Source organism: Neoarius graeffei, chromosome 1 (genome assembly GCF_027579695.1).
Source record: "Neoarius graeffei isolate fNeoGra1 chromosome 1, fNeoGra1.pri, whole genome shotgun sequence".
NCBI classification, from domain to species: domain Eukaryota; kingdom Metazoa; phylum Chordata; class Actinopteri; order Siluriformes; family Ariidae; genus Neoarius; species Neoarius graeffei.
This window is the reverse complement of record NC_083569.1, coordinates 98,881,586-98,984,453: the sequence shown is the minus strand read 5'-3', so window position 1 is coordinate 98,984,453 and position 102,868 is coordinate 98,881,586. Positions and strand designations below refer to the sequence as shown.

The window sequence follows — 102,868 nt, the reverse complement described above, 5'->3', positions numbered from 1 at the left end:
AATTAGAAAGCCAAACTGGGGTGACTATTTCCCGTGACACAATACGGCGTACACTGCAGAGGAATGGCATGCATGGATGCCGTCCACAAAAGAAGCCTCTCCTAAAGCCCAGGCACAAAAAAGCCCACCTAGAGTTTGCCAGGGCCCATGCTGACAAAGATGAAGACTACTGGGACTCTATACTCTGGAGTGATGAGACCAAGATAAATGTTTTTGGAACTGATGGCTTCAAAACTGTATGCTGTCGCCAAGGTGAGAAATACAAAGAAAAATGCCTGGTGCCTACAGTGAAACATGGTGGTGGCAGTGTCCTTATGTGGGGCTGCACGAGTGCTGCTGGTATCAGGGAGCTGCATTTCATTGATGGCATCATGAATTCACAGATGTATTCCTCTATACTGAAAGAGAAGATGCTACCATCACTCTGTGCCCTTGGTCATTGTGCATTTTTCCAACGTGATAATGATCCTAAACACACATCTAAGGCCACTGTTGGATTTCTGAAGAAGAACAGGGTGAAAGTGATTCAGTGGCCAAGTACGTCTCCTGATCTGAACCCAGTCGAACACCTCTGGGGAATTCTGAAGAGACAAGTTGAGCATCACTCTCCATCCAGCATCCAGTCACTAAAAGAGGTCATTGTTGAAGAATGGAAAAAGATTGATGCTGCAAAATGTCGCCAACTTGTTCATTCCATGCCTAGAAGACTTGGTGCTGTCATTAAAAATCATGGAGGCCATACAAAGTAGTAGATGTAGTAGTTTTTGTTGTGGGGTGTACTCATTTTTGCACCACCCTAATTTGAGTAAAACTGAAAAAATGTGTAATCTAAGTTATATTATTAACCTTACTTTCATGTTATAAGTTAAACAGATGTTATATTAAACTTTGTCTTTTCAACATTTTGGAAATTGTGTTCATTGAGATATTGTTTAAAATGTTACTTTTCAAAGGGGGTGTACTCATTTACGCTGAGCACTGTATGTGAGAATGCTCTTTGTAGACTACAGCTCAGCTTTCAACACCATCAAGCTGCTGGACTTAGGCCTTCCCTCACTCACCTGTTCCTGGATAAAGGACTTCCTGACAAATCGCTCCCAGACAGCGAAACTTAGCCTCCACTTTTTCTCCTCCCTCCCGCACACTCAGCACTGGCTCTCCCCAGGGCTGCATGCTGAGCCCCCTGCTCTATTCTCTTTACACACATGACTGCACCCCCGCCTACCCTGGAAACACCCTTATTAAATTTGCCAACGACACCACTGTGGTTGGGCTGATCTCAGGAGGTAATGAGGTGAACTACAGGAGCGAGGTCCTGAAGCTGACAGAGTGGTGCACAGCCAATACTGAATCCCACAAAATCTAATGAAATCATTGTTGACTTCAGGAAGAACAGGGCTGACCTCACCCCTCTCTATATCAATGGCGACTGTGTAGAGAGGGTCTACATCTTCAGGTATCTCGGCACCCTCATCTCTGCAGACCTCTCCCGGTCTGCAAACACCATGGCAGTCATCAAGAAGGCCTAGCAGCGACTACACTTCCTGAGGCTGCTCAGGAAGAATAACCTGGATAGTAAGCTGCTGGAGACCTTCTACAGATCCTGCTGACATACTGCATCTCTGTGTGCTACGCCAGCTGCACTGAAGCAAACAGGAAGAGGCTGCAGCGAGTGGTTAAGACAGCACAGAAAATCATTGGCCACCTTCTCCCCACCTTGGATGATATCTACAACTCTCACTGCCTCACCAGGGCGAGAAACATTGTCGAGGATAGTTCTCACCATCTATTTGACCTGATGCCCTCTGAGAGGTGCTACAGGTGCATCAAGTCCAGGACTAACAGGCTCAAGAACAGTTTCATCCCTAGAGCCATAACCTTGCTGAATGCAAACGTGCACTAACTTCATCCTTCATTGATTGTGCAATATTTATTACTTTAACAGTGCAATAATACATATTTATGTAACTTTTTAAATGTATGTTGTCTCGTACATTGTTTTGGTGTGTTTTATTTTAAAGGCTAACCTTTTAATTTCGCTGTACTCTGTACATTGACAATAAATTCTAATTCAACTGGAAATGGAAACAGCCTACCTCGATGATGAATAAATATTTTTGTATTCCAATTAAATTTAAGGTATGACGAGCACTGTTTTTGCCATCCAAACTGGTCCTATTGCAAGAGGATAGTGATGACCACAGCAGTGGTTTTTATACTTTTCCTTGTTAAAGAAGATTTGGTTCAGGTGATCACCTAATCAAAACCTCATTGATAATGAGGTGGACTTGTGTTGGAATTCCAGCACAGACACTGGAATGAAAAAGTTGCCAAACATAGAGATGTTGATTTAATAAAAAATTGAAGTGGTCTCTTAATTTTTTCCAGAGGGGTGTGTGTGAATACATATTTTATATTTAACACTGAACAGCCATAACAGAGAAATGAAGTGAATAACAATTATTCCGTGAAATCAAGTCTGCACTGATAGCCGACGAGGCGCGTAGCACCAAATTGGTGATAATCCATGTACGATGAAATTGAGTGGAATAACTGTTTTATTCGATCCACATTCACTGGATTTTAAGAAACAGAGCATTTTTATTTTTTGCAAATTCAATCAATAAAAACTTCATACAAAATGTCCGACAAAATGTCAGCTTCAGCAGACTTCTTAAAAACCTATTGAATTGACTTTGAAGAAGAAGAAATCTTTGTCACATGCACACTTCAAGCACAGTGAAATTCATCCTCTGCATTTAACCCATCTGAAGCAGTGAACACACACACACACCCAGAGCAGTGGGCAGCCACACTACAGCGCCCAGGGAGCAATCAGGGGTTAGGTGCCTTGCTCAAGGGCACCTCAGCCCAAGGCCGCCCCACGTCAACCTAACTGCATGTCTTTGGACTGTGGGGGAAACCGGAGCACCCGGAGGAAACCCACGCAGACACGGGGAGAACATGCAAACTCCACATAGAAAGGCCCTCGCCGGCCACGGGGCTCGAACCCGGAACCTTCTTGCTGTGAGGCGACCGTGCTAACCACTACACCACCGTGCCACCCTTTGTAGAAAGTGTCACCTTGCTGTCATGCTGAGGTATAGAACAGCTTGAGATGTTTATTTATTTAATTCTTCCTTGGACATTTCAGTTGTGTAATTTTCAAACTTCTTTGAGCTTTTGAACCCATCTAAAAGAAATTCAACAAATGCTTAAAGATGAAGAATGTCAACAAACTGGCGAAATGACAGGCGCAATTTGTGAAAAATGCTATAATCATAATTCTTGAAAAACAAACAAAAAAGATATGTTCTTACCATCAGATACTTTTTATTCTATATTTTGTTGCTTTTTTTGTATTTTTGGGGGTTTTGTTTTCAAGTAGAGCTTTTATTTCGTCCTTGGTTGGTTCAGCAACACACTCCGCCATTTTGTTTTTCTCTCCTCATGGTATATGAGCTGATATCCTAGTAGTAGAGTAGCTAATTAGAGCATGTGTTTGCTCATATCCAGTGATTGTGAATATAGTGGCACCTGTCAAGGGGTGGGATATATCAAGCAGCAACAAAGAGAACAGTCAGTTCTTGAACTTGATGTGTTGGAAGCAGGAAAAATGGGCAAGTGTAAGGATCTGAGTGACTTTCACAATGGACAAAGTGTGATGGCGAGATGACTGGGTCTGACTGAGCATCTCCAAAATGGCACATCTTGTGGGGTGTTCCCGGTATGCAGTAGCTAGTACTGAACAAAAGTGGTGCAAGAAAGGATAACCGGTGAACCAGCGACAGGGTCATGGGGGTTGAAGGCTAGCCCATATGGTCCAATCCCACAGAACAGCTACTGTAGCGCAAACTGCTGAAAAGTGAAGTGTTTTGTGCAGTGAAAGTTAACTTTCAGAATAAACCTTCTGTCAGGAGTTGAGTTTTAGTATCACAGTTCTCTTTGATCGAAAACATTTACCGAATTTTATGCCAGATACCCTTCCTCGAATCCAGAACCTGGCATAAAGCCTATCCATGTGGGTCATTCTATAATTAGGGGTACATTTCATCTCATCTCATCTCATCTCATCTCATCTCATCTCATTATCTCTAGCCGCTTTATCCTGTTCTACAGGGTCGCAGGCAAGCTGGAGCCTATCCCAGCTGACTATGGGCGAAAGGCGGGGTACACCCTGGACAAGTCGCAAGGTCATCACAGGGCTGACACATAGACACAGACAACCATTCACACTCACTTTCACACCTACGGTCAATTTAGAGTCACCAGTTAACCTAACCTGCATGTCTTTGGACTGTGGGGGAAACTGGAGCACCCAGAGGAAACCCATGCGGACACGGGGAGAACATGCAAACTCCGCACAGAAAGGCCCTCGCCGGCCATGGGGCTTGAACCTGGACCTTCTTGCTGTTAGGCGACAGCGCTAACCACTACACCATCGTGCCGCCGGGTACATTTTCATGTTAACCAAAAAGAGAAAATATCAGTATTATTTTTTTGATAAATAAACTACGTTTCCATAATATACACCCTTAATGTATTAAATTCATTATTTGGCGAGCTTAAACTCAAATGGGTTTTTAATTTTTTTAATGCAAATAAACATTTTTCATTTTTTGTCAACTGTGTTACGGACAAATGTTGTCTCATACAGTGGGGCAAAAAAGTATTTAGTCAGCCACCAATTGTGCAAGTTCTCCCACTTAAAAAGATAAGAGAGGCCTGTAATTTTCATCATAGGTACACTTCAACTATGAGAGACAGAATGGGGGGAAAAAATCCAGGAAATCACATTGTAGGATTTTTCATGAATTAATTGGTAAATTCCTCGGTAAAATAAATATTTGGTCACCTACAAACAAGCAAGATTTCTGGCTCTCACAGACCTGTAACTTCTTCTTTAAGAGGCTCCTCTGTCCTCTACTCGTTACCTGTATTAATGGCACCTGTTTGAACTGGTTATCAGTATAAAAGACACCTGTCCACAACCTCAAACAGTCACACTCCAAACTCCACTATGGCCAAGACCAAAGAGCTGTCAAAGGACACCAGAAACAAAATTGTAGACCTGCACCAGGCTGGGAAGACTGAATCTGCAATAGGTAAGCAGCTTGGTGTGAAGAAATCAACTGTGGGAGCAATTATTAGAAAATGGAAGACATACAAGACCACTGATAATCTCCCTCGATCTGGGGCTCCACGCAAGATCTCACCCCGTGGGGTCAAAATGATCACAAGAACGGTGAGCAAAAATCCCAGAACCACATGGGGGGACCTAGTGAATGACCTGCAGAGAGCTGGGACCAAAGTAACAAAGGCTACCATCAGTAACACACTACGCCGCCAGGGACTCAAATCCTGCAGTGCCAGACGTGTTCCCCTGCTTAAGCCAGTACATGTCCAGGCCCGTCTGAAGTTTGCTAGAGAGCATTTGGATGATCCAGAAGAGGATTGGGAGAATGTCATATGATCAGATGAAACCAAAATAGAACTTTTTGGTAAAAACTCAACTTGTCGTGTTTGGAGGAGAAAGAATGCTGAGTTGCATCCAAAGAACACCATACCTACTGTGAAGTATGGGGGTGGAAACATCATGCTTTGGGGCTGTTTTTCTGCAAAGGGACCAGGACGACTGATCTGTGTAAAGGAAAGAATGAATGGGGCCATGTATCGTGAGATTTTGAGTGAAAACCTCCTTCCATCAGCAAGGGCATTGAAGATGAAACGTGGCTGGGTCTTTCAGCATGACAATGATCCCAAACACACCGCCCGGGCAACGAAGGAGTGGCTTCGTAAGAAGCATTTCAAGGTCCCTGGAGTGGCCTAGCCAGTCTCCAGATCTCAACCCCATAGAAAATCTTTGGAGGGAGTTGAAAGTCCGTGTTGCCCAGCGACAGCCCCAAAACATCACTGCTCTAGAGGAGATCTGCATGGAGGAATGGGCCAAAATACCAGCAACAGTGTGTGAAAACCTTGTGAAGACTTACAGAAAATGTTTGACCTCTGTCATTGCCAACAAAGGGTATATAACAAAGTATTAGATGAACTTTTGTTATTGACCAAATACTTATTTTCCACCATAATTTGCAAATAAATTCTTTAAAAATCAGACAATGTGATTTTCTGGATTTTTTTTCTCATTTTGTCTATCATCATCGAGGTATACCTATGATGAAAATTACAGGCCTCTCTCATCTTTTTAAGTGAGAGAACTTGCACAATTGGTGACTGACTAAATACTTTTTTGCCCCACTGTATAAGACTTATATGAAATACTACATATTTGATAGCACATTTATTTTAAAGTGTTTGAGTCTATTCACCAGGGGTTTTGAGATTATCTGTCTAACTGATTTGAAAATATGAATTTTGGGCTTCAAAATGACAATTCTATGAGACACTGGTGAAGGATGAAACTTTTTTCAACATAAATTCACATTATACTAAATTTAAAGTCATTCACCATCCTAATGTCATACTTCCCTCTTCAGAGATATCCTCCAACTGTTTTTGTTGCAGTTTATCCAACATCTAAAGTCTTTACGGCACAAAAACCACATGTAACACAGTTGACAGACAAAGTAACACGGCTGACAGAAGTAACACAGTTGACAGGACACAACAAGAGTAATCTTTTTTAATATAAAAATTAATTAATTATTAATTGTGAATCATTTATTTAAATGTAATCAATTTTCAAGTGAACAGACTAAAAATCATTTCAACAATAGATAATTTATGGGAACATAGCAAACTTGAACATTATAGTGTTATAGTTAAGTTGATGAATTCAATTGAACAGATAAAAAACAAACTTGAACATTTTAATCCACCACGTCTATAATCAATCATGTTCAGATGTCCATCTCTGATGTGTCTCACAGGTCTGAGATCTTGGACCATATGTCCCTGTCGATCTCCATATGACGTGAGGTCACAGAGGTTGGAGGAAGAATCATTCTGATGATATCTTCATGTAAATACCATAAAATATAATCTTGCTGTGGCCAGAAGAAGTTGCGTCCAATCCGGTGCATGCATTTCACTTTCACATGTGTTTCATTCACCTCCTGAATCAATCCAGGATAAATCTCACCATCATATTTCAGACAACACCACTGGCCAATGATGTCTGAGCTTTTCCAAGCAATAACAGGTGGATTGTGACTGTTGTCCTCCTCTGTGTGTGCTCTTGCCTGAACCTTGAAGGTGAAGATTTTAGGGTAAGAACAGCAACACTCCTGGGTCTGTCTTATCGAACAAATGCAGCTTACCATTGATGGGTAACACGGTTGACAGGTAACACAGTTGACATTTCAGCCATTTTTAGCGCCTTGTGCTAACTACAGACCTCAGACCTGTCACCCGAAGACCCTGATCAACTCATATTTTTATACACTTTATCTTCATATTTGTAAATCTAACATCTAAAACAAATTCACATGAATATGTTGGTAACAGGCGGCACGGTAGTGTAGTGGTTAGCGCTGTCGCCTCACAGCAAGAAGGTCCGGGTTCGAGCCCCATGGCCGGCGAGGGCCTTTCTGTGTGGAGTTTGCATGTTCTCCCCGTGTCCGCGTGGGTTTCCTCCGGGTGCTCCGGTTTCCCCCACAGTCCAAAGACATGCAGGTTAGGTTAACTGGTGACTCTAAATTGACCGTAGGTGTGAATGTGAGTGTGAATGGTTGTCTGTGTCTATGTGTCAGCCCTGTGATGACCTGGCGACTTGTCCAGGGTGTACCCCGCCTTTCGCCCGTAGTCAGCTGGGATAGGCTCCAGCTTGCCTGCGACCCTGTAGAACAGGATAAAGCGGCTAGAGATAATGAGATGAAATGAGATGAGATATTGAAGAGGAGAAGTAAAGATTTAACACTGTCTTCAAATTTCCCTCCAGAAAGGGGATGACATCACATGGTGTTCGACATGTGACTTAAGAACAAACCATTGCCGATTTATGGGGGGTTTTCAGTGGGTAACACGGTTGATAGCGATTGATGTGTCAGAATTTACATTTTTCGACACCCATGACCCTGTCACCAGTTCACTGGTTGTGGGGATAAAATAAATAAATAATAAATAAACGGCTTAAATGTTTTCATTTGATTCACCTTCATATATAAACGGATAGACAGATGAGGACTTTTATTTTGTAAACAGCAGCAAGGGGAAAACAAACAAACAAACAAACAAACAAAAAATACTGTATGTGCATCCATGTCATTTGTAAGCTTCTGATTTTTGTTTGTTTGTTTGTTTATTTCACTTCTTGGCATCCATTATCTAAAGTTCACTGATGTTTGTGACATCATCCACATAAAAACAATCGTATAAGTATTTAAATAATTACACGCACTGTTTGTTTCACTAAATAACTCGACTAATTTTGAGCACGTACTATTAAAAAGTAAGAGCGCAACTCTTAGCTACTACAAGTGACGTCACTTTCCTGCGCCGGAAGCCCGACTCCTAGCTCGGTTTGAGAGATGGATTTTTAGAGTTTAGAGTTTATTTTATTTTTAAAAGGGACAGTGTACAAATTAAACATTAGTAAGGACAGATGTCTGTACCAGGTTATAGCAGTACATGCTAATTTCCGCCTGTAGTCCCTTGGCAGGTGGATGTAATAAAAAAAGATAAATAAAATGTACAGGAAATGTCACCAAATCTGTCATTAGAACAATTTGTAGTGATTTAGACCAGTAGAATAGAAATGGATAGCCTCATAAAGCACACATAGCAGCGTCATTTTTCACAATCACACACACCATAAGTTAAGCGAAATGTGCAAAGTGCAAGCCAGTGCAAATATGCATTATCCCATCCCACTACCCCCTTTTTACATAGAGTATAAGTTTTACCACTCCAACCTCGAAAGAGAGAGAGAGAGCACAAGACATGCTCTCCAAACCACCAATAACCACATTTCAGTAGGTTATACCCTCCCACACCTAATGGCCATACACAAGCATAATAAGATAAAATAAGAATAAGAAAATCCCCCCCACAGGACTCTCCCATCCCTCACAATCCCCACACACCCACAAACACACTAAAAAGTGCAAGACCTGCATACCCCCCAATACCCCCCCCACACACACACATACCATTCAATAAAATGCCCTAACTATCCTTTTCTATCCATGTATGCATAATTGAGTTGATAATATCCATTTCTTTGTCAAATGTGAAAAAGACTTAAAATTTGTACAGGATATTAATTCTGTTGGGAGGTTATTCCACTGATTTGTGGCTACAGAAGAAAAGGATGATTTACCAAATGTAGTCTTTCGTAGTGGGACACTACATTCCCCCTTGACACTGATCTAGTGGTACGTGTTGATACCTCTGAGCACACAGAAATAAATTGTTTCAAATTGTTTTGGAATCCTACATTAGAGCTACTGTAGTACAAACATCTCATCTCATTATCTGTAGCCGCTTTATCCTGTTCTACAGGGTCGCAGGCAAGCTGGAGCCTATCCCAGCTGACTACGGGCGAAAGGCGGGGTACACCCTGGACAAGTCGCCAGGTCATCACAGGGCTGACACATAGACACAGACAACCATTCACACCTACGGTCAATTTAGAGTCACCAGTTAACCTAACCTGCATGTCTTTGGACTGTGGGGGAAACCAGAGCACCCGGAGGAAACCCACGCGGACACGGGGAGAACATGCAAACTCCACACAGAAGGGCCCTCGCCGGCCACGGGGCTCGAACCCAGGACCTTCTTGCTGTGAGGCGACAGCGCTAACCACTACACCACCGTGCCGCCCCTAGTACAAACATTATTAACATAATTTTATTAAAGGGTAAATATCATATTCACTGTGCAAAATGGAGAAACTGTAAGCCCTCCTTCCCTGGATTTATTAATGACTTTAAAATGTTTTTCTTGTCTCTCTCAAAAAAAAAAAGACTGTAAAATTGCAAGAAAAACAAGTAGAGACATTGCTCGTTATTTGTTATTGTAATTTATGAATCCTTTTCCTTTTGTGTCTCTGCTCCGTTGTGTTCATTTAATTGCCTAATTTAAAATGTAATTTACATGCAGCTTATTTGTTTTTGTTTTTCTCTTACATGTATCCCCAAATCTGTAATTTTAATCCATATCCTCCCTGAGAGTTTGTACGTTTTCCTTTGTTTAATAAATTAAAAAAATACTGTAGCACAAACTGCTGAAAAAAAGTTTTAAAAAATAATAATAAAAAAATAATGTATCAGAAGCTTACAAATGACTGTATCCATGTCATTTGTAAGCTTCTGATTTTTGTTTGTTTGTTTGTTTATTTCACTTCCTGGCATCCATTATCTAAAGTTCACTGATGTTTGTGACATCATCCACATAAAAACAATCGTATAATTATTTAAATAATTACACGTATTGTTTGTTTCACTAAATAACTCGACTAATTTTGAACACGGACTATTTAAAAAAAAAAAAAAAAGGCAGGTTAGAGCGCGACTCTTAGCTACTACAAGTGACGTCAGTTTCCTGCGCCGGAAGCCCAACTGCTAGCTCGGTGTGAGAGATGGACTTTTGGAATCCTACATTAGAGCTACTGTAGCACAAACATTATTAACATAATTTTATTAAAGGGTAAATATCATATTCACTGTGCAAAATGGAGAAACTGTAAGCCCTCCTTCCCTGGATTTATTAATGACTTTAAAATGTTTTTCTTGTCTCTCAAAAAAATAGACTGTAAAATTGCAAGAAAAACAGGTAGAGACATTGCTCGTTGTTATTATAATTTAATATGAATCATTTTCCTTTTGTGTCTCTGCTCCGTTATGTGTTCATTTAATTACCTAATTTAAAATGTAATTTACATGCAGCTTGCATGTATCCCCAAATCTATAATTTTAATCCATATCCTCCCTGAGAGTTTGTACATTTTCCTTTGTTTAATAAATTTAAAAAAAAAATACTGTAGCACAAACTGCTGAAAAAAAGTTAAAAAAAAATTACTGTATGTGCATCCATGTCATTTGTAAGCTTCTGATTTTTGTTTGTTTGTTTATTTCACTTCCTGGCATCCATTATCTAAAGTTCACTGATGTTTGTGACATCATCCACATAAAAACAATCGTATAATTATTTAAATAATTACACGCATTGTTTGTTTCACTAAATAACTCGACTAATTTTGCGCACGTACTATTTAAAAAAAAAAAAAAAGCAGGTTAGACCGCGACTCTTATCTACTACAAATGACGTCACTTTCCTGCGCCGGAAGCCGGACTGCTAGCTCGGTGTTAGAGACGGATTTTTGGAACTAACGCTTGAAATCATGGCTTCTAAAGCAGCGAAAGGGAAGAAGGTGGTGAATCAGGATGAGTTGCGGCGCTTGATGAGGGAGAAGAAGCAGCAGAAGAGACGCGTCGAATCCCCTTACGCCAAGTACAACAGTGTGGGGCAGCTGAGCTGCGTGTTGTGTAACGTCCAGGTCAAGACTGAGATCCTGTGGCAGGCTCACATCCTGGGAAAACAGCACAAAGACAAAGTGTTAGAGCTCAGAGGGGTTAAACAGAGCGAGGGGAAAGCCCCTCAGGCTCCACAACCCTCCACACTGAAGAGGAAGGCTGCAGAACCGGAAGTGCAGGATGGGAAGAAGCCTAAAGGCTCAGGTGTTGGTGGGGGTGCTGATTCCTTCCAGGGTAAGACTGGGACCAGTGGACCAAGTGCAGGACTCAGACTCCTGGCTGGACAGTATGATGATGACGACGACGACGATCCAAGTAAAGGTCCAAGTGATGTAAAGCAGCCAGGTCCTCTGTCTGACGGACTTCCTGTTGATTTCTTCGACAGCGGCGGCCCTGGATCCATCTCCAAAGCCGAGTCGGACAAGAAGGACCACGCGGCAGAGGCGCTTCCCGAAGGCTTCTTCGACGACCCCGTCCGGGACGCCAAGGTGCGTAACGTGGACACGCCGAAGGACCACATGAACAAAGAGTGGGAGGAGTTCCAGAAGGAAATGTGGCAGGCGAGCAGCGCCTCGGAGGCCATCGTGGCCGAGGAAGACGAGGAAGGGCGCCTCGAAAGGCAGATCAACGAAATCAACAAGCAGATCGAGTGCCTGCGCAGGGTCGACATGTTGCAGAACAAACAGGAGGCCTACAACGACAAACAGAAGAAGAAGATGCCAGAGGAAGAGCGACATCTCTCAGGAAGTGGGGATGAAGAGGAAGATGAGGAGGAACTGATGAACGTATTACGCCAAGACTGGAGAGCCAAAGGAGCGCTCGTGTAGCCTCGCATCTCCCTTTCAGTGAAGACTGCCGTAATGTTTGTTTAGATTTGCATCTTTTCGTCGTCGTGATTAAATTTGGTCATTTCACGTACGAGTTTTCAGATCACAGCGGATTTGAGAGAAATGTTTTCCAGCTCACTCTGGGTAAGAAATTTCCTAGAAGCGTGAACCTCAACCTGCACTCAGACTGTGTAAGGAGTGCGGAAGGAATACAACCTCTCAACAGTGATTGATAAATCAGCAGCGCCGTTTTGCCTGTGGACGAAACTTTTGTAATTACTTTACAACCAACTAAAAAAAAGTCAATAAACTTCTGCTTTGTCTTTTGTAAAATAAAGGTTTTGATTTGATATGTTAAACGGTATTGTGTCGCACTTCAATGCTGTAACAATACTACAAGCTACTTGTTCCGTATCCCACCACCTGCTGCACTACATACATCAGCCAAGACTGGAGCATAGTTAACGTTGGAATGAGGTTTTTTTTCGTCTCAAGTCGCTGTATTAATTAGCAGGAATAGTTGATTTATTGGGGCAGCATGGTGGTGTAGTGGTTAGCACTGTCGCCTCACAGCAAGAAGGTTCTGGGTTCGAGCCCCGTGGCCGGCGAGGGCCTTTCTGTGTGGAGTTTGCATGTTCTCCTCGTGTCCGCGTGGGTTTCCTCAGGGTGCTCCGGTTTCCCCCACAGTCCAAAGACATGCAGGTTAGGTTAACTGGTGACTCTAAATTGAGCGTAGGTGTGAATGTGAGTGTGAATGGTTGTCTGTGTCTATGTGTCAGCCCTGTGATGACCTGGCGACTTGTCCAGGGTGTACCCCGCCTTTCGCCCGTAGTCAGCTGGGATAGGCTCCAGCTTGCCTGCGACCCTGTAGAACAGGATAAAGCGGCTAGAGATAATGAGAATATCCCTGCTTGTACTCAGTGCAATATGTATACTGTTCCTACTTATTCAGGTGACATTGGGCATACCTAACAACCTGTGTTTTCACCACCCCCCAAAAAAAAAAATCTGTCCCTCTGAGTTACATGTCGGTCCCGGGATCGAGATGCTGACCTCTTCTGCTCCTCGGACCTGCCTGATCCATCCTGGTGCCCTGTGTCTGGTTGGAGTCTCATCGCATCGCTCCTGTGGAGGGCGGCCCCATGTGGACAGTTGGGGGTCGCGCCTGGAGGACGCTCTACACTCTTGCAGTGGTGCTTTTGTGGCTGGCAGGGATGAGAATTTTCCGCTGATCGGCGGATTTCTGACTTTTTCAGACCAAAATGATCGTTTTTGAGATCGATGTAAATCCGTTGAGAAATTTTCGGGGTGGGGGGTTGTATGGTTAACGATCTGTGGTCACCTTAAAACGTCTAGATTCTTGGTGGGCTCTGGGTTAACACACTCGAGTCTTTCGACATGTCGTAATTAACATTAATTTTTGCGACAATGTTCGACTTATTTGCGGTAGAATTTTCGGGAAATCCCATCGCGTGCAGTGTATAAACACAAGTGCGCATGCTCTCCACGCGTGGCTTGCAGTCGCCGTTCACCGACCGTGCACACTGTTTGACGATACGCATTGGTAACATCGGAAAGACGTATTCAGGCGGGATATTTTAGCATATCGACAATGGCAAAAGTCCTAGATAAGAAAGAAGAGGATCGAGCGAGGGAGATTGATAAAGGTGCAGGAATAAAGAACTGTTTTCGAAGGGCTTGGTTAGAAAGAACACTGAATGTTGAGATCACAGCGAAGCTCGGTCATCACATACGGAAACTAGACGTCCCAGGAAAAGTACTTTGCTCATTGTGTTCTGACATGATAAACTACACTAGTAGAGGGGCAAGGACTATCGAACTTCACATATACACCAAAAAACACAAAGGTAGGTCGAAAATTATTTTGCCTGTTCAATGATTCATTATATTTATAATGTATATCGCACGAATCAATGCCACGGTGTGTGTGTATCTTTTATAAATGGGGTTAGCTTATCTAATGTAGCATGTTGGGGAGAATCATAGTATCATATCTATATTTCTGATAAAATTTTAGGTATGATACCATGTGTAACTCTCCTACTTATTGCTCATTTCATAGGGGGACGGGGTGGGGGAATTGTTGGCATGTGCCGCCCGGGAGCGTCTGCCCAAATTTTTAGGCCGAGATGAACTTAGTTTTTGATTTTAAAAAAATTTCCAATATGTAATGCCCATTGTACATGCCTGTTCTTTAATTCAAAATCACCATCTCGATCTTCAAATTGACCATATGGTATCTGTATTACATTACACAGCATCCTGTCCAGATAAAACCAAGTTAGTACACACAGCAGTTGAAAGGGGAGTGATGTTGAATGTTGCCTGCTTAATACAACCCTGATTCTAAAAAAGTTGGGACAAAGTACAAATTGTAAATAAAAACGGAATGCAATAATTTACAAATCTTAAAAACTGATATTGTATTCACAATAGAACATAGACAACATATCAAATGTCGAAAGTGAGACATTTTGAAATTTCATGCCAAATATTGGCTCATTTGAAATTTCATGACAGCAACACATCTCAAAAAAGTTGGGACAGGGACAATAAGAGGCTGGAAAAGTTAAAGGTACAAAAAAGGAACAGCTGGACGACCAAATTGCAACTCATTAGGTCAATTGGCAATAGGTCATTAACATGACTGGGTATAAAAAGAGCATCTTGGAGTGGCAGCGGCTCTCAGAAGTAAAGATGGGAAGAGGATCACCAATCCCCCTAATCCTGCGCCGACAAATAGTGGAGCAATATCAGAAAGGAGTTCGACAGTGTAAAATTGCAAAGAGTTTGAACATATCATCATCTACAGTGCATAATATCATCAAAAGATTCAGAGAATCTGGAAGAATCTCTGTGCGTAAGGGTCAAGGCCGGAAAACCATACTGGGTGCCCGTGATCTTCGGGCCCTTAGACGGCACTGCATCACATACAGGCATGCTTCTGTATTGGAAATCACAAAATGGGCTCAGGAATATTTCCAGAGAACGTTATCTGTGAACACAATTCACCGTGCCATCCGCCGTTGCCAGCTAAAACTCTATAGTTCAAAGAAGAAGCCGTATCTAAACATGATCCAGAAGCGCAGACGTCTTCTCTGGGCCAAGGCTCATTTAAAATGGACTGTGGCAAAGTGGAAAACTGTTCTGTGGTCAGACGAATCAAAATTTGAAGTTCTTTATGGAAATCAGGGACGCCGTGCCATTCGGACTAAAGAGGAGAAGGACGACCCAAGTTGTTATCAGCGCTCAGTTCAGAAGCCTGCACCTCTGATGGTATGGGGTTGCATTAGTGCATGTGGCATGGGCAGCTTACACATCTGGAAAGACACCATCAGTGCTGAAAGGTATATCCAGGTTCTAGAGCAACATATGCTCCCATCCAGACGACGTCTCTTTCAGGGAAGACCTTGCATTTTCCAACATGACAATGCCAAACCACATACTGCATCAATTACAGCATCATGGCTGCGTAGAAGAAGGGTCCGGGTACTGAACTGGCCAGCCTGCAGTCCAGATCTTTCACCCATAGAAAACATTTGACGCATCATAAAATGGAAGATATGACAAAAAAGACCTAAGACAGTTGAGCAACTAGAATCCTACATTAGACAAGAATGGGTTAACATTCCTATCCCTAAACTTGAGCAACTTGTCTCCTCAGTCCCCAGACGTTTACAGACTGTTGTAAAGAGAAAAGGGGATGTCTCATAGTGGTAAACATGGCCTTGTCCCAACTTTTTTGAGATGTGTTGTTGTCATGAAATTTAAAATCACCTAATTTTTCTCTTTAAATGATACATTTTCTCAGTTTAAACATTTGATATGTCATCTATGTTCTATTCTGAATAAAATATGGAATTTTTAAACTTCCACATCATTGCATTCCGTTTTTATTTACAATTTGTACTTTACATTGATATCCACATGTTAACAAAGACATGAATAGCAAAAATGCAGAAATATAATACTGTAGAGCTCTTGTGTTAAAAGGTGCATTGATTTTTTGAAATCATCAAATGTGAATTGATTAAAAACAAGTCTCGTGTACCATATTAATTATTTTTACCTGGTAGTCCACCAAGAAGGGGAATTTATTTCCAAATAAATTGCAACTTTTTGCTGATAAAATTAATGGTTTTGGGGAAAAAAAAAGCCAAAAATCATTAGCTCCCGCCCCCTGGGCCCCGTTGGATGCCTGCGGCCCCCAAACCCCCGGCTTTTTTCAGACTTTTTAAAAAAAATATTTTTCATTCTCATCCCTGGGCTGGGGGCTGCAGTTGACTTGCTGACTTTGGGACTGCGGTTGTCGTGGGCGGTTTTGCGCTCGGGTTTCTGTCGGTGGGGGGTTTGTGGCATCAACAAGGCTGGCTTTGTGTTAGGACTGTTGATGTTATTGCCCAGGTGAGGATGGGTCCCCTTTTGGGTCTGGTTCCTCTCGAGGTTTCTTCCTTGTGTTGTCTGGTTTTTTTTTCTTTGCCAGTGTCGCCATGGGCGTGCTCATTGGGGATGAAATTGGCTCGTATTTTGGGTCGTTCAAATTCTGTAAAGCTGCTTTGCGACAATGTTTATTGTTAAAAGCGCTATACAAATAAACTTGACTTGACTTAAGGGATAGAATATGAAATACAACACAAACTCGATTGCTGTTCAGTGATGACATGAAGAAAACGTTCCACACTGAAAAGCACAGCATTCCAAGTCTTGACGTTAACTTTTTAATCCAATCAGATAAGCAGCAAGATTTTTCACTTGTCCTGACCATAACTGTTTTATCACTATGTATTTATTAGTTCAGTAAAATGAAAGTGATTAACAAAGTTGATCAAAAAGCAGGTATAGTTACGATAATCGTTATGCCTTTAATGATATACAACCCCAATTCCAGAAAAGTTGGGACGCTGTGTAAACTGGAAATAAAACCAGAATGCGATGATTTGCAAATCATAGAAACTCTATATATTTCATTGAAAATGATACAAAGACAACATATCAGATGTTGAAACTGAGAAATTTTTGTTTTTTGAAAAATATATGTTCATTTTGAGTGTCATCAACATGTTTCAGAAAGTCAAGTTTATTTGTATAGCGCTTTTAACAATAAACATTGTCGCAAAGCAGCTTTACAGAATTTGAACGACTTGAAACATGAGCTAATTTTATCCCTAATCTATCCCCAATGAGCGAGCCTGTGGCGACGGTGGCAAGGAAAAACTCCCTCAGATGACATGAGGAAGAAACGTCGAGAGGAACCAGACTCAAAAGGGAACCCATCCTCATTTGGGCAACAACAGACAGCATGACTATAATATTAACAGTTTTAACATGAAGTCAGTTTCGTTGATGTTATAAACTCATTGATGGAAACTTGAGTGCAAAACTGTTCATGACAACTGCAGTCCTAAAGTTAGCAAGTCAACTGTAGTCCTCAGCCATAAAAGCATTACTGTAAGAGTCCGGAGCGTCTTCCAAGTGTGACTTTCAACTGTCCTCATGGGGCTGTCCTCCACAGGAGCGATGCGATGAGACTCCAACCAGACATAAGGCATCAGGATGGATCAGGCAGGTCCGAGGAGCATAAGAGGTCAGCATCTCGATCTCAGGATTGACATGTAACTCAGAGGAACAGGTATGCCCAATGTCACCTGATGAGTAAGAACAGTATACATTTTGCGCTGAGTACAAGCAGGGACTCCAGCAAAACTAACTATGACAGTATAACTAAAAGGGGAGAGCCGGAAGGTAACACAGGCATGAGGGAGCCCCGGGACATAAAGCAGCAGCCACTACACCGTCAACAAACTCGAGTGAGCAAGCGAGTGGGGACTGACAGCATCCATACATCCCAGTTTACCAAAACACTATGTCTGAGGACCCTCCAGATCTACTGATTTATAATCCCAATTCCAAAAATGTTGGGACACTGTGTAAACTAAATAAAACCAGAATGCGATGATTTGCAAATCATAGAAACTCTATATTTCGTTATATCCCAGAAAAGCTGGGATAGGGGTATGTGTAGCTTAAGCAATATGCTGCCATCCAGACAAAATCTTTTTCAGGGAAGGCCTTCCTTCTTTCAGCAAGAAAATGCCAAACCGCTTTCTGCACATAATATTAAAACCGCATAGCTCCATAGTAAGAGAGTCTGGGCTCTAAACTGGCCTGCCTGCAGTCCGGATCTGTCTCCTATTTAAAACATTTGGTGCATTATGAAGCGCAAAATACGACAAAGGAGACCCCAAACTGTTGAGCAACTGAAATTGTATATCAGGCAAGAATGGGACAAGATCTCTCTTTCAAAACTACAGCAGTTGGTCTCATCAGTTCCCAAATGTTTACAGAGTGTTGATAAAAGTAGAGGTGATGCAAGTCAAAGTCCCTTCCCACACCAGGTGGCGCATAGGGCGGCGCCGATCTCTGTTTCCGTCGCCCTTGGCCTCTCGCCTATTACACAGCTAGGGTTACAGTGGGGGGCTAGTCCTTTGGTAACCGCGAGAGTTGGTATTGCAGCATGCCTTGCCAGACAGCAGTAGGTACCATTTTTATGATGGTCCTTGGTATGACCTGACCGTGAGTAGAACTCGCAATCTCCTGATTGAGAGGTGGACACGCCAACCACTAAGCCAACTCGCAGTAAAGGTGATGCAACACAGTTCCAACTTTTTTGAAATGTGTTGCTGACAACAAATTCAAAAACAAGCATATGAACTTTATCCTAATTGTGTTTCAGAATCAGAAATCAGAATTTGTCATTGTATGGAGTACAACAAAATTAAAGGGTTTTAAAGTCCAGGGACCACATAAAAATAAAACCTACACCAAAACAACGTATGACACACACCATACATTTAAAAAGTTACACAAGTGTGTATTGGCTCGAGGAATGAAACTGTTCTTGAGCCTGTTAGTCCTGGACTTGATGCACCTGTAGCACCTCCCAGAGGGCATCAGGTCAAAGAGATGGTGAGAACTATCCTCGACAATGTTTCTCGCTCTGGTGAGGCAGTGAGAGGTGTAGACGTCATCCAAGGTGGGGAGAAGGTGGCCAATGATTTTCTGCGCTGTCTTAACCACTCGCTGCAGCCTCTTCCTGTCTGTGTCAGTGCAGCTGGCGTACCACACATGCCCCTTTTCCACCAAAGCAGTTCCAGGGCTGGTTCTTAGTTTGGAACTGGGTTTTCTGTTTCCACCGGCAAAGAACTGGCTCTGGGGCCAGAAAAAACGGTTCCAGGCTAGCATTAACTCTTTGCTGGGCCAGAGGAAAGAACCACTTACGTCAGCGGGGGGGGGTGGAGTTGTTAAGACCAACAACAATAGCAAGACCGCAAAAGGTCACCACTTTTAAGCGACAAGAAGCAGCAGCTGTACAAACGCGAAGTCATCCATTATTATTGTTGTTGTTGCTGCTACTTCTCCGTGTTGTTGTTGCTTCGATGTTCGCGCCAAGGTTTATGCAAACGCAGCGACGTAACTGACGTATACAGTGACGTAATGACGTGGCTCCCCTTAGCACCCCGAGCTATGGAAAAGCAAATTGGTTCTCAGCTGGCTTGCAAGTTGAATGAGTTGTGAACCAGCACTGGCCCCGAACCAGCCCTGGAACTGCTTTGGTGGAAAAGGGGCAACAGAGATGCAGTACATCAGCAGGATCTGTAGAAAGTCTCCAGCAGCTTACTATCCAGGTTGTTCTTCTTGAGCACCCTCAGGAAGTGTAGTCGCTGCTGGGCCTTCTTTTATCTCTTTTTTTTTTTTGGGGGGGGGATGACCTTGAAGTAGGTATGACATCAATCTAATTGCATTTTCTTTCATCAGTGTGTTGCAGTCGTTCCATACTGAAATGCAATCACAGCTCTAACTTGTGGGCGTGGCTGTAATCAGCCCGAAAGAACAGCCTTTATCCTGTAGTTTCCTTGTGGCTCATTGGATCTTCATTCCTGCTGCTTTCATCAGAGCAATGCAAGAGAGGTTTTGCTTTTCAGTGTGGGACGTTTTCTGCACGTCGCTAAAAACGAGCGCTCAGAGCACAATATGGTAACAAGGTCATAACTCTGGTAAAATGTGACTGAATTGAACGAAATTACAATATGTGTATTACCGACATGTAACAAAGAATCCTGCCAAGTTTCGTGAAATTGTGAGAGGAGTTGATTTCAGAAGGTGAGTACCCTTACCGGGACGGACATCGCCACGACATAATCCCTCTTTGGGCCTTTCGGCCAGCGGGGGATAAAAATTGTGAGGGAAGTTGATTTCAGAAAGCAAGCAGACTTTGAAGAAATTGCCAAAGTACAAGTTTGTTAATAATCAAGGGCATAACTCTGGGAAAATTTGCTCAAATTAAACGAAATTTCAATCAGCATAAACTGTCATATAACAAAGACTCCTTTTGCCAAGTTTGGTGAAATTCCTCCACAAATTGTAAGAGGAGTTGATTTCAGAAGAACATACACCCTCATGAAATTCTCAAAGTACAAGTTATTTAATCAAGGGTCAAAACTCTGGGAAAATTTTCACAAACTAAATTAAATCACAATCTGCGTTTTACCATCATATAACAAGGCCTTTTGCCAAGGTTCGAGAAATTCGTCCAAAAATTGTGACAGGAGTTGATGTCAGAAGGCGAGCGCACCTACATGAAATTGTCAAATTATAAATTTTGTTAATCAAGGGCTGTAACTCTGGGAAAATGTGACCGAATTGAACAAAATAACAATACACGTATAACCGTCATATAACAAAGCCTTTTACCAAGTTTGGTGAAATTCCTCCAAAAACTGTGAGAGGAGTTGATTTCAGAAGGAGGAAACACTCAGGAAATTGTCGAACTATAATTTTGTTAATCAAGGGCTGTAACTCTGGGAAAATGCGACCAAATTGAATGAAATTGCAATATGTGTATTACCGACATATAACAAAGAATCCTGCCAAGTTTCGTGAAATTCCTTCAAAAATTGTAAGAGGAGTTGATTTTACAAGGTAAGCACCCTTCCCGGGACAGACGGACGCCACCATGACATAAGTACTTTGTCATTGTTAAGGCACAATGAAATTTCTTTTGTGCTAGTCCGAAAGGTGCAAAATATTGACCAAAAAAACCCTCCTAAGAGCTAAGAAAGGCGATAAGTAATTAAATATAATATAAACAAAATGAACATAAATACACTTAACAGAAATGATATGGAAATCAAGCAATATGTACAGGTTGTGGATTGAATATAAAAACAATGTATTACACGTCATATCAGACTGTAGAGATATCAGAGTTCAATAAGTTTATTGCAGATGGAAGGAAACTGTTTTTAAGTCTGTTGGTGCGTGTGCGTATAGATCTGAAGCACCTGCCTGATGGGAAGCGCTGAAACAAGTGATGTGCGGGGTGAGCAACATCCTTTATAATATTTTTGGCCCTTCTGACACAGTGAGTGGTGTGTAGCAGATTCAAAAAGATGGCAGCTCAGTGCCAATGATGTCCTGGGCTGGTTTCACAACATGCTTTAGGGCTTTTTGGTGCAGCTGCTGTACCAGGCGGTCATACAGTTTGTTAATATGCTTTCTATGGTGCACCTATAGAAATTGACCAGCAGCTTGTGGGGGAGGTTGACTCTCCTTAATCTCCTCAGAAAGTAGAGTCGTTGTTGTGCTTTGCCTACTAGGTGTTATCAGTCCAGGAGAGGTCTTCCATGATGGTCACTCCCAGAAACTTGAAGCTGGAGACTGTCTCCACAAACTCTGCTCTGATGGTTACTGGGCTGTGTGCTGTCTTTTTGGAGGTCCTGAAGTCCACAATGATTTCTTTGGTCTTGGTGTTCAAGACCACGCTGCCAGGTTCTGAGTCTCCTCTCTGTATGCAGCTTCATTGTTATTAGATGACCCAATGACCGTCGTATCATCCGCAAACTTAACAATAACGTTCGATTTGTGGGTGGGTTGACAGTCGTGGGTGAAAAGTGCATAGAGGAGGGGGCTCAGCACACAGCCTTGTGGCACACCGGTACTCAGGGTGAGGATGGAAGATGTATGTCTGCCAAGCCTGACAGACTGGGGGCGATTACTCAGAAAGTCCAGTAACCATTTGCATGTGCATGGAAGTAGTCCTAGTGCAAACAGTTTCTTGATCAGCTGACTCGGCAAGATGGTGTTGAATGCTGAGCTGAAGGCAACAAACAGCATCCTGACGTAGGTGTTGGGCTTCTCCAGGTGTGAAAAGGCTGTATAAAGAGCCACACACACGGCGTCCTCAGTTGATCTGTTTGCCCGGTAGGCAAACTGGCGTTGGTCGAGATCAGCTGGGATAGAGTCTTTGATGTGGGTGATAGCTAAGTGCTTTGAGCAGCTGATAATGACAGGGTAAGAGCGACTGGACAATAATCATTGAGGCAGGTTATCGTGTGTTTTTTGAGGATGGCCATTCGGTCAGCAGGAGATAAAAAGCACGGCTGTGTATGTACAGCATTCCACTTCTTATTTTTCACCTGTATGATTGCTTTTTGTTCTGGCATAGTATGATATACAGTGGTGCTTGAAAGTTTGTGAACCCTTTAGAATTTTCTATGACCTAAAACAGCAACAGATTTTCACACAAGTCCTAAAAGTAGATAAAGAGAACCCAGTTAAACAAATGAGACAAAAATATTATACTTGGTCATTTATTTATTGAGGAAAATGATCCAATATTACATATCTGTGAGTGGCAAAAGTATGTGAACCTCTAGAATTAGCAGTTAATTTGAAGGTGAAATTAGAGTCAGACGTTTTCAGTCAATGGGATGACGATCAGGTGTGAGTGGGCACCCAGTTTTATTTAAAGAACAGGGATCTATCAAAGTCTGATCTTCACAACACGTTTGTGGAAGTGTATCATGGCACGAACAAAGGAGATTTCTGAGGACCTCAGAAAAAGCGTTGTTGATGCTCATCAGGCTGGAAAAGGTTACAAAACCATTGCTAAAGAGTTTGGACTCCACCAATCCACAGTCAGACAGATTGTGTACAAATGGAGGAAACTCCAGACCATTGTTACCCTCCCCAGGAGTGGTCGACCAACAAAGATCACTCCAAGAGCAAGATGTGTAATAGTCGGTGAGGTCACAAAGGACCCCAGGGTAACTTCTAAGCAACTGAAGGCCTCTTTCACATTGGCTAATGTTAATGTTCATGAGTCCACCATCAGGAGAACACTGAACAACAATGGTGTGCATGGCAGGGTTGCAAGGAGAAAGCCACTGCTCTCCAAAAAGAACATTGCTGCTTGTCTGCAGTTTGCTAAAGATCACATGGACAAGCCAGAAGGCTATTGGAAAAATGTTTTGTGGACGGATGAGACCAAAATAGAACTTTTTGGTTTAAATAAGAAGCGTTATGTTTGGAGAAAGGAAAACACTGCATTCCAGCATAAGAACCTTATCCCATCTGTGAAACATGGTGGTGGTAGTATCATGGTTTGGGCCTGTTTTGCTGCATCTGGGCCAGGACGGCTTGCCATCATTGTTGGAAGAATGAATTCTAAAGGAAAATGTCAGGACATCTGTCCATGAATTGAATCTCAAGAGAAGGTGGGTCATGCAGCAAGACAACGACCCTAAGCACACAAGTCGTTCTACCAAAGAATGATTAAAGAAGAATAAAGTTAATATTTTGGAATGCCCAAGTCAAAGTCCTGACCTTAATCCAATGGAAATGTTGTGGAAGGACCTGAAGCGAGCAGTTCATGTGAGGAAACCCACCAGCATCCCAGAGCTGAAGCTGTTCTGTACGGAGGAATGGACTAAAATTCCTCCAAGCTGGTATGCAGGACTGATCAACAGATACCGTATACGTTTAGTTGCAGTTATTGCTGCACAAGGGGGTCACACCAGATACTGAAAGCAAAGGCTCATATACTTTTCAGATATGTAATATTGGATCATTTTCCTCAATAAATAAGTGACCAAGTATAATATTTTTGTCTCATTTGTTTAACTGGGTTCTCTTTATCTACTTTTAGGACTTGTGTGAAAATCTGATGATGTTTTAGGTCATATTTATGCAGAAATGTAGAAAATTCTAAAGGGTTCACAAACTTTCAAGCTACATTCACATGCTAATAATAATAATCCTTTAATAATCAAACTCAACTGGTATAAAATACAGCTTGTTAATGAGAAAACCATGAAGTGCATCCTGAAAACTTGCCCAAAAATTAAATTGAGCTTTACCTTTGACTGTTAAAGTGCTGACACTGGCAACTCCTTCTAAAAATAATATCAGATACATTCTTAAACCTGTTTGTTAATCATCCACCATACAAATGTTACTATAGAAACAAGAGCTTTACGATAAACCCATGATTTGCTTTGTAGCTGGAAATGGTGTCCTACAGAAAATTATCATCCGATTCTGTGACTAGTTTCTTTACCAACCAACCCACTCATTCGAACCACGAACAGCAGCAAAGCTTCACAAAGTATCAGTTTTTACATCCAATCAGACGAGAAAAGACGACACAGTGAAGACGCTTTCGGATAAATTAGGCCTTTATACATGTTACATTAAAAAGCAACATGCTGAGCACAAGTGCATTCATTATACTAATGTACAGCGCTGAATATTTTACACCAAACAGGTTCCCTGAACCATCTCAACAATCATTTAATCATTCATTAACACCAGGAAGCAGAGAAAAGTCCAGCCTGAGCACCAGCGTACAGACTCTACAGATGGAAATGACACGAAGCAGTGCGGAGGCTGATACTCACTCACTCAAACATAATTCATACTGAATATTTACATTACTAAACATGAGGGGGTGTACAAACTTTTGTGTATCACGCTTCAGATGGAGAAATTAAAATATCGTCCTTCGTTGCCATAGTCACAACGAAGACGAGTTTTCAGCACTTCTGTATACACACACACACACACACACATATACACACACTATCAGGACTAACGCTCGTCCTTTTCCTTCATTAAAGCGGCGGTGTGTCATTTTGAAAAATGTTTCTACACGTGTCATAATCATACTTTTAAAAAAAGATGCTGTAAAAATATTGCGATTTGCAATATTACCATTCATCAGACTTGAACTCCTTTTCTACACTCCAGACTTACGATGATATTTTTCAGGGCCGTAACTTAGCCCCACCCCCTTGACCATTCTGATGATGCAACTCGAGGCATTTTGTCTTTTAATTCTGCTACATCTTCACACATTAAATCAATCGATCAATGCTTAGAGAATTAATCATTAACATTTCAGGGACAGAAAAACGAACCAAAAAAAACAACACAGATGTTGATCCACACAGGAATGACTTAAAATTCCCCCCCATGAGACACTAGCTTTGACTGTGAGCTTTTTTTTTTTTTTTTCCCCATTCATTCATCACCGGTCACTTTCAAGTTTGCACACCCCCGCTTTAAGATGACTGGAATGTGTGTGAGAGATGTATAGTACAATACAATACAAAAACATTTTGTCTGGAAGCCTACGGGTCACATGATTCCTGTAGGATGGGAGTCGATTTTACTGTCGATCGCATGCCATTCTAAAATTAATAAAAGCTATTTTCTTTATTTTGGTCACGGGAAGGGACAAGACAGGAGTGAAAAGCCACTCCCGTCCCTTCCTCCATCCATCCTCAGTGTTTCCTTCACTACCTGTTAAAGTTAACGTTCACCTTAAAACAGCATCAGCAGCTCCAGCCGACGGTGACGTAACACTTTGTTGAAACTTAATACATTGCTGCAAAAAAACAAAACAAAACACACACACAGTAAGTCACAAAATATACCCAATACGCCTTTAGAGTAATACATTATTGCTACATTTTGCTAAATACACAATTAAATAGCATGTTAAATTAATTTCCAACGCATTTCCTCTCACAGATTCCACCCAAAAGTGACAGGAATGTGTTTTTATCCTGTACAAAAAAAAAAATACATAGACATTTTAAAAACAAACAATGTAACTCGAGGATCGTGTCTAAATTTTGAGTCTAGGTATCAAAGCCACCAACCTGAATCTCTAATATACACATGTTCTGATCACACACATACACAGAGTAAACATCTTTACACCTCTGTAATTATTAATAAAATCTTCATATCGCTTTATTCGAGGTCCATGACGACGCTGGAGACGGTTTAAAACTGAAACACGACGGCGAAGCGTGTGCTCACGTGTGGCATGCAAAAGGTCGTTTCTCTGCAAGTTCAAATCTCTCCAATACTGGTTTACAGGAATGGGGGAGGAGGAGGAGGAGTCACAGCAGTCGTGTCAGCCACTGCGAGAACAGTTCACATCGAGTGCAGCGCGGCATCCTGCTGCTGTTCGTGTCCTCAGAGAGAAGCGGCAGCCCGGAGCTCCTCCAGCGTGTACCTGCGGTTCTGATCCGCGTCGTACGGCTCGAGTAGACGGGAATCCGGAGTGGAAATGCCGAAGATCTTCCTCAGCTCCTCGTACGTCAGTCCTTCAGTGGCGTCCTCCAGCTGCGCACGCACAAACGTCTCCAGATCTGCAAGAACAGAGCAAGAAGGTCTATGGAGGAGATGCTCGATCGACACATATCTGACTTCAGAGAATATCAACGGCATTAAAAAAAAAAAAAAATAGTCGTCTCAGGTACAGTGAGTGCAGTTTTATGCGGAAATGAGCTGTAGGTTTTACCGAGCATCTTACAGAACCAGCCACGGTTCTTCTGGACACACTGTCACACTCACTTCTTCATTTTGCACCAAAAAAATTCCAGTAGCCTTCATTATGGTTTCTTTTTTAGTCTGAAAAGTGCTCTCTTATGCTGCTCAGATACAAACTTTAACATTTAATTTTGTGCTGGAAAACGAATGTTTGGACTCTAAAATGTTTTTGTAATGTTTTGACTCAGTCATAAAATAGAAATCTATAACAAAGTTTGTATTGAAAGGGGGGAGGAAAAAAAAAAAAAAAAAACATAGGAGGGCTAAGACTTCCGCACAGTACTGTATATCTATCTATGATATGAGCAATTGCATGCTCTGATTGGCTACTCTACTACTAGGATATCAGCTCATATACTGTGAGTAGAGAAAAACAAAATGGCGGCGCGTGTTGCTGAACCAACCGAGGACGAAATAAAAACTACTCGAAAACCCTAAAAAAATACAAAAGACGCAATAAAATATGGAATAAAAAGTATTTGATGGCAAGAACGTATCTTTTTAAAAAAAATTTCTAGAATTATCGCATTTTTAACAAATCACCCCAGTCATTTCGCCGGTTTGTTTCCATTCATCATCTTCAAGCATTAAAATTTGTTGAATTTTTTTTTTAGACTGGTTCAAAAGCTCAAAGAAGTTTGAAAAATTACAGAACTGAAATGTCCGAGGAAGAATTAAATAAATGTCTAAAGCTGTTCTATACCTCAGCACGACAGCAAGACGGCACTTTATACAAAAAAAAAAAAAACCCCACAAACAAAACCTCAAGTCAATTCATGCAGCCATTGATAGGTTTTTAAGAAGTCCAGCTAATTGGAAATTATTTTTTTTATTGAATTTGCAAAAAATAAAAAAATGCTCCATTTCTCAAAATCCAGTGAATGTGGATAGAATAAAACCGTGACTCCATTCAATCGTCATACATGGCTTATAGCTATCAGCTCAGATACAACTTGATTTTGTGGAATAACTAATACATATATTTCAAGACAGTTCTACAAAATAATATAATTTACTTTATAATAGGCACGGACAACATTAAAAAAAGAAAAAAGTCCAGTTAAATCCTTGAGAATCGAAGTAAGAAACTGGTATAAGTGACAGTAGTTTACTGAAAAAAAAAAAAAAAATCTGTATTTAACAAGTGTTGCCAGGCAAAACAAACCTCGCCTGGTAGCACTTGTGATGAATATGAAGGAAGATACCATGGAAAAATGATTTTGACCTATTTGGTGGCCTTGACCTTGATTTGGGCCTTGTGTGTGAACATACTTGGCCAATAAACATGGTTCTGATTCTCTGCTGCCCTCGGCCAATCCAAAGACACGCGCCGCGCTGCCCTCGGCCAATCCAAAGACACGCGCCGCGCTGCCCTCGGCCAATCCAAAGACACGCGCCGCGCTGCCCTCGGCCAATCCAAAGACACGCGCCGCGCTGCCCTCGGCCAATCCAAAGACACGCGCCGCGCTGCCCTCGGCCAATCCAAAGACACGCGCCGCGCTGCCCTCGGCCAATCCAAAGACACGCGCCGCGCTGCCCTCGGCCAATCCAAATCCACGCGCCGCGCTGCCCTCGGCCAATCCAAAACCACGCGCCGCGCTGCCCTCGGCCAATCCAAAACCACGCGCCGCGCTGCCCTCGGCCAATCCAAAGACACGCGCCGCGCTGCCCTCGGCCAATCCAAAGACACGCGCCGCGCTGCCCTCGGCCAATCCAAAGACACGCGCCGCGCTGCCCTCGGCCAATCCAAAGACACGCGCCGCGCTGCCCTCGGCCAATCCAAAACCACGCGCCGCGCTGCCCTCGGCCAATCCAAAGACACGCGCCGCGCTGCCCTCGGCCAATCCAAAGACACGCGCCGCGCTGCCCTCGGCCAATCCAAAGACACGCGCCGCGCTGCCCTCGGCCAATCCAAAGACACGCGCCGCGCTGCCCTCGGCCAATCCAAAGACACGCGCCGCGCTGCCCTCGGCCAATCCAAAGACACGCGCCGCGCTGCCCTCGGCCAATCCAAAGACACGCGCCGCGCTGCCCTCGGCCAATCCAAAGACACGCGCCGCGCTGCCCTCGGCCAATCCAAAGACACGCGCCGCGCTGCCCTCGGCCAATCCAAAGACACGCGCCGCGCTGCCCTCGGCCAATCCAAAGACACGCGCCGCGCTGCCCTCGGCCAATCCAAAGACACGCGCCGCGCTGCCCTCGGCCAATCCAAAGACACGCGCCGCGCTGCCCTCGGCCAATCCAAAGACACGCGCCGCGCTGCCCTCGGCCAATCCAAAGACACGCGCCGCGCTGCCCTCGGCCAATCCAAAGACACGCGCCGCGCTGCCCTCGGCCAATCCAAAGACACGCGCCGCGCTGCCCTCGGCCAATCCAAAGACACGCGCCGCGCTGCCCTCGGCCAATCCAAAGACACGCGCCGCGCTGCCCTCGGCCAATCCAAAGACACGCGCCGCGCTGCCCTCGGCCAATCCAAAGACACGCGCCGCGCTGCCCTCGGCCAATCCAAAACCACGCGCCGCGCTGCCCTCGGCCAATCCAAAACCACGCGCCGCGCTGCCCTCGGCCAATCCAAAACCACGCGCCGCGCTGCCCTCGGCCAATCCAAAACCACGCGCCGCGCTGCCCTCGGCCAATCCAAAACCACGCGCCGCGCTGCCCTCGGCCAATCCAAAACCACGCGCCGCGCTGCCCTCGGCCAATCCAAAACCACGCGCCGTGCTGCCCTCGGCCAATCCAAAACCACGCGCCGTGCTGCCCTCGGCCAAGCCAAAACACGCGCCGTACTGCGCGATGGTTACATTCTTACAGAACGATGACATTGTGGCTTGCGCCTCTATATAAAGCAGTAGCCACAAAAACCTTAACTGGATGACCCCTAAAATGTTGGAGGTTCTATTTGAGACCAATGCCCATCGATCCTGAAAGTTTAATGAAGATTGGTCCAGCCGTTTTCCGTAAAATCATTAACAAAGAAAGAAAGAAAGAAAGAAAGAAAGAAAGCCCACCGAAAACAATACCTTGCCCCCTGGTGGACTCTGTCCCAGGCGAGGTAACTTGGAGGGGGGGGGGGAATCTCCTTTTTCACACAAACTTTTCCTCTTATACCACATCACTGATGAATTCTTGCTTCTGATTGGTTGATGAACTCTGTTGTTCCAGTCGTCAGGTTTACGTTAATGTGCTCATTTCAATACATTAACAGCCTACAGATGTGTACGCAGGGTTCTCCAGAAAATCTGAAGTAGCTGACTAAACTAGAACAGTCAGTGCGTTTACATGCACATAGAGAGAATCGAATTTCTGCCGTTGCTCGACTGAAATCGAAGTTCAAAATGCCATGTATACACCTTAATTCGGCCGAAATTGAACCGAACTTGATTTCTCGTAATCGAGCTACACGACCTAGTTTATGTGATTTCTGCCGAGCTACTTAGTGCATGTAAACCCTATCGAGCTACGTAGTCGAGCTACTTACTTCAGCACTGCCCCTTCCGGAAGTGACGAGTGACAAGACTACAAGCGGGAAACACGACAGCCTCGGTCGGCATGACAACAGTAGTAGCGAGCAGCAGAAGAGGTCAGGAGGAACAAACGAAGAAGAGAAAATGGCGAGCAGAAACGTGCACTTCTGGAGCAATGAGGAGACAGAGTTCATGCTCATTCAGCTTAAGGAGTTGAATATATTAAAATTCATGGATGGGAGAAAAACGCACAATGGAGAACACGGAACTGATAACTTTGTTTACACTCTTGAATAGCTCTTCTTCATGACGACAACCGGAAGTGTACCAGCACGATGGGGCGTGTAGCGCCACCTGTGGCTCGGGTGCACAATAGCTCGATTTCATTGTGTGCATGTAGGATTGGATTTCTCTGGCACCCTGCTGGGACCTTCAGCTCAATTACCGACAGCAGCTCGATTTGGATGTGCATGTAAACGTAGTCTGTGAGTAAACTCACTATCGGACACCCTCCCCCCACAACAAAATGTGTCAACTGGAACTGTGCGTGAACTTTTTAAAACAAACAAACCCCCACACCCCTGCAACACCATGAGTCAAGCTCCTATTAGCCATTCATCATCATCTTTTGGCTGCTCCCGATTAGGGGTCGCCACAGCGGATCTTCCGTCTCCATTGCTCCGTCTTCCGCATCCTTCTCTACCACACCTGCCACTTTCATGTCCTCTCTCACCACATCCATGTATCTCATCATTTTCGTTTGCCTGGCAGCGCCATCCTCAACATGCTCTGCATCTCTTCTCAGGATGTGCTCATACCATCTCAGTCTCATCTCTCTTAGCTTCATTCCCAAGCTCTCCACATGTGCCGTCCCTCTGATGTACTCGTTCCTTATCCTGTCCAACCTCCCATCGCAAACCTTAACATCCTCAACTCCGCCACCTCCAACTCCGCCTCCTGTCTCTTCGTTAAGGGTACGGTCTCCAATCCATACATCACAGCTGGTCTCACTGCTGTCTTATACATCTTACCTTTCACTTTTGCTGGGACTTTCCTATCACAAATGACTCCCGAAATCCTTCTCCAACTGCTCCACCCTGCCTGCACTCCCTCTCTTTCTCACCTCATTATCGCAGCCCCCATTTTCCTGCACAGTTGACCCCAGGTACTTGAATTCACCAACTTTCTTTACGTCTACTCCTTGCATCATCATTCATCTCAAGAATATATGGGGTCTAAATCCATTTGGTACAATTTCATGGAGTGGAACAGCAGCCATGTCACCAGATAACGACACATGGAAGAAAATAAGTATCTTTAAGACCTTGGTTCGGGATTATCTTCCTTCATGCACATCTTCAGGTGCTAGACCACAACTGTGTAAAGTTTCATCAAACCGTTTAGGATGGAGTTGCGCTTACAAGACAGGCGGATGGACCGGGTGATTCTATAAAAAGTAGTAGGCGGCTCTGCAATTTGTAGTAGTGAAGCCGGTGTGGTGCGCCAATGCTAGAGGGGTCTGGGGAGCAGAAAATTTTGAAAATTTACATGCCTTCTAGCTGAGAATGCACCAATAAATTACTAACCATTTCCCTGTAAAATATTTGCAAAATATGGATGAAATTTCCCTCCGGATGTTTGCGTGCTTGGTTTTATCTTTCTGCTTGGTGTCTTGGTTTGGTAATCTGTCGTAATCCAGAATCGCTGTACTCCAGACAGGTACAGAGGATATCTGGATCAATTTTAAAGGACACCTCTCACCCACTACATCGTGAGTTCCAGCCTTTCCCGGCAGGACGGAGATATAAAATACCACAATGTAAAACCAAGCGGTATAAAAACAGTTTTGTTCCTGCTGCCATAAGCCTTTTTAAACAAGTCTTCACTTCATGTTATGTTTTTTAATCATGTTTTTTATGTTTATCACGCTGTGTTTTATGTTGGATGTTTTAAGGTGTTGTTTGGCGTGTGTGGAAGAGAAAGCTGACTCACTTCACTGCAAAACAAGTTTATCTTCGGGTAGAAATAAAGTTACTTGAACTTGACTTTCTCAGCAACCCTTTGTAGTACGCTGCCTGGCTCGGTAACACAACTACACTCACTCAGCGTTCAAGATAGCTGGTATCGCATCGCAAAATGCGACCTAAATTTGAAGAACTGCTTATTAATTTCCCTGAGTGTATCGCACAGGAACGTGATGTGAAAAGTTGGCCAACTTCTCGAAGAAAATTATAAGCTTTCCTTATTTCTGAACATTCCCAGGGTAATTGGGTTAGTCAGTTGCTGATTGTCCAGCAGGGGATGGATGGATTGACGGATAAATAAATTAATAGACAACGGTTTTCCGCGATCGTGGCAAACAGATGGAAAACGCAGAATCCAGTATTTGAAACAGAACGTCCAAAAAGTTTATTTGCACAAATAAGCCATTACAGTGTCAGACTTCGCCTTTAAATTCATTGGGACGTTAGAACTTTTACGGTAGTGCTTGAAAGTTTGTGAACCCTTAAGAATTTTCTATTTCTGCATAAATACGACCTAAAACATCATCAGATTTTCACACAAGTCCTAAAAGTAGATAAAGAGAACCCAGTTAAACAAATGAGACAAAAATATTATACTTGGTCATTTATTTATTGAGGAAAATGATCCAATATTACATATCTGTGAGTGGCAAAAGTATGTGAACCTTTGCTTTCAGTATCTGGTGTGACCCCCTTGTGCAGCAATAACTGCAACTAAAGGTTTCCGGTATCTGTTGATCAGTCCTGCACACCGGCTTGGAGGAATTTTAGCCCATTCCTCTGTACAGAACAGCTTCAACTCTGGGATGTTGGTGGGTTTCCTCACATGAACTGCTCGCTTCAGGTCCTTCCACAACATTTCCATTGGATTAAGGTCAGGACTTTGACTTGGCCATTCCAAAACATTCACTTTATTCTTCTTTAACCATTCTTTGGTAGAACGACTTGTGTGCTTAGGGTCGTTGTCTTGCTGCATAACCCACCTTCTCTTGAGATTCAGTTCATGGACAGATGTCCTGACATTTTCCTTTAGAATTCGCTGGTATAATTCAGAATTCATTGCTCCATCAATGATGGCAAGCCGTCCTGGCCCAGATGCAGCAAAACAAGCCCAAACCATGATACTACCACCACCATGTTTCACAGATGGGATAAGGTTCTTATGCTGGAATGCAGTGTTTTCCTTTCTCCAAACATAACGCTTCTCCTTTAAACCAAAAAGTTCTATTTTGGTCTCATCCATCCACAAAACATTTTTCCAATAGCCTTCTGGCTTGTCCACGTGATCTTTAGCAAACTGCAGACAAGCAGCAATGTTCTTTTTGGAGAGCAGTGGCTTTCTCCTTGCAACCCTGCCATGCACACCATTGTTGTTCAGTGTTCTCCTGATGTTGGACTCATGAACATTGGCTAATGTTAATGTGAGAGAGGCCTTCAGTTGCTTAGAAGTTACCCTGGGGTCCTTTGTGACCTTGCCGACTATTACACGCTTTGCTCTTGGAGTGATCTTTGTTGGTCGACCACTCCTGGGGAGGGTAACAATGGTCTTTAATTTCCTCCATTTGTACACAATCTGTCTGACTGTGGACTGGTGGAGTCCAAACTCTTTAGAGATGGTTTTGTAACCTTTTCCAGCCTGATGAGCATCAACAACGCTTTTTCCGAGGTCCTCAGAAATCTCCTTTGTTCGTGCCATGATACACTTCCACAAACGTGTTGTGAAGCTCAGACTTTGATAGATCCCTGTTCTTTAAATAAAACAGGGTGCCCACTCACACCTGATTGTCATACTATTGATTGAAAACACCTGACACTAATTTCACCTTCAAATTAACTGCTAATCCTAGAGGTTCACATACTTTTGCCACTCTCAGATATGTAATATTGGATCATTTTCCTCAATAAATAAATGACCAAGTATAATATTTTTGTCTCATTTGTTTAACTGGGTTCTCTTTATCTACTTTTAGGACTTGTGTGAAAATCTGATGATGTTTTAGGTCATATTTATGCAGAAAATGGATCTTAAAGCTTGCTGTAGTAGTTGTTCCATTACATTTGCATATTAGCGCCATGATATAAAGCCCCACTGCAATAAAACATTGTTGTAAACTTGTCATAAGACTCGTGTCTTTATTTTCTGTCACTCGCACATTTACAAATTAATATCTATATTGGGGGGGGGGGGGGGGGGGGGGGGCAGCTACACAAAATTACTATTGTGTAGCATTTTTTGCTACCCCAAAAATATATCCATGTTGTTATCTTGAACGCTGCATACACTATGGTGTGGTCAAGTGGTCAGCCAATCAGAGCATGAGAATCGATCAACAACCATCACCTGGCATCGCTTCTGGTCAGAGGTGGACAGTAACGAAGTATGTTTACCTGAGTACTGTACTTAAGTACACGGAGGATTTTTTTTGGAAACTTACGACTACACTACGTTTAAAAGACAAATATCGTACTTTTCACTCCACGACATTTCTATCAAGGTCCTCGTTACTATGAAGCAGATTTGAAAGTGGACGTTTTTTCGCAGGTGACACTGAGACAACCTGTCAGTAATCACTCGGGTCACGTCACGCCCATAGACTGGATAAAATCAAGTTCAGTGATTCCTCCGCAGTGTTATTTGAACACGATCAGTTGATGGCCGAACGGAAGGAGGCAGGTCTTCTGGGAATGCACACACTCATGGTTCTATAGCTAGAACCAATGTTTCAGTTTTCTGAAAGGATTAAAGATTTTTGTTTTGTTTTAAATGTTTGCTGAGAACTAACCACATCATGGCCTACAAAAACTCGCCGTCCGATCTGCGGGAGCATATCGAGGTATGTAAACGTTTTATTCCAAGAGAAAGCTTGCAATGAAGTTGTCTGTGCTTTTAGAGCTAGCGATAACATTGTAAACGTAGCTATGCAGTCTGGTTAGTCAAATGACTTTCTATGGATTTGCCCGCCAAATTACCGTAGCCTTGTCCATGGCTAACGTTAACACATAGCTAGTTAACTTGGACACTCTTAGTTAGCATGTAAAAACAGAGTTACGCTAACATGAATAACATTAACTTATCTGAAGGTGTTTCAGAAATGTGCTTTAGCATAATCTTGCCAAATAATGTAGAAATCTTTCTTTTCTAGTAGCGTTAGCTACCCAATATGATTTCGAGTTTGAAAAGAGTTTGCTAGCATGTCAGGTGGAGCTTCACTGACTAGCTAGCTTAACGTTAAATCACCATGATGGCACAGCATGCGTTCATTTTGTGAATTCACATTTCTGTCTTTAGTAACGGCGTTAGGTTTTGTAAGCGTTGTGGCAATAATACAACAATGCGTTGAGAAAAAAAACAAACATACTTTTAATAGTTAAGTATTTTTAAAAGCAAGTACTTCAGTACTTAAGCAAAAAATTGACTGGACAACTTTCACTTGTGTCGGAGTAAAATTTGACCAGCGGGATCTGTAACGAAGTTGGGTACTTTGTCCACCTCTGCTTCTGGTCATGTTCGATCCAAATCAAAGACGAAATCGTTATTTGTCGCAAAGACGATATAAATCGCTTGAACACTGAAAGGCAAGGTTTTTTTTTCTGGGCTTGAGTAGCCAGCACAGACCGTCTGTGTACGCGGAGATGTGGACATCTCTGCGTGTACGGCGGACGCTACTCAAAATGTTTTGCTTTTTGTAAGGATTCTGCCATGCCAATCTGTACCGTTACATTTTCCAACATGGAGAATACTTCCAGACAGAAGGTTTTGTAAACTAAAATTAGAACACAAATGAAAATTTTGACCGGCAGTGCATCTCAAGAAACTGCCAGCTGATGGGTTATAACCAGGAAACCTTTTACCTTCCTGAACATTCCAGGGCTTGTTCATTTCAAAAGCCGTTTGGCATTTTGTACTTTGAGCTACAAGTCTGGGGTCAAAGTTAAACTAAATTAGCATCATAAACAGGTTTTTGTCTTGCATAAAAGAACAGAAGGTTAGAAATTATGCCGCTTTTCCACTACAAACGCGGCTGAGTCGGGCTGAGCCGTGCCGTGCTGAGTTGGGCTGAGTCGAGCTGAGTGGGGCTGTTGGAGTTGCATTTCGACTACAACCGCGCTGAACCGTGCTGGCTGGAAGTGGGTGGACGTCAGGTGATGTCGTTAAGCAGCGCAAACAGTGACATCAGTGATCTTTTAAGCGGTAGTCTCACGACCTGGATAGTAAACAATAAACATGGAGGACATGGAGTCGTTAGTGTTGCTGGTCTTGGTGCTGTGGCTTGTTGTCACCGACAACGCCAACAGATACTGGCAAGAGCGTATAGATGAGGCGAGGCGCATAAGGCTTCAGAAATTCTCGTAATTATTCTTCTTCCGGGTTTGCGGTGTTTACAGATCCCAGCGTGCTCGCGGGGCGTGTGTGGGCATGTGAGGACACTCCTCCTCACCAATCAGTGCACAGGGGAGTGTCTGCTCACGCCCCCAGCCTCACTCGGCTCGCTTTGGCTCGCTTCAGCCCCACTCCAAAACGGTGCGAGTTTTAGGGGCTAAGCAGGGCTGAAACGAGCTGAGTCGTGCTGGTTTTTGGTAGTCGAAACGTGAGCCGTGTCGGGCTGAAGTGAGCTGAAGCGAGCTGAAGTGAGCTGAAAAAGGGTAGTGGAAAAGGGCCATATGAGGCCCAAACCTGTTCCAGCATGAAGACATGGTTTCAAGACTGGAGTGGAAGAACCCGAGTGTCCTTGGGGATGAACTGAAACAAACAAACAAACCAACTGCACCCCAGACCTCCTCACACATCAGTACCTGATCTCATACAAATCCTTATAGCCACGCCCCAAAATCGAGTGGAAAGCCTTCCGAGAACAGTGAAGTCCCTCATAACAGCAACACCTGGGCGTGATGGTCAGGTGTCCACATACTTTTGCCCAATGCTTGGAATGCGTAACTCTAAAACTCAATCAGAAATCAAATCGCAATACCTTCAGCAGAACTGACTCCAGGGAATGTGAGAGTCTGCGGCGTAGCTGCCTTCTCTCTTTTGGAGAGGTTCTTACTGAGAAAGCGCCGATGGCGAGAGCCGATGGGACTCGAGGACATCGTGGAGCCTTTAGGGAACATGAAAAGATGACATGTGAGATTTTACAGACTGGCAATGAGAAGAATAATTAAAAACAGTCAATGGGGGGAAAAATAAAAGATTCATACTGCTGTCATCTACTGTTCTTTCAGTCACGGTCCTGCTGCTGTCCTTCTGAGCCACAGTCAGTGAAGAGTCCTAAATACAAATATAATAAAACCAACTGTTACATACAGTCTTTACAACAACTAATCTTTACAACCAGAACTTCAAGGACGTAGCAGCTCATCTGGCCTGCATCCCCACGACATCATGCTACCACCACCATGCTTCACTGTATGGATGATTCCATCAAATCAAAAAACAACCATAACATCAAACAGAACTGCAATGTGACAATGCGAGAGAGGACCAACCTCCACGACAAAATGTTTACAACAGGAAAAAACAACAACAAAAGGACTCAATTTTGTTCCCTGAGAGAAGATCGGCCCAAAATGAACTGAAGTCGCATGAGAAACGAGAGAGGAGATACAATTCTAGTCAGAAGGAAATCCGTGAAGTTGACCTAATTACTAATTTGTTAGCAAAAAATTGACAATACAATGACCAAGTTGTATGCAGAAGGTCGAGTTCTTTCAAATAAAACAATCAGAACTGAAATCCATTGAGACCTGCGGGAGGAGATACGATTTAACTGAAAATAAACAAAGTTGGAAAAACAACAAACGGCCAAGTTTTGTTCCTCAAGGGAAGCTCGACCCAAAACGTCAGTCAGAACTGAATTCGCATGAGAAATCAGAGAGGAGATACAATTCTAGTGAAAGGCCTGGAAAATGCGTTAATTTGGCCTAATTTGCTTACTAGTTAGCAAAAAATTTGACAAAACAACAATCAAGTTGTGTGTGGAGTGAGGAGTTCCTTCAAACAATCGGAATGGAAATCCGTGGAGAACTGATGGAGGAGATACGATTTAACCGAATTGTGGACGATGGACGGGCAACAGCTCATCGGCCTTATGGACAGATGCATGGATTAAAGCAAAAAAAAAAAAAATCATCTGACTGAAAAAAAAAAAAAAAAGCTCCATGTCGTTGGCCCCTACCACGTCAGCGATGCGTCAAATTTTAAACGCCATGTTGTCCATTATCCCCTCGGCCCCTACTTATAGTACATTTACATAATTTTAACAATGACTAAAGCTAAGGCAAGACTTTACCATTGTAATTACTGGCTATAAATGATGAAACATCAAGTTTCCAGCGCAAAGTGCAAATTTATTTCAACAATACTTTAGTAATGCACAACAGTGGTTCAGAGAAAAGTGCAAGTGCAGTCGAACTTGAACCATGCTTTCAAAAGAGTGGAACAGAAAGAAAAATAAAAAAATCTGTTGACATAAAACCAGGAAACAAGAAAAGTAAAGTGAAAGTTCACTTTTTCTGCTTCTTCGCAGTGAAGCCAAAGGCATCTAGTTTTTTGCCATTGCTTCCATAGACTTTTTTTTTTTATGGCAAACTACACAAAAGCACACACCTGCCATTTTCATCTTTTTGCACCATGAACTAAAGGCTTGCCATTATCGCCCATTTCATTTAGCCAAGCCCATCTCCACTTATTCTTTACCGGTTTGTCGATGTCTGACACATCTGTGCCTTCATTTAAAAGAAGCGCGTCCATGCTGGCAAAACCGAAAGTAATTTGACGCGCTCTAGTGATGGAAATCGAAGGGCCTATGTCCGGTGAAATATGGCCTTATACGCAGTACTCGAGTTGAGGGGGGGATGTGGGGGAGGCATCCCCCTTCTGAAATAAAAATCTCAAATCATCCCCCTTATAAAACGGCCATCCCCCCATCACATCCCTTGTGCCATTTTACCAATTATTGTGGAAATTAGCCTACTATTATTTTAACAAATATTACTACCATTTCAACATTAGAGGCTTTGCGCAGTGATAGCCTACATGTAGCCGGATAAAAAAAAGATGCATATTTATTTATTCGGTTGCACCTATCATTCACACCTATACGGAGGTTTCAGTCACTGAAAACAGCTACTTTTGCAAACTCTGGGCAGAGTGGAGATTTCTGAAAACTCCATCTTCAGACACGCGTGTAAATCGGGAAAACGAAGCAGCAGTGGGCGAGAGGGCACGCGCGAATATAATGAGTCATAGGTGTGAATCTTTCACCGAATGCCAATTGTCCCGGTTCTTCATGAAATCGCACGCGCACGCACAAATTCATTACGTTAACTTTCAAATAACTGTTCTTGTGCACTTGCGACACCGGAGCCACTTTACTGAATTTTGAGCTTCGGAGTATTCGCTTCTTTATCTATTTAATCTATTAATTTATTTGTCACATACATTAAATTACTAATGTAAAACATTAGTAGCCTATTTAAGCAATAGCTGTTTTCTGCACTGTTTTCCGACCTTTTGTGCTTAGTGAATGAGACACTTCATTACACTCTGACTGACTTTCAATTCCAGACTTTTTTGAAAATGTAAAATATAGGCCTACGAGATGTTTTTTTGGGACTTGATTCGCGTTGGTCCTTCACTATTATAATTTTTGAGACTGACGAGGCACTAAATACTGTGGAATTATTTTCTCCTTACTATGAAGTTTGTCATCTTAAACAAGTGTTGGGAAATCTTGCAGCCCGACTCTGCAGCCTCCAATGTTTAAGTGAACTGCTGAAACCATAATGTTTAAAGATTAAATCGTAGGCTAATCAAACCAAAGAAAAACACAGCCTTTCCAGAACATTGTCTGCCGAAGCCTGTTTAACCTACAAAAGGCTTAATAGCATAGGTCTTGCTGCGTCTTCAACTTTTTCACCTGATCACCTTTCAATAGGCAAATATCATTATTACTACTACTACAAAAGGCCTAGTATTAGTAGTAGACAAGTAACCTAGTTGCCTAGTAGCAGGACAGCCAAATAGTTTCATCGGTGGCCTACGCCGAGCCTCCCCGGGACTAGACAGTAGCGGAGGCTGTATTTACTTATTTATGCCTATCTAGCGCAACAACTTATTCCTTTACATATACTCAAACATAGCACAAGAAAGGGTTCAACAACAGGCAATCACAGCAGCTTGGTGAAGTTCTAAATCACATCGGTGTCAGACCTATGGGCCAACCCCCCCTCCCTTTTTTTTTCCTCGGATCTGCATCAATCTCATTATTGACCTTTAGCGCTCCCAGTTGACGGAAATCCGTCGTAGCGACGGAAAACTTTAATCCATGCAGATGAGCTAAAAAGAGCGCTCCGAGACCACAACATCCCCTGCTGTGAACTCGGCCATAGCTCTGGTAAAATGCGACTGAATTGAACGAAACTGCAATATGCGTGTTACCGACATATAACAAAGAACCCTGCCAAGTTTCGTGAAATTCCTCCAAAAATTGTGAGAGGAGTTGATTTCAGAAAGCAAGCACACCTTGATGAAATTGCCAAAGTACAAGTTTGTTAATAATCAAGGGCATAACTCTGGGGAAAATTTGCCCAAATCAAACAAAATTTCAATAAGAGTATAACTGTCATATAACAAAGCCTTTTGCCAAGTTTGGTGAAATTCCTCCACAAATTGTAAGAGGAGCTGATTTCAGAAGAACGTACACCATCATGAAATTCTCAAAGTACAACTTATTTAATCAAGGCTCAAAACTCTGGGGAAAATTTTCACAAACTAAATTAAATCGCAATATGCGTATTACCGTCATATAACAAGGCCTTTTGCCAAGCTTTGAGAAATTCGTCCAAAAATTGTGAGAGGAGTTGTCAGAAGGCGAGCACACCTTCATGAAATTGTCAAAGTAAAAGGTTGTTAATCAAGAGCTATAACTCTGGGAAAATGTGACCAAATTTTACGAAATAACAATGTGTGTACTACCAACATATAACAAGTCCTTTTACCAAGTTTGGTGAAATTCCTCCACAAGTTGTGAGAGGAGTTGATTTCAGAAGGAAAACACTCATGAAATTGTCAAAAGTATAATTTTGTTAATCAAGGGCTGTAACTCTGGGAAAATGCGACTGAACTGAATGAAATTGCAATATGCGCATTACCGACATATAACAAAGAATCCTGCCAAGCTTCGTGAAATTCCTCCAAAAATTGTGACAGGAGTTGATTTCAGAAGGTGAGCACCCTTCCCGGGACGGACAGACAGACGGATGGACATCGCCATGACATATAATCCCCCTTCCTGGCCTTTCAGCCAGCAGGGGATAAAAACATATATTAATTATCAGTGATTACAGAAATTTAAAAAGTAGTTATTCACTCACTCTGGGCAAAAAGTTGAGAAACAATGCCAAGTTTGTCAAAATTCAAAACAGTTTTACTTCACCGAATGTGCTGTGTTTAAAAAAAAAAAAAAATCAACCAACAATCAACAATGTGAATGCAACCCAATGTAAAGTTGATGATTTCCCCCATCACAGCATGTCCTGAAGTGTTTTATTTCTTGATTCCTTCTTTATTAATTCATTCATCAACACTTCCCAACCCTAATCAGAATTAAGACTTCATCAGCGCTGTCGGAGAAACACCAAAAATCTTTGGTACCGTTTCACTCTTCTGTTTGTTTTCTCCTTTCTTCTGGTCCTCGATAAAAATCTCTATCATCTTTACATCGTGTTGAACACTAGTAAGAGTGCTTCCTATTGTGGCAACACTCTGTCGAGAAAAGAAAACACACACACACACACACACAAAATCATTAAAACACATCAGATAACAGTTTTTATCAGCACAAAAACATCGATGAGTGAGTGAGTGTCTCTGAGCAGGTTTGTACCTTCTGGAGCTCCTCGACAGTTGTTGGGAGAGTGATTAAACCTGACGCTGATTTAATGTTCACCTTCAGATGGTTCACAGCAGAGTCCAGATTGCTGATCTATAGGGAGAGAAAAGGTTCTTCTTTAAACACAGCACTGAGACTCAAAGTTCGCTCGAACAGAGACGGACATTTCACACACACACACCAGTGTTGCTGTCAATTACTGATCATGGTAATGCACAGATTCTACACTGTATTCTGGGCCTTTCACACTAAACACTAAAGCGTGAAGTAGTCAGAAAGCCTTAAACCTATTTTACTGACAGGAAACAAGGTTACCTGTCAGAACTAATATTGCTGAGTACGGAGAGTTGTTCGGGTTGAGAAGAGGAGTGTACTGTACACATCAGACGACTAGGAACAACACACTGATCGACAAACATCGAATCACTGCCTTAAGAGTCAAAATCACTTCATATCAGATTCAGTGGGAGAGTCAAATATTGAATCGTTGCCTTAAGGATGAAAACCGTATCAGATTCAGTGTGAGTGTCAAATATTGAATAATTTCCTGATGAATCAAGGGGCGGCACGGTGGTGTAGTGGTTAGCGCTGTCGCCTCACAGCAAGAAGGTCCTGGGTTCGAGCCCCGGGGCCGGCGAGGGCCTTTCTGTGCGGAGTTTGCATGTTCTCCCCGTGTCCGCATGGGTTTCCTCCGGGTGCTCCGGTTTCCCCCACAGTCCAAAGACATGCAGGTTAGGTTGACTGGTGACTCTAAATTGAGCGTAGGTGTGAATGTGAGTGTGAATGGTTGTCTGTGTCTATGTGTCAGCCCTGTGATGACCTGGCGACTTGTCCAGGGTGTACCCCGCCTTTCGCCCGTAGTCAGCTGGGATAGGCTCCAGCTTGCCTGCGACCCTGTAGAAGGATAAAGCGGCTAGAGATAATGAGATGAGATGAATCAAAATCGTAATCAGATTCAGTGTGAGTGTCAAATATTGAATCATTTCCTGATGAATCAAAATCGTATCAGATTCAGTGGTTGAGTCAAATATTGAATCATTTCCTGATGAATCAAAATCATATTAGATTCAGTGGTTGAGTCAAATACTGAATCATTGCCTTATGAATCAAAATCATTTCAAATCAGATTCAGTGGGACAGTCAAATATTGAATCGTCACCTTAAGAATCAAAATCGTATCAGATTCAGTGGGAGAGTCAAATATTGAATCATTTCCTGATGAATCAAAATCGTATCAGATTCAGTGGTTGAGTCAAATACTGAATCATTGCCTTATGAATTGAAATCATTTCAAATCAGATTCAGTGGGAGAGTCAAATATTGAATCATTTCCTGATGAATCAAAATCGTATCAGATTCAGTGGTTGAGTCAAATACTGAATCATTGCCTTATGAATCGAAATCATTTCAAATCAGATTCAGTGGGAGAGTCAAATATTGAATTGTCACCTTAAGAATCAAAATCGCATCAGATTCAGTGGGAGAGTCAAATACTGAATCATTGCCTTAATCAAAATCATTTCAAATGAGATTCAGTGGTTGAGTCACATATTGAATCGTCGCCTTAAGAACCAAAATCATCATATCAGGTTCAGTGGGAGAGTCAAATAAATATTGAATCGTCGCCTTAAAGTGCATATCCTGGACCAATTTCTTTCTTTTTTTTTTTATATGAAAAAATGTCCCTTTACACACTCGTTCAGAAGGGTAATTTTGCACAAGGCTTTATGTCTACAGCAGAAAAAAATAAAATGTGTCTGGAAAAATCCCAAGGGAGTCTGGAGCCAGATTCGTGACGTCACCTGCGGAAGTGCCAGCTTGCACGGTTTCAGTGCACAGCCTGTGTAGACCAAGTTTAGCAGCTAGCGATTTTGCATTGAAATATGGACTTGTCAGCTGAGCGCAATGTTACTTCACCTTTGGATGAAGAATATAATGAGATGTTAGAATTGGGGCTTCATCTGTTTGGATTTGATGATGATTCAAGTAGTGAAGACGATGGAAACAACACCGGGGATGTAAATAATACGGTCGTTTTCTCAAACAAACTGGCGCTGACGTAGGATTCAGAAGGAGGCGTCCCGCACGCGATGTCACGAAAATCAATGCTTGCCGGGAAATCCAAATGGCAAGTTTTTTCATAGGTGGACCAATTCACCTCAAATGGTATTTCAACTGAATTTTTCTGGTATTGCGCAAGGTAAAAAAAATTGCGCAAAATGTGACAGATATTTGACCAAAGTTTAATATAAAATAGGAGAATCACATTGATCTTGCTCCTGAATTTACCCGTGATGTGCACTTTAAGAATCAAAAGCGTATCAGGTTCAGTGGGAGAGTCAAATATTGAATTGTCGCCTTAAGAATCAAAATTGTATTAGATTCAGTGGGACAGTCAAATATTGAATCATTTCCTGATGAATCAAAATCATGTCAGGCTCAGTGGGAGAGTCAAATACTGAATTGTCACCTTAAGAATCAAAAGCGTATTAGATTCAGTGGGAGTCTCAAATATCGAATCATTTCCTGATGAATCAAAATTGTATCAGATTCAGTGGTTGAGTCAAATATTGAATCATCGCCTTAAGAATCAAAATCGTACCAGGTTCAGTGGGAGAGTCAAATGCTGAATAATTTCCTGATGAATCAAAATCGTATCAGATTCAGTGGGAGAGTCAAATATTGAATTGTCGCCTTAAGAATAAAAATTGTATCAGATTCAGTGAGAGTGTCAAATATCAAATCGTTTCCTGATGAATCAAAATCGTATCAGGTTCAGTGGGAGAGTCAAATATTGAATCGTCGCCTTAAGAATCAAAATCGTATCAGGTTCAGTGGGAGAGTCAAATGTTGAATAATTTCCTGATGAATCAAAATCGTATCAGATTCAGTGGGAGAGTCAAATATTGAATCGTTTCCTGATGAATCAACATTGTATCAGATTCAGTGGTCGAATCAAATATTGAATCATTGCCTTATGAATCAAAACCGTATCAGATTCAGTGGGAGAGTCAAATATTAAATCCTTTCCTGATAAATCAAAATTGTATTATATCAGATTCAGTGGTCGAATCAAATATTGAATCATTGCCTTATGAATCAAAATTGTATTAGATTCAGTGGGAGAGTCAAATATCGAATCGTTTCCTGATGAATCAAAATCGTATCAGGTTCAGTGGTCGAATCAAATATTGAATCATTGCCTTATGAATCAAAACCGTATCAGATTCAGTGGTCGAATCAAATATTGAATCATTGCCTTATGAATCAAAACCGTATCAGATTCAGTGGTCGAATTAAATATTGAATCATTGCCTTATGAATCAAAACCGTATCAGATTCAGTGGTCGAATCAAATATTGAATCATTGCCTTATGAATCAAAACCGTATTAGATACAGTGGGAGAGTCAAATATCGAATCGTTTCCTGATGAATCAAAATCGTATCAGGTTCAGTGGTCGAATCAAATATTGAATCATTGCCTTATGAATCAAAACCGTATCAGATTCAGTGGTCGAATTAAATATTGAATCATTGCCTTATGAATCAAAACCGTATCAGATTCAGTGGTCGAATCAAATATTGAATAATTTCCTGATGAATCAAAATCGTATCAGATTCAGTGGGAGAGTCAAATATCGAATTGTTTCCTGATGAATCAAAATCGTATCAGATTCAGTGGGAGAGTCAAATATCGAATTGTCGCCTTAAGAATCAAAAGCGTATCAGATTCAGTGGGAGAGTCAAATATTGAATCGTTCCCTGATGAATCAAAATCGTATCAGGTTCAGTGGGAGAGTCAAATATCAAATCGTTTCCTGATGAATCAAAATCGTATCAGGTTCAGTGGGAGAGTCAAATATTGAATCGTCGCCTTAAGAATCAAAATCGTATCAGGTTCAGTGGGAGAGTCAAATGTTGAATAATTTCCTGATGAATCAAAATCGTATCAGATTCAGTGGGAGAGTCAAATATTGAATCGTTTCCTGATGAATCAACATTGTATCAGATTCAGTGGTCGAATCAAATATTGAATCATTGCCTTATGAATCAAAACCGTATCAGATTCAGTGGGAGAGTCAAATATTAAATCCTTTCCTGATAAATCAAAATTGTATTATATCAGATTCAGTGGTCGAATCAAATATTGAATCATTGCCTTATGAATCAAAATTGTATTAGATTCAGTGGGAGAGTCAAATATCGAATCGTTTCCTGATGAATCAAAATCGTATCAGGTTCAGTGGTCGAATCAAATATTGAATCATTGCCTTATGAATCAAAACCGTATCAGATTCAGTGGTCGAATCAAATATTGAATCATTGCCTTATGAATCAAAACCGTATCAGATTCAGTGGTCGAATTAAATATTGAATCATTGCCTTATGAATCAAAACCGTATCAGATTCAGTGGTCGAATCAAATATTGAATAATTTCCTGATGAATCAAAATCGTATCAGATTCAGTGGGAGAGTCAAATATCGAATTGTTTCCTGATGAATCAAAATCGTATCAGATTCAGTGGGAGAGTCAAATATCGAATTGTCGCCTTAAGAATCAAAAGCGTATCAGATTCAGTGGGAGAGTCAAATATTGAATCGTTCCCTGATGAATCAAAATCGTATCAGGTTCAGTGGGAGAGTCAAATATCGAATAGTTTCCTGATGAATCAAAATCGTATCAGATTCATTGGTCGAATCAAATATTGAATCATTGCCTTATGAATCAAAACCGTATCAGATTCAGTGGGAGAGTCAAATATTGAATCGTTTCCTGATGAATCAAAATTGTATTATATCAGATTCAGTGGTCGAATCAAATATTGAATCACTGCCTTATGAATCAAAATCGTATTAGATTCAGTGGGAGAGTCAAATATCGAATCATTGCCTTATGAATCAAAACCGTATCAGATTCAGTGGTCGAATCAAATATTGAAACATTGCCTTTTGAATCAAAACCGTATCAGATTCAGTGGTCGAATCAAATATTGAATCATTGCCTTTTGACTCAAAACCGTATCAGATTCAGTGGTCCAATCAAATATTGAATCATTGCCTTATGAATCAAAACCGTATTAGATACAGTGGGAGAGTCAAATATCGAATCGTTTACTGATGAATCAAAATCGTATCAGATTCAGTGGGAGAGTCAAATGTCGAATTGTCGCCTTAAGAATCAAAATTGTATCAGATTCAGTGAGAGTCAAACACTGAATCGTTTCCTGATGAATCAAAATCGTATCAGGTTCAGTGGGAGAGTCAAATATTGAATTGTCGCCTTAAGAATCAAAAGCGTATCAGATTCAGTGGGAGAGTCAAATATTGCATCGTTTCCTGATGAATCAAAATTGTATCAGATTCAGTGGGAGAGTCAAATATTGAATCGTTTCCCGATGAATCAAAATCGTATCAGATTCAGTGGGAGAGTCAAATATTGCATCGTTTCCTGATGAATCAAAATTGTATCAGATTCAGTGGGAGAGTCAAATATTGAATCGTTTCCCGATGAATCAAAATCGTATCAGATTCAGTGGGAGAGTCAAATATTGAATCGTTTCCGGATGAATCAAAATTGTATTATATCAAATTCAGTGGTCGAATCAAATATTGAATCACTGCCTTATGAATCAAAATCGTGTCAGGTTCAGTGGGAGAATCAAATATCGAATTGTTTCCTGATGAATCAAAATCGTATCAGGTTCAGTGGTCGAATCAAATACTGAATCATTGCCTTATGAATCAAAACCGTATCAGATTCAGTGGTCGAATCAAATACTGAATCATTGCCTTATGAATCAAAACCGTATCAGATTCAGTGGTCGAATCAAATACTGAATCATTGCCTTATGAATCAAAAGCGTATCAGATTCAGTGGTCGAATCACATACTGAATCATTGCCTTATGAATCAAAACCGTATCAGATTCAGTGGTCGAATCAAATACTGAATCATTGCCTTATGAATCAAAACCGTATCAGATTCAGTGGTCTTTCTGTACAGGATTACAATCTGAACTCGTACAGATTTGCCATTTCACTGAATCATAACTTTACATTATAAAATTTCTGGAGTCAGTCTCCTGCTGTCGTTGCTGGAATCACAGCTCCATATAACACTTTTTTTCTGGATTTAGTGTTCAGCTGAGGCGTTTAATCAGGACCCTGTGGGTCTTCAGGGTTAAACTTGATGTTACGGTCCAGCTGACGCTGCACGCCATGTACACACACATTCGGTTCAGATTACGTGCTGTGCATCCATGTGTCCACATTTGTCACAAATTCACTCAGATTAACGAACCTGAGCCATTAAGAGGAAACAGAGTGGAACTGAAACATGGGGTGGAGCAGTAAATTATGCATGAGCATGCGCTTCACAGAAGCAGCGTAATATGATCGTACGCATTAGAGCGCGGAGAAAATCAGTTCGATTAGACACTATTAACATGAACGACATCGCCATCCCGTGACATCACACTCAACGCTGTGGCTCATTGTAACTCTGGTGCTTAAACGTACCTTCATGTTAATATCTGTAAGATTGGCCCATAGTTTATTTAAGCCTTTATCTCCGGTCTCGAGGTCCTCCAGCATCTTCTGTTTGGCCTTGAGATCCTCGCTCAGCTTCGGTAGTTCGTGTGAAGAAGCCTTCTGACTCGACTCCACTGTTAACACGAGCATGAAAAACGGGAAAGGTTCACAAGGAGCACTTTGAACTAATGGTGTCAAAATAACGGTTTTATATCTTGAAGGAAAAAAAAAACAACAACATGGAACGCACTGGTGCGCAGTTTCTCCTTCAGCGAATCCAAATCTTCTTTAAGTGCAATCTGCATCCATATGAGTCCGGCACACGCCATGAGACACGCGGCCAGGACGATGAACACGCACAGCGGGTAGCACACCGAGCAGCACTGAGCCGAACCCCTGCACAACACACACACATTAATTTTACTCTTAAAACGTGTACAAAAAAATTTAAAACCATCATCAGTTACATCGCTCTTTCATTACATACAAGAGCTGTGCAAAAGTTTACACACCCTCAAGGAAAATGGATTTACAGACCATGAGCTCAACTTTATTTAAAAAAAAAAAAACACAATAATAAGAGTCAGGATGTTAATTGCGGGGGGGGGGGGGGGGGGGGGGGATTAAATAATAGTTTTAGATTCCATCCGGTGTACTTTTAGTTCTCGCTGAAAGGTCACATGACCTGATAAACACAAGTGCAAGTCAATCGGAGTTCAAAGATCCCATCTATGAGGTTTGTGTGTTCTTGGTAGTAAAGAAGCTCTTACTTCCTGTATAATAGGACAATAATAAATCAGTAACTACAGCAGTAGTATGTACGGTATCCCTTTGTGTAATCGTTACTGCTCTGTGTATATTCAGTCAGGTGGTAAGCTATTTGGACAACGATAAAGTTATAATTACTTTATTCGTCCATAACAGCATGTCGGAGTTGTTATCCCCTCATTATTTCACTTCCAGAAGGTCGAGAGCTCATTTCAAGTGTGGCACTTGCATTTGAAATCGGTTGCTATTAACTCTCAATATGAAGTCCAAAACAGCTGGCGATACCAGTGAAGTGAGTCATCATTAGACTGAAAACATTTTTTTTAAAAATCTAAACAAACATCAGAGACAGAGAGAAATCATGAAGTAAGGTGTGGCCGAATCAATCATAATCCATTTAAAAACAAACAAACAAAAAAAAACAAAAGAAAAGAGAAAACACAACGGCGAGCTTAAAGGAGATGTGCAGCAAAAAGATAGTTTTAAGCGTTAACAATAAATCTAATATAGTAATTTTTACAATTAAAGTGATTTATATAGGTAGCGGTCTGAGTGAATGACCTTGACATACATAACGTCACAGCAGGAAGTCTATGGGTCTTATCGCCACTTCCGCTATACTAAGGTGGGGTTTACATTAGACCGTATCAGCGGATCATCAGATTAACGTTTTTAAAACGATTAGCGTGCGCACAGCAACACCAATACACGATTCGCGTGCACACAGCAACGCCAATACACGGATACACTCGGCTCCACAGGCATCCTGCGCTCCAAATCACTCCGCCCTGAGCAGCGAGTGCCCTCTGGAGGGTGCGCACTCCGGCCCTGTGCAGCTCACAGAGCGCGCGAGTGAAGCGCACAAGCGGTGATTCGGGACTGAGCCGCTGTGTGTGTGATCCCAGCGCATATCACTCACCACTTACAAGTGGAAGGATGGCAAGCCTAAAGACAATCATAACTACACAATGGGCAGTATTTGCATCAGTATTTGCAGTATTTTCATACTTTTATACTCTTTAATGAAAGGTGATACAAGGCGGAAGTCCGCGCCGTTTTTCAGCAGTCGCGTCACGTGACCAACGCCAGCGAATCAGGAAGGTGGATGTCACAGTGACGTTGTCCAATGACGACGCCAGCTAGAGCTCAGCGCAGCGTATCCGCGTATTCTCAATGTTTACACAGCACCGGAGCTGACACGATCTGGATTGAATACGTGGACCCTGGCGGATTCCCGTTTCCCGGCGGTTTAATGTAAACGGACAGTGCATCTGCGAAGAAAACAAGACAGATACGGTCTAATGTAAACTTGGCCTAAAACACAGAGCTGGGGCCATCCTTAAAAAAAAAAAAATCTGTTGCCTGTCCACCGGGTGAGCAAAAAAATTCAGTCCGGAGGGAGGGATTTTTTTTTTTTAATATATGGATGGATAAGAAATCGCAATGCTGTGTTTGCTTTTTCTTTCATTCAGTACTTTATTCCAAAAGCAGACACATTTAATAAAATGACAGTTTAATCAACTGAAACTTGTACAAAAACTTTAAAGTGCCATTCCACCATTGGATGTATTCTTTGGCATAAAATACAATATATTTTGACAACATATATAAATGGATAGAGAAATCTTTTAGCTTCAAAATGATATATCAAACATAATTTTTTGACAATGACAAGTATATTAATTTTGCGACCAAAGTCACCTACCCTTTTAATTTCCGCGCGTGATGTCATCGGCAGGTTCCCCTTCTTGTGTACCACGTGACGTGGCACATATTATCAGCAATGGTGGATAGAACGCGATAAAAATAATACCAATAAATCTAGCTAATACCAATAAATCTAGCTAACTGAAAGATTAACTCGAAATATTTCGCAATTTTTTTGGCCCCCATATACGAGGAGAAATGACTCTCTCACTTTGTGGGTTTCCTGGTCTAAAAATAGACCGACACGTGGTACACAAGAAGGGGAACCTGCCAATGACATCACGTTTCACTACCGCGCGGAAATTAAAAGGGTAGGTGACGTTGGTCGCAAAATTAATATACTTGTCGTTGTCAAAAAATTATGTTTGATGTATCATTTTGAAGCTAAAAGATTTCTCTGTCTAGTCATGTTGTCATAAAATATATTGTATTTTATGCCAAAGAATACATCCAATGGTGGAATGGCACTTTAAGTTAGCATTTTAAATGCTGACTGCAACATTTGCAAAACTTTTACAAAGGTACTTAAACTGTCCGACACACGGACTTTTTGTAGTTCTAAATCGAGCGTTAGGCCGAGTTCGGATGAAATTACACTATTAAAATGATCACTGAATGATTTGTTTTTCTGAATCTTTACTATTTTGTTGTTCGCTAGAATACTATTTTGCGATTTCACACTTAAGCTAATGTCTGAAAACTCCGGATCTCCTTCCTTCATGGTGGCGGACATTTTTTTGTGCCGCACGGCGCATGCGCAGAGCTGATTCAGTTCAGAGTGCGCGCGCACTCGGTGGAGGCAGTAGTGTGTCGGAGGGAACAGAAGCAGAGATGACGCTTTTGTCTCCGGTAAACCAGTCTTCTCTCGTTCAGTTACGTGCTGGCATCAAAAGACACCGTTGGTTGTAAATGAACCCAAACTGAGTGGTTGGAGTGTATTTTCATACACAAATGGAGAAATGTTCGCTGAGTGTGTAATTGTGTCGCCCCACTGCAGACCGTTGTCGTTGTTAATTCATAGCATGCTCAGCTGCGTGAATGTGTCATGCACCGAAAATAAGAGATTTACAAGCCAGGAACGCCTCATGATGCAATACGCAAGAAAAGAAAGAAGATTTACTGCCATTTTACTTTGTATTTGAGTAAAGTGAATAAATAAATGGTCTGTGGAAAATACATTTAATCCTGGGAACTGCGTGCACAGGAGTTTATTTTGTGTTTACTCCCCCCCCGGCTGGCTACTTATTTGTCATGGCTGGCTAGTATGAGCCTTAGTGGAAAGCCCTCGGAATGCGGAAATGTCAAGTTCGATTTTAGATTTACGAACCTGAAAAAAAATGTCGAAAAACCTGGGGGCGTCGTGGCTCAGGTGGATAAGGCACCACACCATAAATCCGGGGACCCGGGTTCGATTCCGACCCGAAGTCATTTCCCGATCCCTCCCCGTCTCTCTCTCCTGCTCATTTCCTGTCTCTACACTGTCCTATCTAATAAAGGTGAAAAAAGCCCAAAAATTATCTTAAAAAAAAAAAAGTCGAAAAACTGGCGTTAAAAAAACAATTTCAACTGCACAAATGTCACTCACCCGGCTGGTGGACCGGAAACAGAACATTTTTTAATAATGGCCTGACTGCAACTCCGATCCTCCGTTTTGAGATAATTTATCGCCATGCCACGTAGATGTGTTGCTGGCCGGTGCAGCAACACGACCGAAGGTGGATTTATGTTGCATTCATGGCCCAAGAATGTTCAAACTGCAAAGATTTGGACGCGTTTTGCGAGAAGTCCACAGGCACATTTTACTGAAGACTCGTACGAGACCTCTGATCTGTTGAGGAGCGTTGGCTATAAGCCCGTACTGAAAGAGGGTGCAGGACCAACAATCAAAGGAAAAGAAAACTACAAGAAAAGGAAAGCAAGTTCAGTTGCACCAGTCCTCCTGGAGCGTGAGCCGAGCAGTAATGGCGGAGTACTCCGTATGGAGAAAATGGAGAATGAGTGAAGCAGTCGTCAGATTTCTCCGCTGGATATGCTTCCCCCCCAGATACGCTTTTTTTTCCCTCCCCCCCGGATACGCTTTTTTCTTTCCCGCTGGATATGCTTGCCTCAGCAGCAATATCTCGCACTTATGTGAAAGAAGCGAATGAACAAAGAACTGAAAGTCAGATTGTTTCAAAAACAATCGGCCACAAGATCAGCCTTCAAGAAGCGAGAACACAGATGGGTAAGATGCGACTCTCATTTGGTTACATAACACTCGTCGTTTACCGCTATAAGATTATTTAATTTGCTTCAGAATGTGATTGTCTCAGTTCATCTGATTATTTAATTAGCCTTTTACGTTTTATCAGTGAAAATGCATGCATGTACATGTCTGTTGCATAAGTTATAGCACCTACCCTGTTTTAATAAGAGTCACATGAGACTGTCAGTTCAATTCCATCCAATTCTTGAGACGGCTTTGTTCTCTGGCTTCATTTCGTAAGGTGGGGCCTCCGTGGCCGATGTGTTACTATCGGATTCACTTTCCGATGGTTCGAACTAGGGGTCGACCGATAATCGGCCTGGCCGATATATCGGGCCGATATTCTGCATTTTTAGGGTTATCGGTATCGGCCATAATTTCCACCGATATGCCGATAACATGCCTTTTTGCAGCCATTTCGTTCCTAACGCGACCGTCCCTGCACGTCCTTTCCTGCACTCGCCTCTCTGAGTTCAAGAACACGGTCCCGCCCACCACAACATCTGATTTGTTTGGCACAAGAGATATAGCCAATCGACACGCGCAGCTAAACACTCTGAACTGTTTCAAGGCGCCCGTATCAAGGTAAGGACACGCTGCTTTTCCCACAATAAGTCACAAACACACAAGTTGCAAAAGTACAACATCATTATATGTTTACATTCTTCATCTACTACTCGTTAAAATTGTCCATTTGCATCTGTGTAGCCAGGCAAACTTAGCTTACGGAAGGAAGCACTTGAATTAGCCGACAACCAACTAGTCTCGCTGAAACAGCATAACGTAGGCTACAGTCATTTTTAAATCCCCGTCTGGAAACGTTGTGAATGTGTCAGTAGTTCTGCTCGAACAGTAGAATGACAGCCATACAGAGAGGTGGTCAAGGGAAGACCAAATAAAACGTAGTGTTTGTGTTCTGTAGGCTAGCGCAAGCCTAGCCTACAGAAGGCTATTTGTTATGGTGATGAGTAAACTTCATGACGTGACTCGTGCTCAAAAAGCGCATTGCACTTGTATATGTTAGGTAACTTTATAAAGCGCTGTTTAAACATTTAAACAAGCCAGGTGTGACTAGTATTTATAATTCTTGCGCAAGTGATTCTCCTCGCTAGCGCTTCCGATTCGGAAAGCGATATACTCTTAGGGAGTGATAGCCTACTTTACTGTATGTTTGATTTTACTTTTTAAAAAATGCTGCAGGCAGCTCCCTACACTTGGTTTGTTATTTAAAAACTACTTGAAGTTGGTAAGTCTTACTTAGTTGTTAGTGTAAAAGAATCCAGAGTGTATTTTCATTTATTTTCCACTGAAAATGGTGAGCTGTAATATAGTAGGCAGTGATTTATTTTTTTATTGGTGAATATTTATTTTATTATATTTCTCATTTTATTCTAATGAATGTTTGACTTTATTGTACAAATGCTGCTGGCATCTCCCTGCACAAAATTTCATGTTCAATTTTACAATTAAACATACATTTCATGGATATGAAGGTCTGTCAGTGTGCGCTATGTTTAATTTCATGTGAATTATAATGTTTACATTTATCGGTTGCACATATCGGTTATCGGCATCCCAATCCCATAATAATCGGTATCGGCCCTGAAAAAAAAAAAAACATATCGGTCGATCCCTAGTTCGAACTGATACAGTTCTACGTGTATTGAGGTATTTCACCTGACGTCACAGGGTCACGTGATGCCCCGGTGTCCGCCATTTTGGACGGCAAGCTAGCTAAAGTCAACAACAGTAGCTGGTATGTTACTGTAGCAATGTTTACGTTCAGTCATTTGGATGACTGTTAAAACCTTTCAGTCTCAAGTTTTTCCTTTACTGGATTTACTAGTTTACTGAGCTAGCGCGCATTGGCCCCCAGCCGGCCGGCAGGCTGGCTAACGTGCGCCGGCTCCCGGCTTGGCTGGCTAGCGCGCTAGTTCAGTAAACTAGTAAATCCAGTAAAGGAAAAACTTGAGACTGAAAGGTTTTAACAGTCATCCAAATGACTGAACGTAAACATTGCTACAGTAACATACCAGCTACTATGTTGTTGACATTAGCTAGTGCTAACAGCTAGCTGCTAGTACACTGCTACAACTACACCGACCCTAATAATACAGTTCTTGGTCATTGCCTGGTAACAGCAAATTTATAACGGGCCATGTCTCAACAGACTAAGAAGTTATTTCAATGACATTTAATAACATTTTGTTTATCCTGAGGACCGAAAGTAAATGAAAATGTGAACAAACCTTAGCTGTAATAAGATGGCGACCACCGGCTCCAGGGACGACCCACTGATGTAGGCATGTTACCCAGCCTGACACAAAATATTTGTAGGCATCCAAACTCGTATACGCTTTCAGATCAATACCTGTGTATGGCGATGGGTTTTTAACGACATAGGTATACAGATCATGTGGGCCGAAGTCAGGTAAAGACGAGGGCTTCGTGTACTTCCGTACGTCAGTGAGCAATCCTGGTGGAAGCAGGTAAACGTCGTTCTCTAAGCCTGCTAACCTCAATTTTTGCAAATCCCTCTCCCTCTGCTCGCCCTGTAAATGCCCTACGTCGCTGGATAGCGAAGGTGTTTTCTGCATCTCGCTCCTTTTTCTTTTATGTTTTCGTTTGTCGCCTTCCTTGCATTCAAACTGATTCGAGCCGTGACGTCCAAAATGGCAGCCACATGACTTGATCACGTGAGTGAAATACCTCAATAGCAGTAACATGTACACACGCTCCGATTTCAGGACTATCACAGTCAGATGTATTACTGTCTGAGGAATCCGAAGAATCTCCGATAAATCTGAATGAAGAGGCCGTTGCAACCACTCTCGCCTGCCGAGTCTGGCTTTGGTCTATAGCACCGGTTCCCGCTGTGACATCACGCGCTCAGGGCTGGCCGGCTCAGCGGGGGCAGCTCGAATGCCAACTTTGGGGTCAATTTTATCTCTCAAAAAAAATTTTTTATTCCCATTTATGCAGCATACAAGAGTCAAGGATGGAGATACTATCCACTCAGAAACTTATTTAAAAATAAAGGTTCTGCGTCTCTCCTTTAGGTTCACCAACAGTCCTGGAAGACTACGACGACAACGATGGAAGAACTCGTTCCCTGGTGAAAAAAACCCTTCGCGAGAGCTGGCTGGATCGAGAACAACCTTGATAAGATAAGCGCAGCCGTATCAAAGTCAAGACTTCAGAGTAAACACAGAAGGTTTTAAAACAAGATATGAGCCTCAAAAACAAGAACAACAGATTACAGTTTGCAAAAAAAAACAAAAAACAAAAAAACCATCCAATGGACAGATGAGACGAAGATCATGCTCGTGCTCTGAAACATACCACCTTATCTTACGGTGTGGGATGAATTCTGAAGTGTATAGGGCTTTAGTATAAATACGCCGGTGATTATAGAAAATCATGCGCTCTGATTGGTTGAGAAATTCTCAATCACCACCTCGAGTGACTCGGAAAAACGTTGGCCGATCGCTTAGTCACCGTAAGTGAGGAAGAATTACACGATAGAAAGAAAATGCTGTTCCGAAAAGCACTAAAGATGCTACGAAGTTTGATCGAAAACTATTCAAAGGGAAGGTGGGACTGTGATTTATTTATCCATTTCAAAACACAGCATTTTATGTGACAAGTCTTTCAAGCGTCCTCCTCGACTTCATCTCGGTTAATATTCACTTTGCCTTTGGCGAATAAGTGTTAAATATTATCTGCTCAGATTCAGCTAAATGCTTTGAAACTCTAAACTTCTGCACTCCACAGTAAACATGGACAGTGACACGAAGCGTACTTCATAACCAACTCAAGAATTTTTTTAAAAAGGAGAACTGAAGGCGGGCAGCACGGTGGTGTAGTGGTTAGCGCTGTCGCCTCACAGCAAGAAGGTCCGGGTTCGAGCCCCGTGGCCGGCGAGGGCCTTTCTGTGTGGAGTTTGCATGTTCTCCCCGTGTCCGCGTGGGTTTCCTCCGGGTGCTCCGGTTTCCCCCACAGTCCAAAGACATGCAGGTTAGGTTAACTGGTGACTCTAAATTGACCGTAGGTGTGAATGTGAGTGTGAATGATTGTCTGTGTCTACGTGTCGGCCCTGTGATGACCTGGCGACTTGTCCAGGGTGTACCCCGCCTTTCACCCGTAGTAAGCTGGGATAGGCTCCAGCTTGCCTGCGACCCTGTAGAACAGGATAAAGCGGCTAGAGATAATGAGAACTGAAGGCAAATTTTTATCAAAATTCTATTTCTCATTTTATTAAATACAGGAATGCATTTGATCGATATTTTGTCGCTGCTATAGCAAGTTATGAGTGTTTGAAATATGCTCTGTAATATATCAGTCCATATGTCAAAGCAACGAGATTCGTTGAGACCTGTGCGAGACATCGTAGGACGGAAGTAAAACGTACAGCGGAAATCAAAGCGACCGACATCTGTGATCGAAATCGCTCACTCGTTCACTACTCCCTCCTCCCTATATAGGGAATTACTGTATAGAGGACTATATAGTGAGCTCACTGGTAAAATTAAAAAACGCTTTCGGACACTACTCCGTCGCGCTGGTATTTACGTCATTACTGTCGCACAATTAAAACGTGCCAGATCAGTCGGCTGGTGGGTTTCAAAATAATAAACACATGCGTGTGTTTTTGTGATAAATCCATATTATACTGAGCGCATTTCCAACATTAATCAATACAAAGTCCCTGCAGCTTTCAGTTCTTTTAAATCAAGGCTGAATACTTCCTTTCTTCGCTGCCTTTTATTAAATCAAATTTGAGACTTTTAATCTGATTTCTTTCAGCGCGACCACAATGCATAACGGGATATATTGCTTTGGTTCGTGACCATCATTGTACACTACTTTTCGTGATGCATTGTGGGATACTTTGAGTGCACTATATAGGGTGTAAATAATCCTCACTAAGGTTTCAGACAGCACTACAAAATGGCGTCCCCACTATATAGCATGCTCTGCATTCAGAATTCATTGTTCCATCAATGATGGCAAGCCATCCTGGCCCAGATGCAGCAAAACAGGCCCAAACCATGATACTACCACCACCATGTTTCACAGATGGGATAAGGTTCTTATGCTGGAATGCAGTGTTTTCCTTTCTCCAAACATAACGCTTCTCATTTAAACCAAAAAGTTCTATTTTGGTCTCAACCGTCCACAAAACATTTTTCCAATAGCCTTCTGGCTTGTCCACATGATCTTTAGCAAACTGCAGACGAGTAGCAATGTTCTTTTTGGAGAGCAGTGGCTTTCTCCTTGCAACCCTGCTATGCGCACCATTGTTGTTCAGTGTTCTCCTGATGGTGGACTCATGAACCATCATTAGCCAATGTGAGAGAGGCCTTCAGTTGCTTAGAAGTTACCCTGGGGTCCTTTGTGACCTCGCCAACTATTACACATCTTGCTCTTGGAGTGATCTTTGTTGGTCGACCACTCCTGGGGAGGGTAACAATGGTCTTGAATTTCCTCCATTTGTACACAATCTGTCTGACTGTGGATTGGTGGAGTCCAAACTCTTTAGAGATGGTTTTGTAACCTTTTCCAGCCTGATGAGCATCAACAACGCTTTTTCTGAGGTCCTCAGAAATCTCCTTTGTTCATGCCATGATACACTTCCACAAACATGTGTTGTGAAGATCAGACTTTGATAGATCCCTGTTCTTTAAATAAAACAGGGTGCCCACTCACACCTGATTGTCATCCCATTGATTGAAAACACCTGACTCTAATTTCACCTTCAAATTAACTGCTAATCCTAGAGGTTCACATACTTTTGCCACTCACAGATATGTATTATTGGATCATTTTCCTCAATAAATAAATGAGCAAGTATAATATTTTTGTCTCATTTGTTTAACTGGGTTCTCTTTATCTACTTTTAGGGCTTGTGTGAAAATCTGACGATGTTTTAGGTCATATTTATGCAGAAATAGAGAAAATTCGAAAGCGTTCACAAACTTTCAAGCACCATTGTACAACCCTGCTTAGCCGATTCCACGTGTGCAGCTTATGAAGTCTTTCTCCTACAGTAGCCAGTACTCTTCTAAAGGAAGAAATATATAAATACATAATAGTAATTAGAAAAAATATGATTTATGTACCAATAGATCAGAGGCTCCAACTTGGGAAATTGCAAAGAGGGAGATTCTCCCTCTCTGCGAGTAGCTCGGAGGGAGACAAGTTTGAGTGCTGTAGGCGCAAAGGCAAGTTTATATGAATGATTCACCACATTTCGTGTCAATTAAATCTTATTACTAGTAACAGATCTAGATAAATCCAGTGACTAGAGACCAATATGCCTAAAGTCAATGTTAATGTCAATAATGACTATTATAAATTGCCAATGGTAGACCCTCTGATGATAATGTTCTTCTAATAATATTCTATTTCTAAGTTTGTAAAAGTCAGACAAAAAAAGTCAGACAAGTTTGTTAGAATCTAACGTCTGGTCTGGTGATCTAGCCCTGTCGGATATCGAGTCGTCTTGCTGCTGTCCAGAACAGTCCGCCATTCGTCCCTGGCGACCATCGCGACGGGCGATCCAAACTTTATCTTGGTGAGTTTCTGATATTTTTTCTTTGTAGTTTGGCTTTCTCCATTTCCACCAACGGAACTTCGTTTCATTATCTCATTCAAGAGAGCATAAAGTTAAAGACGAGCAGGTGATAAATGCAGATGCAAAAAAAACAAACAAAATGGTTGAGTGTCGCGGGTTTTCTCGTTCTCTCGCGTGTATCATTAATAGCGCCATCTGTATGCTTTATCGGTAACTGCTAAGACATTGGGTGGCTCAGTGTGACCCCGCAGCGGACCGAATTCTGCTCCATTCATATGCGCGCTTGATCTGCGTGCGCAGGCCTCCGGCATTCACTCCAATCCCCCCGTTACGCCGATCGGTGTACCGACCGGGGAATCAGCATATACCGCAGGGTACACACTTGAGTTCACCCATACAATGTCAGACACACAAAAAGCGTTAAGTCAACTATTAATTTTCGTCAACATAAACGTATCAAGTTCAGGGCCGTAGCAGCATTTTAAAATCACCGAGGTCTGTGCTGCGCAAAGCGTGCGCCGAAAAATGTTCGCCATATTTAAATGTGCGGGGTGAATTACATGCCACACAAGAGATCTATTCCTGAAATTACTTTTAATGGTGTTTGAACTGAATATCATCAGTTTAAAAAAAAAAAAATCATGTATGTGGCAAGAGTAAGAATAATTTAAGCTTGTTTAATGGTTTGATCTGGCCCAAGCAAAACTGCGCTGCTTCGAAAATGTAAATGTAACAGCTTGATGAAAGTGCGCTGATGGTTACCATGGAAACCCCGTGTCTCCTGCACTGCGTTCCTCCCCCGAGTCTCGCGTGCGCACTCATTCGGTTTTGTGTTCTTGGTCTCAGAGCCACGCGCACGAAACAGACACAGAAGACAGAATCAGCGTTTAACATCATTAACAATGCACTTTTTACGGAGATGTTTTAATGTTATTCTTTCTTTATTTTTTTTATCCAGTTGAATATTTAGTGTACAAATGGATTTTCAGCTCTTAAAAATGACCGAGGTCCAGACCTCGATGGCCTCATAGCTGCCTATGGCCATGATTAAGTTATATATGTTTTTAACTAAATCATGTGTAGTCAGGGCGGGCGGGAGATTTTTATGTTGTCAGTGGGAGGTCGGGAGGACTTTCTAAATGTTCCCTAAAGCGGGAGAGTTGGAGCCTCTGATACAGCCTTTCTCAACTGGGGTGCCGTCAAAAAAATTATATATTCTCACATTGAAATAAAATATTTAATAAAATAACACGCAAAACCCGCATTCTAGTGCATTTTAGTACTTATTTTCACTAAAACAAGTTACAGTGGTGCTTGAAAGTTTGTGAACCCTTTAGAATTTTCTATATTTCTGCATAAATATGACCTAAAACATCATCAGATTTTCACACAAGTCCTAAAAGTAGATAAAGAGAACCCAGTTAAACAAATGAGACAAAAATATTATACTTGGCCATTTATTTATTGAGGAAAATGATGCAATATTACATATCTGTGAGTGGCAAAAGTATGTGAACCTTTGCTTTCAGTATCTGGTGTGACCCCCTTGTGCAGCAATAACTGCAACTAAATGTTTCCGGTAACTGTTGATCAGTCCTGCACACCGGCTTGGAGGAATTTTAGCCCATTCCTCCATACAGAACAGCTTCAACTCTGGGATGTTGGTGGGTTTCCTCACATGAACTGCTCGCTTCAGGTCCTTCCACAACATTTCCATTGGATTAAGGTCAGGACTTTGACTTGGCCATTCCAAAACATTAACTTTATTCTTCTTTAACCATTCTTTGATAGAACGACTTGTGTGCTTAGGGTCATTGTCTTGTTGCATGACCCACTTTCTCTTGAGAAATCAGTTTATGGACAGATGTCCTGACATTTTCCTTTAGAATTCTCTGGTATAATTCAGAATTCATTGTTCCATCAATCATGGCAATCCATCCTGGCCCAGATGCAGCAAAACAGGCCCAAACCATGATACTACCACCACCATGTTTCACAGATGGGATAAGGTTCTTATGCTGGAATGCAGTGTTTTCCTTTCTCCAAACATAACGCTTCTCATTTAAACCAAAAGGTTCTATTTTGGTCTCATCCATCCACAAAACATTTTTCCAATAGCCTTCTGGCTTGTCCACATGATCTTTAGCAAACTGCAGACGAGCAGCGACGTTCTTTTTGGAGAGCAGTGGCTTTCTCCTCGCAACCCTGCCATGCACACCATTGTTGTTCAGTGTTCTCCTGGTGGTGGACTCATGAACATTAACATTAGCCAATGTGAGAGAGGCCTTCAGTTGCTTAGAAGTTACCCTGGGGTCCTTTGTGACCTCGCCGACTATTACATGCCTTGCTCTTGGAGTGATCTTTGTTGGCCATCCACTCCTGGAGAGGGTAACAATGGTCTTGAATTTCCTCCATTTGTACACAATCTGTCTGACTGTGGATTGGTGGAGTCCAAACTCTTTAGAGATGGTTTTGTAACCTTTTCCAGCCTGATGAGCATCAACAACGCTTTTTCTGAGGTCCTCAGAAATCTCCTTTATTCGTGCCATGATACACTTCCACAAACATGTGTTGTGAAGATCAGACATTGATAGATCCCTGTTCTTTAAATAAAACTCACTCACACCTGATTGTCATCCCATTGATTGAAAACACCTGACTCTAATTTCACCTTCAAATTAACTGCTAATCCTAGAGGTTCACATACTTTTGCCACTCTCAGATATGTAATATTGGATCATTTTCCTCAATAAATAAATGACCAAGTATAATATTTTTGTCTCATTTGTTTAACTGGGTTCTCTTTATCTACTTTTAGGACTTGTGTGAAAATCTGATGATGTTTTAGGTCATATTTATGCAGAAATATAGAAAATTATAAAGGGTTCACAAACTTTCAAGCACCACTGTATAACGTTTAAGCCTTTTTCTTTCATGTACATTAATGATTAACATGTCAAAAATATCAAATTTAATTCCCCTAGTTAATGAGTAATTTTCAGGAGTGCGTTTAGAAAACGCGGTGATTTTCCTGCTACACACTTCATTACTTTGAAAAAAAAAAATCAGACAGTTGAAGGTAAACTCAGCAAAATCCCAAACCAGTCCTGTTAAAAAGTAAAGGTCTGTTAGAGTTTCTAAAGCTTTCAGGTTTCAATGTTGGGGACATTGAGCCTCGTTTATCAATCTTTTAGTCGAGTTGTGCGTTTGCAGAAGCTAAAAATTTCCAATTCATATTTGTGTGAGTTGAAGTCAATTGTTTACATTAGTTCGTATTGTCTGTAAATTTAAACACACCAATGAATACCACATTTCTCATGTAAATCAGGGGCGTAGCTAGGATTTTTCAAGGTGGGGTCACACACTGACTGGCAGCCTGAGTGCATTATGTAACAAAAAATAAATTCCCATTGCTAGTTTTAGGCAGTTTAGAAACCGGCTCTTCCATTATTGCTGTTTCTTCCACGTTTTCTTGATATTGTGTTCTGGAAACGGCACTAAAACTCAGCTTTGAAGCCACAAAATGCAACTTCGATGGAAAAAAAAATATATCAAATTGCTTACGTCTCTTCATGTCGAAAGAAGGAGGAAAGTTTTGCTTGTTTTGACATGGCGGATTATTAACACTAGAGGAAATACTTGTAATTCGCAACTAAAAAGACTGCAGCTACGCTGGCAGCTCGAACATGCTTTCTAGTGCGATTGTGTTGCACAGAATGGTGTCAGTCCTGCGCTCTTTAGCTCGTGCACCTGAAGGCGCGCACGCCACAAGTTCCAGCACGCGCGCCGTTAACAAAGAACACCTGTCTTTGATCAATGAACTATGTTTGAGCTATTTAAGGAGTGCGCGCATGCAAGGACGATGCAAAGTATTACGCCGCGTCTAGGAACGCGAAAAATCCGAAAAATAAAATCTCTCCATTCGGGAAACCGGAGATTTTCAAGAGTTTTGTCAAATATCCGGATTTCCGGGTAAATCCGGAAGACTTTCATCTATAAATTATCTTGCTGCACTGACAGATATTTTTACTTGATAAGACATCTTAGTACAAGTTGGTTACAATCTAGAACCAAGTTTAATAATCTCAGAATTGGTGTCTTGGATTCTTCTAATAGAAAATGTTTCAACTATTTTCACTTGCTAAGATATCATTTTTTGCAGTGTAGACAGACAGATGGGCGGCACGGTGGTGTAGTGGTTAGCGCTGTCGCCTCACAGCAAGAAGGTCCTGGGTTCGAGCCCTGTGGCCGATGGGGGCCTTTCTGTGCAGAGTTTGCATGTTCTCCCCGTGTCCGCGTGGGTTTCCTCCGGGTGCTCCGGTTTCCCCCACAGTCCAAAGACATGCAGGTTAGGTTAACTGGTGACTATAAATTGACCGTAGGTGTGAATGTGAGTGTGAATGGTTGTCTGTGTCTATTGGCCCTTTTCCACTACCCTTTTTCAGCTCACTTCAGCCCGACACGGCTCGCGTTTCGACTACCTTAGAGCAGCACGACTCAGCTCGCTTCAGCCCTGCTCAGCCCCCAAAACTCGCACGGTTTTGGAGTGGGGCTGAAGCGAGCCAAACCGAGAAGAGTGAGGCTAGGGGCGTGAGGAGACACTCCCCTGTGCACTGATTGGTGAGGAGGAGTGTCCTCACACGCCCACACACGCCCCGCGAGCACGCTGGGATCTGTAAACACCGTAAACCCGGAAGAAGAAGAAGAATTACGAATTACGAGAATTTCTGAAGCCTTATGCGCCTCGCCTCATCTATACGCTCTTGCCAGTATCTGTTGGCGTTGTCGGTGACAACAAGCCACAGCACCAAGACCAGCAACACTAACGACTCCATGTTTATTGTTTACTATCCGGGTCGTGAGACTACCGCTTAAAAGCTCACTGATGTCACTGTTTGCGCCGCTTAACGACATCACGTGACATCCACCCACTTTCGCTAACTCCACCCAATGTGTCCACCCACTTCCAGCCAGCACGGTTCAGCGCGGTTGTAGTCGAAATGCAACTCCAACAGCCCCGCTCAGCTCGACTCAGCCCAACTCAGCACGGCACGGCTCAGCCCAACTCAGCCGCGTTGGTAGTGGAAAAGCGGCATATGTGTCAGCCCTGTGATGACCTGGCGACTTGTCCAGGGTGTACCCCGCCTTTCACCCGTAGTCAGCTGGGATAGGCTCCAGCTTGCCTGCGACCCTGTAGAACAGGATAAAGCGGCTAGAGATCATAATAATAATAATAATAATAATAATAAATTTTATTTGTGGGGCGGCACGGTGGTGTAGTGGTTAGCGCTGTCTCCTCACAGCAAGAAGATCCTGGGTTCGAGCCCCATGGCCGGCGAGGGCCTTTCTGTGTGGAGTTTGCATGTTCTCCCCGTGTCCGCGTGGGTTTCCTCCGGGTGCTCCGGTTTCCCCCACAGTCCAAAGACATGCAGGTTAGGTTAACTGGTGACTCTAAATTGAGCGTAGGTGTGAATGTGAGTGTGAATGGTTGTCTGTGTCTATGTGTCAGCCCTGTGATGACCTGGCGACTTGTCCAGGGTGTACCCCGCCTCTCGCCCGTAGTCAGCTGGGATAGGCTCCAGCTTGCCTGCGACCCTGTAGAAGGATAAAGCGGCTAGAGATAATGAGATGAGATGAAATTTTATTTGTAGCGCCTTTCAAGGTACCCAAGGACACTTTACAGTACAGAATGTTAAAATACTAGAATGTTAAAACAATAGCAAGATGGGTAATAAAACAATAAAAAAATGCAGGTCAGTAATATATGTAAAAGGAAAAGAAACAAATAAAAATCAATAAGTACATGGTAAAAGGCACTGTATCATGATACAAAATAAAATCAGAGAAAGAAGCAAATAAAATAAAATAAATGGGATAAAATAATAAAAAATCAATAAGATATCATTGTGCAGGGAAAGCAAGGCTGAAGAGGTGAGTTTTGAGCGTGGATTTGAATGACGAAAGGGAAGTGCATTGTCTCAGTGAAAGTGGGAGGTTGTTCCAGAGTTTAGGGCCGGCAACACTAAATGCCCTGTCACCCATGGAGCGGAGGTTCGTGGAGGGGATGGACAAAAGAAGCGTGTCAGAGGAGCGTAAAGTGTGAGTGGGTAGGTATGGGTTAAGGAGACTAGTGAGGTATGTGGGTGCTAGGTTGTGTTGGGCCTTGTAGACAAGCAGGAGAATTTTGAATTGGATGCGATATTGAACAGGAAGCCAGTGTAATTGATGGAGGATGGGTGTTATGTGATGCCAAGGTCTGGTGTGTGTGAGTAGTCTAGCTGCAGAGTTTTGGATGTATTGTAATCTGTTGATAGATGAGAATTTTTTTTCCCTACCTACCCTATTTTGAAAACCCAGGAAACACATATTTTGTTTGGCCTAAGCAAAATCGCTGGCTGCTAAACATGGTGTACACAGACTGGGCACTGAAACCATGCAGGGTCTGTCTGTGCCTGCTGGCGGATCCAGCAAAATGACCCTTCTGGATGAGTGTGTAAACTTTCATAAAACACACTAAACTGGTCCAGGATATGCACTTTAAGGCTGGTTTTCCATGATGTTAGGAACAATGTTCCCCTGATTCACCGTTCAAAAGTTTGGGGTCACCCAGACAATTTTGTGTTTTCCATGAAAAGTCACACTTTTATTTACCACCATAAGTTGTAAAATGAATAGAAAATATAGTCAAGACATTTTTCTGGCCATTTTGAGCATTTAATCGACCCCACAAATGTGATGCTCCAGAAACTCAATCTGCTCAAAGGAAGTTCAGTTTTATAGCTTCTCTAATGCCGCTTTTCCACTACAAACGCGGCTGAGCCGTGCCGTGCCGAGTCGAGCTGAGCGGGGCTATTGAAGTTGCATTTCGACTACAACCGCGCTGAACCGTGCTGGCTGGAAGTGGGTGGACACATTGGGTGGAGTTAGCGAAAGTGGGTGGACGTCACGTGATGTCGTTAAGCAGCGCAAACAGTGACATCAGTGACAGTGGCGGAACAAGTCAGAGCCGGGCCGGGGGCGGGGCAAATGACCGGGCCCTTTATTAAAGCTTATCATAACATCATTTTAGGCTACAAAATGTCCGCAACTGCGGTGTTTACTAATTTCAACACTACCGGGTGCAACTATGTTATTTAGTACATCAAGTCCTTCAAACGAACATGTAACTCAGAAACAAAAAACATTAGGATACTGTACATGGCTCATAATAAAACATCAATAGCCTACTGCGCACATTATTTGAAGGGCATACGAATGAGCGCTCAGAGGTTGCAACGGTGACAGGAAGAGTCAGAAATAAAAGGAGGGCGGTGCAAACCTCACTGAATGCACTGTGTTTACCAATTTCAACACTACGGGGTGCAACTATGTTATTTTGTACATTAAGTCCTTCAAACGAACATGTAACTCAAACAAAAAAACATTAGGCGACATACTGTACATGGCTCATAATAAAACATCAATAGCCTACTGCGCGCATTATTTGAAGGGCATACGACGAGCCTTGCGCTCCGCGAACTCGTCCACGATGCTCTGTATGTCACTGATTCAGTGAGCTTTTAAGCGGTAGTCTCACGACCCGAATAGTAAACAATAAACATGGAGGACATGGAGTCGTTAGTGTTGCTGGTCTTGGTGCTGTGGCTTGTTGTCACCGACAATGCCAACAGATACTGGCAAGAGCGTATAGATGAGGCGAGGCGCATAAGGCTTCAGAAATTCTCGTAATTCATAATTCTTCTCCTTCCGGGTTTGCGGTGTTTACAGATCCCAGCGTGCTCGCTGTGTGTGGGCATGTGAGGACACTCCTCCTCACCAATCAGTGCACAGGGGAGTGTCTGCTCACGCCTCCAGCCTCACTCGGCACGGTTTGGCTCGCTTCAGCCCCACTCCAAAACGGTGCGAGTTTTAGGGGCTAAGCAGGGCTGAAACGAGCTGAGTCGTGCTGGTTTTTGGTAGTCGAAACGCGAGCCGTGTCGGGCTGAAGTGAGCTGAAGCGAGCTGAAGTGAGCTGAAAAAGGGTAGTGGAAAAGGGCCATAAAGAGCTCAACTGTTTTCAGCTGTGCTAACATGATTGTACAAGGGTTTTCTAATCATCCATTAGCCTTCTGAGGCAATGAGCAAACACATTGTACCATTAGAACACTGGAGTGAGAGTTGCTGGAAATGGGCCTCTATACTAGTGATGTGTCGGTCGCGAACGATCCGGTTCAAAGAGCCGGCTCTTTGAAGTGAACGACGGGAGCCGGCTCTTCGGTGGGAGCCGAATTAGTTTTTTGTCCTTAGGTGCCTCAGAGAGAGACAGAGAGAGAGAGTTCAGCTCAGCTGAAGGATGATTGTCTATATGACAACCATGATGATTGTTTTGTTGCCGTGAATTCCTAAAGCTCATGATATAAATTGTCGCTCATAAATTGACAGGTTCAGTCGGCAACCGCCTTGGCATGGCCAGATTAATCTGCGGTATACAACGAGACAGCAGTCATTATAACAGGAGATTGCTGTTCCACAGATTATAACTGAGAGGAGAAATAGAATCAGCCCTTCCAAGCTGAGACACTTGCACTACGTTCACACTGCAAGGCTTAATGCTGAATTCCGATTTTTTTGTGAAATTCGATTTTTTTGTGAGGTCGTTCACATTAACAAATATATGCGACTTGTATGTGATCCTCAGTATGAACGAAAAGCGACCTAAAAGTGTTCCGCATGCGCATTGCAGGATACGACGACGTCACACGCAGTGAGCATGGCCAGTGTTTACGGAAGTAAAACCGCCCGGTTGCGGTATGACCCATCCAATCTAGCTTGAATAGCTGCATCCCCCCAAATGGAAATCAGCTCCCTAACCTCTGCGTCCTTCCATTGAGAAGATTCAGAACCTTCACAGCCCGAAGCGTCCCTCGCATTGATGTCATGCGCAGGGGCGCAGATACGTTTTTTGAACTGGGGGGGGGGACAAAGCTGCCAGCAAACCAACCCCAACCCCGATATGCCTGTCAAACTTGTTGTGGGTTACCATAGCAACCAAGCTCGAGCTCGCAACCTGTGCAGTCTGCGCAGCTCAACCAACCGAATATCAGTGTTTGTTTTATGTGAGTTGTTGCAACTATGTATACACTGCCGTGCACCTCAATAAACCGAATGGTAATTAGTCTTTTGATTTTTCCGTGAGGTTTGCCTTATGCAAAGAAAGACAGCATAGACGTTTTTTCCTCCCTATAAGTGGGGGGGACCGAACGAGGTGAATTTAAATGTCCCACCCTCTATCTGTGCCCGTGATTATGCGCCATGTTGTTGTAACTTTTTTTGAGAGACCCGCCGCCTACTTCAGCGCAGAATAGTGACGTTTGTGGCTTGTTGATGACGTGTAAGTCGGATGAATGCGACCTGGCGGTTCAGACTGAAGTCGCATATGAAAAGATCGGATAGGAATCGGAATTAGGACCACATATCCAAACGGCCTGGGTCGGATTTGAAAAAAATCGGATCTGTGTCGTTCATATTGTCAATAAAAGATCGGATACAGGTCACATATGGGCGAAAAGATCGGATTTGAGTCACTTCAGCCTGCAGTGTGAACGTAGCATTGGTTTTCCTCAATGCCAATCTCCACTAAAGACTTATTCTGGGAGTTTGTGCAGCCTTAATGTACATAGTTTTTTGTTATTGACACTTCTTTGTAATTTTTACTTCTTTGTTCATTGCACTTTATACTTTTTATACTTATTTTATATACTTATTTAATATTTTATTTAATAAAATGTTTTGTTGCACATTGCTCTGTGTTTGTTAAAATAATTTCCAACTTTGCTTCATAGTTTCTTAGGCCTGATTTATACTTCATAATTTATTTTGTGGCATTTTGTTCAAGGTCGAGTGTGAAATAAAGCCGTAAAGGATAAACAGTTGATGTCTTCTGTGTATTTTATATTGGTAATATAACACAGTTTTGCATTATGTTTGTGAGAAAATCATTTATTAATTGGTAAGTAAGTTTTATTTCTATAGCTAGAACATTGTTACACTGCTATACTTTACAAAGCTTTACAATGGCTACAAAAACTAAAAAATAAAATGGAAAACATCCTATTGATAAAATATAAATAATAATGTAATTAATTAACTAGTTAATTGCAGCAATTAAATCAAAAATAAAATCTCAGGAGCCGTTCGGGAGCCGAAAGAGCCGGCTCCTTATAGTAAGAAGAGCCAAAAGAGCCGGCTCCCGAAAAAGAGCCGAAATTCCCATCACTACTCCGATGGAGATATTGCACCAAAAACCAGACATTTGCAGCTAGAATAGTCATGTACCACATTAGCAATGTATAGAGTGGATTTCTGATTAGTTTAAAGTGATCTTCATTGAAAAGAACAGTGCTTTTCTTTCAAAAATAAGGACATTTCAAAGTGACCCCAAACTTTTGAACAGTAGTGTATCTGAATCTAATTAAAGCAGTGTGTGATGAACAGCAGGGTTTACTTGCGGAAGGCCCCCGGACTGAGGCTCAGGCTGCGGAAATCCTCCTCATCGTCTTCCCCGGAGCTGGAGCCGCTCTCGGTGTCCGTGTCCCCGGTGTCTCCCCGCAGCAGCAGCCGGTGTCCGGAGCTCTTTTTCGGCTTCTTGCGCTTCCCGTCCCCGAGTCCGATCAGCGCGTTCAGCTCCTTACGCTTCTTCATCTTCTTCTGCGGGGTGAGCAGCGGCCCCGAGCCCGACTTCAGGCCCACCAGGTCCAGCGTCTTCTCCAGGTTGAGCTCGGGTCGGGCTTCAGGATTTAATCTCTCTCTGTGTACCTGTGTATATGTGATCAAATCTCACCTGAGGTGGGTGAGCGACCTAACACTCCAAGTATGAGCACCTCAGCACGCCCCTGTCTCTCTGTCTCTCCGAATAAAGTATTAAAACAGCCCCGAAAAGCTCCAGTATTTACTCGTTAGCTCCTGTGCTAACTCGGCTAGCTCCTGTGCTACACACTAGCGTCTGTGTTAAAACTATTTCCGCCGGCACCGTTTACTTTAACATTTTATACATTACCACCGACGATTAACTCTATAAAACCCCGTCAAGTTAAATAAACTAATAATCATAATTTAAGAACTAAACGCTGTACAACAACAGAAGCAGCAGTGCTGAATGACGTCACAGCAACGCTTTTCAACCCCGGTGTCATGGCGGCCGGATGAACTGATCATTAGTGACAAAATAAAAGTCTTACAGACAAACAGACAGCATTCATCATCTTTACTCAAGTCAAGTCTCATCTCATCTCATCCTATCCCAGCTGACTACGGGCGAAAGGCGGGGTACACCCTGGACAAGTCGCCAGGTCATCACAGGGCTGACACATAGACACAGACAACCATTCACACTCACATTCACACCTACGGTCAATTTAGAGTCACCAGTTAACCTAACCTGCATGTCTTTGGACTGTGGGGGAAACCGGAGCACCCGGAGGAAACCCACGCGGACACGGGGAGAACATGCAAACTCCGCACAGAAAGGCCCTCGCCGGCCACGGGGCTCGAACCCAGGACCTTCTTGCTGTGAGGCAACAGCGCTAACCACTACACCACTGTGCCACCCTAAGTCAAGTCAAGTCAAGTCAAGTTTATTGTCAAATATGCTATAGACCCTTTTCAGTCACGTGACCTTCGTAAACGCGACCGCCGTTTTGGACATGTAGTGGACTTCGGCTCGAATCGGTTTGAATGCGAGGAAGGCGACAAACAAAAAAGAAAAAGGAGCGAGATGCAGAAAACTGTATTTACTAGTTTACTGTAATTATGATTTGGCAACTATTTACACCGGATCCAGTGTAAATAGCTGCCGGAGCCAACGTCCGAGCTTGCCAGAGCGCGCTCCGGCCGGCTGCGAGCTAGCGCGCTCCGGAACCTCGGACGTTGGCTCCGGCAGCTATTTACACTGCATCCGGTGTAAATAGCTGCCAGATCATAATTACAGTAAACTAGAATGGAATGTTAACAGCAATGTAATGCCTTTTCTGGCTAATTTTATTCGTCTTACCTCCAACAAAGTGGTCACTACACAAGCGTTGGTATGCCGCTATCCATCTTCTCCGTCGGTCAGCATCTACCGGGATCTGATAAAATGATAACCCTTGCCTTGTTTGTTGATGGTTACTACATCCAGGTGCACAACAATATAGTGGCATGATGGAAGTCTTGCTGAAAATAAACACTTTCTTGGCTGCGGTAAACTACTGGTAGTACATGTCCAAAATGGCGGCCGCGTTTGTCGTGACGTCACGTGAAAAGGGTCCATACATGCTCGACATACAGCACAGATGAAATTACAGTCCTCTCTGACCCACGGTGCAAACAGGTAGTAATAATAATAATAATAGGGCGGCACGGTGGTGTAGTGGTTAGCGTTGTCGCCTCACAGCAAGAAGGTCCAGGTTCGAGCCCCGTGGCCGACGAGGGCCTTTCTGTGCGGAGTTTGCATGTTCTCCCCGTGTCCGCGTGGGTTTCCTCCGGGTGCTCCGGTTTCCCCCACAGTCCAAAGACATGCAGGTTAGGTTAACTGGCGACTCTAAATTGACCGTAGGTGTGAATGTGAGTGTGAATGGTTGTCTGTGTCTATGTGTCAGCCCTGTGATGACCTGGCGACTTGTCCAGGGTGTACCCCGCCTTTCGCCCGTAGTCAGCTGGGATAGGCTCCAGCTTGCCTGCGACCCTGTAGAACAGGATAAAGCGACTAGAGATAATGAGATGAGATGAGAAGTACATGGAAGAGGAAGTATGTTAACGGAGGATGATGAGGGATTAATAGAATAGGGTTGATTGTTATATTAGAACTAACTTAGTATATGGTATATATTTATTTATGGGGATAGTTTATATATTCATATTTATAGGGATAGGTATGTAGTAGATATTTATTTTTGTAATGATCTATTTATATAGATATTTATGAAGTGTATATATGTTATATAGTAGGGGTCAGGATGTAATTCCAGTGGTGTAGCAGCCACAGTCCCACCAAAAGGCGCACGAAAACAAGTCCCACATCTCCAGCACCGCCGCCGTCAGCAACATTGCTCGAACACCACGCCATGGATCCACAAAGCGAGCAGAGAAGCTCCGCCATGCAGAGCTCTGGTATGTCCAAACCGCCTGCACAGCTGCCGCGACACCACCGAGCAACATCGCTCAGAACATCACGCCAAGCGTTAAAGCACAGACCGCTGGACAACCACGATGTAAAATGAGCAACAGGCTCACTGCAGTCCATAGCTGGGAGCACAGGCATCACCCACAGCGAACCAAGGCCTGGAGGGAATCGACGCCCAAAACTAGGTCCGGAGCTACACCACCACCGGCGGGCAAAACACTCAAACAAACATCAAACTACACAAACACACAGTAAATAAATAAAATGAAAATAAAAATAAAATAAAAAAAGCTCTGGTGAGAAGCGGCAGCCAGAGCGCGCATGACGTACTCTCAACCAGAAACGGAAACGAAAAAAGAAAAAAAATGCAATAAATAAAAATAGAATAATTGAAATAAACAATACAAACAGTATAAACACTCTAGATAAGAATTAGACCTAGACTAAATACTCATATATACACACACACATAAATTGGAGCAAATAAACAGTCAAGGGCACTTGAGATATAGCAGGTAAACATGAAATAAGCAGTATAAACAATAAGTCAAGTCAAGTTTATTTGTATAGAGCTTTTAACAATAAACATTGTCGCAAAGCAGCTTTACAGAATTTGAATGACTTAAAACATGAGCTAATTTTATCCCTAATCTATCCCCAGTGAGCACGCCTGTGGCGACGGTGGCAAGGAAAAACTCCCTCAGACGACATGAGGAAGAAACCTCGAGAGGAACCAGACTCAAAAGGGAACCCATCCTCATTTGGGCAACAACAGACAGCATGACTATAACATTAACAGTTTTAACATGAAGTCAGTTTCGTTGATGTTATAACTCTTCATTGATGGAAACTTGAGTGCAAAACTGTTCATGACAACTGCAGTCCTAAAGTTAGCAAGTCGACTGTAGTCCTCAGCCATAAAAGCATTACTGTAAGAGTCCAGAGCGTCCTCCAGGTGTAACTTTCAACTGTCCTCATGGGGCCGTCCTCCACAGGAGTGATGTGATGAGACTCCAACCAGACACGGCACCAGGATGGATCAGGCAGGTCCGAGGGGCAGAAGAGGTCAGCATCTCGATCCCAGGACCGACATGTAACTCAGAGGGACAGATTGGGGGGGGAGGGGGGGGAGAAAACACAGGTTGTTAGGTATGCCCTAATAAACTAATAGCTGTTAAGGTGAGGTAGTGCGGAATAGTGCAAATTAGCGAGGTAAAGTGAAAGTGCAGTCCCTGAGTTCAGTGTGTTAATGAACGTTGAGAGTATGTGTGTGTGTGTGTGTGTGTGTTGGGGGGGGACTGTGAGGGTGACATGTCAGATGCTGAAGGGGGGGCAGGGGGCAGAGGGGGGAGGAGGGGCAGAACAGGGAGCGAGTTAAGCCTTCTGACCGCCTGGTGAAAGAAACTGTCCTTGAGCCTGCTGGTTTTGGCCCGGAGACTCCGCAGTCTCCTCCTTGACGGCAGCAGGCTGAAGAGGCTGTGAGATGGGTGGGTGGGGTCACCTGCAATCCTGATGGCTTTGCGGGTGAGGCGGGAGTTATAGATATCCATTAGAGAAGGGAGAGAGACACCAATGATCCTCTCAGCTGCTCTCACGATGCGCTGCAGAGTCTTGCAGCAGGACACGGTGCAGGCGCCGTACCACACGGTGATGCAGCTGGTCATCAGACAGAGTTCCCAATCATCCATCCATCCATTATCTGTAGCTGCTTATCCTGTTCTACAAGGTCACTGGAGTCTATCCCAGCTGAGCTGACTACGGGTGAGAAGCGGGGTACGCCCTGGACAAGTCGCCAGGTCATCGCAGGGCTGACGCACAACCATTCACACTCATGTTCACACCTACGGTCAATTTAGAGCCACCAATTAACCTAACCTGCATGTCTTTGGGGGAAACCGGAGCACCTGGAGAACATGCAAACTCCACAAAGAAAGGCCTTCGCTGGCTGCTGGGCTCGAACCCAGGGCCTTCTTGCTGTGAGGCGACAGTGCTAACCACTACACCACTGTGCCGCCTGATACAGAGTTCAGTTCAGGGTTTTTTTTTCTATGAAGGACCGTTTCCACTGATGATGTTTTCTCATAATAATAATTTAATATCACCGTTCGAATTACGGGGGTACTCGGGGGATCCGAGATCCCCTGAAACAGACATGAGATCCCTTGAAAACATGATTTGGGAAATGTTGGGGGGTCTCTAATATATTGGCAAAATTATGTTTATTGACATAGCAATCATGTGTAACGGGAAGCATTTGCATATCCGAAGTCTTGTGTTTACATCAAAGATAAAATAAACCGATATGACAACGACTGCTGCTGCCAGGTTGGGGACACAAACTAGTAGAAAGGAAGTGTGCCAACAGTGCCAACACACTTCCTTTCTACTAGTTTGTGTCCCCAGAATTTTCCCACGACTTCTATCCATGTTTCTGTAGTTGCCCCTCTTTCCCACGGTTGTTTTGCTACAATGTTTGTAGTGGGTGTGGCAGTAGGTTGAGAAAGTGTTTATCATTCGGTGCAACTTCAGATCATGCGAGTGCTAGTCTTCAGCGTTAGCCATGTCGAAAAGAAAACAAGGTACTCTTTCGAGTTTTGGATTTGTTAAGAAAAGTAAAAATTCCGAGGAGCAGCAAGACGGTTCTTCAGCAGATGACAGTGGACAACCGTCCGCAACCACCATCGCTGCACCTGCTGGGAATGCTGGGCCCGCTGTCAGCATGCAGCAGGATGAGCAAGCAGGCAGCGTGGAGCTATCTGCCGGTGAGTCCACATCCACGGGCCTCTCTCACCTGAGCATCTAGAGCAGCCAGCAGTGGACAGAGTGGAAGTCCCGCAACCCCTGGCTGTTTTTTGAACATGACAAATTCAATGCGGACACGATTTCCCCTGATGAGTTATGACTTCAGACGCGATGCGTGTGTGGAGGTGTGGAGTCCGCATGATATGTGCATAAGATAGACTTCTCATGGGTTTGGAGATCCGCGCTCTGAGACAAGCGCAAGCGCAAGCACCCCCCCCCCAGGGAAAAAAAGGGACCCCCCGAAAATATCGGCATAGTTCGAACACTGTTTAAAGGGGAAGAAAGGGCAATATATAGAGTAAATATAACAATAAAACACACATTGATGAACCTTATTCAAGACTTACAAAAGTTTTTTTGTTCTAAGGTTGGAAAGTCATAGTGTTTTGAAAGTAGCTCGAGCAAACTATTTCCGCAGTTTGAACAGCCCGCCATGATATTAATTTTATCCAATCAGAATGCACGTTCATTTTCTCTGCGTAACACTCATGACGTATGTATGTGCCCAGTTGTGTTGGCTCATTGAGGTTGGGAATAGCACGTGTGAATCGGAAAGTAGGATGAATTGTAAGTGATCGGCTACACAATGCCACAGTGTGTTGCTTTCGGGTGTAATGACAGGACCGATGGAAAGCATAACGATCCTCCAGACGTGTCTTTTCGCTCGTTTCCGCTGAAAAACACCAAGCGAGTTCGAGCTTTCTTCTCTTCTTTCGTCATCACCGGAGTCGAGAGTACCTCTCCTAGGTTCAAACTGGTACCCTTCTAAGCCACAGCCTGCTTGCAGTGTGTCTTGCGGGATCTCTTCGTACGATTCGACAGAGCTGTCGCTTTCAGGTGATGCGCCTGACGTCATAATTACACGCTTCTCTCCTAGTGCAGTGGGTAGGGCTGACGTCACGGTCTTTTAAAAATGGCGACTCTTGTGCGGTTTAGCGTACCGACTATTATATTTACAATTACCAAGATATCTTTCGATTACGTTCATTATGTCTTATATTGAATATTGTTAGTTTTTTCTTTTTTATCAGACATCCAATTTTTTAGGTTTGTTTACCTGACATGTTTCGACGTACGACTGTCGTCTTCCTCAGAGTGTCACCGGATGTTATTGGTGTGTCACCAATAACATCCGGTGACACTCTGAGGAAGACGACAGTCGTACGTCGAAACATGTCAGGTAAACAAACCTAAAAAATTAGATGTCTGATAAAAAAGAAAAAAACTAACAAAATTACCAAGATATTTCGTTGTTTTCTAGTACATAAATTTGATAGAATACTTAAGAATACGTTACTTTGTCACATCAGCAACCGTATAATATCTTATACTAATGGGGCGGCATGGTGGTGTAGTGGTTAGCGCTGTCTCCTCACAGCAAGAAGGTCCGGGTTCAAGCCCCATGGCCGGCGAGGGCCTTTCTGTGTGGAGTTTGCATGTTCTCCCCGTGTCCGCGTGGGTTTCCTCCGGGTGCTCCGGTTTCCCCCACAGTCCAAAGACATGCAGGTTAGGTTAACTGGTGACTCTAAATTGACTGTAGGTGTGAATGTGAGTGTGAATGGTTGTCTATGTGTCAGCCCTGTGATGACCTGGCGACTTGTCCAGGGTGTACCCCGCCTTTCGCCCGTAGTCAGCTGGGATAGGCTCCAGCTTGCCTGCGACTCTGTAGAACAGGATAAAGCGGCTAGAGATAATGAGATGAGATGAGATCTTATACTGATGAGTTTTTTTATTTCACCCCCTCATCATCAAGAATGCCAACAACAACAACACTACCACCATGAACAACACCAAAAATAACACTACCGCCACCATGAACAACACCAACACTACCACAAACAACACCAATACTACCACCATCAAAAACAACAACACTATCGCCATGAACACCACCATGAACAACACAATAACAACAACAATAACACTACCACTACCAACACCACCATGAACAACAATAACGCTATCAACACCACGAATAACACCAACATGAACATCAACACTACCACCAACACCACCACCATGAACAACAATACTACCACAAACAGCACTATCACCATGAACACCACAAACACTACCACCATCTACGCCACCATGAACAACACAATAACAACAACAATAACACTACCACCACCAAGAACAACACCACCATGAACAACACCAACACTATCAACACCGACATTATCACCACCAACACCACCATGTACAACAACAATAACACTATCATCACCAATATCCAACAGCACCATGAATAACAATAATAACACCGCCATGAACAACAACAATAACACTATCACCACCACCATGAACACCACCAACACCACCATGAACAACACCAACACTATCAACACCGACATTATCACCACCAACACCACCATGTACAACAACAATAATACTATCACCACCAATATCCAACAGAACCATGAAGAACAACAATAACACTATCACCACCAACACCACCATGAACAACACCACTATGAACAACAACAACACTATCACCACCAACACCACCATGAACAACAACAATAACACTATCGCCACCAGCAGCACCATGAACACCACCACCAACACTATCACAACCAACACCATGAACAACAACAATAACACTATCACCACCACCACCAACACCACCATGAACAGCACCATCAACACCAACGTTATCACAACCAACATCACCATGAACACCACCAACAACACTACCACCACCAACATCTTCCATGAACAACAACAATAATACTATCACTACTAACACCACCATGAACAACAACAATAACACTATCACCATCAACACCACCATGAACAACACCAACACTATCACCACCAACACTATGAACAACAACAATAACACTATCACACCACCATGAACAACACCACCACCAACACTCTCATCACCATCAGCAACAACAGTATTAAAACCACCACCAAGACCACACCATAAAAATGAATAATGTCAAATAATAATAACATTAATCATATTAATCATATTAATGAATAAACAATAGTTTATTTGAAAAAAAAATTAAGTTAATATGGCTAATGTCAACTTAATAGTACTGCTACTGTTATTACTACTAAGAAGCCTTTATTTATCACACGTACACTCAAGCACAGTGAAATTCCTCCACTGCATTTAACCCAGTGAAGCAGTGAACACACACATGCACACATACCCAAAGCAGTGGGCAGCTACAGTGCCTTGCAGAAGTATTCATACCCCTTGAACTTTTTCACATTTTTCCACCTTGCAACCACGAACTTAAAGTTTTTTTTATTGAGATTTTATGTGATAGACCAACACAGAGTAGCACATAATTGTGAAGTGAAATGAAAATGATAAATGGTCTTCAAGATTTTAAACAAATAAAAATCTGAAAAATGTGATGTGCATTAGTATTCAGCCCCCCTGTGTCAATACTTTGTAGAGCCACCTTTTGCTGCAATTACAGCTGCAAGTCTTTTGTGGTATGTCTCTACCAGCTTTGCACATCTAGACACTGAAATTTTTGCCCATTCTTCTTTGCAAAATAGCTCAAGCTCAGCCAGATTGGATGGAGAGCGTCTGTGAACAGCAATTTTCAAGTCTTGCCACAGATGCTCAACAGGATTTAGGTCTGGACTTTGACTGGGCCATTCTAACACATGAATATTCTTTGATCTAAACCATTCCATTGTAGCTCTGGCTGTATGTTTAGGGTCATTGTCTTACTGAAGGTGAATCTCCTTCCTAGTCTCAAGTCTTTTGCAGCCTCCAACAGGTTTTCTTCCAGGATTGCCCTGTATTTAGCTCCATCCATCTTCCCATCAACTCTGACCAGCTTCCCTGTCCCTGCTGAAGAAAAGCATCCCCATAGCATGATGCTGCCACCACCATGTTTCACAGTGGGGATGGTGTGTGCAGGGTGATGAGCAGTGTTAGTTTTCCGCCACACGTAGCGCTTTGCATTTAGGCCAAAAAGTTCAACTTTGGTCTCATCTGACCAAAGCATCTTCTTTCACATGTTTGCTGTGTCCCCTACATGGCTTCTGGCAAACTGCAAATGGGACTTCTTATGCCTGTCTTTCAACAATGGCTTTCTTCTTGCCACTCTTCCAAAAAGGCCAGATTTGTGGAGTGTATGACTTATAGTTGTCCTGTGCACAGATTCTCCCACCTGAGCTGTGGATTTCTGCAGTTCCTCCAGAGTGATCATGGGCCTCTTGGCTGCTTCTCTGACCAGTGCTCTCCTTGCTCGCTCTGTCATTTTAGGTGGACGGCCATGTCTTGGTAGGTTTGCAGTTGTGCCATACTTTTTCCATTTTTGAATGATGGATTGAACAGTGCTTCTTGAGATGTTCAGAGCTTGGGATATTTTTTTTATAACCTAACCCTGCTTTAAACTTCTCCAGAACTTTATCCCTGACCTGTCTGGTGAGTTCTTTGGTCTTCATGATGCTGTTTGTTCTTCAGTGTTCTCTAACAAACCACTGAGGCCTTCACAGAACAAGTGTATTTATGCTGAGAGTAAATTACACACAGTAGGACTCTATTAACTAATTAGATGACTTCTGAAGGCAATTGATTGCACTGGATTGTATTTAGAGGTATCAGAGTACAGGGGGCTGAATACTAATGCACAGCACATTTTTCAGATTTTTATTTGTTTAAAATTTTGAAGACCATTTATCATTTTTGTTTCACTTCACAATTATGTGCTACTCTGTGTTGGTCTATCACATAAAATCTCAATAAAAAACTTTTAAGTTTGTGGTTGTAAGGTGGAAAAATGTGAAAAAGTTCAAGGGGTATGAATACTTTTGCAAGGCACTGTATGCTACAGCACCCGGGGAGCAGACACGGGTCAGGTGCCTTACTCAAGGGCACTTCAGCCCAACCTTCAGGCCATGGCTGCCCCATGTTAACCTAACCACATGTCTTTGGACTGTAGGGGAAACCGGAGCACCCGGAGGAAACCCACTCAGACATGGAGAGAACATGCAAACGCCACACAGAAAGGCCCCCGTCAGCCACTGGGCTCGAACCCAGAACCTTCTTGCTGTGAGGTGACAGTGCTAACCAATACACCACCATGCTGCCCAAATAGTATAATTGCTATTAAAGCAATAAAATAAAATGTGAAACATTTTCAATTACAGTTCCATCTCTCTCACTGTGTCATATTAACCAACACTCTGTCACCTGTCCCTGGTTGGAGGTCAAAGCAAAAGGTTTCTTTCATTTCATCTGGGAATTACTCAAACACTGAATTATTGATGTCTGACATATTGAGACGTATCTGACAACCAGGATCTTGTTTCTTTCCAGTCTGAAGCACATACATCGATCTCTTGGGCAGAGTCACAGTTGTGCCATGTTATTTTTACATTTTCCAAAATATTTTATTCTAACCAAACCCTGAGGAATACTTTCCCAGAACTTTTGATATCTCTTTGGTGTCCATGATGCTGTTTGTTTCGGGATATTCTCTCAAGATCAAAACTCTGGAGTTTCAGGAACAGGTTTATATTGAGATCATGTAACATTTTTTAGACACACAGGTTAAGTTCATTCAGCTAATTATGTCACTTGTGACATAAATAACACTTACTGAGGTGTTGGGTGAATACTAGTGCAATCACAAATTTTATGTGTTTTATTTGTAAATCATTTACATATAAATAATATTGACACCCTCCTGGTTGAATTGCAACATTGTCATGGTCAGGGAGTTTGTGTTTCTCAGTGACCCCAAGAGTTATGCCAGTGGGAGATTCGTCTCCTCCTAGGACCCCCCCCCCCCCCCCCATGCTGGACAGGCGAGAGCTAGTGAAACCACCAGTTTAGAGGCCAATGCACAGTCAAGATACCTTCAGAAAGTTGCTCTTTGCGATGGGGTAGATCCTTACACGTTCACAAAGAAGGATTTTTCCTATGAGTTGGAAAATTATCCATCCATTTAGTTCCCGGCGGCACGGTGGTGTCGTGGTTAGCGCTGTCGCCTCAAAGCAAGAAGGTCCGGGTTCGAGCCCCGTGGCCGGCGAGGGCCTTTCTGTGTGGAGTTTGCATGTTCTCCCCGTGTCCGCGTGGGTTTCCTCCGGGTGCTCCGGTTTCCCCCACAGTCCAAAGACATGCAGGTTAGGTTAACTGGTGACTCTAAATTGACCGTAGGTGTGAATGTGAGTGTGAATGGTTGTCTGTGTCTATGTGTCAGCCCTGTGATGACCTGGCGACTTGTCCAGGGTGTACCCCGCCGTTCGCCGTAGTCAGCTGGGATAGGCTCCAGCTTACCTGCGACCCTGTAGAACAGGATAAAGCGGCTAGAGATAATGAGATGAGATGAGATTTAGTTCCCAGACATCCCAGACTACCTGGTTACTTTAAGATATCGTTCTACACGGCTAAACAGATGAAAGCCTGGAAAAGCATGGAGGACTACAACTTTTTATATGTGGCTGGGTTAAAGATCTGCAGATCAGGACACTACAAGATAAATCCTGTATCTGTGTATTTATGCCTGGGTAAATTGGCATTTCTGGGCTTTTTGTACATGTCTTTGCGATGGTTGCTAAGATACTACAAGTATTAGTATCGGGATGTAAACAAACGACAGCCACTTGATTCCTAATCCTCCCCGCTCTTCTCTTCGAGTTAAATCGTTCACAAAGATCCATAGAAACCCCTTTAAAGACCTGGGGATTGATGAAACAGGATGGAGAAGTTATCACAGCTTACTGTAACTGCACGGCCGGGGAAGCAGTTTTGTGCTGTTAACTCATGAGCTCTGCTTTTGTGTTTACATAGCTCATCTCGATTATCTTATCTCTCTAGTTCAGTGTAAGAGCCCAGTCTACATCATTATCATCATCATCGTCATCCTTATAAAGATTGCTAGGACATCCTGATAAATGAAGTAAAAACATACATGTTAGTTTACAATATGGCGAACATAAAAAGTGAACGGGGCGGCACGGTGGTGTAGTGGTTAGCGCTGTCGCCTCACAGCAAGAAGGTCCTGGGTTCGAGCCCCGTGGCCGGCGAGGGCCTTTCTGTGTGGAGTTTGCATGTTCTCCCCGTGTCCGCGTGGGTTTCCTCTGGGTGCTCCGGTTTCCCCCACAGTCCAAAGACATGCAGGTTAGGTTAAATTGACAGTAGGTGTGAATGTGAGTGTGAATGGTTGTCTGTGTCTATGTGTCAGCCCTGTGATGACCTGGCGACTTGTCCAGGGTGTACCCCGCCTTTTGCCCATAGTCAGCTGGGATAGGCTCCAGCTTGCCTGCAACCCTGTAGGACAGGATAAAGCGGCTAGAGATAATGAGATGAGATAAAAAGTAAACAAAAACACATCTGAGGACTTGAGCATCTCCTGAAGTTCAAAACATCACAAAATAATGGAAAATGGTGAGAAAAGTCAGTCATTTGTGAATCCAGATTAAATAAATCAGAGGAATTTACAAACCTTTCACGACGTGATCATTGCAAACTTGAGTGTTCTTCAATTCGGCTCCCTTCCATTGCAGCAAAAGGTTCAAGAGCCACCTTTCTCATCGTCTTTTGGTAATATCCTTTGCTCTTTCACCCTTTATCATTTCACAGGGAACCCGGAAGAAACTTTTATCAGTTTCACAGTTTATTTGATTCAAACAGCGCAAAACAACACAAGTGTAGGTCATTTTTACAGCTAGCAAGGTGCCTCAGCGACAGTAACACTGAGCTTAGCTGAACACCACTTCATGTCTTGCATATCTAATGAAGCAGTTGTGAAGTCGGATGCAACCCAGCAATTGGTGAGATGAAGAGCGATCCAGTGGTCCTCCAGGTTGGGGGTTGGGTGCAGGGCTAACAACCCTGTCCCATAAAACAAATATGTTACGGAAACAATAACTGAAGGAATCAAAACTACTGGGCATGATGGGCTTCCATGGCTATCGACAGATGACCTGGGGTACTGTCCAGGCTTGTAGTACTCGAGTCCAGCACTCGTGCCCTAATTTTAAGGACTCATGACTTGACTTGGACTTGAGCACTGATGACTCGGACTCGTGCATTAACTGCATTCGGACTCGTAAATTGGAGACGAGGACTCAGATTTTTTCTTTATTTTTTGTAACATGCCATAATAATTTGGCATAAGATATTTATATATTTATGTTAATTTTTATACTAATTTTGTGCAAGAGAATGCACATTCACCTGTTCATATGTCATGTTCAGGAACAAATGGCGCTAAAACGCCTGGAAAGAAGCCCCTAGGATTGTCCGCTTTGCTTATACAGACTTCTCATGCAGTGGGAAAAAATGCACTGCTGTGTGTTCCATATGTAGAAGAACTATCGAGGAGACGACGGGAACAACCTCGAACTTCACTCGTCATTTGGCAAGACTCCACCCAGAGAAGGAAGTGACACGCTATGTTCATTGCCCTGTTGATAGCAGGGTTTGCTTGCTGAGCGATGAACTAGCTAGTGTTAACCCTCTCTCATGTTATTTGCCCTGTTGATAGTGGGCGGGGCTTGCTGAGCAATGAAGAAGCTTTTTATCTGTAGCCTGTTAACTAAAATGGGACAGTCGAGCAGTAACGTTAGTCCAACACAGTAGCAGAGACGCTTTCACATAAAGGCAGCAACAGCCACCGTCAAATGGTCTTGTTCTTGGATTCAACTTGGACTCGACTTGAAATTTTCTTTACTGACTCGGACTTGAACACTGAGGACTCAAGACTGGATTTGGATTCAAGGTTTAGTGACTCGACTACAACACTGGTAACTGTTCATAAGATAGACCAGAACAGACAGGAGTGGAGGACCTTTGTTGCTGTCCTACATGCCAAGAGGTATAATGGGCAGGAAGTAAGTACTTTGACACCCCCAACCTCCATCCATCCATCCATCCATCCATCCATCCATCCATCCATCCATCCATCCATCCATCCATCCATCCATCCATTATCTGTAGCTGCTTATCCTGTTCTACAGGGTCTCAGGCAAGCTGGAGCCTATCCCAGCTGACTATGGGTGAGAGGCGGGGTACACCCTGGACAAGTCGCCAGGTCATCACAGGGCTGACACATAGACACAGACAACCATTCACACTCACATTCACACCTACGGTCAATTTAGAGCCACCAATTAACCTAACCTGCATGTCTTTGGACTGTGGGGGAAACCGGAGCACCCGGAGGAAACCCACGCAGATACGGGGAGAACATGCAAACTCCACACAGAAAGGCCCTCGCAGGCCACCGGGCTCGAACCCGGACCTTCTTGCTGTGAGGCAACAGTGTTAACCCAACCTCTATATTTGGATTTTTTTTTTGCAGGATTCATGACATCTCATCTCATTATCTCTAGCCGCTTTATCCTTCTACAGGGTCGCAGGCAAGCTGGAGCCTATCCCAGCTGACTACGGGCGAAAGGCGGGGTACACCCTGGACAAGTCGCCAGGTCATCACAGGGCTGACACATAGACACAGACAACCATTCACACTCACATTCACACCTACGCTCAATTTAGAGTCACCAGTTAACCTAACCTGCATGTCTTTGGACTGTGGGAGAAACCGGAGCACCCGGAGGAAACCCACGCGGACACGGGGAGAACATGCAAACTCCACACAGAAAGGCCCTCGCAGGCCACCGGGCTCGAACCCAGACCTTCTTGCTGTGAGGCAACAGTGTTAACCCAACCTCTATATTTGGATTTTTATTTTTTTTTTGCAGGATTCATGACATATAACTCAAATAAAGTTCAAGGAGGTGGACAGAGCACAGCTCTAATAAGAGACCAATAATCATTCAAAAAAGAATTACTTGTGTTTTTGAGTCGGATCGAACATGTGGGATGTCCAGCGTATCATAAGAACCTCAAAGTGACGAAAGTTTAAATTGTAAATGGAATCAGTGTCCCTCAACCTCTTTATCCAAAACCCAAAATGTGGTCATGCTAATGTTGATCACCACAGCCTCCGACATCCTCGAGCAGCACAAGCGTCGGAGAGAAACCGTGAAACATTGCGATTACTAAACTTGTGTGAAAGCCGTGACAAAACCCAAAAGGAAAAACAGACCAGCAGCAAAAGAGGAAAAACAGAACCAACAGTGCATAATTTCTAAATAGCAGGACGCATAAATGCAAGCCACAAATGCTTTTCTAGCCATCTGGAAGCACATAAACTGTTTAAGAGAAATGACATTAAAATGCGATGGCTGTGTCACCAGCTGGCTGAAATAAACTAAACAAGTAACTTCTAATGAATCGAAATCGTCCCAAACTAAATAACCACCACGGCAGATGTTTTGAAACTCAAGTTAGCAATTTAGGCAGTAAAGTAGGAGCGAGAATAAAACAAAGTCACAGTTTGCAGTATCATATTGCAGAGTATGGACATTAAAGTGTAGAGTAATGGAAGGCTTGGGTTCAGCGTTCACTGCGTCTCAGGCATGCTGAAGGAGTTTGTGTGATCGGATTTATTTTTGTCTTGGGTGCAGACGCATTTGAATTTTTCTGTGAGTAAAAATTCTCTATCCAGATATAATTCTAATCCTTGTGAAAAGAGCCCAGTTTAAACAGGCTCCATGATTAGGGTTGATGTATGTTGTGTTTGTGTATTCGGTTAGATTTTAAGGAACGGTGTGATGTAAGGAGTTGATTCATTTCCTCCAACATCAGCTCTGACAATAATTCCAGCTGCTAAGCATATCACAGGTTTATATTAAAGTGCTTCTTCGAAAACGTTGTCTTTTTTTTAACAAACCACTTCTTCAGGGACTTGGATGGACTGTTAATAGATGATTATTTCATATTTATGACACTGGAGGAGGCTCCAGTGTCAGCACTTTGTAGCAGTCCAAGGTAAAGTTTTCCAGCATGGGAAAGTCTTCCGAACAGAAATGTTTCAAATTTAAGTTTTCTCCGTAAAAGAGAGTCTGGTGGGGGAACCAAGTACAACATACACTCACTGGCCACTTTATTAGGAACACCCAATGCATAAAATCGTGCAGATGTGAATCAAGAGCTTCAGTTAATGAATGTTCACAATGTTCAAACATCAGAAAATTGTGATCTCAAAGTATGACTTTCTTTCACTGTGGCATAGGTGTTGGTTTGAGCCAGAATGGTGCAAAAAACAAAAAACACAGTGAGTGAGTGAGTGAGCGACAGTTCTGTCGGTGGAAACAAACGCCTTGTTGATAAGAGAGGTCAGAGGAAAATGGACAGATTGGTTTGAGCTGTTTTGCCAGGCAGGATATAGTAACTCATAGCAACTCTTTACAACCGTGGTGAGCAGAAAAGCATCTCAGCATGCAACAGCAGAAGAACACATTGGGTTCCAGTCCTGCAGCCAAGAACAGGAGTCTTATGCCGCTTTTCCACTACAAACGCGGCTGAGTCGGGCTGAGCCGTGCCGTGCTGAGTCGAGCTGAGCGGGGCTGTTGGAGTTGCATTTCGACTACAACCGCGCTGAACCGTGCTGGCTGGAAGTGGGTGGACACATTGGGTGGAGTTAGCGAAAGTGGGTGGACGTCACGTGATGTCGTTAAGCAGCGCAAACAGTGACATCAGTGATCTTAAGCGGTAGTCTCACGACCCGGAGAGTAAACAATAAACATGGAGGACATGGAGTCGTTAGTGTTGCTGGTCTTGGTGCTGTGGCTTGTTGTCACCGACAATGCGGACAGATACTGGCAAGAGCGTATAGATGAGGCGAGGCGCATAAGGCTTCAGAAATTCTCGTAATTCGTAATTATTCTCCTTCCGGGTTTGCAGTGTTTACAGATCCCAGCGTGCTCGCGGGGCGTGTGTGGGAGTGTGAGGACACTCCTCCTCACCAATCAGTGCACAGGGGAGTGTCTGCTCACGCCCCCAGCCTCACTCGGCACGGTTTGGCTCGCTTCAGCCCCACTCCAAAACAGTGCGAGTTTTAGGGGCTAAGCAGGGCTGAAGCGAGCTGAGTCGTGCTGGTTTTTGGTAGTCGAAACGCGAGCCGTGTCGGGCTGAAGTGAGCTGAAGCGAGCTGAAGTGAGCTGAAAAAGGGTAGTGGAAAAGGGCCATTAGAATCAAGAACAAGTTCCTATGAAAAAAAAATCATAACAGTTGACAAATTGTTGTGGTATAAGAAGAACAAGACCATCAATGACGGCGTAGCTCACTCCGGCCCCGTCTAGTCCGGAAGGAACGATCTAAAGTGGGCCACCTTGCGCAATAAATGTTGCGAGCTGCGTATATACACGCTATATATTGAAGCTATATCCACCCTACGAATACTGAACTATTTGCCAAAACGACGAGGAATTGACCCAGAAGAAATGATTTTTGTTGAACTGCTCATTAAGGCTTAATTAGTCCATAACTTCATTAATAATTGTAATTAAGCAAATCTGGGTAGACGTTATATGCATGCTAGGTACCCCTACCTTCATGCCAGAATCAAAATCAGTGAAGAATTGAGGAAGAAGAAGCAATTTTTGTGAAATGTTGAAGACGCCGGATGGACGCCAGACAACACGATGCATAGCAAAATCCCCAGTGTTGAATTAACACCCAGAGTGTTTATATAGGTCCAATTGGACTTATATAAACACTCTGGGTGTTAATTCAACACTGAGGAATTTGCTGTGTGGCATAAACTCATCACCTGTCGGCCGGATGAGCTCAGGATATGCCGTTATAGGAAATGAATCAACTTTGAGGTGGTAAAGGTAACTCCTTTGTTGATTATTTTCCTATAACAGTATGCTCCTGAGTATTTTATTTCGTAATAATGAACAGTGATTGGGTCTGAGTCGATATACACTACCGTTCAAAAGTTTGGGATCACTTAAAATGTCCTTATTTTTGAAAGAAAAGCACTGTTCTTTTCAATGAAGATCACTTTAAACTAATCAGAAATCCACTCTATACATTGCTAATGTGGTAAATGACTATTCTCGCTGCAAATGTCTGGTTTTTGGTGCAATATCTCCATAGGTGTATAGAGGCCCATTTCCAGCAACTCTCACTCCAGTGTTCTAATGGTACAATGTGTTTGCTCATTGCCTCAGAAGGCTAATGGATGATTAGAAAACCCTTGTACAATCATGTTAGCACAGCTGAAAACAGTTGAGCTCTTTAGAGAAGCTATAAAACTGACCTTCCTTTGAGCAGATTGAGTTTCTGGAGCATCACATTTGTGGGGTCGATTAAATGCTCAAAATGGCCAGAAAAATTTCTTGACTATATTTTCTATTCATTTTATAACTTCATCTCATCTCATTATCTCTAGCCGCTTTATCCTTCTACAGGGTCGCAGGCAAGCTGGAGCCTATCCCAGCTGACTACGGGCAAGAGGCAGGGTACACCCTGGACAAGTCGCCAGGTCATCACAGGGCTGACACATAGACACAGACAACCATTCACACCTACGGTCAATTTAGAGTCACCAGTTAACCTAACCTGCATGTCTTTGGACTGTGGGGGAAACTGGAGCACCCGGAGGAAACCCACGCGGACACGGGGAGAACATGCAAACTCCACACAGAAAGGCCCTCGCCGGCCCCGAACCTAGGACCTTCTTGCTGTGAGGCGACAGCGCTAACCACTACACCACCGTGCCGCCCATTTTACAACTTATGGTGGTAAATAAAAGTGTGACTTTTCATGGAAAACACAAAATTGTCTGGGTGACCCCAAACTTTTGAACGGTAGTGTATCAGTCCATAAATTTCAGTATCGAACACTGACTTTACATGATTCTATGTTTATGTACTGTACATACCTATCTATATTTTTAATATGCCGTTACTTTATGTTGGTTAACATTCCTATGTAACTGATCCTCAGTCTGTTCCTGGAGTTCTGTGTAGTTAGCAGTACTGGAACTGTAGTTTTATCAGTACCATAGTTTTGTACGTTGACAATTAAGAGTTGTAATTATGCTTACTGAGCAGCAGATGGCAGCAGCATGTAGCAGATTGCACACACTCCAACAAAAACAAATCTTGTTTGCAATAACAGCATAGCAAAAATAATTTGTTGTTCAGAATTACATTTCTTTCCTTTGAAAAAAAAAACCCTTATCAGTTATTGCAACCCAAAATGCGTAAACACTTGGCTCGTGTTTATCGCCCAAAAAAGAATGCAATTAAGTGATTAACCCAAGAGTCCAATGTAAGTATAATACAAGCCCAGCTCAAGTTGCTTAATTGCCTCCATTTCTCTTCTTAACAGCTTTTTTAAAAAAGAAAACACTCATATTAAATGTATTAGTCAATTTAGAAACAGTTTCTATAAAAGTACACGCTAAATCAACCATTAAAAGTTGATTAAATCTCATCTCATTATCTCTAGCCGCTTTATCCTGTTCTACAGGGTCGCAGGCAAGCTGGAGCCTATCCCAGCTGACTACAGGCGAAAGGCGGGGTACACCCTGGACAAGTCGCCAGGTCATCACAGGGCTGACACATAGACAACCATTCACACTCACATTCACACCTACGGTCAATTTAGAGTCACCAGTTAACCTAACCTGCATGTCTTTGGACTGTGGGGGAAACCGGAGCACCCGGAGGAAACCCATGCGGACACGGGGAGAACATGCAAACTCCGCACAGAAAGGCCCTCGCCGGCCACGGGGTTCGAACCCGGACCTTCTTGCTGTGAGGCGACAGCGCTAACCACTACACCACCGTGCTGCCGTTGATTAAACCTAAAAATAATATTCATTGGTTCACTATTTAAGAAGGAAGTGAATGAGATTGGAGCTGGATATCGCCGCTGTCTTATTCACTTATTCTCTGTTGGTTTCTTTTCTTTTTTTTCTTTTTGCATGGGGTACGTAGGATGCGGTATGCCATGAAGATACTGTTGGCCTGTATAGAGCCTATATTATCCTCAAAATACACTAGAAATATTTGAGATTTGGACAGGAATGAATCATGTGCCTTTTTAAAGACAGACCTACAGGTATGTCTTAAATTACATAACATAGTATTCTTCTTCCAGCTGCTCCTGATAGGGGTTGCCACAGCAGATCTGTTCTGCATATTTTGATTTGGCATAGATTTGACACCAGATGCTCTTCCTGACGCAACACTCCCCAATCTATCCAGGCTTGGGACTAGCACTAAGCATGCACTGGCTTGTAGAAGCCAAGTGGCTGAGTATTTTACCAAATCTACATGTCTTTGAACTGTGGAAAGAAACCCACGCAGACACACAGAAAGGCCCCTGTTGGCCACTGGTCTCGAACCCAGAACCTTCTTGCTGTGAGGCAACACTGCTAACCACTACACCACTGTGCGGTTCAATTACGCATATTATTACTAGATGTTTTTTAAGTATCTGGTAGTGCTGTACTCAAGACCGCCTACACCAAGAGCAGAGTATATTGAGACCAAGACAATGCCAAGACTTTGAGGGGTTGAGCTCAAGTCAAGACCAGAGTGTATCGAGACTGAGACAAGGCCAAGACTTTGAGGGGTTGTGATCAAGTCATGACCAAGACCAGAATGTATCGAGACCGAGACAAGGCCAAGACTTTGAGGGGTTGAGCTCAAGTCAAGACCAAGACCAGATTGTATCGAGACCGAGACAAGGCCAAGACTTTGAGGGGTTGAGCTCAAGTCAAGACCAGAGTGTATCAAGACCGAGACAAGGCCAAGACTTTGAGGGGTTGAGATCAAGTCATGACCAAGACCAACACAGGATGAGACTGAGGCCATGTACACACGTAGCCGGGTATTTTTAAAACTGAACATTTTCCCCCCCTCCGTTTATAAAAATGTTTTATCCACACCACCTCGTTTTCGAAAAAAATCCCTTCCACACATAACCGAACATCTGCGTTTTCAATCACATTCATAAGCATTCTAAACCTGTAGATGGCATTATTTCCCCAAATCCTACCCCCAATCACATCAGAATAGCCCTCTGTTGGCATCATCTCATCTCATCTCATTATCTCTAGCCGCTTTATCCTTCTTACAGGGTCGCAGGCAAGCTGGAGCCTATCCCAGCTGACTATGGGTGAAAGGCGGGGTACACCCTGGACAAGTCGCCAGGTCATCACAGGGCTGACACATAGACACAGACAACCATTCACACTCACATTCACACCTACGGTCAATTTAGAGTCACCAGTTAACCTAACCTGCATGTCTTTGGACTGTGGGGGAAACCGGAGCACCCGGAGGAAACCCACGCGGACACGGGGAGAACATGCAAACTCCACACAGAAAGGCCCTCGCCGGCCCCAGGGCTCGAACCCAGGACCTTCTTGCTGTGAGGCGACAGCGCTAACCACTACACCACCGTGCCGCCCTGTTGGCATCACTTCCGCCTAAACATAAAACATGGAGCCAAGCTCGTTCGTCTGGACAGACTCGGAGACAGAATTGCTTCTAAACACATTTTTGGAGTATAAACTTCAAAAGACGCAAGAAAACGTTGATTGGGAATCTTATCAGTAGTTGGGCTTCTAAAATTAAACATGTAAATAGCACCTGCACAATAATTAACGCTTTCAAGGCACTACTCCGATCCATTACTCTTTGTCCATGCTTAATCTGGCTTCTGCAGTAAACAAAGGTTGCACGTTTGACGTCAGGGCAGATTTGTTGTCATTTTTTTGGCGCAGATTGTGACATTCTAAAACGCAAAACTCCGGTTATCTCTGTCTACACGAAAAGGCATACACGGAGTTTTCAAAAATCTTCACTTTGCCCAGAGTTTTTTTAAATATTCGTTTTTGATGTGTTTTCATGTGGATGACAGGCCAAAACGTAGAAAAATATCTTCGATTTAGCAGATACCCGGCTATGTGTGGACGGGGTCTAAGTCAAGACCAGGACCAGACCAGTGTGTGTGAAGGGGCGGGGGAGGGGTGACAACCATTAACAGAAAGAAAAATTTCAAATTAGTAATGAGTCATGTAATTGGTTGCATTTGAAGCAGGAAGTTTGACGTTCAATCACAGTAACAATGTCAACAAATAAATCAGACAGTGCACAGGCAATTTAGTGAAATCCATGCAGTTGTGCTCATGACCAGTCTTGAAATACATAAAATCTCGAGTCCTCTGTGTCTGAGACCGAGACAAGACCGGGTAAAAATGTGGTCGAATCCAAGACGAGACCAAGACCTTCAAAATGTGGTCTTGAGATCGGTCTCGAGTACTACAACACTAGTATCTGGTTACTGATGAATAATTTGTACTAGTGCATTCTCAGAAAATAAAGTTCATTATTGTACCTTTAGGGGTACAACGGCTTGTCACTGGAACAGTACCTTAGTACTAAAGTACTTATTTACTGATGTTAAAGTACGTATTTACTTATATACTGCTTGGGAACATATATGTACCTTTTTAGCCCTAAATAATGAAGTCCAATAATGAGGCCTAGATGGTACATTAGTGTAGATTGTACCTTGGGGGACAGAAATGGACTCTGACTGTACCCCTATTTCTCACAGAGTAATGTGTCATTCGCAAACGAGTCAATTCTTTGAGCCAACTCTTTCAGGTGAAGTTTTGAGAGGTTTTTTTTTCGGAAATGAATCCAAGACAAGTAGATCATGTGGCTTTCACTGAATGTTCTCTCACGCCATTAACGATCTACAGTTAAAGCGTGATATTATGAATGCTAATGTAAGTGGTGCATGTGGTGAAGTTATCCACCTACTCATTTCAGCAAGTTTAATTAAATATCTGATCAGAGGAGCTACTCGGGTTTCTGTAAAAACAAATGATATGCACCACCAATCAGGAGAGGAAGCATCTGTCCTCGTGTGTGTGTGTGTTTTGTGTGGAAGACTCCTCTGAATTCTGCATTTCCAACCATCTGCATTTCAGCTTCAACTTCAACTTCCTTCCACCCAAATCCTTGACTCCACCTTTAAAAGGTGCAGAAGTGTCCGGTCGTTATTATTTATGCTTGTCATAACGAACTTGCACCCATACACCCAAACGCAATCTATTCCCCCAATAATACCAGCAGCAGTTCATTGACAGTGACAGTAGTGATGCATGTGCTAAGTGGGTGTCCTCACTCTGTCAGCGCTCAGGTTCAGCTCTCTCGCACACTCCCTACGGCGAGCTTCTGCGGCGGCTCACTTTATCTCGTCTCAGCCAGAATCTATCAGAGCTCTGTGGGGGTGGTAGCTCCTGAAAGCCCTTTATAAATCCAATCTGTGATAGGTTTCACTGAAGTGTTTATTAAAAAAAAAAAGAAAGAACACCCAACAAAGCTCAAGGCTCTGGCAAAGCCTCCTCAGCAGGACCTGGCCTGTTCAAACAACGCCTTCATCAATCTGTGAGGAAGAGGGGGAACAGGAGGAGGAGAAGGAGGAGGAGGAACAGGAGGAGGAGGAAAAGGAGTAAGAGGAGAAAGAGGAACAGGAGGAGAAGGCTGAAGAGGAGGAGGAGGAAAATGAGGAAGAGGAGAAAGAGGAACAGGAGGAAAAGGAGAAAGAGGAGAATGAGGAACAGGAGGAAGAGGAGGAAGAGAAACAGGAGGAGGAGAACAAGGAAGAGGATAAGGAGGAGGAGAAGGAGGAAGAGGATCAGAAGGAGGAGGAAAAGGAGGAACAGGAGGAGGAGGAAAAGGAGGAAGAGGAGGAAGAGGATGAGGAAGAACAGGAGAAGGAGGAAGAGGAACAGGAGGAGGAGGAGTAATAGTAGGATGAGTAACAAAAGGAAGAGGAGGAGGAGAAGGAGGATGATGATGAGGATGAAGAGGAACAGGAGGATGAGGATGAAGAGGATGAAAAGGAACAGGAGGAGGAGGAGAAGGAAGACGATGATGAGGATGAAGAGGAACAGGAGGAGGAAGAGGAAGAGGATGAAGAGGAACAGGAGGAGGAGGATGAAGATGATGAAAAGGAACAGGAGGATGAGGATGAAGAGGAACAGGAGGAGAAAGAAGAAAAGGATGAAGAGAAACAAGAGGAGGAGGATGAAGAGGAACAGGAGGATGAGGATGAAGAGGAACAGGAGGAGAAAGAAGAAAGGGATGAAGAGAAACAAGAGGAGGAGGATGAAGAGGATGAAGAAGAACTGGAGGAGGAGGAGGAGGAGGAGGAGAAGGAGGATGAGGATGAAGAGGAACAGGAGGAGGAAGAGGATGAAGACAGGATGATGATGATGATGATGAAGAGGAACAGGAGGAGAAAGAGGAAGAGGATGAAGAGGAACAGGAGGAGAAGGATGAAGAGGATGAAGAGGAACAGGAGGAAAGGAGGAGGAGGATGAAGAGGATGAAGAGGAACAGGAGGAGAAGGATGAAGAGCATGAACAGGAACAGGATGATGATGAAGAGGATGAAGAGGAACAGGAGGAGGAGGATGAAGAGGATGAAGAGGAACAGGAGGAGAAGGAGGATGAGGATGAAGAGGAACAGGAGGAGGAAGAGGATGAAGACAGGAGGATGATGATGAAGAGGAACAGGAGGAACAAGAGGAAGAGGATGAAGAGAAACAGGAGGAGAAGGACGAAGAGGATGAAGAGGAACAGGAGGAGAAGGATGAAGAGGATGAACAGGAACAGGAGGAATAGGAAGAGGATGAAGAGGAACAGAAGGAGGAGGAGGATGAAGAGGAACAGGGGGAGATAGAGGATGAAGACAGGAGGATGATGATGAAGAGGAACAGGAGGAGAAAGAGGAAGGAGATGAAGACGAACAGGAAGAGAAAGACGAAGAGGATGAAGAGGAACAGGAGGAGAAGGAGGAGGAGGAGGAAGAGGATGAAGAGGAACAGGAGGAGCAGGATGAACAGGAGCAGGAGGAGGATGAAGAGGATGAACAGGAGGAGGAGGAGGAGGCTGCTTTGAGTCTCGGCAATGAGCTCGACGTGGTGCGTAGGCATCTGATTAAGCACAAACACTTGTTTTTGCACTTTGTTCGCCACAGGGGTCCTTTTAGGCTCCTCGAGACTGATTTCAGTGTTTGGCAGACGTGGGAGAGGAAGTGCTCAAGTGTCTGTGATGAATAAAAACTGCAAGGCAGGATTGCTAATTAAAATGCTTTTATCTAATGTGCACTTGTGAATGTAGATGATGATGAACTGCGTGGAATGTCAGATCTTTTCCCGTGGCTACGCGTACACCACCTTGACGAGCCTCATCACCTTTGGCACTGATTAAGTTCGCATCTTGATATACTGTGTGTATCCACCGGGTGCGACTTACAGGGTAATTAATTCCTGTTACAGCACAGCACTGTTGGATTCTCAAATCTGATTGGTCAGAAGGTTTTGTGGCATTTTAGACAACACAATTTCATGCTGTACAATTTTATTCATTTTCATTAAGGGTACAAACAATTCTTTAATGCATGCTGTTTATGATTGAGATAGAAATGCAGTAGAAATGGATTAGACCTTGATGTTGGGAGTCGGAGAATTTTCACCAAGAGGCGAGAACTGTGTCTGGATGAAATGCTAAAAAGCGCTTCTTCTTTTTTCTTCTTCTTCTTTATTAAAATGTTAAATAATTAATATGTATAAATATTATATGGAATAAACCCACACTTACTTCTTTGTTGGCCCATGAGGTGGTTTGCAGGCAAAAATACATATTAAAGAAGAAATCGAAATGTTGTTTCATTCAAAACGAGTCAACAATTCCTCGTACCTAACAATGTATCTGCTGTTTTGTAAAACTGCTTCGTCTTTTCATTTCCTACTAAATATGGCCACCTTGGGGTGCTGTGTGTTCATCCAAGACTCAAAGAGAAGTCTTGGATGAACACACATACAGTGATACATTAAACTCATACATGTTTTCTTTCTTCTCATGCAGGACAGAAGTTCGCCGAATTTGAGACCTGAATTAGGACACTGAGTTATGAAAAATGTATGCGAGCTCGAATTGTGCCGTGAAAGAAGATAAAAAGGTAAAGCATGCTCTTTCAGAACATAAGCGTCCTGAGAGGCCATTTTTAAAAAAATTTCACATCATCGCATTTCATCTGAAGAAGCTCGACAGAATTATTCAGCAGCGGCTGATCTGATGAGACGTCGCAGACGCGTTACTGCTTCATGAGGGAGGACGAGTTTTGTGTTTCTGTAAAGCGGATGATGATATGTTATGCTGAGTCGATCGGTTTCTATCCATGCTGCACAGTGATCGAGTGTTTCATATTGATGAGTGATTTCCTCTCATCAAAACGCTCTTATCGTGAAGGGTTAAACGTCACACATTAATAGCGTGAGAAGTCAATCAAGTTAAGCATTTCTATTAAAAGGTATTAGTACGTACACTTGTGGTCAGAAGTTTACATACAGTGACATGAATGTCATCTTGGATATGAATGAACGTCATGGATAATTTCTGTGAACTGTTCTTTTTCTGTGGCAGAATGATTGTACAGTATACATCTTTAATTAAAAAAACACTAGAATTTGGTGCACAAGTTTTAATTTTCTTTGGGTTTTCTGAAATCAACACAGGGTCAAAAATTTACATACAGCACACCTAATATTTGGGTAAAATGTCTCTTCGCAAGATTCACCTTGGCCAAATATATATATTTTTTTACCATGAACAAGCTTCTGGCAGAATTCTGGTTGGATATTTCATGACTCTTCATGGTAGAATTGGTAGAGTTCAATTAAATTTGTTTTTTTTTCTTGGCATGGACTCGACTTATAAGCACGGTCCATATATTTTCAACAGGGTTGAAGTCAGGGCTTGTTTTAAGCTTAATATTAGCCTGCTTTATCCTCCACAACCAGCTCTGATGCGTGTTTGGGTTCATTGTCCTGTTGGAACTCCCAAGTCCCAAGTTGTGTTCAAGTTTCTGATGGTTTATGCTGAAGAATTCTGAGGTAGTCCTCCTTCTTCATTATTCCATCCACTTTGTGCAATGAACCAGTTCCACTGGCAGCAAAACAGCCCCAGAGCATGATGATCCTACCACCAACACCAGCTGGTACAGTGTTCCTCTGTACATGGTGGTCATTGTGGCCAAACAACTCAATCTTTGTCTCATCTGACCATACAGCTTTCCTCCAGAAGGCTTTTTCTTCGTCCTTGTGGTCAGCTTCAAACTTGAGTTAAGCTTGAAGGTGTCGATTTTGGAGCAGGGGGATATTTCTTGGATAGCAGCCTCTTAGTCCATGGTGATCTGAACTGTAGACAGTGATCCATCAGCTTCCAGTTCATGGCAGGGCTGTGCCATGGTGGTTCCCGGGTTGTTCCTGACCATCCAAACCAACTTCCTTTCAGCTGAGGGTGACAGTTTGGGTTTTATTGAAGCAAAGTGGCTTGGCAAAGTGACTACACCTCGCAAGAACTTGGATACAATTGTTTGAACTGATCTTGGAATCTGCAGTTGTTTAGAAATGGCTCCAAGAGATATTCCGGAGTTGTGTATATCTGCGATCCTCTTTCTCAGATCTGCACTGAGCTCCTTGGACTTTCCCATTTTACTGTGTGTTGGTCAATCCAATGAGTGCTGTAAACAAACCCTTTGTATGAAGGCACAGAGAAGCTACCAGCTGTAGTCAATCATGATCACTAACAGGAAGTTAAGAGACCTCGGCCTTGGCAAGATAAGAGACATTTTGTAAGTTTCAGCACCTCTGAATTAATAATCTAAGTGAGGTGTATGTAAACTTTTGACCTGTATGTATAATTTTGACCCTGTGTTGATTTCAGAAAACCCAAAGAAAATTAAAACTTGTGCACCAAATTGTAGTGTTTTTTTAATTAAAGCTGTATGCTGTACAATCATTCTGCCACAGAAAAAGAACAGTTCAAAGAAATTACTGAAAACGCAAATATTGCCATGACATTCATGTCACTGTATGTCAACTTCTGACCACAACTGTATGTTTTAATTGGGTGGCACAGTGGTGTAGTGGTTAGCACTGTCGCCTCACAGCAAGAAGGTTCTGGGTTCAAGCCCAGAGCCCAGTGACTGACGAGGGCCTTTCTGTGTGGAGTTTGCATGTTCTCCCCGTGTCTGTGTGGGTTTCCTCCAGTTTCCCCCACAGTCCAAAGACATGCAGGTTAGGCTAATTGGTGGCTCTAAATTGACCGTAGGTGTGAATGTGAGTGTGAATGGTTGTTTGTCTCTATGTGTCAGCCCTGTGATGACCTGGTGACATGTCCAGGGTGTACCCCGCCTCTCGCCCATAGTCAGCTGGGATAGGCTCTGGCTTATCCAGGCTAAGTCGTTACAGATAAAGGATGCAGGATGGATAATTTCTACTATGCCAAATATAAATTTCATTCATAATTACACCCTCAACGTTTTTGCTTTCATGATGATTTAATCCTCTGACAAATGAAGCGTCTCAACAAATCCAAATTCAGAACAACTCAGTTGGTTAGGAGTGATTTGTTTGTGTGTTAATAACTCTCAAATGTTTCTGATGAAAATGTTAGATCCCGGTCCCACAACACCTATAACTATAACTATACCTATAACTCCGTCTCTGACTATCCCTCTGCCTGAATTTAGTTCCAGTCTAGAGCAGAAACCCCACAACTATAATCCCGACTATAATATCGCTTGGTCCTGACATTCAGGGAAATAAACACATGCAACTTAGGAATAGTCATGGAAGTTTTTTCCAAGTAGTAGCACATTATTCCGGGTCGTACTGTACAGCTCGGACTTCAAAACTACCCATGCACACACTCCGGTGGTTGATAAAATACAGATAGGCCACGGATTACGGAAATATAATAAAAAAGGATACAAAATACAGAGTGGTTACAGATTTTAATCCTGATGCATCACAGATGCTAATAATTTACAGATCGGTCATGGATGTTTCAGTATATTACAGATTGGTTACTGATTTCATACGAATGATGCATCACGGATAAAAAATTAAAGAAGTCTAAAACAAATGTTTGGACTACAGAAGTTCGTAATTAAAATATCTTAGCTGCATTTATATGTTTATTTTATTAATTTACTATTGATATTTCATGGGGGCGGCACGGTGGTGTAGTGGTTAGCGCTGTCGCCTCACAGCAAGAAGGTCCTGGGTTCGAGCCCCGGGGCCGGCGAGGGCCTTTCTGTGTGGAGTTTGCATGTTCTCCCCGTGTCCGCGTGGGTTTCCTCCGGGTGCTCCGGTTTCCCCCACAATCCAAAGACATGCAGGTTAGGTTAACTGGTGACTCTAAATTGACCGTAGGTGTGAATGGTTGTCTGTGTCTATATGTCAGCCCTGTGATGACCTGGCGACTTGTCCAGGGTGTACCCCGCCTTTTGCCCGTAGTCGGCTGGGATAGGCTCCAGCTTGCCTGCGACCCTGTGGAAGGATGAAGGGGCTGGAGATAATGAGATGAGATGAGATATTTCATGGAAAATAATCACATATCTGTGAATAAAAGATCCGTGCTTTGTATTATGTTTTTTATTTTCCGTGAATCCGTATTCCGTGACTTCATGATGTAACAAGGTGCCTGGGGAAAAATAACACGTGCTCAGACGACGTCACAATTACCTGATTGGTCAGATGTTATATGGGATCAGGTCCAGGCCTGGAAAAATGACTCCAGAAGTGATCTCATCGATATGGATAAACCCTGGGCTATAGGTATTGTTATCAGTCTGGTGTGACCACCAACCACATAGGCTGCAGGGGACCGATTTATTAATAGTTATAGTTATCGGTATTGTGGGACCGGGTCTTTAATGTGTTTGGTTGATGTTGAATGACATAAAAATTATACCATCCTTGGTCATTTGCTATTAAAATAACAAATCCATGGAGAAGCCATGGCCTAAAGGTTACTGAAGCAGCTTTGGGACTAAAAAGTTGCCAGTTTGATTCCCTGGACAAGCAGGAATGGCTGAAGTGCCCTTGAGCAAGGCTCCGAACCCCCAACTGCTCTCCAGGCTGCTCTGGGTATGTTGTATGTCACTCTGGATAACAGCATCTGCTAAATGCCATTAATGTGATGCAATGTAAAAACCAGACCAACAATCAACACATTTTTTATACAGGTTTATTCAGCTCACCATGTTCTTGTGCTTAGTATTCTTCACGTCAGACGCAGTAGTGCTGTGGGCTGTTAAACAGAAGAAAAAAAACCATTTGCATACAAATGTTTTGTCAGACACATTGTTAACTCTAAAAGCCTAATCATGAAACCAAAAAAACAAAAAAAAACCCCATAACCTTAGGGTTCTGTAGACTTAAGTGGTTGGCCTTCATGGAACTAGGCGCCATAACGCTCAGTTTCATATCTTGCTTTGCATTTGTTTGCGTTTTTGTTTTTTTATAAAATAAGAGAAGAGCATCTGCCGACGACTAAATGTAAATGATGTGTTACATCAGCTCTACTAATGATACTCTGAAGTGTACCAAGTTGAACATCCTGATCTAACAATATCTAAGTTACAAATCGGCTTTACGTAAATTCAGATTTAGATCCTGAACGAATGAGCCAGCGGCAACAGAAACACTCACTGAGACCACATGAGGAAGAAACCTTGAAAGGACCTCATTGCTTTTTGGCAAAGTGTGTTGAAAGAGTCCTGGGATGAGCACAGGTTTGTCCTCATGATTACAGCAGCAGTTCTCAGGTGCAAATCGACAATGATGCACTGAACCGAAGGTGAGACTTGGATTTAAATTATCCACATGAAATCGTTCACAGCAGCTGAGAGTGAGTGATGAGTGCAGAAACTCCAAGCAGAAGATCTATCTTGATGAATCAGGCAGATCCAGAGGAGCGAGATGAGCAACAGTGGTACAATAGTCTCAGGATCAGGCACTGGCATCATATCAGGCAGCAGGAGTGTGCATATGGGTTGATAGAGAGGGGACAGATTATTAGATATGCTCTTGGCCTATACTGCGGTAAAATGTGTGTACATTGTGAGCAAGTGTAAGCACACACTCCAGCAGGTCTAGCTGCGACAGCACAAATAAAAGAGAGAGACTGAACTAACACAGGAATGAAAGCACCCTGGACATAACACATCCCACCACTCCACCATTAACAAACCTGAGTCAATGCTTTCTTTTTAGAAGCCAGTCTTTAGTTATTTTGGCTGCATTTGGTCCTTTGGACCTGCTACTTTCAGCCTCTATCACTCATCTACCAGGTGATGGCGACGAGTGTGGACACACAAACCCCTTTTTCACAAATTGTTCAAGATGGGAATCTTATGCTTTTATCCCATCTCATGTTCTGTATAAAATGTCTGAATACAGAACAGGTCTGTACAGTGGTGCTTGAAAGTTTATAAACCCTTTTGAATTGTCTATATTTCTGCATAAATATGACCTAAAACATCATCAGATTTTCACACAAGTCCTAAAAGTAGATCAAGAGAACCCAGTTAAACAAATGAGACAAAAATATTATACTTGGTCATTTATTTATTGAGGAAAATGATCCAATATTACATATCTGTGAGTGGCAAAAGTATCTGGTGTGACCCCCTTGTGCAGCAATAACTGCAACTAAACATTTCCGGTAACTGTTGATCAGTCCTGCACACCGGCTTGGAGGAATTTTAGCCCATTCCTCCGTACAGAACAGCTTCAACTCTGGGATGTTGGTGGGTTTCCTCACATGAACTGCTTGCTTCAGGTCCTTCCACAATATTTCGATTGGATTAAGGTCAGGACTTTGACTTGGCCATTCCAAAACATTAACTTTATTCTTCTTTAAACATTCTTTGGTACAACCCTGATTCCAAAAAAGTTGGGACAAAGTACAAATTGTAAATAAAAACGGAATGCAATGATGTGGAAGTTTCAAAATTCCATATTTTATTCAGAATAGAACATAGATGACATATCAAATGTTTAAACTGAGAAAATGTATCATTTAAAGATA

General features: G+C 42.9%; 2 protein-coding genes across 2 annotated transcripts; one reads left to right on the top strand and one right to left on the bottom strand.

Annotated features, from left to right (window-relative positions):
• The first annotated feature begins 11,231 nt into the window (after positions 1-11,231).
• Positions 11,232-12,618, top strand: znf830 (zinc finger protein 830). The gene has a single exon (XM_060925696.1). It carries the CDS (start codon positions 11,300-11,302, stop codon positions 12,257-12,259), a length of 960 nt encoding a protein of 319 aa, XP_060781679.1. The 5' UTR covers positions 11,232-11,299; the 3' UTR covers positions 12,260-12,618.
• Positions 12,619-24,777: 12,159 nt separating this feature from the next.
• efcab14 (EF-hand calcium binding domain 14) lies at positions 24,778-71,334 on the bottom strand. Its single transcript, XM_060913037.1, has 8 exons — positions 70,653-71,334; positions 49,123-49,268; positions 48,861-49,006; positions 42,335-42,433; positions 42,103-42,213; positions 37,647-37,716; positions 37,421-37,546; positions 24,778-26,781 (listed from the first exon to the last, which is right to left on the bottom strand). The coding sequence occupies exons 1-8, from the start codon at positions 70,847-70,849 to the stop codon at positions 26,606-26,608; spliced, it is 1,071 nt and encodes a 356-aa protein (XP_060769020.1). The 5' UTR covers positions 70,850-71,334; the 3' UTR covers positions 24,778-26,605.
• Positions 71,335-102,868: the final 31,534 nt, after the last annotated feature.

Excerpts from the sequence above, each read along its gene's own strand:
- znf830 (XM_060925696.1), top strand. The coding sequence starts at position 11,300 with ATGGCTTCTAAAGCAGCGAAAGGGAAGAAGGTGGTGAATCAGGATGAG.
- efcab14 (XM_060913037.1), bottom strand. The coding sequence starts at position 70,849 with ATGAAGAAGCGTAAGGAGCTGAACGCGCTGATCGGACTCGGGGACGGG. Across the intron at positions 49,269-70,652 it reads AGTCCGGGGGCCTTCCGCAA|GGGTTCGGCTCAGTGCTGCT; the intron begins GTAAACCCTGCT and ends TGTGTTGTGCAG. Across the intron at positions 42,214-42,334 it reads CTGTCGAGGAGCTCCAGAAG|AGTGTTGCCACAATAGGAAG; the intron begins GTACAAACCTGC and ends TTTTCTCGACAG.